The 121,502-nt window shown below is 45.7% G+C and overlaps 3 protein-coding genes and 1 non-coding gene across 6 annotated transcripts; 1 reads left to right on the forward strand and 3 right to left on the reverse strand.

Annotated features, from left to right (window-relative positions):
• Positions 1-16,268: 16,268 nt before the first annotated feature.
• RPAP3 (RNA polymerase II associated protein 3) lies at positions 16,269-55,231 on the reverse strand. 2 transcript variants are annotated; one of them, XM_076007208.1, is made up of 17 exons: positions 55,136-55,231; positions 52,012-52,190; positions 50,716-50,856; positions 46,736-46,858; positions 45,366-45,493; positions 37,601-37,722; positions 36,852-36,922; positions 35,405-35,533; positions 34,031-34,158; positions 29,484-29,605; positions 27,736-27,806; positions 27,521-27,622; positions 22,774-23,012; positions 20,313-20,496; positions 19,369-19,439; positions 18,607-18,707; positions 16,269-16,580 (listed from the first exon to the last, which is right to left on the reverse strand). In XM_076007208.1, exons 2-17 carry the CDS (start codon positions 52,162-52,164, stop codon positions 16,495-16,497), a joined length of 1,971 nt encoding a protein of 656 aa, XP_075863323.1. In that variant the 5' UTR covers positions 52,165-52,190; positions 55,136-55,231; the 3' UTR covers positions 16,269-16,494. The 2 variants fall into 2 exon arrangements, with proteins under 2 accessions (XP_075863323.1, XP_075863322.1); XM_076007207.1 differs by having other exon boundaries at positions 19,369-19,466.
• Positions 55,232-56,839: 1,608 nt separating this feature from the next.
• On the forward strand, positions 56,840-56,946 carry LOC142873517 (U6 spliceosomal RNA). The gene has a single exon (XR_012921538.1). It is a non-coding gene; the product is annotated as a U6 spliceosomal RNA (small nuclear RNA).
• Positions 56,947-60,109: 3,163 nt separating this feature from the next.
• Positions 60,110-76,165, reverse strand: ENDOU (endonuclease, poly(U) specific). Its single transcript, XM_012753545.3, has 10 exons — positions 76,026-76,165; positions 70,973-71,095; positions 68,424-68,504; positions 67,814-67,951; positions 67,175-67,346; positions 66,645-66,844; positions 63,643-63,756; positions 62,904-63,010; positions 62,031-62,173; positions 60,110-61,310 (listed from the first exon to the last, which is right to left on the reverse strand). The coding sequence occupies exons 1-10, from the start codon at positions 76,078-76,080 to the stop codon at positions 61,190-61,192; spliced, it is 1,254 nt and encodes a 417-aa protein (XP_012608999.2). The 5' UTR covers positions 76,081-76,165; the 3' UTR covers positions 60,110-61,189.
• Positions 76,166-84,681: 8,516 nt separating this feature from the next.
• RAPGEF3 (Rap guanine nucleotide exchange factor 3) lies at positions 84,682-108,884 on the reverse strand. 2 transcript variants are annotated; one of them, XM_012753301.3, is made up of 28 exons: positions 108,333-108,884; positions 107,642-107,854; positions 101,669-101,722; positions 101,483-101,589; positions 101,168-101,289; positions 100,839-101,007; positions 100,121-100,205; positions 99,711-99,771; positions 99,522-99,598; positions 99,237-99,383; positions 98,677-98,789; positions 98,345-98,433; positions 97,973-98,051; positions 97,604-97,754; positions 97,436-97,518; positions 96,815-96,854; positions 94,214-94,295; positions 93,721-93,867; positions 91,696-91,793; positions 91,141-91,266; positions 90,877-91,058; positions 90,530-90,620; positions 90,379-90,429; positions 89,338-89,425; positions 88,985-89,049; positions 88,511-88,565; positions 88,349-88,420; positions 84,682-87,557 (listed from the first exon to the last, which is right to left on the reverse strand). In XM_012753301.3, exons 1-28 carry the CDS (start codon positions 108,336-108,338, stop codon positions 87,439-87,441), a joined length of 2,772 nt encoding a protein of 923 aa, XP_012608755.1. In that variant the 5' UTR covers positions 108,339-108,884; the 3' UTR covers positions 84,682-87,438. The 2 variants fall into 2 exon arrangements, with proteins under 2 accessions (XP_012608755.1, XP_012608908.1); XM_012753454.2 differs by lacking the exons at positions 101,669-101,722; positions 107,642-107,854; positions 108,333-108,884 and having other exon boundaries at positions 100,839-100,984; positions 101,483-101,578.
• Between the last annotated feature and the right edge of the window lie 12,618 nt (positions 108,885-121,502).

Consider the following 121,502-nt stretch of genomic DNA (forward strand, 5'->3'; position numbering starts at 1 on the left):
TCAGAAAAAAAAATTCAATTCATACAGTTCTTCAGCCAGATTCACTTTCATGATGACTTTAATAAATGTGAAAAGTCCAGCCTGCTCTCAAATAGCTAACTAGCCAGGATGTGTGTTCTTTCAAGCCTGCCTGCTTTCACATCCCCTCTTCTCTCTGTCTAGAAAGCTCTTATCATCCCTTTTGCACCTGGAAAAATCCTATTCATCTTTGAAGGCCTAGCTCAATTGTCATATTCTCTGTAAAGCTTTTCAAAATCTTCATCCAACCATCCAGCAAAATTAGTCACATAATTCCTTGTCTCTTAGCGTTTTGTTCCTACCTTTGGAATAAAGCTCACCATAGTTTATTCACACATCACAGTGCAGTGTAGTTAGTCGTTTATGCTCAGTTTCCCATAGTTGGAGGGCAAGGTCTCTGCTTTATTCATGTTTGTATTCCTGGTATCATGCACTGTGCCTGGCATGTGTGCCTCAGTAAATGTTGGTGGAATTGAACTCATTAATTTTGGGGAAAGTACTGAATCTCCTCAAGTTACAGTTTCTTCCTCTATAAAAGGTGACAAAGATGTCTACAACAGAATGTCAGTGTCCACATTAAATGATATGTCAAATGAAAAATATTGTCTTGCATCCAGCATAGACTCTTTTACATAAGTAGCTCACTAGGAGTTGATTAAATTCATCTATTCAGTAAAATTAGTTAGAAACTTTCCTTAGTGCATCCCAATGAACAACACAGGCAATGACCCTGGTCCCATGGAATTTATATCTCAAAGGAAGAAGATAGCTAATGGCTAGTAAACAAATAAATATGCCAGAAAATATTAGAGATAAAGACTTTGAAGAAAATTAAAAGGATGTTGATAAAGATAATTACTTAGGTAAGGGAGGTAATAGGAAATGCTTTTCAGAGGAGATGATATTTAATTCACATAATCAAAAGTCACCCTGTGAAAATCTCTGGGAGAAGGGCATTCTAGACTTTGCAATAGCAAGTGGAAAGACCCTGTGACAGGTACAAGATTGAAATACTCTAGAGAAAAATGAAGCAAGTATGATGGGAGTCTTTTCTACTTAAGGAAAAAGTGGAGGATATGAAGTTGCAGAGGTAGACAGGGGATAGATCATGTGGGGACTTAGGCTATGATGAGGAATTAATATCTTATTCAAAGTGCACTGAAAAACTATTTAAAGGTTCTTAATCAGAGTAGTGACATGAACTGATTTATGTTTATAAAAGTTTACTGTAACAATTATTTAGAGAATAAATTGTAGGGGAAAAAATGGAAGCAGAGAGACCAGTTAGGAGGATCCTATAGTAGTCTAAGAAGATGTGGACTTGATGAGGCTGATGGAACTGAAGATGGAGAAGAGACACATGGGGACACCTGGATTTCCACCCCCACCTGGGGGTAATGTGGTGCTCATCCCCTTCCCAGATGGGGTAGTGTCAAAGGCATAATAGAAAGCCAGGACTTTCACCATCACTCAGTAATAATAAGACCACCTCGACTACAGTGTCAGTGGAAACCACATGAGGAAACAAAAATTCTACCTCCCTCAATCAGTAGTAAGGAGCCCTCATCTCCACCCCAGGATGCCAATAGAGGATGAGTGGGGAACATGGACTTGAACTTCCACCTGGCAGAACAAGGTGGTGTCCCCTTCTCCCATGCCTTAGGAGTGCCAGATTAAATCAGTTTTAAAAATAGGTTTAAATAAGGTCTAGAATCCCATATGTAATATGAAAATGGTGGTCAGGTTTTAATTTTAAAAATCACTTGTTATATAAATAAATTGAATGCTTCCAAACTGAAAGAAAAATGACAACTAATAAATGCCAATCCCAAGATGACAGAGATGTTAAAATGATATGACAAAGATTTTAAAGCAGCCAAAATAAGAATGCTTCAACAAGCAATTACAAACCTGCTTGAAACAAATAAAAAATAGGAAATAGAAGATATAAGAAGAATCTAATGGAAATTTTAGAACTGAAAATTAAAATAACTAAAATAAAAATCTCAGTGGATGGGCTCAACAGCAGAAGGAGGAAACATAGGAAAGAGTGAATTGAAAGATAGAACAAGCCGGGCGAGGTGGCGCACGCCTGTAATCCTAGCACTCTGGGAGGCTGAGGCGGGCAGATAGCTCAAGCTCAGGAGTTCGAAACCAGCCTGAGCAAGAGCGAGAGCCCGTCTCTACTATAAATAGAGAGAAATTAATTGGCCAACTAATATATAGAGAAAAAATTAGCCGGGCATGGTGGTGCATGCCTGTAGTCCCAGCTACTCGGGAGGCTGAGGCAGGAGGATTGCTTGAGCCCAGGAGTCTGAGGTTGCTGTGAGCTAGGCTGATGCCATGGCACTCACTCTAGCCTGGGCAACAAAGGGAGACTCTGTCTCAAAAAAAAAAAAAAAAAAAAAAAGAAAGATAGAACAATAGAAAGTACTCAATATGAAAAATAGATAAAATAGATTTAAAAAATAAAAAGTGTCTCAAGCAACTGTGGCACTATAAAAAAGATATAACATTCATGTAAAGGCTGAAAATGTACTCAAAGAAATAATGGCTGAAAAATTCCCAAATTTAAAAAGACCTACAAATTCAGGAAGATGAGCAAACTCCAAACATGATAAGCCAAAAGAAATCCATGCCAAGACACATTATGATTAAACTTTTTAAAACTAAAGACAAAGAAAAAAATCTTGAAAGCAAACAGAGAAAAATGGCAACTTACCTACAGCATAAAAACAATGACAGAGTTTTCATCGGAAACCACAAAGAAGCCAGAAGGAATTGGCACACTATTTTTCAATGCTGAAAGAAAAGAACTATCAATCAAGAATGATATACCCAGTGAAAATGTCTTTCGGGAATTAATTAAATATCAAGACATTCTCAGATGAAGGAAAACTAAAATAATTTTTCACCAACAGACCTGCCAAAAAGAATAGCTAAAGGAAGTTCTCCAAACAGAAAGACAATGATCAAAAGAGGAACCTTAGGCCGGGCGCGGTGGCTCACACCTGTAATCCTAGCACTCTGGGAGGCCGAGGCGGGCGGATTGCTCAAGGTCAGGAGTTCAAAACCAGCCTGAGCGAGACCCCGTCTCTACCATAAAAATAGAAAGAAATTAATTGGCCAACTAATATATATATATATAAAAATCAGCCGGGTATGGTGGCTTGTGTGTAGTCCCAGCTACTCGGGAGGCTGAGGCAGGAGGATCGCTTGAGCCCAGGAGTTTGAGGTTGCTGTGAGCTAGGCTGACGCCACGGCACTCTAGCCTAGGCAAGAAAGCGAGACTCTGTCTCAAAAAAAAAAAAAAAAGAGGAACCTTAAAACATCAGAAAGGAAGAAACAACACAGTAAGCAAAAACAACAGTAAATACAAGAGGTTTTCCTTCTCTTCTTGAGTTTTCTAAATTAGGTTTGAAGGTTGAAGCAAAAATTATAACACTGTCTGATACAGTTCTAAATGCATGTAGAGGAAATACATAAGACAATTATAAATGGTGGGGGGTAAAGAAACATAAAGAAAGGTAAGATTTTTATGCTTCACTTAAACTGGTAAAATGACAACAGCATTAAATTGCAGTAAGCTTTATATACATAATGTAATAACTAGAGCAGCCAAAAAAAAAGGTAAGAGATATAAAAACTATAGATAAATCAAAATGGAATTCTAAAATATATTTCAGTAACACACAGGAAGGCAAGAAAAAGAAAACCGATTAGAACAGGAATCAAAAAAATAAAATGGAAGACTTACATCCTAACATGTTAATAATTATATTAAATGTAAATGTTCTAAAAACAAATTTAAAAACAGAGATTGGCATGTTGGGTTGCAAAACATGACCTAACTATATGATGTCTACAAGAAACTTACTCAAAGGAATAAAAGTAAAAGAATGGAAAAAGATATATCATACAAACATTAATCAAAGGAAAGCCAGAGTAGCTATATTAATGTCAGGTAAAGTAGACTAGACTTCAAATCAAAGAAAATTACCAAAATAATGAGGGACATTACATAACAAAGGAAGCAATCAATTAAAAAGATATAGCAATCCTAAATGTGTATGCAGTAAACAATAGAGCTGCAAAATATGTGGAAAAAAACTGATAGAACTGAAATGAGAAATAGACAAATTCACAACTATCATTGGAGACGTTGACACCCTCTCTCAACTAATAAACAACTGAGCAAGGATACAGAAAAACTCAATACCATCAGCCAACAGGTTAGCATAAAATATTCCACTCAGTAACAGCAGAATCGACAGATTTTTCAACAGTCCATAAATCATATACCAATACAGACCATATGTTTGTGGCATAAAACAAACTTCAATAAATTTTAAAAAATCAGAATTATACATAATAAAAAGAAAAGACACAAATTACCTATATCAGGAATAAAACACAGACTATCACTATAGACCTACAGATATTAAAGGATAATAAGGGACTATTATAAATGACTCTACACACACAAATTTAACAACTTAGGAGAAATGGATCAATACCTCAAAAAACACAAATTATCATACATCATCTATTATGAAACAGATAATCTGAATAGCCATATAATATTAAGAAATTTTAATTTGTAATTTTAAAACTAAAAATAAAGCTCTAGGCCCAGACTGTTTCACTGGAAAATTTGAATAAGATTTAGCATCAATTATATACAGTCTCTTCCAAAAAATAGAAGAGGAAAGATTTCCCAGTTCATTCTTAAAAATCATACTACCCTGATACCAAAACCGGACAGAACATTAAGAAAAGAAAGAAAGCTACAGTAGGCTGGGCGCTGTGGCTCACGCCTATAATCCTAGCACTCTGGGAGGCCGAGGTGGGCGAATTGCTCAAGGTCAGGAGTTCGAGACCAGCCTGAGCAAGAGTGAGACCCTGTCTCTACTAAAAATAGAAAGAAATTAATTGGCCAACTAAAATTATATAGAAAAAATTAGCCGGGCATGGTGGTGCATGCCTGTAGTCCCAGCTACTAGGGAGGCTGAGGCAGGAGGATTGCTTGAGCCCAGGAGTTTGAGGTTGCTGTGAGCTAGGCTGATGCCACAGCACTCTAGCCCAGACAACAGAGTGAGACTCTGTCTCCAAAAAAAAAAAAAAAGAAAGAAAGCTACAGTCCAATATCCCTCATGAACACAGATGCAAAAAAAGTCAATAACAAAATATTAGCAAATGGGATTCAGCATTATACAAAATGAACTATACACCATGACCCAATGACAGTTATTCCAGGGATATAATGCTAGTTTAATATTTCAAAATCAATCAATATAATCCACCATATTAACAGGCTAGCAAAAAAATCATATGATCATATCAATTAATGCAGAAAAATGATCTGAAAAAATTAAAACTCATTCTTGATTTTAAAAAACCCTCAAAATAATAGAAATTGGGGGGACTTTCTTGGGAAGAGAAGAGAAGGTAAAGCTGTTCTTAAATTTATTTATTTATTTATTTTTTTGACACAGAGTCTCACTCTGCTGCCTGGGCTAGAGTGCCATGGCGTCAGCCTAGCTCACAGCAACCTCAGACTCCTGGGCTCAAGCAATCCTGCTGCCTCAGCCTCGCGAGTAGCTGGGAATATAGGCATGCGCCACCATGCCCGGCTAATTTTTTCTATATATTTTTAGTTGGCCAATTAATTTCTTTCTGTTTTTAGTAGAGACAGGGTCTTGCTCTTGCTCAGGTTGGTTTCGAACTCCTGACCTTGAGCAATCCACCTGCCTCGGCCTCCCAGAGTGCTAGGATTATAGGCATGAGCCACCTCACCCAGCCGTAAATTTATTTCTTAAAATATAATAAAAGGAAAAAAACAAATAGAAGGAACTTTCCTCAAATTGATAAGGAGTAGCTACAAAAAATTATACCTAGTGTTATACTTAATGGGGTAAAAGAATGAATGCTTCCTCCCTAAGACTGGGTACAAAGCAAGAATATTCACTCTCACTACTTTTATTTGGCATAATGCTGGAATATCCAGCCAATGCATTATCTATTGCAATTTTCACAATCAAATCAAAATGAATCATAAACCTAAAGTAGAACACAAAACTTCCTAAACTGAAATGCAAAGACAAAAAAGAATGAAAGACAGAATATTGAAGAACTGTGGGATGATTACAAAAGGTATAATGTAACATGCACATAATGGGAAGACCAGAAGAAAAAAGAGAAAAAGGAATGGAATAGTGACTGAGAATTTCCCAAAATCAATGATAGGCCCTTTAGTATACCTGGTGCTTCCTAGTCTAGGGTTCTAAAATGTACAGGACCCTCTGGATTGTTGCTAGGGTTGCTATAACAAAGCACAACAGACTGGGTGGCTTAAATAATAAAAATGTATTTTCTCACAACTCTGAAGACTGGAAGTCCAAGATCAAGGTGCCAACAGGGTTGGTTGCTTCTAAAGTCCTCTCCTTGGCTTGCAGATGGCTATCTTCTCCCTGTTTTCACATGACCTTCCCTCCATACAAGTCTGTATCCTAATCTCCTTCTTAAGGGCAATAATCATATTAGATTAGGGCACACCCTTAATTTTAGCGTAATTACCTCATTTTAACTTAATTACCTCCTTAAAGATCCCATCTCCAAATGTAGTCACATTCTGAGTTACTAGGGGTTAGGACTTCAACATATGAATTTAGGGAGAACACAATTCAACCCATAACACTTTCCTTATGCTCCTTCATGCAAATGCTTTCTATAACTCCCTCTACCTTCATCTTTCCAAAATTTTTCAATATTTTTTCCCAATGCCCTATTCCCTTTCTTTTTGCTGTTTATGATTTATTAATTTATAATTCTTTACTATTATTTTAGTAGTGCCTGAGGAAAGAGGGGGAGAAAAATAAATTTGCTTAATCCACCATTTTTATCCAGGAGTTCTTACCAATCCTTTTAAATACCACCTCCCACTGGAAAGTCTTCCTGCTGATGTTAGACCACAGTAATCTTTCCTTTCTCTTAATTCCTAATTCACTTAATACGTATTTGTCTTATTTCATTCTTTTAGCCTTATGAGTTCACATATAGGTTTTTAAGCAATGATGGTTTTTAATATCTCTACCCTCTGAATATCCAGTACTGAATTGTGTTCACTATTTGATTAATTGATAAAAATAAGTAAATTAACTTTATGAATTTGTAATATGACCCCATTCCTATAATTCAGATTCAATTTATATTAATGTTTTAACATAGTGGACCAATGAACACACTACGTCATGAAATTCACAAGGCACCATGGTATTATATGTAACAGCTAATGGAGCAAGAGGAGTAAAATTTCACGTCCAAGTCCCAAAATGAAGAGCACAGTGCCATCTCATGGATCAGCGCTGATAATGCAGCCCTTTAAAAAAAATAACTTGATACAGAGCTCCAAGCTAAGTAAAAAGCCTCTCAGAGCTATGAACGTAATTATACATGAAAATGAGACTGTTTGCTTTCCTTCTAACAAGTGTTCAGGGTAATGTAATTAAAATCAATATTGATTATTATAGTGATGAAAATCTTAGTCCTCATTTCAGTTCATTTACAGCACGTTAAGTTAACCTGTTAATAGGCTCTTTCAAGCTCTTCTAAGGACCTTCACTCCCCTATATGATTTTCTCTTTTTCTGAATTTCCACCAGGCCTGTATTTTTAAAACTCTCTGGTGGTTAATGCTGTCATGTGATTGGTTAGTGAAAACTTTGTTCTGCTCTGCTCTGCTCTACCAAATGCAATGCAAATCAGTTATGACGAAGAATGATACAGCAAACATGCAGTGCAGCCTAACTTTGTATCATATAATATTTCAGGCTGTAAGGGATGAAATTTACTCAACAGACTGTACACCAAGTTTGAGTGTTTTGACCAACTTACTCTGATTATCCAAATCAGGCTTTCTTGGATGGAAGAGAAGGTGACAGGGTAAGTAAAAAAAGGGCAAAATCAAATCCCAGGTACTGATTGTAACAGACATGAAACAAAACAAAACAAAATTAAAGCCAACATTTGGGGAATCAGAAGCATTTTCAGAATTCATGTGTGTTTACCAGATTTTCTTTTTCCTTTGAGAAGATTCTCCCATTGTTCTGGGAAACACAATTTGTTCTGGTGAGGCAGATCTAAGGTAAATACCTAGATCTGCTTCCTCTTCTCCTCCTCCTTCTCCATGTCCCCAGTTACACCACCCTTTTCACTTCTCAATAACCCTAAGCCCCACTTTGGCCTCCCAAGGCCTGCTTTTAGATTCCTTAGGGATCCTCCTCTCCAAAGAGTGAGGGTGATACAGGTTTTATCAGATCAAATCATCTCTGCTAATAGACTAATTAGCTCATATGTTGCCACTTTCAAATTATAGTAATGCCTTGGCTGAGTTAAAAATGCTTCTGTCTCTAAGAAGCCTAGGACAGGATTTTCAGGCATTCTGGCAAGCCAATAGGGAAATGAATTTTGCAAGGGGTCCTCTGGCACTTTGAGGTGCCTTGTCTAACCTAGGGCCATGATCAAGTCTGTAACCAAGCAGAGCTTCCACCACTGCCAGACTCTCTAGGGATAATACTGCCCTGGGTCTTGAATTGTAGGCTTATCAGGGTTAAAATCAGGTCAATAGCGACTTTACGTGGAAAAACAGACTGGCACCTCAATCATCTCTATTTATTGTTGGGCAAAATTGTGGATGAGAACTTTCCTTTGGTCTTCTCCTCATCCTAACAAGCTAATGCCTGCCCATGGAGCAGTAACTAATCACAAAGAACTCAAGGATGTTTAGCACTCACAAAAGCCTTGTACAAAGAGTAGAAAAGAGAGGACTGAACATGATATAATTTGGGGGACATCTAATCAAGGACCACAGGACTATGACAACATCTTGGTCTTGACTTGGATTGTTGTGACTGCAAATGTGCTACTTCACCATAATTCAGTATCTGCCTTCATAGTTATAGTTTTGCTCTGATGTTATAGAAATGCATATTCACTTATCCCAGTGAGTATAAACACCAAAATCACCATATTTTATTGCTTAAATGGACTCCATAAACACCAAAATAATATACTGATGGGAGGCAGGGGAAGTAGAGGAGGAACAGGCATCTCTGTAAGCCAGTAGTTCCAACAGACCTGAGTATCACAGACACTTAGCCACTGCCCACCACACACACCTCCCCCCGCTCAAGGAAGAGCAGCCCTTTCTGTACACTCCTAACTGCATTTTTGTGACATCATTTCCTCTTCAAAGTTCAGTCTGATGTTTATTTTACATCCAGGTTCCATGCACTGAAGTACTGAGGGGAAGAAGAGTGCTTCCTATGCACATCCTCCAAGTCCCTAGAAAGGCCTGTGACACACTAGAAAGGGGGCTGCCCTCGATGTAGGAAGATGGAGCTGCGGCCCCAGCCAAGGCTAGGCACTGACTCAGGTATCTCCCTGTCTGGACACTCCACCATGATCCCACAGTCTGCCCACATGGCCACGGCCCAGGGATGTCAGGCTATTATGGCCAGGATACAGTGAATCCAGTGACTTATAACAGGGCCCAAATAAACATTGACACCCCTTCCTGAGTGTGGACTACTCACAGAGGAGGTCTCTAGGCCCATCTTTTGCTTGAATGCATTTGCCATAGCAAACTGTGTCTGCCACACTCCCTTCTTTCACCATATCCTCCTCCCAGGTTTCAATATTGCACAACATCAGCAAAGATTAGACTTTCATTTTTGCTATGTGTGGAAGGAGACTTTCACAGATACTGAGCAGCCAAAATCTTGCTAAGAAATTAAAATTCACTTTCTTTTTTATTCCTGAGTGCTTTCTGCCCTGTACATGCTGCTTTTTGCAGAGGGTGGCAGTAATACCAAGCCAACGCCCACTGCCAGCCCGCCTTCTCCAGCTGCTGTGCTTTGTCACCATGATGAGGTTTCAGTGGCCGCCCTAGTGTAGAAGGAAGAGCATGAGTGTCTAAGTCACACTAACCTCTGCTTGACCACCAGCTTCTCAGGACAACCTATCCCTCTGTGTCTGTTTCCAGGATTAAGTGAGATAATATATGCAAAGCCCCTGCTATAGGGCCTGGCACACAGCAGGGTGTGTATAGACAGTAGCTAATAATGTCAGCAAGTCTATTTGAACTGCTATGAACAAGAAGACAGCGTCTCATATGAGAAACAGAAAATCATAACCCTATTCCTTTTCACACTCATTTGGTATTCAAAAAATGTTTTGGGGAGGAGCACTCTGAACACAATTCTATAAAACAGAATTAAAATAATCCTCATTGATAATAAAAAAGGTCTTTAATGTTCAGGCAAGTGCTCTGAGCCAGACTTAAAAGGTTTCATCTGCATACCTCATTCTCATTCCATAATGCTTGAATTCATTCATCATTCATTTATTTAGCAAATATTTATTAACTCCATATTAAGTGCTAAGTACTGTGCTTTGCAAATCATCATTTTAAAATACATTGCACATTTATAATCCCACTGATATGCAGACTAAATCTAGTTTTCACTTGTAGACAGTTCAGGCTGCTATAAAAAAAAAAATATATATATATATATATATATATATATATATATCATACACTGGGTAGCTTAAACAACAAACATTTATTTCTCACAAGAAATAAATGTTCTGACAAGTCCAAGATCAAGGTGCCAGCAGATCCACTGTCTAGTGAGGCCCCTCTTCCTGGTTTGAAGATGGCTGTCTCCTCATTGTATCCTCACATGAAAGGCAAGAAAAACAGAGAAAGAAAGTGGGGGCTGGGGGCACTCTTTCCTGCCCCTTCTTATAAGGTCAATAATCCCATCATGAGGGCCTCACCCAATTACTTCCCAAAGGCCCCATCTCCAAATACAACATAGTGCGGATTAGGTTTCAACATATGGATTTTCAGCAGGACACAACCATTCAGTCCATAGCACCTATGAATCCACACTCAGTGGTTTGTGGGGATAAAGTTGACTCAGTTAAGTCCACATTGTTAGTGGACTCCCTGAGAGGGGACCTGATACATGTTCCTGGAGCCAGTACAGAGTTCTGAGTTATGTCACTATTCACATGACTTTGGGTAAGTTATTTAACCTCTCCGGGTCTGTTTTCCCATCCAAGTAACAACTGCTGTAAATATCTCACTGCACAGTTGCAAGGGTCAAATAAGATAAACTGAGTGAAAGTGTCAAGAAAACTGTACAGTACCAAATATTTTGTTCCGATAAAAACTCTATCTTTTACTATTGCCCCAATTCTTTGGGACAAAGTTCCAGATGCATGCTAAATGGTACTGCAAATTCTGTTCTAGTGCATAATGGGTGGAATGACTAAGTCATCTACCCTAGTATATTTCCACTACTCTGGCTACAAAATGGTTTTTTAAAGTCTTTTTTTAAGATCAAATTAATTTATAATCACTTTTGCCTGGTGTTCGTGGATAATACACAGGAACAACTACCTCCAGCTAATTCTTCACCTTGTACTCAGTGAACTCAGTGCCACTCTGTGCTCTGCCCAATGCAATCTGGTGTCCATCCTGTGGTAGGAAGAAACTGCAGTAAGAGACTCATTACTGAAAGAGAACTAGGCCAGGGGTCAGAGAGTGTTTGTTATTTCAGTCACTTACCAGCACAGTTGAGAACACTTTTTTTTTTTTGAGACAGAATCTCACTTGTTGCCCAGGCTAGAGTGAGTGCCGTGGTGTCAGCCTAGCTCACAGCAACCTCAAACTCCTGGTCTCAAGCAATCCTTCTGCCTCAGCCTCCCGAGTAGCTGGGACTACAGGCATGTGCCACCATGCCCGACTAATTTTTCTATATATATATTAGTTGGCCAATTAATTTCTTTCTATTTATAGTAGAGACGGGGTCTCGCTCTTGCTCAGGCCGGTTTCAAACTCCTGACCTCGAGCTATCCGCCCGCCTCGGCCTCCCAGAGTGCTAGGATTACAGGCGTGAGCCACCGCGCCCGGCCCAAGAACACTTTTATCACTGATATTTTTACATGCTTTTCAGTATTTCTTATGGCCTATACCCAAACTTTATCAATCTGCTCTTATCATCCTGATTTCATCTGCTTCACCCACCCAAGTGACATCTCCCCCATTAGCCTCAAGGTCACCAATGTGCTCACTGGTTTCGGTGATTTGAAATGTCAGTAAAGCACGCTGTAAGTAGTAGATTAAAATAGACCTTTAGAACTCAGGCACATCTTCCTCATTTACACTGTTCCCTGAAGAGATAATAAACCAAAAGGATTATCATGAGACCTAAGTATTTAGCTTTATCCATGTCAATATCTCGAGGGTCTGCTCCCTTTTCTCCCCCCTGACCTCTCAGGTTTGTATTTCAAAAGCATGAAGTTTAAATGCTAAAGTGTCATATAAATATAAGATCCTCTATCTAGGAGACAACCAAATGACAAGTCTACTATTGTTCTTGTCCCTGAGATCTCTCCTGAGAGAACAAGCCTGGGCCTCGCATGTGCCATATGGGAACTGCTGCCGTATCAATATCCACCCTACCACTTCACTATCCACTTGTGCGTTGTGCGAGTTAGGATGGATCCTTTGCTAGAGGAGCGGTTGCCCTCCTCCACCTAACAGACCCTACCCATCCTTCCAGGCCTGCTCAGACCCCACCTCTCTCCTGCCATTTTCCCTGTCTATTCTCCAGATCACCAGAATCAAATCTCCTTGATCCTACCAGGTGATCTGAGTCCTGCCTCTTAGGCTTCTATTGTTACATTTGCCATCCTTTATCATTTGATGTTTCTTGTCCAATTCCTCCAACAGACTGGGATAATTGAGGGCAGGGGTTGTGGCTTTAATTTTTTTACCTGTAATACCTAGCAAAACACCTGCTACATAATACACATCGCTTAATTAAAAATTAAATCTACAAATCAGAAAGACCTTGGTCAAACCAGTTGTCCCAATATTTAACTCAGAAGATGACCATCACTGTCCCAGGAGGAGTGAGATGTCCTGCAGGCTGTGTGCATGGGTGACACGATGAGAGCAATGCTGAAGGACTGGCAGAGACACAGGTGATTGATTGTGCAGGAATGCAGCCAGAGACTCATCAGGGGCTACTACTAGTGCCTAGCAGTGCCTGGCATTATATGTACACTCAATAAATGCTTGTTAAATTGATAAATGATGAAGTTTCATAAACATTAAATTTTTAATGTTAATTTAAACAGAACTCTGATAAAGATCAAATATTAAGAAGGAATTATAAAAAGGCAAAATGAGCCTTGGTACTGTGTTCAGAAATGCTGTCTGTTAACAAAGGTCACAGATTTATAGGTTGGAAATGAAATCTTCTCAAGTGCATTAGCACAAACTGTTGAAATAGTGAGGACTTGGGAATACCCCACCAATTTACTGATCTTAATGAAAATAAAACGAAAGACTGAGAAGAAGCCAATAAATGACAAGCATGGTGTTTCTGTTAATGACACAGAAATAATTATGGTTTAAATGTTGCTGTTAAGTCAAAATATAAAATTAACAGTAGATAACTAGATTTCTAGAAAGAAACCACTTGGGAAAATACTGCTATTGTGCCTTTAAGTCAATTAATAATATTACTATTATTAATAAAGATAACTGAGCACTATGTGATAGGCACTGTATTAAATGCTGACAAGTATTAGCAAATTAAATCTTTCTAAAAATCTTTGAGTTAGGCACTTATTAATATTCTAATTTTATGTAAAAGGAAACTAAAGTTTAAAGAGGTTAAGTAATGTGTCCAAATTCATAAGCTAGTTAAGTATAATAGGTAGTATTTGGATCATTTAACTCCAAAATAACTCTATTAACCACTATGCTATTTTGCAATAAGGCAACAATATGACAGTCCCTAAAGACTACACTTTATTCTGATCACTTGTACAAAATAACTGCAATAATTAATGATAATAATAACAGTAGCTTACTATCCATCTGGCCCTGTTCAAAACACAAAAGGTGTACGTTTCTTTAATCTTCACAATCCCCAATGAGGTAGATGTACAGATTAGGAAACCAAAGCATAGAAAAGTAACTGGTCCATAAAGTCAGATGGAGCCAAAGTCTGGCTTCTTGAAGCCAATGCAAGTCTGATTCCAAAGCCTTTGGTCTTAATCACTACGTGACATAGTCTCGTGGGAAAATCAGGCTAACATTAGAAATTTGTTAAAAATTCCAATTCTGAAATAAATCTTGTGATCTGAACTTCTTCAGTTCACAGTCTCTACACAGGTAACTGAACATAAATACTGCAGCTGGAGTAGTTCAAATAGCTTTAGCTTAAGAGTTAGAAGGCAGTGTGTTCTGATCTGCTTTGCCAATATTTAGCTCTATAATCATGCAAAGAACATTCACCCTTTAAGCCTCCCTTTCTTATGTGCAAAATGGCAATAACACTACCTGCCCCAACCTTGTAAGTTTGTTCTAAGGATTATGTCTTAGTACATTTGGGCTGCTATAAAAAAAATATATCAAAAATTGGGTAGCTTTAAAAAAAAACAAAAAAACAGGAATATATGTATATTTCTTTCTCACAGTTCTGGAAGCTGGAAATTCCAAGATCAAGGGACCAGAAGATTCGGTGTCTGGTGAGGCCTCGGCTTTTTGGTTCACAGATGGTACCTTCTTGCTGTGCCCTTAGATGCTGGAAGGGGTGAATGAGCTCTCTAGGGCCTCTTTTACAAGAGCACTAACACTGTTCATGGGGCTCTGCCCTTAGGACCTCATCACTTCCCAAAGGCCCCACCTCTTAAAACCATCACCTTAGGGGTTATGATTTCAACATATGAACTTATGGGGTACATAAACATTCCATCATAGCAGATCACATCATAAAATATGTAAAAGAAATTGTTTGCCTTTGGAATGCTTTTGTATATATCAAAATGAGCTTATCAATGACTTGAGAAAGGTCAATCATAATTTATATATATATATATAAAGCTAAATTTCACTGCCTATTTGCATACCGTAATACATGTAGCAATGAATAAATTTAATAAACTCTATCCTAAGTGTATTATAAACATTCAGACTATACAAGTTATGATCATTTCAAAAATTTATGCTACAAACTGGAGAAATTATCTTTGTAAATAGATTATGATTATTTCTCAAGCAATCCATAAGCAATAGTAATAGGTATAATGGCAATAAAAATTATCAACAGAATAATACAGAGTTTTAAATTTGACAGTCTTACTGATGCTGGTAACAACTATAGGATGGTGACCTAGTATTTTTTTTAACAACTTGATAGTCTCTAAAATCAAGTTGGTTTTACCAACATTTCTAGTATGTCCAAAATTTGCCAGGCTGCTATACTGAACATTTATTCAATATGATTCCTGTGTCAAATTAAATTTTATACATTTTAACTATGTGCAAAGACTTTGCTAGGTACTGTGCAGAGTACAGGGATGAGTCAAGTACTAACCCTATTTTCAAAAGTTTACAAGCAACACACAAGCTATATGCTAACTACCACTTTAAACATTCCTAGTTTTAAAATTTTTACACCTTGCTTAGGTTATCTGTCTTTAGCACGGATATCATGAGGAAAAAAAACTCTATGGCATTAAAATTTAAAGATACTGTGACTCTTCAATTTAAAAAGTCTACTGTCAAACACAGTGGCTCACACCTGTAATTTCTAGCACTTTGGGAAGCTGAGGTGGGAGGATCACTTGAGGCCAGGGGTTCAAGACCAGCCTTGTCAACAGTGAGACTCTACAAAACATAAAAAAATTAACCAGGTATGATGGCACGTGCCTGTAGTCCCAGCTACTTGGGAGGCAGAGAAAGAAGGAGGACTGCTGAGCCCAGGAGTGTGAGGCTGCAGTGGCTATGATGACACCTCTGCACTCTAGGCCGGGCAACAGAGCAAGATCCTGCCTCAAAATAAACAAACAAATAAATAATAAATTTTAAAATATAGTTAAAAGTCTCCTTTCAACATAAATATTAAAAATACATATCCTGCAACTAAATTTTATGTTAGTAAAGTGGCACAATGATAATAAAAAGTTTTCTAAAGAACCAATCTTGTTATCTACTTAACTTCCTCTATACAAAAATGACTTTATTCATATACTAATGATGCAGCCTTGGTCATGTGGTCACAAAAACTCATGAAAATATATTAAATAAAAATAATGTTACATTGATGGGGGCACTGAAGAACCATCTATAAATAAATACTGACAAAATACTGATCCTTACAAATATACCTCATTGTTTATACTTTTATTTTTCAAAAAAGACATAAATAATTCACTTGAATACATTTCTCACTAGTCAAATCACAATTCACTTTATAGTTAAAATTAACTTATGTCCAAAGATAGTCCTTTCCTGTATGATTTCATTATTTTAAAAAGAAAAACACTTTATTTTCAGTAAGAAAAATTTACATATGAAAGTCAAAAACAGTTATTTCAATAAAAATGGAAATCAACCGCCATATCTTTTCTTGAGTTCTTCAAGAGAATTATCTTCCAATCCTGATTTGTCTATGTGATTGAATAATACATGTGCAACTGAAAAAGAAAAAAAATTTCTCCATCTTAATCTCATTTTTTAAAACCAAGCAAAATGTAAATTAAAGGGAATAATCAAATCTGTCAAACAACGTTTTAAATTTTAAAGCAATAATTAGAATTATTTATAAATTCTAATTCAGATATTTAAAAAGCCAACCCAGGAATACAAAATTATACAGCATTCCAACGTTTGTTAGCAGAATATTTGGCTTTTGCAGTATAAAATTTCCCCTATATCCTCAATGACATTATTCTTACAGATTAAATTCAACTCATTTTGTACTACCTTAAAGTTTTTGCCTGATCTATGTAGCAAGTATACTTTTATTTACTTAATATCTTTATTTCAATTAACTGTTTTTCAAACCTAAATCATTTTATTTTAAAAGAAAATTTCATATCACTACTGTAAATTGAAAATAAGCAATATCATCAATGAAATAACATTTGATAAACTAGTTATATATTTTTATATTACATAATAAAATAAAACACATAACTATTAAAGGTTAAAAAAAGGATTTGTCTAGGAATCATGTAAAATCATCTTTCTTACCACTGATTGGTCCACAGTCAACACTTTGGAAAACATTATTATAGTTCATGCTTCTTAACATTAAAACTGGAGAGCTAGCTAGCAGTTATTAATGATAATGGCAATAATAAAAGATAACAACAGCTAGTATTTACTGAATGCTTAGTTACATGCCAGAACCATTCTAAGTGCTTCCCATATTTAACTTAGCAGACAGAGGAGACCCAACCAAGACAGTACTGTTGGTCTGCCAGCCTGAAGAGCCCACTCATATTCTCAGAGTACATTTTGAACTTATCACTTAAAAAAGTGACAAAAAGTTCATTCATTGAACACATTTAAACTAAGAAGTTATGTGCTTAGCACTAAAGTTCAGTGAAGAAGATAGATAAAGTTCCTGCTCTCAATGAGCTTTCATTCTATTAGAAAGAGAAAAATGATAAACATATACATGAAACACTGTCAGCTAGTTACATACTATGAGGAAAAACAAAGCAGAATAAGAAGACAGAAGGTGATGGGGGTGGTAAGAGGCAGGCAGTTATTTTAACTCAAGTTCGTGAGGAAAGGTGTCTCTGAGCTGGTGACATGTGAAAATTGGATAGTGAGGAAGCACACAAGGTGAAGACATGTGAGAAATAGTCTAGGCTTAAGGAACAGCCAAAGTTCTCAAGGCCAAAGTAAGTTTGGCAGTTTAGTATATTAAAAAAATATAAAGCCAGTGTGACGGAGCACAGTGATCTAATCCCTCAATTCTATAACCCAGCCACACTGTTTTTAATTCTCTGAACTCAATTTGTTCTTTCCTGCCTCAAAACCTCTGCAAACCTCATTCCCTGAGTCTAAAACTCTCTTCCCCATCCCTTCATCTAATTAACTCCTATACTTCTTTGAGAATTCAGCTGAAATGAAACTCAAGGAGATTTGTTCTTTCAGAATGGATCCAGGGTTGTGGTATTATGTAAAGTTTAGATTTAGTCAAAAGGCTGCACTTAACAATCCAGAAAGCCATATGTGGCCTATGGCCACAAGTTCCCCACCCCTGGATCCTTCCCTATACCCTGCCCAGTTACATGCTCCTATAGCTGGGACCCTTTATAAACTCAATGACAGCAAGAACTTAACCATTATGTCATTTATTGCATTTTCAAGTAGAAGAGCCCAAACTATGGACTGGACTGGCAGGGTTCAAATCCTAGGTCTGGCTTCCTAGCTATATGACCTGACTAAGGAGGTTAAGGAACTTGACCAAAATTCCTTAACCTCTCTATGTCTCAATTTCCTCCTTTGTAAAAGAATGAAAATAATATTTATGCCTACTAATATTGGCACAGGACTAGCAAATATAATTTTAATTGTACTTAATAATTCATATTTAATTATATATAGCCTGCACATAGTAGTCAATAAATGTCTGCTATCATTTGTTGAATGAATAAAGGAACATACAAGAATAGATAAGGGAAAACTTTCTTTCTTAGAACTTACTCTTTTTCTCCGTTTCTGACATAAACATCACAGCCATATCAAACCTTTTTAGTTCTGAAAGTCTTTGTAAGATTTCAAAGATGAGTGATGGTTTTTCTTTCCTGAAATGATCCAAATATAAAAACAAATGATCAGTTAAAAGTAGCTCATTTAATTGTTTACTAATTATGCACAACATTTCTAATTATACACAAATCATGTCATTTTTCTTTTTTCCCTAGATACTGTCTATATTTTAAGTGCCCAGATGAAGTCAACTGAAGAAATTATAATACTCTTAAATGAGAGCATAACACAGAAGCTATTACTGTTATAACTCCAGTCACTTCTGCACCCTACTTTTCTCTAGCTAAACTAAGAAGTCTTTTTTTCCTCCCTTTTAAACTTTTCCTTTTTTACTACCTGTACTTGTCATCTCTTTATAACTTCTATAACAATAAAATTTACCAGAAAGAAAATTTTGCTATATATAAGGCATTAATATCAAAGAGAATGAATTTCCCAAATCATTAGAAACAGAACAGCATTACAGTATGAGAGTATAGTAAGTTCTTAACAACATCAGTAGGTTCTTAGAAACTGACCTTAAGTGAAATGGCATACTGTATACGGAAACCAATTTTACCATAGGCCAACTGATATAAACAAGAGTTAAGCTCCTACAGCATAAAGTATGTCATTTCACTTAGAGTTGCAGTTTCCAAGAACCCATTCACAACATTAAGGGAGGATTTACTATATAATTTTAAAAATTCAACTTACTCAATATAAAAGTCATGTAGAATTTTAATAATTTGGTTGAATACATCTGGATCCAGATTTTTCTGAAACAACTTAGGATACAAGGATGGTTCAATTTGCTTGGAGAAAAATATAAAGAGTTAGAAAATTAAATTATGGCAACATCCACACATCACAAAGTATTTATATAATAATTGCTCAGGTAAAAATAGTAAAGAATAACTACTATGCATTAGTACTTCGTGAGTAATAATGGAGCCACATTAAAATGCAATTACAATAGAAGAATGACAGAGGAACTGCAAGAAAATCACTATTCTAGTGAGAGAAAAATTTTATGAGCACAAGAAATATATACCACCTAATAGAGACAGGAAACTTGAGAGGGCTCTCAAAGAGCAAAAAATATAACTAGAGATTTTTAAAAGGTAGAATTACATAATATATATTTGTATGTATATATATATATAATTACATAATATAATGTATTTCAAAGTGATTGTATAGTGAATTTTACACTTGAAAAAGACTATGCTAATCTGTTATTTGCTAAATTTCATATGATTTGATCCTTTATCTTGGAGCAAATAAAAACTCATTTTCAAGAGAATGACAATCTAAATACTGCAAGCACTGCTTGGCACATAAAAGGCACTCAAAATATATTTTAGTTTCCTTTCCCCATCTTGAAGGATGAAGGATTAAGTTTAAGCTATGATATATGAAACTAGATTAAGTTATGTTAGACATACAGAACCTATTTCCAAATCTGAACATCAAGGTTCCCTCGTTGCAAATATTTAAAAATGGTCTAGCCAGGGTGATATATGTATCAGGCAACGGATAAAAGCATTTTCTATAATCATATGATACAAAACAGCAAATACAGCATCATTATCATATAGGGACAAAAAAGTTCTTTGACCTTTTGCTTATAACAGAACCACTAGCCTCCTCTCTCTTACCTTTAAGTACTTATACAACATATGTGGAGAACTTTTCAGTTGTCTGAAATCAGATTCAAGCTGGAATGAGTTTGCAGGAACTTGAGGAAGAACAATAGTGACAAACTGAGCAGGTGTTTGTTCTCTCTCTACAGAAATCTCACTGAAAGACTGACATACATCCTGTTTCAAATTGGCTTGAGGTCTGAAATATTTCAGAGGCATCAAACAGTTAAAAAAGAATCACAAATGTCACAACTCAATAAAGGAAACATCAATAAAGATTTTCAAATTTCTGACTTTAATATTATGCATTTATATTCTACAAGTATTAATTACTTGTATATATATATATACATATATATATATTTTTTTATTTTTTTTTTGGCAAAACAGATTACGCCCTTGCAAATTTTCACATGCTGGCTCTTTAATGACTATTCTCATCTGTTGGACAACTAGGTTGGCCACCTTTTGAGCACATAATTTCTATATATTTCAATTACTGTGTCTCATATACTTAAAACTAAGCCTTTCCAAAATCTGAATTATCAGTTTCAAGACAATTCCAAAAAAGAAGAAATGCTTCTTTTTCAAAGAAAAAAGCTGCCTCATTAGGTTATTAAGTATGAAACGTCCAATTTCCTTAAGTACTCTCACAGTTGATATCTCTGACATTTCACTTCTGACACTTCTTGTTTTATTTTTACTATGAAGGTACGTCTTTCAAATGCACATTTGGCTTGTGATTATCTTTCAAAGTTGTTTTTAGAGCAATTTTTGTGAAACCATGGATAAGTCAAAAATTCATGTTATTTTTGAATATGAGTTCTGTCGTGGAACCAACGCAGCACAGACAGCTCAAAATATCAACAAAGTGTTTGGGAAGATGTGGCTAATGAACATACATTAGATCAATGGTTTAAGAATTTCCATTCTGGTAATTTTAATCTTGAAAATCAGCCACATGGGTGACAAAGAGACCAAGGTGGATAATGATAAGCTGAAAGCTGTAAAGGAAGCGAATTAATCTCAACTGACGTGAATTTGTGAATTAGCAGCAAGGTTTGACATTACTATTCCAACAATGTTGGACCATTTGAAACAAATGTACAAGGTAAAGAAGCTGGATAAATAGGTTTGCATGAATTAAACGAGTGTCAGAAGATAAATCGTCTTGAAGCTTGTCGTTCTTTGCTGTCATGACACAAAAGTGAACCATTTCTACACTGTATTGGTAACATTTGATGAAAAATGGGTTCTGACAATTGCAAGCATTCAGCACAATGGTTGGATAAAGATGAAGTGCTGAAACACAGTCCAAAACCAAATACTCATCAAAAAAAGTTAATGGTGTCTGTCTGGTGGTCCAGCACTGGTATGATCCATTAAAGCTTCAGGAAACCTAGTCAATCAATTGCAGTGATGCCCACTGCAACCAACTGGATGAAATAATGAAGAGGCTTGTGATTAAGCAGCCAAGATTGGTCAAGAGACAGGCCAATCCTCTTGCAAGACAATGCTGACCACGTCACACAATGCTGCTCAAACTACAGCAGGGTCTTGGACTGGGAAACTCTCAGTTATCCACCATATTCACCAGACCTTACACCGACTGACTACCACTTCTTCTAGGTTTTGGACCCTTCTTGCAAGGAAAAATATTCAATTCTCAACAAGCTGTGGAAAACACTACTCACGGTTTCATCACCACTCTCCTGGTTTCTTCCTGGCTGGCATAAACAAGCTACCGTTAAGATAGCAACACTCTGTTGATAGTTTAGGTGCATATTTTGATTAATTGTACTGCTTCTTGTTTGAGATATAATAAACTACACTTCTGATTTGAAATCAGACATTTCATATTTAAGGACCTAACAGTATTTTTCCACAATCTATACTATCACTTTAAATAAAACTACTACTAAAGTTCAAAGTTTAAAAATAACTTTAATAGGTTTGTTGAGTGGCAGTGTAGAAATACATGAATAAAGTTTCACTCCAAAATAAATCTAATTATAATTAGTTTCCATCTTCTATATTCTCCTCATTAAGGATATGTAAACTATTTCTTTAAATTCCAACAAAACTTAAAGATCCCACAATAGTCTTAAATATTAATGGATGAAATAATAGTAATGACAACATTCTACATTTTTATGAAGCTTCCTTTTAAAAAATTAAAAATTTTTAATAGTAAAACATATATACTTAAGTTCTAGAAAAGAAAATGAACAAAATCAATTTGTTCAAGATACTTTTCTATCATCTCTAATTTCCCCACTATGGAAAAAAAAATAGTGATCATTCCTTAAGCAAAATCTCTCTTTAAGTATAAATAAAAAAGAAAAACTAGAACCTGAAGTTAAACAGTTGAAAAAATTAGGGTAATTAACACAAATCAGAAGTTTCAATAATAACAATTTCCTAGTGGAATTACCACCATTCTAGATAATTATCAAATAACAGTATTTCTACTCACTGCAGGGTTGAAGTATCACTGATTTCTTCTATTTTCAATACTTTCGCTCTTGGACTATCACTTGTTGGCAAAAGGTCATCTTGGCTCGAATTCTTCTTACTTGCAGTGCCTGTGGCCGCTATTACATTTGCTAAATTAATAGGATTACTCTCTGGAGCAGCAGCAGTGGTGCTATCTGGCACATCAATAGTCTGTATCAAATTACCAGTTTCTTCAATAATAACCTTCTTGAGTGGTTTCTAAAACAATTAAAATCAATTCTTTAATTCAACATATTAAAGGTTTCTTATTTTAGGGTCAAAAGTTAAAAGGCTGCAGTGTTCTCCCAGCTAATATCCCAGTTATAAGTAAATTCAATTTGGTGGCTAGACAGACTATAAAAGCTATGTATAGTACACCTATCATAGGAAGGTCTAAATTGGGGAGAGAGATTGTACATATAAATAAATACAAGGCAATGTGTATGTATAAAAGATGAAAGCACAAAATCCTAAGAGAACAAAGGAAGGAAGATGAACATTAGCATTAGGGAAGCCTTCACAGAAAAAGTACATAGGAATGGCAAAGTGGAATGATGCAGCATGGTCAGAGGAAAGGTGAGAAGTCCATAAGGGGTGGAGTGGTAGAGACAAAGCCTGAAAGGCTGCCTGAAGACAGCTTTTTACAAAGGGACTTGTGTGCCATGTCAAGGAGTCTGGACTTTATCCTAGAGGCAATAAAGCAAAGAAATATAACCAAGCCAGCAGCAATATTATGGGCTAACTGAAAACAAGAACAAGGGCGGACAATAACCAGCACTGTTCATGAAACAGACTAACATTAAGACCTAAGTATATTCTCTAAATACGTAGCAGCTGGATAAAACCAGCAGAGGATTAAAGATTTGTCAAATAATATTCACAAAGTTAGTAAAAGTTAGCCATACTAATTTTCCTATTTATTTATTTAATTATTTTTAGAGACAGCATCTTCCTCTGTTGTCCAGGCTGGAGTGCCGTGCTACACTACATAGCTCGCTGAATCCTGGTCTCAAGTGATCCTACTGCCTCCACCTCCTGAGTAGCTGGGACTACAGGTGTGTACCACCATGCCTAGCTAATTTTTTATAGACAGGGCTTTGGTATGTTACCCAGGTTAGTCTTGAACTCCTGGCCTCAAGCAATCCTCCTACCTCAGCCTCTCAGACTGCTGGGATTATAGGTGTGAGCTATCATGCCTGGCTTGGTTTTCCAATTTAATAAAATAAAAGGCATTCACTATTTATTTCAATTACTATAGTGCTGTTTTCAATTTCTTAAGTATACATACAATACAATACTCTGTTATATTTTATAAAATAACAATACTCTTTACTATATCATATTACCAAACACACAGAAGTACACTAAGGAGCTACTGTTTCATCAGAGGTACTGAAATGAAACAGGTAAGAAAAGCTCCTTCTAAAATCTGCAAATACTGTTAACAGTTACAACTAAATATTTTTGTATATGTTTGAAATTTGATTTTAAAAAAAGAGAAAAACTTCCCCAATATACTTTAAAAGCGTGCATTCCAACTATATAGCTGAATTATAAATCAAAAAGTGTAAATACAAAAACTTTTGACACAGATATTAAACTCAATGGTAAAACTAGACATTCTATTAACACAGCTAAGATAAGACCTAATGGTAAACTGAGTGTTACCAGATGAATGTACAAAAATGAAAAAGCTATAAGCAAATTTTTAGCAGAATCTTGTAAGCAGTTCTATTTTAAAGAACAATCCTGTTAAGGACTTTGCTTTGCTAAGAACTATATCAGCAACAGTTTTCTACCAAGATATCAATCAAGCATGGACATGTGTTAGTGTTAAAAAATACACAATAGTATCTGACATAAGCAATAATATGAATTAAATCAATGTGGTCCCATTTAAAACCAAATCCTTTCATTGACAAAAGATGTGTGAATGTATTTACTAATGGGTACTGGGTGCCACTGAAGGCCACTGATGATGGCTGAGAGGGACTGGGGAAGGAGAGCAGCATGCTGGTAACAGGGATAAACTATAAAATACACCACTACAGAAAGAAAGGACTTAAGAAACATGAAAGGTTCAATTCATTCCTTTTTTAAAATTATGAATCAGAAGCATAACATTTTATTTGGCTCTCTGTTGTGGGGATTTCAAGAAAAAGAGAGAATAAGAACAAACAGAAAGAAGGAAAGAGGAAGAGGGACCAAGTTGTGGTTTTTGGGGGGGGTTTTTTGTTGTTGTTTTTTTTTGGTCCCCTTAACCTCTTAGAATGTATAGCAACAATGGACCAAGCTTTGACACGGAGAACAGAAAAATGAAAAAAAGTAAATAAAGCAAAATAAAATATTTTAGTAGAGACTAAAGGATCAGGAAAAACTTTCATTTACTACAACCCTAAGGGAAAACCCAGGCCTAATCAACCTACATCTCTCCTCTCCCGTACTCTTTAGAGAAGGTTTGCTAAAAATACTTCCAGGCTGCCAGGCCTTCAAACACAGACTACCCTGGCCTAACCTCTCTCTTGAACAACCCTAGCAGTCTCTCACTCCACTTTCTGTGGCCTTCCTTTCTTTCCTGACCACTTTCCCCAGTGACCAGGTAGTCTCACAAACGTGACAAAAGAAAATCAACATTTGTTTTACATGAAATCGCCCTAGCATTTATGTACATTATTTCCTTTGATACAAACTAATGTGAATTATTTTCAATGTAAGGAGAAAACATAAAGATAACACAGGGATTAGGTAACTTGCTCAAGATTTCAAACTTTTTAAGTCTCAAAGGCATTATACCAAACTGCAACATTCTACTTTTTAAAAATAATGCCCACACTTCTATCATAGACACTTATTATAAAAATAAACAGCAATTTTTTTCTCTTCCCACTAGAATACTAATTTTGTTTTGTGTTGGATCACTTACAAAAGGTTTACCCCAGATCTCTCATTTCATAGAGATGTTTTATTTTGAGATACTGCCATAAGAGATTCAAATTCACACTGCATTTTCACAACTATTAACATAAATTGATTTTTATTTATTTATTTATTTTTGAGACAGAGTCTCACTTTGTTGCCCAGACTAGAGTGAGTACCGTGGTGTCAGCCTAGCTCACAGCAACCTCAAACTCCTAGGCTCAAGCAATCCTACTGCCTCAGCCTCCCAAGTAACTGGGACTACAGACATGCGCCACCATGCCCGGCTAATTTCTATATATATTAGTTGGCCAATTAATTTCTTTCTATTTATAGTAGAGATGGGGTCTCACTCTTGCTTAGGCTGGTTTTGAACTCCTGACCTCGAGCAATCCTCCAGGCTCGGCCTCCCAGAGTGCTAGGATTACAGGTGTGAGCCACTGTGCCCAGCCTACATTGATTTTTAAAGTAAAGAAGAGAACCCCCCAAAATTTGTAAAAGCCACTGCTAGGGTATATTGTTGATGGGATATCACATATACAGATATTTGACTTGCTACATGGTGATGTTTTCTTTATAATTATGGACAGCAAGGCCTAACAAAGGCTTTAACTTGTGAATTAATTTTTGTAAAGTAGTTTTATGAAGATAAAAGTTTTCACCACTTAATTAAACATTCAATCTTGTACTGAACATTCAACCTTTATTGAAAATAGAATAATAGTCAATAAATATCACATGAAAATGAATATAATGTATGAAAACATCTAGATTTACGCTAGGCACACAAAACACATAAAACCAGTATTACTCCAGAAAATCAAAGAACATAGTCATGATAAGTATACTGGAAAAGTATTAAGCTAAGGAATTTTCTATCTGCTACTAACCTGAAATACAAATGTAACAAAACAAACTTTCTTTGTCTCATTTTCTCCCTTTATAAAAAGAGGATAGAGATATCTGCTCTAACTTCCTTATAAAATTGTTATTTCTATCAAAGGATCATTTGTGCACAATGGTTACTTGGTGGTTGAATGAATGTTGACTTTATAATTATTCTTTAAATCTTAATTACTCTTGTATACTTTTCTGTATGTTACTTTATATTTCATAATTTATATACATATTAAAAGTACCATGTAAATATTATAAATTATATATATACATAGAGTCACAACATATATACATTTGCCTTAAATGAATTCAACTTCAGAGGTTCGACATAAAACAAACTACTATTAATAATTCATGCCAGCTACTCTTTCTGTTGCAATATTGCAGGGAAAAAACTGGCACTGTTGGACTTAAAAAAGAAACAGTACTGTATACCCAAAACAATGTGCAATGAATATTTTTAAGAATGTTTTAATTTTGCCTATTCTAGACTTTTTTGTCTGAAGTGCTGATTTTAGATCTAACTCTTAATAAGATGCAATGATATTATAATAAAAACCCAAACTCAGACAAGAATAGTAAAAATACAAAAACATTAAATTACTATAAAATGGAAAACTGCATGACATTCCTTTAATATAATTTACATTGATACATTTATAGTGTTAAAAGTCATATAAAAGTTTTATAGTGTTAAAAATCATTTAAAAAGTTACCCCAGAACTCTAAACAGCTGAAATTTCCCTAATTTTATTATGTCTATAATCCTAGGAAGTATTTTTTAAAGATTCTAAAAAATGCCCCTATGAAGAGCTTTCAGCACTTCTTTTAAGAGTTTATTAATACAACAATCTGTTTCCAATTTTATTAATATATTTAAGTAGCAAGGAAAAAAATAAAAGTGCTTTGCTTACAGCTGATCCAAGATGAGGTGGATTATCAATAGGTTTTATCACGTTTTGTCTTTGTGTGGAATCGAGAAAGACATCATCCCAGTTTCCTTTCTCAATTAATTCCTTGAAAATAAATTTGTAATTATAACCATCAAAATATTCAAATCAATTATGCAACAAATAAATGTATTTGTTTCAGAAAATATGAGCATATTTTGGTGAAAAGAATACATTACCTTTTTAATTTTGGAAAGTTCGGTTACTGCTTGCTTATTTCCAGGTTCCAGAAGTAAAACAGTTTCAAAATCTAAAGTGAATTTTTTAAAAAAGTACAAAGTAGTGAAAATACAGAGTTCAAAATAAGATATATTTAGTTAGTAATCCCTTTTTTTCTCAAGAATTTTTACTCAGGATATAAGGAAACAGGTGAGCAAATAATAAGAACATTTACTGAGTGCTATTCTAGTTGTTTTATATGAATTTTCACATAATTGTCACTACAACCCCACTTTACAGATGATAAAACTGAGGCCTAGAGGTCATCTAACTGACCAAAACTCACACTGTTAACAAATGACACAGTAACTCACTAAATATAGATAGAATCCAAGAGAATCTAAGAGAATTCCAAACAATGAAATATTCAGCCTTAAAGAGGGGTGAAATTCTGATACATGCTATAACATGGATGAACCCTGAAGACATTATGCTAAGTTAAATATGCCAGATGTGAAAAGACAAATACTGTAGGATTCCACTTATATGGAGTATCTATAATGGTCAAACTCATAAAGACAGAAAGTAGAATGGTGGTTACCAAGAGCTGGGGGAGAGAATGAAAAGTTACTGTTCAATGTGTACAGTTTTAGAATGGGATGATCTGGAGGTGGACAGTGGTGACCTGCCCAACAATGCAAACGTACTTAATGCCACTGAAATATATACTTAAAAATGCTAAATTTAAAATAGTACATTTAATGTTATGTATTATTTTCCAAAATTAAAAAAAAAACTCAGGGGTTGCAGCTAAAGTCAGGCTTATAGAGAAACTGCCAGATTTTAAGTGTACATATCAGAAAAGAAAGGCTGAAAATCAACTGTCTAAGACTGTTCTCAAAAAGTTATAAAAACAGCAAATTAAATCCAAAGAAAGTTGAAAGAATAAAGCTGAGAAAAAATTAAATAGAAAACGCACACAAAAGACTTTGAAAAGTCTTATTAGTCTTTGAAAAGACTAATAAAATGAATATCTAAAAGATAAGATCTTGGCCGGGCGAGGTGGCTCATGCCTGTAATCCTAGCACTCTAGGAGGCCCAGGCAGGCGGATTGCTCGAGGTCAGGAGTTCAAAACCAGCCTGGGCAAGAGCGAGACCCCGTCTCTACTATAAATAGAAAGAAATTAATTGGCCAACTAATATATATAGAAAAATTAGCCGGGCATGGTGGCGCATGCCTGTAGTCCCAGCTACTCAGGAGGCTGAGGCAGCAGGATCACTTGAGCCAAGGAGTTTGAGGTTGCTGTGAACTAGGCTGACGCCACGGCACTCACTCTAGTCTGGGCAACAAAGTGAGACTCTGTCTCAAAAAAACAAAAAAAAAGATAAGATCTTGAAAAAAATAACTAGTATTAAGAATAAAAAGGGACATCACTACGGATCTCACATTATCCTCTATCTCCTACCCGCTGATTCCCTTCCTTTTCTTTCCACACTTGCCTTTTTCCTTTTCATCTGTAATTCGAATATTTTATTAATTTTGATTGGCAATTAGCCAGAGTATACTGTATGCTGTGAAAGCAAAAAATAACCAGGTGCACTATGGAAGCTGCATTCCTCCAAAACCTACTCATGCTAAACTACAGAAAGAAAACATACTTCTTTAAGTTTGGTATCCTTAAACCACGGGAATGCTATGTAAATCTCTACTTCTAAAACTTGGGAGTTTTATCAGGATGAATGAGTGCCAGCTGTTACAAAGTCTTACCTTGTTTGGCCTCATTTAACTTTCCCAAAAATGTTCTTGCAGTTCCTCTTCTGGCAAAAGCTTTAGAATATGAGCCATCTAATAAAATAGCTTGTGTGCAGTCTTTTTCAGCTTCTTCATATCTATTGAACATGACAAAATTACTGACTGGAAAAAATGCAGCTTATAGAAAAACTTCATATAAACTATGTTTCTAATTTTAAAAGCTTGCATATAATTTCAATATACCAACTCCCAAATCTGTGTTTGAGGAGAAGGTCTATCTTTTAAATTTTTTATTCACGCTAAATCTTGGATTATAATCATTTGGTAAGGAAGTATTAGATTAAAGGAAAGTCAGATGAGAGTCTGATGGAAGAATGGAATTAATGATGGAAAAGTACTAGTAGAGCAGGCAAAAGAATACCACTACTGACAGCCTAACTCCTCTACAACCCTATAAGCACAGGTCCTGCATTACCATTTTAACTGGCATTAGTTTTCCAATAAAACTTCATTAACATTTACCCAAAGTAGACATCGCATAGCTATAGAAAAATAATCCATACAAAATTTGGGAGTTACTATATATCTGACAGCATAGCATCTGATACTTTGCATAAATTCTACTCAGCCATGCAACTAGCAATCAATTCAGAAAGACTAGATACTACTCTATGATTTAAAAAAAAAAAAAAAGGGCCGGGCGCTGTGGCTCACGCCTGTAATCCTAGCTCTTGGGAGGCCGAGGCGGGCGGATTGCTCAAGGTCAGGAGTTCAAAACCAGCCTGAGCAAGAGCGAGACCCCCGTCTCTACTATAAATAGAAAGAAATTAATTGGCCAACTGATATATATATAAAAAATTAGCCGGGCATGGTGGCACATGCCTGTAGTCCCAGCTACCCGGGAGGCTGAGGCAGAAGGATCACTCGAGCCCAGGAGTTTGAGGTTGCTGTGAGCTAGGCTGACGCCAAGGCACTCACTCTAGCCTGGGCAACAAAGTGAGACTCTGTCTCAAAAAAAAAAAAAAAAGCTAAGAAGAGCTTTAAAAAAAAAGCACAACAAAAAAACTTGAGACCTTCCTATATATGAGCATGACATTAATGAATTATTGTTAATTTATTAGGAGTGATAATGGTACTGTGGTTATGTATGAAACATCCTTTGCTTTAGGGGTAAAGTGTCACAATGTCTATGATTTGCTTTATAATTAAGGAGCAAAATGCTGAAACAAATATTATAAAAAAGGTATGGTTTATTAAAACTAGATGATAGATACATGGGCTTATTACACTACTTTCATGAAAATTTGAAAAGTTTCATGAGAATATTTTTTAAAAAAAGAATGTCCTGTGATTACATTCTCCCCAAAGCCTACACGAATACCATCTTACACTCAAAACAAGACCTCACATGAACAAAATCAGAATTTCTAATGAACTTAAACATCCCTGATTCCTTTAGTTCACTTTTCAGCAAGAGAGAATACATCTGTGTGTCCATGCCCCTCCCAATGTATTTTCTACTTATCTAATTATATTATCCTCCCATTCAAGATAACTTTCTGCATGGTGCCTACATTTTACAGGATAAAGTCAAATTCCTTTGAGGCGACAAAGTCAGGGGCTTGCCTGACTCTCTGGCCTTATCTCTGCCACTGTGTCCTGCATCACAACTATAATATACACCACTTGCCCTTTTCAGCAAGTGCCATGAACTTTCCCGCTCCCACGTGTTTGAATCCACACTAGGACACTCAACCTGTTTTTCATCTCACTAATTCCTATTACTCCTTTAGATCTCAGTCTGGTTTGAACTATTTCAAGATGCTTCCCATGAATTCCGCTCCCTGGACTCAGTCTGTATCAGTGTTCCCCCTGCCCCATACTCCCATAACATATGTCCCTCCTAGCATGATCATAGTGTACTTAAAAATAATTATTGGTCTCCTTTTCCATCTCTGCCACCCACCTTCAAGTTTCTTAAAAACAACTGTATATTTAATATGTGTACACTTAACACCTTCCAGCGTGCCTACCAGAACACCTGACACATTTTGGCTCCATAAATGTTTGCTGAATAAGTAAATAAGAAAATTTCCAAACACCCTAATTCAATGAAAATTTAGAAAATAAACATTTAGGAAGCCATTTTAATTGCATATTCAAAAAGTATGTTCTATTATACAGCTAAAGTAAACCCAACAATTATTCTAAAATCTGAAGTTTCAACACAGGCAAGTAATTATTCTTTGACAATGGACTCATGTAAATCCTTTAAAATTGTTAAATGTCCCTTATGCGCTCCATGTGTAAACTGGACTTAGAAAAATCCCATCAACAAACACCTTTTAGGTAGTGGGAGAAAAACACAAGCTAATCAAAAATATAAATATAATAAAAAATAGTTAAAGCAGAAAACAGTATCCTCCCTGCCGAACTCCTTAGCCCCTGACTCTCTTCTGATTTTTAGTTAAGGTCCACTTTCCCCAGTTCTACTACAGCTCTAGTATCCATCCCATACCTAATCAACACTAAGTGAACCCTCTACTAAATCAAGTCTAGTCTGGTTCCAGTTCCAAGAACCAAATTTCTACCTTATTTTTGTGACCAACCCTCAACCCTGTTTCCCAAATCTACTATCTAATATTATTGGGCCCTTTTTTCTTATCCTATCTCTAAATCTATACTTTGTTCCCTCTTAAGAATGAGACCCCCCCAAATTTATTCTTTTTTTTTTCCCATGGCTTAGTGGCTTCTTGGTATCAAATTTGTTCTTGATTAATCTTCTTCAAAGAATAGAGTTCTGTTAAAAACTTGTGTCCTCATTTGTGATTATCATCCTACCTCTACAGATCTTCTGAAGCTAACCATCTACCCAGCTACATTCCACAACTTGCCAGCTCACAGACTCTCCATTAGCATAAATTACTGTAACCCAAGGATGTCTTGCTGATCTCCCTGAGGCTAACTACTAATGCAGCCTATTACCTCCAGAACCATTGTCTCTAGATATCTTGATTGGCCTAACTAGGTGAATTCTTCTTACCTGCCACTGCTACCCCAATACACAGGCACCTAAGACTAACTACACATTATAATTGTTACTAATATCTCAAAATATTGTTTATGCTCACCACTATTTCAGAATTATAGTATAAATTTAACCTGCTGCTTATCTGCATATGATGGCAATATCCAGTTTATAGACATTCCTGTGACAAAGCTGGCCAACTACTGGGCAACTCTGCCCCTAGTAGTTACATTCAGATGCCAAAAAGTTAAGTCATGTGTGATCACACTTGTAACCTAATCATGTATGTTGTTTTCAGGTATTCCCTATCCACAATATGTGGAAGATGTGTCAAAGATCATCCCAAATCTTCACATTCATGTCCTTAAAAAAATTTTTAACTTTAACTTGTATTTTAAACATAGTTTCTCATTTTGTAGTATATTAATAAAAAGGCACATATATTACTTTATCACAAATTTTAATATTTTCAAAACTATGTTTTGATAGACTTGATTTCCTTTGTAATCCTAATAATACAGTCATACATTTAAAAATATCCTGAGAAGGGCTTATCATGCAGCTAAAGCAGTTCATGGCACTGAAAAAGCTTTAGCTTCCTATTTATAACACTTATAGACTTTTTTTTTATTCTGACACTAGTGTATGAAGTGTTATTATAAGATACACAAAAATGTAAGTCATAGCTTCTGCCATCAGATATTATCCTACTGATTGTCCCAAATAAGCACATCCAAAACTAGCTGGTTAATATCATAGGACCAAGTCTTAGCTATATATGTCATTAACCAGCAGTTTCAGTAACACCAATTTCCTTTTGTTTTATATATATGTATATAAAACACTTTAGATAAGACTTTGCTCAAGGCCGGGCGCGGTGGCTCACGCCTGTAATCCTAGCACTCTGGGAGGCCGAGGCAGGTGGATTGCTTGAGGTCAGGAGTTCGAAACCAGCCTGAGCAAGAACGAGACCCCGTCTCTACTATAAATAGAAACAAATTAATTGACCAACTAATATATATAGAAAAAATCAGCCGAGCATGGTGGCACATGCCTGTAGTCTCAGCTACTCGGGAGGCTGAGGCAGCAGGACTGCTTGAGCCCAGGAGTTTGAGGTTGCTGTGAGCTAGGCTGACGCCACGGCACTAACTCTAGCCTGGGCAACAAAGTGAGACTCTGTCTCAAAAAAAAAAAAAAAGACTTTGCTCAAAGGGTTCTGAGATTAAAAATAATTTTTAAATCAGTTATCCAGAATATACATAAAGCAACTAAAGAAAAAGTGTTAAATTGCATAGTGCCAGACTATTAAAAGTGGGAAAACACAACAAGAACATTTACTGAATATGTACTATGTGCCTGGTACTATGCCACAGGTACATGTACATACCACAGTCACACTCTTTCTTTCCCTCCCTCTCTCTCATTTAACTTTAAATGCTCTAGAATATATAAATTTTAATTTATTGGCTAGTGAATATGCCAATTTATGGTAAATTTTCAACCTCAGAAGCATCAAAATGTAACTAATACTTACTTCTCAATCTTCAGATAGGCCATAGCTCTGTTAGCTGGAAGAAGAGCATTTGTGCCATCTGCTGCTATCCCTCGAGTATAGCATTCAATTGCTCTTTCATATTTCCCCTCTTTGAAAAATGCATTTCCCTATTATTTTGGAGGTGAAGTATGGAGAAGCATTAAAAAATTATGCAAAAAAACTGAATTCAAATCTTATGAAAAACTATAAAGATATTCATCAACATTATTTCAGTAAAGTATATTTTTGTTGTTAAAAATCTAGTCCATGAGACATGTTTTAGAGCCTATTAGTCGAAGTTTTTTTAATGACATTATTCTCTTTTCACTACTAAAAAGAAAAAAATGCATACAACATTACTTTGCAGCATTCATCATTATTCTGATAATTAAATCTTATGCAAAGCTTAAATTTAAAAACACACTTTAATAAAGGTCCAAATATCATACATCTTTAACCATATTAGAAGTTATACAAAAGAATTTCATAACTCAATTTTTATAAAAGACCATAGTGTCAGAATTGTACAGCCCATTCTGTAGTAACAATAACATATCTAAATATAAGATAAATTAAACTGTACTGGAATTTGTATACCTGATTTCACTGTAACATATATTTTTAACCAAAGTCAGATATCACAATCAATAATCATTTCATACATATTTCTTAGGAATTCTTTGTGGGTCCAGGAAAGGCTATAAATACATTAAATTAAATCTCAATTCATGATTTGTAAAAGAATTCTGATCAGAAAGTGCGAATTAAAGAAAAAAAGTACACTGTAGGAATGGATTGTAATTTACTTCTATGTTTAATTTATAATTATGTATATGTAAATATATGTTAAAATACTCAATAGCTATCTGTTCCCTAAACTTAAATGTTTCCATAATTATGTTTTTAAAAAATTTATGTGTTAAGTTATTAATTACTCAAATTTTAACTGGTAGGTTACAGAAGTTTTAGTGTATTTAATTTCCAGTCCCTACTCAAGAACAATTTTAATATAATATTAGAGAAGACAGAACTTAACTGACATATAAGAAACTCTGGGAGGCCAAGGCAGGAGGATTGCTTGAGCTCAGGAGTTCGAGACCAGCCTGAGCAAAAGCAAGACCCTATCTCCACTAAAAATAGAAATATTAGTTGGGTGTCATGGTGAGCACCTGTAGTCTCAGCTACTTGGGAGGCTGAGGCAGTAGGATCGCTTGAGCCCAGGAGTTTGAGGTTGCAGAAGGCTACTATGACCCCAGTGCACTCTACCTGGGATGACAGAGCAAGACTCTGTCTCAAAAAAAAACAAAGAAAAGAAACTAAGAGTAAACCCTCAGCAAAACATATACATTATATGTTGGAATCTGTTTGGATTACCAGATCTTTCTCTGAAATGGCCTGCTGCTTTTTCTGTTGATCTTCAATATGTTTTTTCTCCCCTTCAGTTGACTTAATAATCATTGTGTCAGCTTCCTTTGGATATGAGTTTTCTTTGGATGTTAAAGCCTAGGAGACATAGCAGTCAGCTAAAATAAAACAAGTAATGCAAGATACAAACATATTTGACTTCAAAATGTAATTTATGTGCATTAGAATTTCTACCACATTTCAAATTAACAACTGAAATAACATTTTCTGCTCTAATTCAAAATCTTTCTACTTATTAAAGTAAAAAGAAAAAATATACAATAAATTTAATGTGCTTCTTATTTCAATTAAAATTAGTATCTACTAAAGGTAGTCATTCAGTAAATAAAATTTCTACACAGGCCAGGTACTGTTCTAGGAGCTGTTACCAAGCATAAAACAGTTAATGAAGACCACATCACCAAATTTCTCAAATTTAATATTCATAGTCATTATATGACCTAAGACAAAATACACAATTACACAAGATAATACAGTTCATAATTATGATCATGTTGATATATTTACCAACAGATTTTATGTGCAATAAGTAATGGTAATACTTAAAAGCAGATTTTCCATAAGCATTGTCATTTTTTTCTCAATATTTCAACAATGGCAAAACAATTGTAGCTTTGATTTAAAGGTAAAGTGAAAGGAATATAAAACTTCTCAGGATCATTAGACAACTAATTTTATATTTAAGTATTAACTATTTTTTTACTGTTAAAAAATCACCTTTGTTTTTGCTAAAATACAAACTATAACGATGGAGCAACTAAAAAGTAAAAAATCAAAGAAATATGCCAAAGTTTAGTACAGGAATTGGTGCACATGCCAAAAAAGAAAAATCAGTGAGAAAAAGAAAAAATAATTCTGTCATCTAGGAAAAAGGAAAGCAGTAGTCCTAAAGATCTCAGCCAACTTTTTAAATGGTCAATTAAGGATCTTTAAATACCATTACACTATCTATAGCTTACAAATTCATTTAATAAGCGCTACAGTACAAAGAATTAAAATTAGAAAATCTCTATATTTAGCAATCTACAGGCTGGCCAAGTTGGTTCACACCTGTAATCCTGGCATTCTGGGAGTGCCGAGGCTGGAGAATCACTTAAACTCAGGAGTTCAAGACCAGCCTGAGCAAAAGCAAGATGCTGTCTCTACTGAAAATAGAAAAATTAGCTGAGTGTGGTGTCGCATGCCTGTAGTCCCAGCTACCTAGGAGGGTGAGGCAGGAGGATCACATGAGCCCAAGAGTTTGAGGTTGCTGTGAGCTAGGCTGATGCCACAGTACTCTAGCCAGGGCAACACAGTCAAAAGAAAAAGAAATCTATAGTACAAAAATCTATGCAAAAAGTTTTAGTTCATTAAATAAAGGTAGTAATAAACTTTATTTAAATTAACTATAGTTTACCTGATTAATTTTCCTGAGTTCATTTGCTGCTTCAAAGTTATTTGGTTCCAGTTCTAATACTTTTTCATAATCTAAGGAAAAAAGAAGATAAACAATTTTTGAAAGACATATTACAAAACCTGTATAAAACAACAATCATTAATCACATGTGGAAAATTGGCATCTGGCCTACAGCAAAATAAAGAAGAAATACTAACATTGGTCTACTGCACTTTCTTCATTCTCCCCCAGGGCAGACAGAATCTTATGACAAACCACCTTCTTCCACCAGCCCTGGGAATACTTGTTATCACAAGTTGTACATCATAAAATAAAGCAGCAACAAAATCCAATTAAATATCAGCTTTATTGATTTTGTGATTTAAAATACACAAAGCTATTTTATGGAATAACAGAAGGCTTAATTACATAAAATACATAAAAATGTGTTGAGAGCTTTACCTCTTGCCTCACAAATGCCAATAAGATGTTTTAATCCCTATTTTACTAATGAGAAACTAAAAATCAGAGAAGAAACTGTCCACACATCTAGTACATAGCAGAATAAGAATTTGAACTAAGGTCTGTTTGACAAATAAGGAATTCTTTCCCAAAACATCAAGGTATCTTTTAAACTGCAAAAATGAGCTGTATTCAAATAATAGAAAGCTCTCTGAAGTAGAAATTGTTATTATTTACTATTCCTTGCATACCATTTGTTAGATTAAACTGTTAAAAAATTTTTTTAGATAATGATGATTGGAAAATACCTTTCTTCGCATCCTCTAATTTTTGCAAAGCAAATCGAGCAGCACCTCGTCTGGCATAAGCCTTTGTATAACTTCTATTCAAGGCAATTGCCAAATTACAATCAGACTCAGCAACAGCAAATCTGCAATTAAAAAAAATTGAAATAAATGAAGTAAATAAAATCATTTATTAACTAAGAATGGTGGTGCGAACCTAGAGGTGGCAGGATCCCTTGAGACCAGGAGTTAGAGACCAGCTTGGGCAACACAGTAAGACCCTCATCTCTTAAAAAAAAAAATCATTAAACCAAAACTTCAAAATTTGCTTCCGAAATTCTTAAAAAGGGGATTTATTTCCCAATAGAAGGCATGTTTTCGACCTCCTTTTGGTTAATTAAGCCTAGTAAAAGTAATACAAGAATACCTTGGAGGTATTACAGGTTTGGTTCCAGACCACCACAATAAAGCATGTCAAACTTTTTGGTTTTCCAGTACATAAAAAGTTATGTTTACACTAAACTGCAATCTCTTCAGTGTGCAATAGCATTATGTCTAAAAAATGTACATGCCTTAATTTATTGCTAAAAAATGCTAACAATCACCTGAGCCTTCTATGAGTCATTATCTTTTTGCTGGTGGAGGGTCTTGCCTTGATATCGATGGCTACTGACTGACAGTTAGCAGTTGCTGAAGTTTGGCATGGCTGTGGCAATTTTTAAAAATAAGACAATGAAGTCTGTCACATTGATTTGACTTTTCCTTTCACAAAAGATTTCTCTGTAGTATGCAATGATGTTTGATAGCATTTTGTTGACAGTAAATCTTCTTTCAAAGTTGGAGTCAATCCTCTCGAATCCTGTCACTGCTTTATCAACTAAGTTTATGTAATATATAAAATCCTCTGTTGTCATTTCAATAATATTCACAGCATTTCTTTTTTTATTTTTTTTTAAGCCAGTCAAGGTTGGTCCGAAGGTGGTGAGTTACCTCATTTGATTATTCACAGTTACAGACTGAACCCCTTGTTCTACTTCTTTCCCCCTTCTCACTACTGTACTTGACTAGTCTTAAAATAAATAAATAAAAGCCCAGCATATTTAGCAGTGGGAGGTGTATATTCACAGCATTTCACCATGAGTAGATTCCAACTCAAGAAACTACTTCCTTTGCTCATGCCTAAGAAGCAACTCTTTATCCATTCAAGTTTGATCATGAATTTGCAGCAAGTCAGTCACATCCTTGGATTCTACTTCTAGTTCTCTTACTATTTCCATCCCAACTGCAGTTCCTTCCTCACTGAAGTCTTGAACCCCTCAAAGTCACTCGTGACAGTTGGAATCAACTTCTTCCAAACTCCTGATAATGCTGATATTTTAACCTCATTCAATGAACCATGTTCTTTTGGAACTATAATGCTTTTACTATCAGAATATATGAAACGCTGATCCTTTTATAATTCTGCAATATTGCCTCAGACTCTCACAAAGTTTTCAAATTCATATTTTAGATTTCTACAACATTCATTTAAAATAAATGTGACTTTGTTGCTGTTGCTCATAATAGAATAAAATGTTTAGTTTTAATGGTTCAGATCTAATAAAAAGAAATGAACAACTTGGGCCTGAGATAAATGTGGTAAAGAAAGAACCCAGAATACTCATGAGTGCACTCAAAGCATATTCCATCAGAACAGACCTCCTGAATAAGTAATTATACCATCAATTTTTTTTTTTTTTTTTTTTTGAGACAGAGTCTCGCTTTGTTGCCCAGGCTAGAGTGAGTGCCGTGGCGTCAGCCTAGCTCACAGCAACCTCAAACTCCTGGGCTCGAGTGATCCTTCTGCCTCAGCCTCCCGGGTAGCTGGGACTACAGGCATGCTCCACCATGCCCAGCTAATTTTTTATATATATATCAGTTGGCCAATTAATTTCTTTCTATTTATAGTAGAGACGGGGTCTCGCTCTTGCTCAGGCTGGTTTCGAACTCCTGACCTTGAGCAATCCGGCCTCCCAAGAGCTAGGATTACAGGCGTGAGCCACAGCGCCCGGCCACCATCAATTTTATATACTACTAAACATTTTAAACATGTATTAACTCATCAAACACAGAAAGTGCAATTTCACTAAATATGTGCATTTTCCAGGATTCATTTTAAAATTCAGGCTAAAAGTGAACAATAGTATTTCAATTAAATTTTGGCATTTGAAAAAAGGTACACATCTGGGGAAAGATCACATAAACATGCTTTTTGGCAGGGGGTATGTTTAAAGAAACTATAATAATTAATAATAATTGCCTTAACATTTCTGATTGCCATTTCAATAATTTTTGATACAGGCTACAATACCATCCGCTCATTAGTAATCAAAACACATAAAAAGACGTGACAAATATTCAGAATCAATTATTTTCATAAGCTAAACATTTCTGAAATGATTTTTGTTTGAGCATACAGTACTACAATGGCTACATAAAATAAAAAGAAAATCTTTTGGAGAGGAAGCTCAGTAATCAGAGGCTGTAATGCATTTAAGAATTTAATACTGGTTATATACAAAAGGCAAAGCATTTCAAATAGAAATACTTCACATTACTAAGTTTTCTCTTACTATGGCAACATTCAGCAGCTTATAGTACTCTTTTAATGAACCATGTTCTTAACGGCATCTAGAATGGTAATTCCTTTCCTTTGCCCAGATCCATCAGAGAAATCACTATCTATGACAACTCTAGCCTTAGAAAATGTTATTTCTTAAATAAGAAGACTTAAATGTCAAAATGACTCTTTGTTCCACAGGAACTGATGGTGTGTTGGCAGGCATGAAACCAACATTCATCTCTTTGTACATCTCCATCAGAGTTCTTCAGTGACCAGGTGCACTGTCAATGAGCAGTAATATTTTAAAAGAAATCTTCTTTTATGAGCAGTAAGTCTCAACAGTTGGTTTAAAATATTCAGTAAACCATGCTATAAACAGATGTGCTGTCATCCAGGCTTTGTTGCTCCATTTATAGAGCACAGGCAGAATGGATTTAACATAATTACTAAGGGCTCAAGGATTTTTAGAATGGTAAATAAGCATTGGCTTCAACTTAAAAGTCACCGACTGCATTAGCCCCTAATAAAAGAGTCAGTCCTTTAAACTAGGCATTGATTTCTCTCTAGCTATGTAAAGTCCTAGATGGCATCTTCTTCCAACAGAGGGTGGTTTCATCTACACTGAAATCTGTTGTTCAGCACAGTCACCTTCATCAATGATCTTAGATCTTCTAGATAACTTGCTGCAGCTTCTCCACTAGCACTTGCTATTTTACATTCCATTTTTATGTTATGGAGATGGCTTCTTTCCTTAAACTTCATGAACCAACCTCTGCTTGCTAGCTTCCAACTTTTCTTTTTCAGCCTCCACACCTCTCTCAGCCTTCAGAGAACTGGAGTTAGGGCCTTGCTCTGGATTAGGCCTTGGCTTAAGAGGATATTATAGCTGGTTTGCTCTACTCAGACCAATAAAACTTTCCCATATCAGCAATAAGGCTGTTTCATTTTCTTATCATTCATGTGTTCATTGGAGTAGTACTTTTAATTTCCTTCAATAACTTTTCCTTTGCACAACTTGGCTGTTTGGCACAAGAGGCCTAGCTTTCAGCCTGTCTCAGCTTTCGACATGCCTTTGTCACTGAGCTTAATCATTTCTAGCTTCTGATTTAAAGTCAGAGACATGCAACTCTTCCTTTCACTTGAACACTTAGAGGCCACTGTAGAATTATTAATTGGCTTAATTTCAGTATTATTGTCTCTCAGGGAATAAGGAGGCCCAAAAAGAAGAAGAGAGATAGGAGAGCACTCAGTCAGTGGAATAGTCAGAACACACACATTTATCAATTAAGTTCACGATAACATACAGAAATGCTTTGTGGCACCCCAAAACAATCACAACAGTAAAATCAAATATCACTGATTAGAAATTATTACAACAGATATACTTAATAATTAAAAAGTTTGATATACTGAGAGAATTACCAAAGTGTGACACACAGACAGGAAGTGAGCACATGCTGTTAGAAAAATGGTGCCAACAGACTTGCTCCATGGAGGGCAATTTGCAAAAAATTCAGTATCAGTGAAGCACATAAAGCAACATGCAATAAAGTGAGGTATGCCTATAACTCATAATGATGAAACATTGGTAGCATTCCCTTTAATGCAAAGAATGCCTATTATCACTCTTTTTTCTCAGCATTGTACTAGAGGTCCTTACCAATGCAGTCTCACAAGAAAGAAATACAAGGTAAAAAGACTGGAAACAAAGGAATGAAACTGACATTATTCTCAGATAATGGGATGGTCTACACAGAAAACTCATAATTATCTAGAGACATTCCTAGAAATAATGAAAGTTTAGCAAGGTGGCTGCTTTATTATAGACCAAAAAAAAAAAAATTAGCAAAGATGTACTACCAGACATAGATGCAAAAACTTGTAAGACTGTTTTCAAGGACATTAAAGATAACATAAGTGGAATATTTCACATTCATCTATAACAAGGTACAAAAATATAATTCCAAACTGAAAAGCACAAAAATATAATAATATAATTGTAGACTGATCTATAAATGCAATGCAATTCTAATCAAAATCCCAATAGGATGTTTCAAGGAATGTGAGATGATGATTCTAAAATTTATATTGATGAGAAGTCCAAGAATACCCAAAACATTTTTGAAGAATGTAAGGTAGGAGAATATGTCCTAGACTAAATAGCAAAACTTATTATAATTATAATGCTATAGTAATTAAAGATACTGTGGAATGAATAAAGAGATAGGCAACAGATCAATGTAAAGAATTGAGAGACAAGAAAATCATCCATGCAAACTTGACATATGACAATTGTGGCATTGCAGATCCATGGTGAAAGCACAGCTATTCCATAAATAAGGCTGAACAACTGGGATAGTCATATGTCCATACAGGAAAACATGAAATTAGAATCCTACCTTCAGCATATGGGAAGAGACCTAAATGTGAAAAGTAAAACTTAAAAATTTTTAGAAGAAAATTTAGAAGACTATAATGAATTCAAGAAGAAAACTATACTTTTACCAAGTCATTTTATAAAGTGCTTATCTTTTAAAAACTCAAATTGAGGCCGGGCGCGGTGGCTCACGCCTGTAATCCTAGCTCTTGGGAGGCCGAGGCGGGCGGATCGCTCGAGGTCGGGAGTTCGAAACCAGCCTGAGCAAGAGCGAGACCCCGTCTCTACTATAAATAGAAAGAAATTAATTGGCCAACTGATATATATATAAAAAATTAGCCGGGCATGGTGGCGCATGCCTGTAGTCCCAGCTACCCGGGAGGCTGAGGCAGAAGGATCACTCGAGCCCAGGAGTTTGAGGTTGCTGTGAGCTAGGACGCCACGGCACTCACTCTAGCCTGGGCAACAAAGCGAGACTCTGTCTCAAAAAAAAAAAAAAAAAAAAAAAAAAACTCAAATTGAAATATATTAAAGAATTTCTGTCATTAAGATTCTATAAAGACAGACAAGGAGATAAGCTACAAAGTGGGAGAAGAATGATATTAGGAAAATAACCAAGGGATTAGTATCCATAATAAAGAACCAGTAAAAATCAATAGAGAAACAGCCTAACAGAAAAATGGCCAAAGGACAAAATAGGCATATCACAGAAAAAAAAAAGTGGTAAATGTACATATAGTAAGATGCTCAACCTCATTAATAATTAGGAAATGCACATTAAGACACAATGAAATGCCATTTTATAGCAACTAGATTGAAAACAATTAAGAAAGCCCAAATATACCAGTGTTGGTAAGGGTACGAAATAGGCATTCTTACACATTGCTAATGAAAATATAAACTTGTACAACTACCTGTGTAACAACTGTTCATCTCCCTGTAAAGCTAAACATCTACACACCTTATGACCCAACACCAAAAATGTACAAAAATGTTCAGAGCATCACTGAAATAAGAAAGGAAAGAACAGAGGGTAGGAAGTAGGGAGACAGAGATAGGGATAGGAAGGGAGGGAAGGAGGGGAAAGAAAGGAACTGACCAACAATTCAGCAACAAGAGATTAGATACATACGGTATGTTTCTAAAAAGGAATTATATATCAGGGTGAAAATGAGTGCTCTACAGTTACATGCAGCAAAACAAGGGTGATTCATAGAAACATAATATTCAGAGAAATACGTGAACCACAGAAGACTAGATACAGTATGAAATACTTTTAAAGCTCAAAATAAGTTACACATTATTTAGGGTTATATACATACAACCTTTTTTAAATAAAAAAATGATAAATATATAATTCAAGTTAGTGATTAACTGGGAAGGAGGCAAAAGACAGATATGAAAAGGAACATCGAGGTAGCTTCAAAAATAATAGTAATGCTTTAGTTCTTAAGTTGGGGGGATTGGTTTATTTAAAATTATTCTTCATAACTTACATATGATACATAAATTAGATATCAAATATTACAAAATGTAAATATTCCCCTAATGTGTAAGACTTTTAATACCCCAAGTTTCAAAGACCTAAAAATATGCCATTTAAATAGCAAAAACTCGACACCAATATAATTTGTAATTCTAAATAATTAAAACAGTAAGAATGTCTTTTGTGATGGTGTCTTTCCAAAAAATCCTCATAGGTTAGTTAAGGCAAAATGCTATCATATTTATGCTTCTCACTATTAGGTATGTAGTTCAAAAGTCAGCATGACTTAAAGATAAATATTGAAAGGCACTTTAAGTTTACCACAATGAAAGCTCTTTAGATCAAATAGTGGATAAATGGTTTTTCAAAATAATGGAGGGATACTAATTTCTAAAAATATCCAATTAACATTTTTTACTTTTATGAATTAGGTAAAGAACTTGGTTTTTAAAAGAACATCTCACTAAAGTAAGCTATGGAAGCATGGTTTGAGCACTGAATGGTTTAAATAAAACAACTCAATAAAAGGGAGGGAGCTATAAGAATTTACAGCTGGAAAGAAATGCAATATATTTTCAACCTGTCCAACACACTCTTATTATCAAAGATGTTTTTAAAAATCAGTCTCCAGGGCCAGGCGTGGGGGCTCACGCCTGTAATCCTAGCACTCTAGGAGGCTGAGGTGGAGGATCGTTTGTGCTCAGGAGTTCAAGACCAGTCTGAGCAAGAGCGAGACTCCATCTCTACTCAAAAATAGAAAGAAATTGGGTGGAAAACTAAAAATATACAGAAAAAATTAGCCGGGCATGATGGTACATGCCTGTAGTCCCAGCTACTCAGGAGGCTGAGGCAGGAAGATCGCTTAAGCCCAGGAGTTTGAGGTTGCTGTGAGCTAGGCTGACCCCACAGCACCCTAGCCTGAGTAACAGAGCCAAACTCTGTCTCAAAAAAAAAATCAGTCTCCAGGCTGGGTGTAGTGGCTCACGCTTTGTAATCCTAGCACTCTGGGAAGCCAAGGTGGGAGGATCACTTCAGCTCAGGTGTTAGAGACTAGCCTGAGCAAGAGTGAGACCCCATCTCTATTAAAAATAGAAAAAGTTAGCTGGTGTGGTGGGCACGCCTGTAGTTCCAGGTACTCAGGAGACTGAAGCAAGAGGATCACCTATGCCCAGGAATTTGAGGTTGCTGTGAGTGAGACTGATGCCACAGTCTAGCCCAGGCGATAAAGTAAGACTCTGTCTCAAAAAATAAAATAAAAAAATAAAAACAATACCAGTCTCCATATACACATAAGATATGCACACAAATTATGGAAATTCCTTACTTTTTCACTCTAAAGTATGCTGATGCTCTGTTTGTTGGCAAGACAGGATTATATGGATCAGCATCCATGCCTTTTGTGTAGCATTCAATTGCTTCATCATATTTTCCTTGTTTAAAGTATTTATTGCCCTGAAAGAAAAGAGAAACAACAAAAATAGTCTTTTTACAAGTGCTGAAATTCACTACAGTTGAACCTTGAACAACACAGGTTTGAACTATGGATTTTTTTCAATAAAAATTACACCTTGTCCACCTCCTCTGCCACCTCTGAAACAGCAAGACCAACACCTCTTCCTCCTCCTCTTCAGCCTACTCAATGTGAAGACAATGAGGATGAAGTCTTTTATGATGATCCACTTCCCCAAAATGGATAGGAAATATGTTTTCTCTTTCTTATGATTTTCTTAATAACATTTCTTTTCTCTAGCTTACTTTATTGCAAGAACACAGTATATATATATAATACATTATATTGTACAAAATATATGTTAATTGACCACTTATGTTATCCACAAGGCTCCAATCAACAGTAGGCTATTAAAAGTTAAGTTTTGGAGGACTCGAAAATTAAAAGCAGATTTCTGACTGCGTGAGGAATGAGCATCCCTAACCCCACACAGTTCAAGGGTCAACTGCATACCGTCACTGTATGGGCACAACCCAAGAACCACAGCAGAAAAATGAATAAAATATCTAGCATTATACTTTTTATTGATAATACCAACCCACAGAAATGTAACCCAAAAAAGGCATCTAGATGAAGTCTAATCTGAAAACAGTTAACACCTCTTTGAAAGCTATGGTTTTATAATGACGCATCCCTCAGAGAGATGGCCTGCGACATGAAGGAGTAGAATGTAATATTTACACCAACAGACACACTAATTTCAAGTTACTTCAGTCTACTATTAAAAACTCTGGAACAAGACATTCTCAGAACCTCTGTGTTTCTACATCTCTTTCTCTCCTGATAAAAGAGAAACACTTATGGTAAATTTTTTTTATATTTAAAAAAAATTAAAAGAAAAAAAAACCCTGGAACAACTCCAGGTACAGTCCAAGTACTTTACATGTAATAATTCACTTAATACTGACAGCAACCCACTGAGGCTTAGTAATATTATTAGTCTCATCTTATAGCTGAGAAAACTGAGGTACAGACAGGTTAAAGAACTTATCACAGATCTGAATCTAGGTAATCTGGCTCTGGAGCATGTACTCCTAACCACAATACTATAATGCCACACGAGAAGGATATAGCCAAACATAGTTTGAATACTCCCTAAACTATGTTCAAGAAATTTTAGGATCCACATGATTTTCTACATATCCTGCTTACCTCAAAGTATCTAAAGCTAACCTAAAGAGTACCTTTTCTTTCAAAGCAAGAGCCTTTTGTGAATCTACACGAATCCCATCTTCTTCTGACTCTGATTCTTGAGACAGAGAATCATGGGTACTATCTTCTTTGTCAAGCTCATCAAGGATACTGTCCTGAAATCAAAAGTAGGAGAACAGTGCTCACAATTACATGATTAAAAAAAAAAGACATAAAAAATACACTGAAAAAAACTTAAATTGTTACAATCTAAGGATCTATAGTCCTATGAAAGCAATCCAAATAATCTGTCATTATTGAGATTATATCCAAAGAAAAAAGTGCCCTTGTTTAAATAACCAGGATCCAAACCACTTAAAGAATCTTACTCATAGAGTAAGCTAAATTAATAGAGTTTACAAATTACCCCTAAATCACGAACTATTAGCAGTGAGGTACTATGGCCTGACTTAAGAGAAGTATGCAAATAACCCTAAAATGATTTAATTAGCACCCAGTAACAGAAAAAGGGTTTTTTTTTAAAATCTGAGCTCTTGATCACTGTTATACTGTCTCTTGGTATATTCCAAAAGATAGTTGACTCTACCGAAAAAAAAACATATGCTAGTCCAATAATTTCCAATCTCTTTTGACTCACACTCACTTCTTTCACAGTAATAAACAATTTCAGAGACCCCACAATGATGTGTAAAAACCATATTTTTATCATATACAATAAAAAATAGGTTGGGCATGGTGGCTCACGCCTGTAATCCTAGCACTCTGGGAGGCTGAGGCAGGTGGACTGCTTGAAGTCAGGAGTTCAAAACCAACCTGAGCGAGACCCCGTCTCTACTAAAAATAGAAAGAAATTAATTGATCAACTAAAAATATATATAAAAAAAAAAATTATCTGAGCATGGTGGTGCACGCCTGTAGTCCCAGCTACTCGGGGAGGCGGAGGCAGTAGGATCGCTTGAACCCAGGAGATTGAGGTTGCTGTGAGCTAGGCTGATGCCACGGCATTCACTCTAGCCTGGGCAACAATGAGACTCTGTCTCAAATAATAATAATAATAATAATGATAATAATAATTTTAGTAAGATATTTTAAAGCAATAAGCATTAGAGTTCAGTAAACTCCTTTAGACACAAACTTTAATTACATGAACAAAATCCTTTTTGCATTTAACACACTATTTTAAGCTGTTTATAGAAGAAAAAACAAATTGTTGATAAAAGAAAAAACAAAATAAAACTTATGTTTAGTTTCACTGAATGAACTTAAAACATGGATTAAAATTTAGCTATGTGTTTTAGCACGAAAATTCTATAAACACCACACCAGCCTATCAACATCGTAGCCAAGATTATTCTAACCCCACTATGCTGACACATAAAAAACTAAGAGCAGTAGGACATTAAGGTAGCTGCTCAGATCTGAACTACAATGGAAAGTAAACACCTGTATCTTCTATACAGACACTAAAATGACAACTGCAAGCAATGCAGTACAATCATGATATGACTGTCCATAAAACAGCAGAAGCTCAATCAGTATCTGCTGAATGAGTAAAATGACTATGTAGAAAGCATTTCTATGAGAAATCATCTGAGATAATACGTTTCAGGAAAGGGCATTATAAGAAAGACACCAACTTACGAAAAGGAGCAGGCTGTACAATAAGGATTAAAGTCACAAAAAATGAAGGTAGATTATGTAATACTCAGTTAAGAATAAATTGTATGTTCAGATAGCATTATTTCTCCAACAGCAATAAATTCCAGACCCAAAATTTTACTTCTCTTATAATGGGACAATACTGAAGCAGATGGCAAACTATTTAAATAATAGTCCCATCTGTCTCTTGAGTTAATTAGCCTTGGTTTCATTAAGAAAAATACAACACAACTAACTTGGAAAACTGTTTATCTTCTAAAGCTAACTACATGTATAAATTAAGACTCAGAAATCCCCCTGTCAGATGCCTATGTCCAATAAAAGACAAGAACAAGAATGTTCATAGCAGGTTTACTCATAATAGCCCCAAACCAGAAACCACCCAAATGTATATCAATAGGAGAATGGACACACAAATTGTTAAATATTCATACAATTAAATTATGGTCAGCAATGAAAAAAAACTGCTACTTACAATATAGATCAATCTCAGATAAAAATAGCAAAAAAAGCTAGACACTAGAGTGCATACTATGTAACACATTTATATATGAAATTCCAAAAATGACAAAATATCAGTGATAGACGTCAGAACAGTGTCTATTTTTGAGAAGTCATCAACTGAAAGGGAGGCTTCTGCAATGCTGGAAATGCTCTCGATCTTGATCTGGATGGTGGTTTCACAGATGTATAAATGAGTAAAAATTCAGGAAGCTACACACTTAAGATTTTTGGACTTTACTGTATATAAGTTATACCTCAGTAAAAAGGTTAAACAGAAAAACACAAAGAAAACAATAAACATAGAAATCAGAATAGTGGTTACCTCTGGGGGTTGAAAATGGGAAAGGAAAAAAACACACCAGTAACTTCAACAGTATTAGAAAAATTCTCTAAGTTAGATGGTAGGCTCACATATTCATTCTGTTTTAGAACATACTCTTTTGCATGAATCAAATATTATATATGAAACAATTTAAAAGACTAAAAAGGATGTATATTCCAAATCTGGTTATCACACTCTCCAAAAATCAACTCTTAAAGAGGGTCAAAATCCAGAATAAGGCTGGCCAACAAGTCCCCTCCGTTTCACAGGCTGATGTGACAGTGGCTGCTTGGAGCACTGGTAGAGGGTTCTGAGGCAGAGCACTGGTGATAACTGTCCAAGTACATTGTGTGTCATATGTGGGAGATAGGAGGCCACACATTTACTGTACCAGTCTAGAAGGATGAAGCCCACCCTCCTGGGATCAGGATAGGCCTACTTTTATTGTCACAAAGCCCCAGCTCTATGACTAGACACAAAGGCATTCTCTTTAAGCAGTATTCCACAGGTCCTTTGGTCTGTAATAAGAGACATCCACAGAATCATTCTTTTCTAGGAATATCAGATTTCTGGCTGTTTAGGAGTTAGAGAAGTTGGGGAAGAAGGGGGTCTTGAGACTATAAAGGACTAACACAAAGAGGATCTTTGTGGTGATGCGGCATTCTTTATCTCACTTACGGTGGTGGTTTCCCAAACTTACATATGGGATAAATGGCACAGAACTAAACACATATTGCATCAATCTCAATTTCCTGGTTTTGATACTATACTATAGTTAAGTACGATGTAACCAGTGGAGGAAACTAGGTGAAGAGTACACTGGATAAATAAGTAGCAATAAATAAATAAACAGTAATTTTTGCAAAAAGAAAAAAAAAGAAGGAAAGAAAGGAGGAAAGAAGGGAGGGAGGAAAAAGAAAAAAGAGAAGAGAATCAAATCAAATTGAATTGAATCAAATCCTGGCTATTTATCCACCATTCACTGAAAAAGGATTGCAGAAAAAAAATAACCTAGGCCGGGCGCGGTGGCTCACACCTATAATCCTAGCTCTCTGGGAGGCCGAGGCGGGCAGATTGCTCAAGGTCAGGAGTTCAAAACCAGCCTGAGCAAGAGCGAGACCCCGTCTCTACTATAAATAGAAATTAATTGGCCAACTGATATATATAAAAAAAAAAAATTAGCCGGGCATGGTGGCACATGCCTGTAGTCCCAGCTACTCGGGATGCTGAGGCAGAAGGATCGCTCGAGCCCAGGAGTTTGAGGTTGCTGTGAGCTAGGCTGACGCCACGGCACTCACTCTAGCCTGGACAATAAAGCGAGACTCTGTCTCAAAAAAAAAAATAAATAAATAACCTAGTTAACTAAAGAGCTATGTAATTAAATTTTTATTTCACATAAAATAGTCTAGAACAGGAACACACAAGCCATAAGAACTCCATATTATTTTTCATCTAACCCATGAATATTAGCTAGCTACAAGAAAATTGTATTCAATTATCAAGAAGCAAAAGACGAGATTAACTTACCACATCAAGTTTTGCCCATGCCTCATAATCGTAAGATTTTATCCTGTTTTTTGTATTTTCCTCTTTGGTTTTTTTGGAAGATTCTTTGGCTTTGCCTTTCTTCTTTTTCCTAAAATTCCCATTTCGAATAGGAGGTAAATTCTAGGGAGGAAAAAAACAAAGTTTTGCACACTCTGCTCTATTACTCTTTATGTAACTAGCTATGTTTAAAACTCTCACTAACTTGTATTTTCAAGTTAAGAAGTAATTTTTAAATTTAATTTTTAAGTGCTTAAAAATACCAATTTTACTTCACTTATGATGGTAATTATGCTCAAAAAGTTTAATTCATCCTTTGATGAATGTTGAACATTCTTCAGTCACAAGAAAAGTATTACCTGGAAATTCTAATACCTTTAACTTGTAATCCTAAATTCAAACTTCAAAAACTACCTGACCTTTAGCCTTAGTGCAATGAATTAACAGTGGAACAAAGGCAAACTGAACTGACTCCACAATACCACATACAGTATGAAAAACCTGTATGAAAAACATTTAAATACACTGTCTTAAAAAAAATTTGGTTGGAAGGCCAGGCATGGTGGCTCACGCCTGTAATCCTAGCACTTTGGGAGGCCGAGGCAGGCGGATTGCTCAAGGTCAGGAGTTCAAAACCAGCCTGAGCGAGACCCCGTCTCTACCAAAAATAGAAATAAATTAATTGACCAACTAAAAATATATATACAAAAAATTAGGGCATGGTGGCGCATGCCTGTAGTCCCAGCTACTCGGGAGGCTGAGGCAGCAGGATCGCTGAGCCCCGGAGATTGAGGTTGCTGTGAGCCAGGCTGACGCCACGGCACTCACTCTAGCCTGGGCAACAAAGTGAGACTCTGTCTCAAAAAAAAAAAAAAAAAAATTTGGTTGAACCTAGGTACTACCTGCATTTTTATCCCAATATGGTATATTAATATAGCATTAAAAATATAACCATACATATTATTTCTATGCACACACTTCTACATATTTTACGACGCTATTCATTTCCCTTTAAGTGTTATCACATGCTCATCCTTTCAGCAACTATTCACTAAGCCTTAAAATATCTTACTATAGTTAATATAATTATTACAAAGACTTTCTAAAAGGCAAAATTTCTAAACATGTTGACAGTGAACCAAATCATTTCGATGTCAGTGTTTTCACAAAACATTTTTAAAACATTGTTCTTTATTTTAAAATAAATAGCTTTGCTGGGTGCTTTAAGAATACCTTTTAAAAAAAATTCCATGACAGATTAGGGAATTCTCAATTTACCTCTACAGGAACACCATTCTGTCTTCTTAGTTCCATATCCTTTTGTTTAATGTCTTTTTCCCAGTTTTCTAAATCCCTCATAAAGTCTTGTAATTCTTCTGCATTTTGTTTCACTTGTAGTTGTAATTCAACTGCTTTATTTGTCGAAGTCATTATGACTGCAGAGTTTTGAACCACCTCTGAAAAAAATTAAATAGGATATTTGGCTTATCTTTCTGAAATCTAATTAATTTTTTCACCACTTCACAAATGGCCAAGATACATGGACAGAGAAGAGCTTAAAGTGACACTGAATAAAGAAAAGGTCAATATTTCTTAAATGAATCAGTTGTTTGTTGAATAAACAAATGAAAAACAGACAAGTATGAACATCCTTGAAATGCAACATGGATGAAAGACAATGAAAAATAAATGAAATCAGCAAGTAGCCTATGGTAGCAGATAGGCTGCTTACCTCTGCAGTTTATAAGTATATCCCAATTACCTCCTTTATTCCTTTTTCTTCCAACATTTATTTAACTTCTATTATGCGAAAGGCCCTGTGTCAAGATTTAGGGATGCAAAAACAAAACAAGGTCCCTCCTTTAGTGGAGGAAAAAACCAAAATAATCAAAGTACTGAGTAACAAAATATTATGTTAGGCAGGGGTTTTCCACCTTGGCACCACTGACATTTTGGGCCAAAAAATTCTTTGTTGTAAGGGTGCTGTCCTGTGCATTATAGAATGGTTTGCAACATCTCTGTCCTCTACCGACTAGGTGCCAGTATTATCCCCTCCCTTCTTGGATTGTGGCAACCAAAAATGCTTCCAGACATTGCCAAATGTCCCCTGGCAGGCAAAACTACCCCCAAGAACTCTGTGCTAAAGGTATGTACATATGCTATGGAACTGATCACAAAGGACAGACATAAATCAGATGGTAGAGTGGTAGAGTCAAGGAAGAAGTCCTCAGAGGTGTTAGAACTTTAGTTGGGTTTCAAAAGGGGCCAGTGAAGTGACTAAGAGACAGGAGTGGGAAGGCAGAGTGAAAGACTATGAGGGAGAATGAAGAGGTTAAACAGGTGGCTATGGGATAGATCTTGAAATGCCAGAGTATGAAGTCTGACGAATATTCCAAAAGCTATGTGAAGGTATGGAGGTAGTAAAATAAAAAGGACTTGATGACTGGTTAGACTGATGAGTTGGAGAGCAGAAGAAGATTCACAGTGGCCTAGATGTTTGGCTTAGAAGCCTGCTAAGATTACTGATAGATACCATTTTGAGTCAAGAAATACAACTTTAAAAGTAAAAGAGATTTCAGAGTTGAAGGGCAAATGGAAAGTCAGATTATTTCAGTTTGGAACAAGCTGAATCTAAGTGCTTAGGGGGACATCAGGAGAGGAGATATCCAAGAGGCAGTTATATAGGACTACAGATAAAGTTGAGTGTGTCACCAGCATAAAAGCAGAAGCTAGAATCGTGGATTTGGCCATTTTAATCACTGTGACTATTGGGAAATGGGGGTATCCTGAAGAACACTAATATTTAGGGAACAAACAGAGAAAGATCTCTTAGGAAAAACTGGGCAGTAGCACCTAGACGATTGAGAGGAAAACCTCGAGTGTACTGTCACTGAAGATCAGAGAAACTGAGTTCAAAAATATGAGAGGTCAGCAGTGACAAATGCCACAAATGTCATACAGAGGGAAATAAAATGCTTTATATATAATAATACGAAGATTATTGAGAGTTTTCATGGGATAAAAAAAAGATGGGAAACAAAAAGAGCTAAGTAAATGAAATTATATGAAGATTAGAGTAAATCTGCCTTTAACTCATGCAAAGGAAAAAGAACATGGGCTAGGCCGGGCATGGTGGCTCATGCCTGTAATCCTAGCACTCTGAGAGGCCGAGGCAGGAGGATCGCTCAAGGTCAGGAGTTGGAAACCAGCCTGTGCAAGAGCAAGACCCTGTCTCTACTAAGAATAGAAAGAAATTAATTGGCCAACTAAAAATATATAGAAAAAATTAGCTGGGCAGGATGGCACATGCCTGTAGTCCCAGCTATTTGGGAAGCTGAGGCAAAGGATTGTTTGAGCCCAGGAGTCTGAAGTTGCTGTGAGCTAGGCTGACACCACTGCACTCTAGCCCCGGCTATAGAGTGAGACTCTGTCTAAAAAAAAAAAAAATGAACATGGGCTAAAGACAAAAAAAGAGTAAATGTGCCTTTAATAATGTAAGGCTTGTTCTTGAGTATTAATCTGGGGGGAGAAGAGGAACAAAGTAAAAGAAGACATAAGAAAGAGGATGAGTCTGGGCCCAAGTCCCCAAAGAGGTGGGAGGAGATTCAAAGCTTAAGAGGGAAGTAAGGTAGGAAGGAGAGAGAAAGAACTGGAAAAAGTATTTGTTTAGGACAGTTAAAAATATCTCACTATGGAAGAAAGAAGTCATAGCTGCAGACGCAGATAGGTCTTCTGATCCCCAGGCTAAACAACTAAACTAAGTTAAAGCTTCTTTCAGGCAGTGTCCATGTGTGATCGATCACATATGTGCATCCTATTCAGAAACAAAACTAGGACAATGTTCTGCTGGGGACTCAAAAATATGAATAAAAGCGCAGCAAGGCAATGAGAGGCTGTTTCCAATCTCCAGTTGGAAACTTTTCCACTTCACCTATCACCTTTGATGCTCTCGCAGGCCCAAATGCTCCCTCGGAACCTGCGATGGGGCAGGGGTCCAGGCCTGCTACCAGAAACTTCCAGCGCCTGGGGCATCACTTTCATACCCAATATCCAGGCAAACACTGCACACCAACGCCGACATGGGGCGGCCCCCAGCCCGGTCCTCTCGGGAAGGGGCTCCGCAGTCCCGAACACCGCAAATCGCCCAATACCCCGGGCGGCGGGGGTGGAGGGTCCGTGAGCAAAGCCGAACCCCCAGGCCTGGGTGGCGCGGGGCGAACCGCTCCGGGGAACTCGCTCCCCGGGACTCCGCTACCCTGGACACGGACGCGCCGCCCCAACGCCGCCTGCCCCCGCCCACTCCGCCTCACCGGTACCCACAGCCGCGCCCCCTGCTCCCGCTAGGAGACCCCATAGGTCTCCTCGGCTGCTCCAAGCAGCGATAACGGGAGTGCACGCTCACCTGACCGGGCAGGCCGTTAGTGCCTGCACAGCCGACGCGCCAGACCCGCAGCGACTCACGCCGGCCGCCGCCTTCCTGCGCTTTCCCACAAGCCCCCGCGAGCCCTTGCCCCGCCCCCTAGATCCTGGGCTCGAGCGTGCGCAGAAGGTCAGGTTCGTGACTGCACGGGGTAGAACCAGCTTGGCGAAGGGAGTGTGTGAAGGCAGTGTCTAACCCTTTCATTGCCTGCTTCCAATATAACTAAAGTTTACATCAGATAACCCCAAAACTGCAGGGTCATCCTGACTTTCTAATCCCCAAAACAATAGAACCTTGACTATTTCCTTGGACTACCCCCAATGTTAAACCTAATATTTACCTTGCTGGTATCTAACAATATGTCATGACCTATGTGAGTATTATAATCATGTGAGAAATTTACTGTTTTTCTACCATGAACAGATTTGTAAACTTGTAACCCTGGCGATTTTGCTGTATTTTTTTTTCCTTTAAGTACTTGCATTTGGCAAACCAGTCCTTCAGTCTGACTCCGTTACACCTTTTGCAAGTAAATGCTTTCCTTTTCTAAGTGTATCTCTCTTAGTCTTTCTTTGATGTGTGCCAGTATTAAGGTCTGTCTTTAGATATGCTGTGGCTTACATAGGAAAAAGAATATGCAGCTTTTAACACTTTTTGCTTCTGTTTCCTGTGTGAAGGAAGGAAGGAAGCTCTCAGGAGAGAAGGCTGTCACTACAAAAATAGTTGTGTTAGGGTGAAAACTCTAAAATTATAAAATGAAAATAATTTTAGAAGTCCACAAAAACAAAACTTTCAATTTGAACCAGCTCTATGATCTCAAACGTCATCCTCAAAATCCTGACGGGTGGTTCTCAAGCTTGATTGAACTTTGGAATTATTTAGGGACTGTATGTGTCCCACACACACACCAACTTCTGAGTCCTATCCCAGAGAGTCTGATTTAATTAGTCTGGGGTGCAATCTGAGCATCAGAATTTTTTCTTTTTTTTTTTTAAAGACAAAATCTGGCTCTGTTACTCAGGCTAGAATGCTGTGATGTCAGCCTAGCTCACAGCAACCTCAAACTCGTGGGATCAAGCAATCCAACTGCCTCAGCCTCCCGGGTAGCTTGCACTACAGGTATGTGCCACCATGCCCGGTTAATTTTTTATATATATATTTTTTTAGTTGTCCAGATAATTTCTTCCTATTTTTAGTAGAGACAGGGGTCTCCCTCTTGCTCAGGCTGGTCTCGAACTCCTGACCTTGAGTGATCCTCCTGCCTCAGCTTCCCAGAGTGCTAGGATTACAGGCATGAGCCACCACACCCAGCCTGCATCAGAATTTTTTAAAGCATAGGATACAAGTGTATAATTGAAACTAGGAACCACTAACCCAGATGCTGGTCAATGAAAAACTACCTTGGGATCTTCCCTCATGAAGTCATATGATTAGCACATCTTTCCCATTGTTTAATTATTATATCTTTGTATTTTAAAGTTATAGTAGTCAAATCATTAAGTGCATCATCGAAGTATTTACTAATGGAATGATTTTTTTTAGTTGTGTTAGGGAGATAGGTAACTGACTTTTAAAGAGTTTCTTATGTGTTTTTAAATTAATAACAAATCATTTTAAAACAGATATTGATTTATTGACATTCTTAACAAAACCAACTACATTTGATTTATTAATTCTGGGAGATTTGTGCTCACTTCAACAGCACATGTACTAAAATTAGAATGATACAGAGAAGATTAGCATAGCCCCTATGCAAGGATGACACCCAAATTCATGAAGCATTCCATCTTTTTAAAAAATATAATTTATGTAAAATAAATTCTGGGAGAGTTGATTGAAATGAGAGATAAGGAGGCCAGCTGGCTGCTCCTGTAAAACGTCAGAGACCCTTAGGTGATCCTCTCTTCTCTCTGCCTCTCCCTCTCTCTTTCTCTCTCAAGCCACATGATAATCAGAAGGTTGTTTAGTGAATATAAAATCAAAGTGAAAAGAGTTAATGGAATGATCTTGATTGCCATGATCCCCTAATTCTGAGGCTCCTGTTGTCCCAATAAAACTGCACCTGTGATGGCAGCCTTCTCTGCTGTGAGCTCAGACCCAAGCCATTTTAAGTTCTTTTCCAGATTCCACGCAGAGTTTCCCACTTCTGTTGAAAATTGTCTTCCAATGGGTTTCAACAAGATTGGCAAATCCTGCTTTTATGTCTCATTCATTTATGTACCTTTATTGAGAATAAACCCCAGTCATCTCAATTGAATTTATTGTTAATATCTGAAAAGTCATTTTCAAAGAGACAATCTCGTTATGTGCTTTATATGTTGAAATTTAAATGATCAGTGGAAATAAACATGAATGTGTACTATTGCAACAATAAAATGTTGTAATTATTGTGAATATTGTTAATTTTACATCCAAAACAATTATAGGTATCTTTCAAAGAGTTAAATAAATAAAGATTCTGACAGTTAACATAAATCTTAAGAAGGCAAATATTAGCTAAGCAACTTTAGGAAGAAAATTTATAAACCCTGGGGCTTCCAAACCTGTATTAGATTTGGTTGTATGTGACAGAAAGCCCAAAATAAGAGTGGCTTAAACATGAGAGAAGATTATTTCTCTCTCCCATAGGACTGAATATAAGCACCCAGGACTAGTATGGCAAGCCCAGTGTCAGACCCAGGCTCCTTCTACCTTGCTGCTCTACCATCTTCAGCACCTGGCTTTCACTCGTGGTTCCAGGTTGCTGCTCAAGCTCCAGTGACCTTATCTGAAATCCAATCAGCAGGAGGAGGCAAGAGTGGGAATAATGGCAACCCTTGCTCTTTAAGAATACTTCGTGGCTGGTGCGGTGGCTCACGCCTATAATCCTAGCACTCTGGGAGGCCGAGGCGGGTGGATTGCTCCAGGTCAGGAGTTCAAAACCAGCCTGAGCAAGAGTGAGACCCCGTCTCTACTATAAATAGAAAGCAATTAATAGGCCAACTAATATATATAGAAAAAATTAGCCGGGCATGGTGGCACATGCCTGTAGTCCCAGCTACTCAGGCAGCTGAGGCAGGAGGATCACTTGAGCCCAGGAGTTTGAGGTTGCTGTGAGCTAGGCTGACACACAGCACTCACTCTAGCCTGGGCAACAAAGCAAGACTCTGTCTCAAAAAAAAAAAAAAAAAAAAATTCCCTTGTATGTTACTACTTAAAAAAGAAAAAAAAAAAAAAAAGAAAAGAATACTTCCTCTTACATACCATTGGCCAGGACTTGCACACATGGCCGCTTCTGTTTGCAAGGGAGGTTGAGAGTTTTTACTCTTGGCAGTCATGTGCATATCTAAAAACTGGGAGTTCAATGAATAAGGAAGAGGAGGAGGAAAGCATATATTGAGAGGCAACCAGCAGCCTCTGTCACAGTTCTTAATAGGTATTCTTTTTTTTTTAAGACAGAGTCTTGCTCTGTCACCCCAGATAGAGTAGGCATCGTCTTTGTAGCTCACTGTAATCTCAAACTCCTGAGCTCCAGCGATCCTCCTGCCTCAGCCTCTGGAGTAGCTGGGACTACAGGCTCATGCCACCATGCCCAAATAACTTTTTGATTTTTTTGTAGAAATGTATCACTGTGTTGCCAAGGCTGATCTCAAACTCCTGTGCTCAAGCAATCCTTCTGCCTTGACCTCCCAGAGTGCTAGGATTATAGCTTATAGGTGGTGTGAACCACCAAGCCTGGCCAGTAAATATTCTTTAAAAGAATAATGAATGAATAAATGAGTGGATAATGCTAGAAATCCAGGCTCACTACAACATAAGGAAAAGGGTTGAATTTTGCAATCCTGATTCTGCTGCTTACTACAAATGTGGCTTAATCAGAGCCTCAGTTATCTAGGTAAAATTAAAGTGGTGAAGATAAAAATACCTACCAGATCATGCAAGATGTAGTCAGAAGCTTAAAAAAAAATATCTACCAGAATGAGAAAATGTACACAAAAGGACTTCTTAGCACAGCTTGGGACATTGTAAGAGCTTAACAAATGTTAGTTCCTGCCCCTCCCTCCTGCGAAGCTAAGGTCCAGATGCTAGAATAGGGTAACTCTCTCCTACATCTCTTTCTCTTTGTTTCCCATGTGACTACCTGGAAGACCTCTGAAGAGGTCTGTAAGGAGCACAAGTGTTGCATGTACCAGTAGATGAAGGTTAAGACTGATAAGAAAGATGGTAAATTGCCTCTCCTAGTGTGAAATGAAATCTATATAAGTGAGACAATAATTATTGTAAGAATGGTTAGCATGTTATTTTACATTGCTTATGTCACAAAAGTGGTAATATTATCCCCATTTGAATGATGAGGAAATTGGCTCATCAGCCAGCAAATGACAGAGTCTGGCCAGGGACTGTGACCGGGCAACATGACTTCAGAGCCTGTACTGTAACCACTATGCTCCACTGACTCCCTGTCTTGCTGGGGAAGGGCAGGACAAGGCCGTGTTTCATCTATCTGCACTCTGGTAACTAGCCTGAGATATCCCTTCATACCTGACATTTTTCTAGCATTGTGGCTTAAGTAATCTTCTTACAGGTCAGAAATCTCTTTGTGTATCTCTTTAGCATCCCCTCTTCCCACAGTTTGGTCAACCTCTGTGACCACAGAAGCTGCATCCAGAGGCATCCTTATACTCCTGTGTATGTGATTAAGGGAAATGGTTATTAAGGATGAGGCCACCAGTCTCCATTCACCCCCTCCTCATAATCTGTGTGCAATGCTCCTTCCACTCCTCATATTACAGGTGCATCAGGAGGAATTCTCTTCCCCTCTTGGCTAGAGAGCCTTGGGGAGTCATCGGGGACTTCACCCAGATACCACATTCTCCAAGATTCTTAAAAGACACTAAAGTAGAAGTATCACTCCTAGCCCTGCTCCAGGGAGGAGACAGACAGTTGAGGGGGGCCATATACAAAGAAGAGACACAGTTCATATTTTCTTAAATGACTTTAATTGGAAACTCAAACCCTCTAAACTGTAGTCCGCCTAGCTCTGTGAGACAACATCTGGTTTCCAGTGGGGTCGTGGAGAAATGCATAACAGGTTGAGTTAGGGAACCCACATCTCCCTGGTCTCCTATTCTAGACTAATTCAAATTATGGCTGCTGTATAGGCCTTAAAATAATTATGTTAATTCACAAAACTGTAGGCTCCTTACTTCTTCTGATACTACATTTTCCTCCTATGAGGGGAATTCTTTCAAAAACTATTTGGGATGAAAACGTAAGTCTATAAGTGCACTAAACGCCCACAAGTGGGAAGCTTCTTGATGCAGCTACTGAGCTGGCTTCAAAATCACTCAGGTCCAGAGAAGGCCACCCTACCCCTAGCCTGCTCACTGCACCAACCCCTTATCCTTCTCCAGTGTCAGATTCTCCCAGACTCTGTTCTAAGAGGATCTAACTCTAGAAAAGTCCAAAGGCCCACTGCCTGATTTCTATGGCCTGACTTCCTTGAGGCCCCTAACACAGGGCTGAATTTTAGTTTGCAGAGCTGTGTACAATAACAGCCATTATAGTAATCTTGAATGAATTGCTATCAGCCGTTCTTCCTTAGAAGAATTGACAACACCTTCACAGTAATTGTATCACCAGGTTTGCCCTCTCACCAACCCCCAAAAGAGGAAAGAGGTCAGGCCCCTTCCCTTTACATTAAAGGAAAGCATGAGGCCCAGTGAGGTCAAAGGACTTGCTTGTGGTTCCACCACACATCAGGGCAAAGAGCTTGCAAAGGAGTCCACCTTCTCTGCCTGGACTCTGTTTCTTAGTCTATGTTACCAAAATGCTAGAGGACAAAGATTTGACTGTTTCTCTGCAATTTTTTCTGATTTATATCATTTTTCTTTCCCATATGGGCATTTGGGGATTTGGGAATCCCTCTCATGGATTTGAGATTTAGGAACCCCCTCCCAGTCTCCTCTTTCCCCTCTGAAGTCCACAGCAGATGGCACCTCGGCCTTGCAAGAGCCCTCACTGCCCTGCCCTCATGCCCCTTTCTGGCTCAAGGCTCTATCGGGTAGAAGACACCACATAGGCTGTGGCGATGTACTTCTTGCCATTTCCATAGGTGGTCTTGTCCCAAGTATAGGTCTGGATGGCCAAGGAATGTCCACCCAGGCTTAACGTGCACCTGTGGGGAGAGTTCACGAAATCAGAGGTGCTCACCACTTTACCCTGCCTCTGTCCTCGGCTGGAAGTCTCAAGCCCAACCCCAGCAGACGGGGCTCCATCCTGTTTAAATGGCTGCTAAGGCAGACCTGCTTCCAGCCCCCCATATGAAGGGAGCCCTTTTGAAATCTATGCCTTGTTTTCTGTCTTCTTTAAAAAACACTGCTCCTCATCCCCAGAGGAATAGTCTAAAATCCCTACAATCCCAGATTCTAGAGCTGAAATCCTCAGAATTAAATGTTTGCTCAGGGTTTCATAAGTAGTAGGACCGAAATGTTAAAGAGAGTCTCCAAAGGTAAGAGAACGTGAGGGCCAGTTTCAGTCTGTACTGTCTGCCGCTCTAGGGTCCCCCTCCTCCACGGAGCAGCCTCACAATCCAAATAGAGAGGCTTAGAGCCTCAGGGCAACTGTTTTACGTATGAAGGTCCTTAACATATAAGAAATATAAGATTTAATTTAGAGGGAAAGAGGGGACGGGGTTCTGCTGCTAAGACAAAGTTTGGCAGCTGCAGACCTAATCCAACACTTCATTGTTCAAGCAAGAAAACTAGGCCCTGAACAGCGATTTGTCCAAGCCCTTCCAGCCAGTGAGTGGCAGAATCCAGGTCTCCTGACTCTGTGCTGGCAGAGGACAGCCTGCGGCCCCGGCCCGCTCCCCAGGCCTGGCTGGCCCGGTGCTTACCTTTTGCCCGGCCTGGCGATGAAGCACAGGGAGTAGAGTGCAAACTCAAACTCCGGGCTGCTGCCAATGAACGCAGCGCCCACTTCCTTATAGTAGCCGTCCCAGTTGAACTGCATAGCCAGCACGTCGGGGTAAGAATCCCACTGCAAAAAGAAGGGCAGCAAAGGGGCTGGTGAACACCACAGAGAGGAGTCACACAGGTACCAAACGGCAACAGGCAGCCAGTATTTGTTGAGGGTTCATTAGGGGCTTGCGTGAACCTTTCGGGGAGACTGGATTCTTTAAATAGACAAAGGAGACAGTCTGCCTTGCTAAGGTGTCTGGGCCCTACTCACACCCTCTGGAGCTGCCAACGTGCATCTACTAGGGAGGCCAGAGTCAGCATCCGACCGATCCCACAGGGGCAGGGTCATAACTGTTCCCCGTGGCCCTCATGCACGAAAGAGAAAGACAGTTTATCGCTCCCAAATTATTTCCTGCCAAAGGACAGCAGATGTTTCTGTCTTATAAAATATGTGGATTTAGCTTAGACCAGCCAGGCTGAAACTTCTACATTCTAAGGAAATTCAGGGAGTGGGTAAATGCGTATCTTTGTTTCTCCCCTCTGAGAATGCTTCCCTGGCCCCGACCTCACATCTAGATATGGTGTCCTCTGCCTCCATCCCTTGCAGTTCTGGAGCCTTCACTGTTCTGGAGCCTTCCCAGCGTCCTGGCTGGCTAAACCTGCTCTCCAGCAGACAAGGACATCATGGTCACAATCCCCAGTGGGCTGCCCATGGGAGTCAGGGCAAGAGACAAGTCTGGCTGTTTGGAACGCAGAGCAAGGGCAGGAAGTCTGGGCGCTGACAAGGCTTTTCCAGCCCGCATACTCACAGGGCCGTCATAGTTGTAACTGTAATAGTCAACGAGGCCCTCTTTCTCCTGCAGGTAGAAGCGGATCCAGTTATGAAAGCCGCTGACCTTGCCTTTCTTGACTTCACCTGTAATAAAAAGTCCAAGGTGGGTGATTGAGGCTCCTTCCCTGCCCCGATGCTCTGCCCCCTTTCTCCACCCCATGCCAAGGTTTGTCTCCCTTCTCCAGTCTTGTTTTCTAGAATGTCCAGCTGCTTAACCCCTGTCCAGACCCCCTAGAGTGCTTCGCACCCCTATCTCCCAGCTCAGGAAGGCCCCCTCAAGGCCTTGGGGAATTCTTCCTCCTGCTGACCCTGAAGACCACTGTCCATCTCACCAGGAGCAAGCCAGGCTTGGTGGGAACTTTACGGGGCGGAGCAGTGGTGGGAAAGGCCATGAGCCTCTTGGGAAGCTGCTGACCAAGCACTGGAAGCAGAGGACTGTCCAGAGGCCGACAACCTTGCCCCAATTACTTGATTCATCCTACATACACCCTTGGGAGTCCCAGCATCTGGTCCTCTTTCCTCCTTAGATACTCCAGAAGAGACTGTTTCTCAGCATGGCTCCTTGGACCTGTCCGTCCAGGCCTGGGAGTGCATGTGTCCCTCCTTGCTAGCTGATGTGGCTGCTGATTCTGCAATGCCCAGGGCTGGGATCCCTGCTCCTGAGCAAAGCTGTTCTTCGTCCCTCCAATCTTTCTTGCCAAGCAGAGTTATCTCACCTGAGAAGACGTGTTCAAACCCACTTGAGTCTCCCTCTTCACTGCTTCTTGAATAGAGCCCAAACCACATGTTCTTCAAGTCATCAATGAACTCTTGCTCTGAGCTGTAGCGGTCTGAGGACAGGAACACAGAGGGCTTGGAGAGGGGCCACATGGCCTGGTCTTGGAGAGCAAGGAAGGGCCACCTGCTCCAGCTTGTCAACAGACACATGGGTTCAATCAACAAATATGTGCAATTGCTTAATTCAACAATTACCTATGAGGCATCTATTTAGCAGTGGGCCCTGGGTCTATAGCCTGCAGATTCAGCAGGGAATAACAAGAAAACAGTCTCTATCTTTATAGTTTACATTCCAGTGGAGGAGACAAATAACCAACAAGTAAATGATACATAATACAATTTCAGATAAGTGCTTTGAAGCAGAGTCACCCTTAATAACTGGAGAGGCAATGGGAGGGTGGAAGGATCTTCTAGGAAGGACAATCAGAAAGGCCTCTCTGAGAAAGTAGCACTCATCAGAGACCTGAAAGATAACAAATGGGCCTTGCAAAGATCTTGGGGGAAGATTCTTCCATGGCGAGGGAACTGCAAATGCCAAAGGCTCCAGGCAGACTTGAGTTTGATGTCCAAAGAACTGAAAGGATACTGTGGCTGGAGCACAGTGAGCAGGAGGGGAGAGTGGCAGGAGAGGAGGTGTGAGAGGTAGGCAGGGACCAGATCCTGCAAGCCATGGCAAGAAGGTCAGATCTCAGACAAGTGGTAATGAAACAAAAATGTTTTCAATTTACTGAGCACTTTCACGTCTGCCTAGCACTGTCTCAAGTGCTTTTGCTATAACACTGAATCTTCACATTAAATCTTCATATAAGGATGGTGCTCATTAGCCCCAACTTAGAAATGAGGAAACTGAGGCAGACAAAGGTTAAAAGACTCATACAGGATCACACAGTTCATAAGAGATAGAGATAGCACTTGAGTCCACACAGTCTAGCTCCAGAGACCAATCTCTTTGACAGCTCCAGAGTTTCTTGGTAGGGCAGAGCCATTGAAGGGTTTTCGGCAGGGGAATGATGTGACGGGAGCTTTTAAAGGACCACTCTGGTTGTGTATGGCAAAACATCAATGGGGTGGTATGAACAGGAAGCAGAGAGACCAGTTTGGAGGCTACTGCTCTGTCCGGGTGAGAAGTTGACAGTGGCTTAGTCATGGTGGGAGCTGTGGAGGGGTGGGCAGCAGGCAATCCAGGGTATACTCTGCAGGGGGGAGTGAAGGACATCACTGAGGGAGGAGATGCCCGTGGGGAGCAGTGAGGTACAGAGAAGAATTAAATCTAACTCCTGGGCTTTTGGCCCAATGGATTATGGTCCTTTACGAGATGAGAAAGACCTGGGGAGGGGCAGGTCTGGGGGAAGAGGTAGGGACCACGAGTTCTTCCTACACTGGTTTCTGTGTAAGATCTCAGTGGATAGGCAAGTGGAGATGTTGACAAGGCCCTTGGGACCCACGGGAAAGGTCAGGGCTGGAGATTTAAATTAAGGAGCCATCAAATATTTTTGCTGCCCAGAATTTTTTGTGGTGGATACAAAAGAGATACCAGACATATTTCCTCCTTTCAAGGACATAAAGCACATTTGGAAAACAAGACTAATATACGTGAAATAACAGAGAATAGCTTTACTAACTGAATAGCTGCCCTTACTGAGCACTTCCTGGGAGCCAGCTTTCTGCCGGGGGCTGATCAGCATTCACCGTCAAAGGCCCCATTTCACAGGTAAGGCTCAAAGAGGCAAAATAACTTGCCTCGGGTCGAACCACCAGCAAGTGGTTCAAGCCAAGTCTCTCTAGCTCAAGCTGTTTTGGAACACACTCCAAACTCCCCACCTCTGCAGAGGTGCTGGAAGCCAGCATGAGCCTTCATACATCATGTTGGGGTGCGAGCTAGAACTTTAAGGGTAAGTGGGATTTGGACAGGGAGAAAGGGGAGGAGAAGGTAAGGTTTGGGACAGCTGGCCTCGGCCTCAGAGCCCTGGGCTCCAGCCCGGCTCTGCTGCCAACTCCTCTGTGGCCTCAGATACATCTAGCTTGCCTGGCCTCCGTTCTCTCTTTTGAAAAACCCTTGCTCAGCCCAGACTGCCGAGACTGGCTGCGCATTTACTACAAAGAGAACGCCAGGGGGCGGCACAGGATTGCGTCTGCAATCAAGCATCCCTGGCTTTACCGAAAAACAGCACCACCAACTCCTAACCAAGGTGGACGGAATGCAGCATTTCTGAGTGGAGGAGACCTCAGGGACGGCGAGGGGAGAACTGGACAGAGCCACCTCTGAGACAGAGCCCATCTGCCTGGAGTTCGGGAAAGGAATCCGGAGGACACTAACAAACACAACCCCCTGCCAAGAAGTCCTGCAGCCAGAACCTTTTTTGGTCTGACTGGAATGTATCTGTATCTGGAGGCGTTCCAACCAGAACTCTTCCTGGTAGGACTTCCCTCCCCCGACCTTTGTTGATCTGTTGCTGTTTCCCCAGCAAAAACGTGGAGTCGGCCCACTCGCTTCCTGGACTCAGCGCAGGAGGAGGGGGTAGACTCAGGGCCTCTACCAGTCGGAAATGTGGCAATGACTCTGGGGTCCACTGGGGGACTGAGAAGTGCCGTGGACTGGGAGTGGGGTGTGAGGGGAGGCTCACGCCCTGCAGGGAACCCTGAGACTGAAGCAGAGGCTGGGGATACACGAGGCAGCTAACGCTGGGTCAAAGGTAGTGATGTCCAAGCCAGCCAGCCAGAGCATCTTCAGCTCCTGGTTGGGTTCACAGCCTCTCCTTGGCTTCTCTCTGGCCTTGTCCCTGGCCCCTCCCAGATATACATGGACCCCCACAAAGTCCCCAGAGCCCCCTCACCTGCCCTCTGAACCTCCCCACCATGGAGACCTCGAGGCGCCTGGCCCTCCTGCAGACAGACCCGTGTCCTCAGCACTGCCTCGTGGGGCGGGGGACAGCTCACTCACTCTGGTGGTGGAGGAAGCTGTAGAGCTCCTTCATGACTGCCGTCTTCATGATCTCCTTGAGGAAGGTGTCCTGCTCGGCCAGCTGCTGGCCACTGAAGTGCTCCCCGTGGCCTGTCGCCCGCTGGTAGTTGTTGAGGAGGTTGATGAAGGCCGCGTAGGTGGGCTTGGATAACAGCTTCTCGTTGACATAGGTGAAGAGTCTGGGGGAGGCACAGAGGACCCACTGAGAGACCTACACGTGGGGCAAGAACCCCTCCAGAGACTCCTAGACAGGCCAGGGGCAGGTGCTCGAGGAGGGCTGGCTCAGGAGCTGAGGTCATGTTTCTTCCACCTCAGCCTGGCCAGTCACAGAAACCCTCCCAACTGGATACCCAAAGTCCCTCAGGATGGCTTTATTTGTCTCTGGAGACCTATTTTTTTTTTCTTTCTCTCCCTTTGATCCAGCCTGACTGGAGTAAAGAGCTGAGGCATCACAAGCAGCAAGGATGAGAGACTTTGGGGGAGTGGGAAGAGGGCTGAGGGGAACTCACGGCTCTGGGCAGCGATCCACCTTGTCTCCGGTCTCCGAGGGGGAGATGCACTTTTGGCTATTGAGAATGATGTCTTCCTTCCGGGCTTTGTTGATGTCTGCCTTGTAGATCTTCTCAGAGGTGCTCTGAAGCTCCTCTTTGGTTATGGCGTCACTGCTACGGGAGAAGCCCTCTGGGAGGAATTGGGGGAGGGTGGTCTCAGAGCCAGGGGTGTGGGCAGGAAATGATCTGTGGGCTTCCCTCCCGGGCACCTTCGAGAAGCTGGCAGCGAGGGAGGGGGCCACAATCACATACCCTAGTGGGTGGAGGGGAGGGGCATAGAGTCTAAAGGACCCTTAAACTCAGCACATGGCATTGTCCACAGAGTGGCCACAAAATGTCCACACTGCCCCTTCCCTCTAGGAGGGCTCTCGCACGTGGGCGTGCTTCGCAATCAGCCGGAGGGCTTGTTAACACAGAGCGGTGAGCCCCTGCCCAGAGCTTCTGATTCAGTAAGCCCAGAGGGAGCCCTAGGGTTTGCATGTCTCACAGGTTCCCAGGTGATGCTCAGTGAGCTGCCGGTCCAGGGACCACACTTTGAGAACCACTGCTCTAGAGTCCCTCTGTCTCTGAGGCTTCCTAAGGGAGCAGGAGACTGACCGTGGTTGCCACACAGACTCTCGAAATCCTCGCAGCAGTTCCCAAACTCTTGGCAGCGGGCGTTGCAGTGGCAGGGCTGGTGCTTGTTGAAGGCCTCCCAGCAACGGCCCTGGCAGGAAGTGGGTGCCGAGTACAAGTCTGAGAACAGAGGGGAGGCGTGTCCCGGGCTGGCCTCTAGAGGACGCTCTGCACGCCCCGCAGGCCAGCCCCGCTCAGCCTGGCTCTCCCCCACTCCCTATTAAAGATCTCCATCCAGGGAAGGAAAACAAACAAGCCTAATGCGTGCACACCCTTTGCAGTCAGGAAGTCCTTTCTGTTGCCGGACTTAACTTTCTGGCATGCTGTTTTTCTAATCTTCCCATTCTAAAAATAAAATCTCTTCCACTTCCCTCTCCAGGCCTCAGACTCTCTTTCCTGGCTACTCCCCTGTCCCCTGAGGGGCTGGCTGAGCCCCTCAGCTTCTTCCCGCCCAGGCCCCAAGAGTCCCCTGAGCCCCTCTCAGCTGGCTCAGGCCTGGGCCTGCTGCCTCTGCCGTGGCTGTCCTCTCCTGTCACCCCTCGTGTCCCTCCACTTTATCCTGTAGGCCCCTATTGGGTGGGGGCAGGCTCACGGCTGGAGGGGGCCTCTTCTGCCTCTTCCTCCTCTTCCTCCAGCTCCAGGAATGGATCTGGCTCTTTGGGGTCCTCTGCAGCTGTAGACAGAAAAATAAAGTCACCAAGGTCCCAGGGATTCTCCTCCCTCTTTTGTCCTGGTCCCCAGCTCCCTGGCGCAGGGACAAGCGAGGGCATTGGAAGCAAATAATAAACAGAGGCCGGGTCCCATGGACAGCACGAAATAAAGGAGGACATACACCAAAAATGAAGGACAGATTATGGAAAACTGTCATAAAAAATGAAAATAACCTCCCCAGGTGACAAATCCCTGAACACTTTATCATTCTGGTACCCAGTGTGCCCGTCTGTAGATAGGGGAGGGGCAGCAGGAGGTGGTCCCTTCTGGATTAAAAACTGATTTTGGCTAAGACTTTTCTTAACTAAAGCTGACAGATGAATGGAGAGTCTCGATGCTCTCAGAATGACAATACCCTCACTTTGGAACATCTTGTACCTACAATAGCTCCCAGTCAGAGTCAAGCGTAAATCCTCAGGGCCTCAAGGAATAAGAACTGTTTCCTGAGATACCAACTTCCTCTCCCTTCTTTGCCCCACTTGGAAACGGCCACAAAGACTGTGTTTAGGGGAAGGGCACATTCAGAAAAGCACATTCCTATTGCTGCTTAATTCTCTTAACCTGCAAGCTGAGTGACTCGCCTCTGAGCAGAGGAGGGTGGGGTGGGGGTAGGGAAGAAGAGGAAGGAATGTTCTTGGGGACTCTGAGTTCCCCTCTCATCACACAGTGGAGTAATTCCCTCCACACAGACACACACAGACACACCCAAGCTGGGTATTGTCATTATCTTGAAATGCCAGCCTGATGGCCCAAGGTGAACAGAGCTTCCTGTGTCTGCTGAATGCCAAGAAAAAGTGGGAACCCAGGGGCAGCAGAAAAGGGGTAGGCTCTGACTCCAGCACTGAGCCCTGGGCCTGGGCCTCCCTGCCTGGGCCTGATCATCAGAACCCCTGCTAATATACGTGGTGTTTTTGTGTAAATTGAAAAAAGAGTCCATGTGAGTGGAAACAGCTCTGTGGGTACACGGCTGGGTCAGCAGATACCACCTTTGGGCAAATTAGGAAAAGGCACTCCTTTCTCTGAGCAGGTACAACTCTGGAACAGAGCACACATTTGAACAGGGTACAGACTGGATTTTAGTCCAACTTGCCTGCTCAGCCAGGTGCCCTTGTGCAGTGCACAATCTGTGCAACCATAGGCAGTGGTCTTGCTGACCATTACCTACCATGGCTTCAGTGACCATGTTTTCCAAACTGGGAATTGGGGCACATGATTGGACAGTGAACCCAACAAGGCTTCATGTCACAAAGCAGAGGATCATTTATGTGGGAGTCTATAACACTAGAAGCACCTAAATAAAGAGATCATTCAAAAATAATTTTTAAAAATATTTCATTTAAAACCATGCAGAATTGGCCTTTAAGGGTGATACATGTCCCTTTGTTGTTGTTGTTGTCTTGAGACAGTCTCACTCTGCCGCTCTATCATCATAGCTTACAGCAACCTCAAACTCCTGGGCCCAAGCAATCCTCCTGCCTCAGCCTCCCGAGTAGCTGGAAGGAACTATAGGCATGTGCCACGATGCCCGGCTAATTTTTTTGACTTTTAGGAGAGATGGGGTCTTGCTCTTGCTCAGACTGGTCTTCAACTCCTGAGCTCAAGGGATTCTCCCACCTCAGCCTCCCAGAGTGCTAGGATTACAGGCATGAGCATGGCACTCAGCCTGCATGTCCCGTTTTTAATCAGTGGGCTGGGAATGACAGTTTGGAGATATTGTGGCCACTCGGTCCACTCACTAGAGCAGGTGTCCTCAAACTGCGGCCCACCGAGGACATTTATCCAGCCCACAGGGTGTTTTTACTGCCGCTGCCTGTCCTGCTTAGCAGCCGACTCATCCTGGGCCCACAGTGCGCATGTGTGGAATGTGCGCCGCACTCTCCAACGGCCCTCCAGCGGTCTGAGGGACAGTGAACTGGCCCCTGTTTAAAAAGTTTGAGGACCCCTGCACTAAAGGAAGAGTGGTATGAATTGTGTCAGTTACTGTGACCCCAAGCAGTCTTCCTGGGGGCGTGCAAGTTATAAGAGTTCACTGCCATTTTTATATTTTTGTGATTTAAAGTATTGAATAACAATTGGTAATATCATATGTACTAAAATATCATTTTTATCATTTTGCTCCTTTTTTGGAATTAGGTTCTTAAACTTTCAAGATACTGTTAATCCTGATAGTTCAGACAGATACTCCAGATAAATGACATCTACTATATTTTAAGTTGGGGACATCCTAGAAAACCTGAGATGAGTGATGGTCAATCCCCTGACCCCTGTCTCTGTCCCTCAGTGCTCTCGTTCCAGGCCCTTAGGGCCTCTCTCATCCGTCCTGAACCCTGCCCAGGCCTGCCGACACCCAGGCCAGTGGCTCCTCGGGCAGGCGGGATGTGTGCATGGCCTGAAGGCCCCCCAGACCCTTCATCCCTCCAGGAGCCTCACCAGCACACAGATGTTCATAGTCTTCACAGCAGTCCCTGTGCCGGTGACACCGCCGGTCACACTGGCAGGCAGCGTCCCGGTTAAATTTCTCATTACAGCGAGATGCGCATGACTCCATTCTTCCTGTGGGCAGTAAAGGTCACAAACTCAGCTCTGTGGGAACTCTATTCTCCTCCTAAAGGTCTCTCTTGCAGGAGGGCTCACAGCAGGGACAGGAGCACCCCTGGCAGGGAAGGGCATTGCTCTCGGCACAGCATGAGCCTCCTCCCCACCCCCAACACCCACCAGGTATTTCAGGGCTCATAATATAGACGAGGATCACACCCTCAAATGCCTACTCGGGTTAGGCCTGAGCGTAAACAAACAAAGAACCAGGGTGCGAGGCAGTAGGAAGAAGTGGGGACTGTGACAAACTTGATATTAATAGCAATGCCCCGTCTGAAGTTTGTAGCCACCGCTCAGCCCAGCCAATTGTTGCCATGCTGGGATGTGGGCTCCGTGTTGCCAGAGCCTCCAGTTTTTCAAAAGAAGGTTTCATTTTTATGTGAAAATGTCCAAGCTTTTAAAACTTCAATCCGAAGAAATAGGTCTGTGAACTAGATGCGGCCCACAGGCCACCATTCACCTGCCGTGTCGAGGAACGGAAGTCACTGCCGCCCCAGTGATGCCCTCTGCCCTCTGCCCTCTGCCCTTGCTCTCATCCCATCCCTTTTCTGTTCTTTGCTTCTTTGTTCTTCTCACCCCTTCACCTGGTCTCCTCCGCACCCTACTTTCCCTGCCTCACATCTCTGCTCCTTCCAGGCTTTGGAATGTATTCAGTGGTGCAGGGTGGGTGTGGGTGAGAACCGGGCTCTGGCACAGGATTCTGTTATGTAACCACAGGCCGCATCCCCCACTCCAGCCAAACGCTTTGCAGAAGCAAGCTTTCGGTCTCAAGGGATGTAAGACAAGACACTTGGAAAGGAGCGGTACAAACCCACTCTGCACTCTGGGCTTTAAGGGCACTGACAGAGTCTTTGCTCCATTTGAGGTTCCTGAGGTTTGGCCTCCGTGAAGCCTGGGTGTAGGAGTCAGGCTGCGGGTCAGGGAGAGTGTCGAGAGCAGTATCAAGAGTTGCCATCAGCGTCAGACTGTGTCAGTGAGGAAACTGAATCCTAATCTGTATCAGGGTTGAGGTTAATTAGATGAAGAGCCACAGTTAGGATTTGGGCTTGAGTTAAATTTATTGATAAAGCAATAATTTTGTATTAATATTTGAGTAAAGAATAGGGTTAAACTTAAGATGACATTCAGGGTACAGGAATGTGTCAGGATTAGAAGAGGAGAAATAATCCCAGTTTTGCCTTAGATTATATTTGGAGCTTGGTTCTGGTTGTGATTGGACACAGGGATAGTATCTCCATTTAAGCCTGGATTGGGCCAGAGGTGAATATTAGAGAGATGGATTTAGTTACTGGTTTGGATTTCAGGATTAGGGTTTATCTTGTGTTAATGAGAGATGGTGTAGCAGAGAGGTTAAGAACCTAGTGTCTGGCGCCAAGCTGCTTGAGGTTGGAATTCTGGTTCTGCTGCTAACTATGTGATCTTGGGCAAGTTACTTAACCTCCTGTACCTCTGCTTTCTTGTTTGTAAAAGTGGAATAATAATGGAGCCTACCTCATAGAATATTAATAAGAATTAAATGAGTTAATATTTGTAAAGCACTTAGTACATCATGACACACAGTAGCGCCATCTAACTATTTGTTAGGAAAATAAACAGTGGCGGTATTTCATGCCGGTCTTCAAAGTAGCAAGTGTTCAGACTGGGTGGAGCAGTTTTCCCTGTGGAGTGGCCCTGTCGACATATTTCATTTAGCTGACACCCTCCCCGGGATTCAGCTGGGCTGGGTTGTCAGTGAATCTCTGTTGCTGATGGTCCTGGCTTACATCATCCATACGGGTCTGCATTCTTTACATCAGAGAGGGGTCAGGTCAAGGGTAACCCGGGTTAACTTCACATTGTCCACAAGGCCCCCAGGGCAGCCAGGAAGGTAGATCTTCCCTTAAAACGACCAGACCCAAGGCCATTGTTCCTTCAAGCCCACAGGAACTCCTCCTGAATCGTAAATGATGCTCCCTTGGAATCTGAATGCTAAAATCTTAAGGAAAAATCTTCACCCCTTCAGCTGCCTGCTCCGTCGGCTGGCAGTACACCCAGAATCCAAAGGGAGAGAATTCAGGCGAATCAGGGCAGTGTTTTTAATGGGCCAGATCAGCAGAGTCCAAGGAAAGAATTCACTCCATTCCAGCAGCTGGCACCGGCTGAGAAGAGCTGAATAGTCAGCTGGACAGCTCAGGAGAGCACCCCCGCCCACCCAAGCTCAGTGGACTTTTTCATCTCTGCTCAAGAACTTTGTCTCCAGCAAGAGTCCTGTGCCATGGGTTTCTCACATTTCTCTGCAAACTTGGTCTGTGTCAAGGTGACCTTGGGATTTCAGGGTGGGGGACAGGGGTGGGAGGGACTTTTCCCCATAGGCACCTTGCTGTGCTGTTCTGGGGACACTCAGATGACTGACTAGTCACCCTGACTACTCACTCCAGCGCCCCCCCCCCAACGCCTCCAGCTGACACAGACTCTCTGTGTAAGCCTCGAGCCCCAAGCCAGGCGCCTGAATCACTGCTTCAGCCACCTGTGGCCCCGTCCCTCTGCCTCACCTCTCTGACTCTCTGCCTTTCTTCATCTGGGCCTTTCCTCTGTCAGGTTCAGATGCCCCCTCCCTTCCCCATGAAAAGGTGAGGTCCTCTCTGCCACCATGAAATGCTAAATTTCTCTGTACATTGTAAGACTTCAATTTGCCAGAACATTAGTCCCGATCCGTACTCCAAGAGAGCTTGGTTCCAAGCCTGAGTGGACACAGTGTCCCAGTACGCCAGCCCTCAGCCCCTCTGATGGCTGGAGCATCCTACGCCTGCGCCTCTCAGGGGGCCCCAGATGCTGTTTCCATGGAGACCTAGACATCCAGGAAGCTTCAGTTCCAGGACCAGCTTCCTCACCCCATTCACAACCAAGAAACAAAAAAGGTCCTCGGCAGGTACCCAGCTCATAAAAGAGGACATGAGACTGAGAACTGGGGAGGACTGTCAGATCCGACCCCTTCACTTCACAGACAAGAAAGCTGAAGACCAGAGAGAGGAAGAAGCTTCTGTTAAAGTACCGTGGATGAAGAAGACATGCTCCCATGCTCCACTTGCCCACCTCCAGATAAAATCACTTACAGAGTGGTTTCCCCCATGTGATTCATATTCTTGCATCTAAGTTCTGAAGTGTTGGGAGAATACAGACAAGAGCAGAGCCTCTTCCCTCCTAACCCACTCGACCCTCACTTCCCGTCCAACCCACAGCTGGATCAGATCTGTGCTCTCAGGCCCCAGCAGCAAGGGCTCCACTTGCACTTCTGTTTTGTTTGTTCCTTTGGTTTTTTAGAGACAGGGTCTCCGCTCTGTCGCCCAGGCTGGAGTGCAGTGGTGCGATTATAGCTCACTGCAGCCTCCAACTCCCGGACTCAAGCTATGCAGTGATCTTCCTGCCTCAGCCTTCCAAGTTGCTAGGACTATAGGCACACACCACCATGCCCAGATAATTTTTAAAAAATTTTTTGTAGAGATGGTATCTTACTATATTGCCCAAGCTGATGTTCAATTCCTGGCCTCAAGCAATCCTCTTACCTCAGCTTCCCACGGTGCCAGGATTACAGGCATGAGCCACTGCACCTGGTCATCCACCTACACTTCTGAAGCCACTGTTGCCTCTGCCCTCAGGGAAGTCCCCCCAGGGACCAAATATCTGGTAGTGCTCTCCTCTCCTGAGGCTGGGGTATCCCAAACCCCACGCTAGGCCCTCACGTGTTCCCCCTGCTTCCACACCAACAGGTCTGAAGCTAGAGGCTCCCCACCCTCCCTCACTCTCTCCACTGCCTCTCCAGCACCTGGGGCCCAGGCAGAGCTAATTCTTGGGTAGACGTGCACAGTCCCATCCAGTGTTGGGAGGCCTGGGAACAGCATTTTCCTCCAAGGCTTTTCCACGCAGGAATCCCATTAAGAGTCTCCTTATCTACCGCCTGATTGGAAATAAGCCCAAGAGTAAGTTTCTCCCAGGAATATTTGCAATCATAATCATAACTGAAGTTCCAGTTCGCTGAGATCTCATTCCACGACGCTGGGTGCTTCTCACACATGACCTTATTTAATCCTTACAACAGTCTTGTACAGGAACAACCAGGTAGGTGGGATGGACATCCAGCTCTGATTCTCTCCCCTGTGGGAAGAGGAGGACCCTCTCCACACTCCTCAGCTCAGCCCCCTTCCTTGGTGCTCATTCCTGCCCACCCACTGGCCAGCGATTAACACATCAGCATCCATATTTTGTACAATCACTAAATAGGAAAGTGCTCCTGTTCTTCTGCCAGTTCCGTGCAGCCCTTGCACCCTCACACCTGTGGGCCAGGTCTCTTCTTCTTAGTTCCCCTGACCCTGGGACAAAGACCCATTCCTCTGGTCATTTGTACAACCCCAAATCGGACATGGCTCACCTCCTAGATAGGGGCCCTTCCGGTTTCCACCTGAGCCTGCCCATCTCCTAAGAAAGGTCAAACCCAGACAACCTCACCTGTCAGCAGGCCATGGAGGGAGTGACCAAGGGCAGCCAGGCCACTCACCCCAGCAGGCCCCTGCCCCAGATTTAGATCATATGGTGGCCCCAGATAATGAAACCTTGGTGAGATCAAAAATCAGGCTGGACTAAGGGACATTTAGGCTGATCCTCCGAGGTGTTAAGAAGGGACTTCCATGAAATCAGTCCTTGAGCCCTGCAACTCCCTCCACACTGTCCAGCCCTCTCCTGAGATGAGTCCTGCACCCTGGGACAGGGGCAGGCCAAGAGCACTCCACAGCTTTAGGAGAGACCTCGCTCTCCCTGCCCCGCTGCCCTACCCTCTACCAACCTCCCCAACTCTCTGCTTGTTTAGGAAAGACCTCTGCCCACCCCACCCCATGCCCACCAGATAGTGACTTACCAGCACAGGCCAGGCCACAGAGCACGGCCACTATCAGGGGGACACAGGCCCTCATGGTGCCCCGTTGAAGGCCAAAAGGGGAGTGGCTGTTGGACTTTCACTGGAGTCAAGGTAAATGTCACAGCTCTCAAATGAGCCTTATTCCACAGGTAGATCCTTTTAAAGACACCAGGACTTGTGGATCTGGTATCTCCAGATCCTCCCAGGAAGAACAAGGTTAGGGAGGGACCCCAGGTGGATAGGAGGCGGAGGGGAGGTGGGGCTCTACAGCTGTTTGAAGCCAGAAGGAAGCTGACTAAGCAGGGAGGTAATGCCAGATGTTTGGAACAGGTAATGCTACCTGTTCGTAGCTAGAAAATAGGTCATTCAAGAAAGCAGGCACAGAAAGATGGGCCTAGTTTGGGAGGTTCTTTGTCCAAACTGGGGGCACCTGTGTGCTTATCTTTGGGTGATCCCTACCAAACGCCCACCTACTTACAATCTCAGACCTGACCTTCCAAGGGGCCACAGATTGGCTTCATCTTTGAATTCTTGGTCCTTAGCATGACACTGGCACATAGTAAGGTGATCATGCCAAGTCTGACAAAGAGTTAGTGCCCAAGCAAGGGCTGAGGTCATTGGACAGGAAGACATAGGAGGTATGAGTCAGAAACGAGGGCTGTTCTTGTCACCATCAAGCCCAGCACAGCTAAATCATCCCGAACTATTACGAAAACTACTCTTATTGAGGCAGCATCTCGGGTTTGCATGTTTCAGGTTCCCCCAGGTTCTAGTTTATGAGGCAGGGGAAGGGCAAGAGGCCTCTTAAAAGCAGCCAAGGGATGATCCTTCCTCTCCTGGGAGCCCAGGGTCCCATCCTTTTCACCCCCACTTGTGCCCTTCCCTCAGGGACACGTCCCCAGTGAGAGAGGCGGCTTCTCAGAGCTTCTCTGTTTCCAAGTCCTACAGAAGAGGAGCAGCTAGCTCCCTGTGGCTTTCAAGTTTTCCCCTCACAATACAGGTAAAACCTGCTAAGCAAAATACCCTTTCCAGAAAGAGCACTGCCTGGGGATTCCCAGCCCTCTCAAAAAAATTTTTTTTCAAAAACTATCATAAAAAAGGCAAAATTGATGGACAATGGAGACCACTCTGTAAGTGATTTTATCTGGAGGTGGGCAAGTGGAGCATGGGAGCATGTCTTCTTCATCCACGGTACTTTAACAGAAGCTTCTTCCTCTCTCTGGTCTTCAGCTTTCTTGTCTGTGAAGTGAAGGGGTCGGATCTGACAGTCCTCCCCAGTTCTCAGACTTTAATCTTGAGGTTTCCTGCCTGCGCGCCAGGTTGAGTAGTTACCGTTGGGTTAAGGAGACTCCCTCAACCATTTGCTGTGTGGAAATGAGACCAAATGTGAGGCCCCGTGGGTGAAGGACCGGCCACCCTTGCAAGGGACTCAAGCCTGAAGCGCAGATGAGGACTGAGCCTGGCCCTGCTCTCCCGGAAGGAAGCTGGTTAAAGGGAGTAAGGGCAGAAACGGTTACTTCATTTGCATAAGCTTCATTTGCACAACTTATAAGTAGGCGGCTGAGCCACCGCCAGCCAGAAGTCCCATCCTCCCTGGATCAGCACCTCAGAACAAGTCAGGGGGATGTCACTGGCTGAGCTAGGAAGTAATGATGCCCAGAGGCTGGGCGTGGTGGCTCACGCCTGTAATCCTAGCACTTTGGGAGGCCAAGGCGGGCAGATTGCTCAAGGTCAGGAGTTCGAAACCAGCCTGAGCGAGACCCCGTCTCTACCAAAATAGAAATAAATTAATTGACCAACTAAAAATATATATACAAAAAATTAGTCGGGCATGGTGGCACATGCCTGTAGTCCCAGCTACTCAGGAGGCTGAGGCAGTAGGATCGCTGAGCCCCGGAGATTGAGGTTGCTGTGAGCTAGGCTGACGCCATGGCACTCACTCTAGCCTGGGCAACAAAGTGAGACTCTGTCTCAAAAAAAAAAAAAAAAAAAAAAAAATGATGCCCAGAGTTTGGAATTGGATGGTCTGCCTCTTGCAAGTGCCCAGCGGGGTGGACCCTGGCTGAAGCCAAGCTGCAGAGTGGGGGTGCAGCCTTGCCAGGCTCCCCTGACGTCCAGCTGAACTGACCATGGCATGGAGTTTTGAGGGCAGGAGCTCTTCCCTCCATCAGGGGAAGTTTAAGTCAGGAACAAGGGTGGGAGCTGGGGAAGACAGTTGAGAATGACCCCATAGAGCCAAATGGATCATCTGAGGACCCAAATGTTTCAAACATTTGCTCTCATTGGCAAGAAGGATGACCTTAACAACCACCACCAACACTGACTGAGCACCTACCATGTGTCACACATGAAGTGTGTGTGGTATCTCATTGCATTTAATATGGGTTACCCCATCTATGCTCACTACAACCTTACTAGGTACTACTGTTGTCTTCATTATACAGATGAGGAAACTGAGGCATACAAGGTTAGGAGATGTACCCAGAAGCACACAGTTATTAAGCTATGCTGCAGTGCTTCAAATCTAGGTCCATCTGACCAGAGGCCATTCTTGTAAGCACTGATGCCCTGTTGGCCCACAAACAGCACACTTTCAAACACCACTTAATCATGTCTGGGTTACTATGCCAAGGGGTCTAGGTTCAGATTCATTGGAATTAAAGGGCTCTCAATGGCCATCTAGTTCCATTTCTCATTTGATGTTGCAACCCCCTAAACAATCCTAGGGGGCGTTGAAATGATTTTCCTGCCTCCACTTCAATGCCTCTGGTGCTGGGGTGGGGGGATTGGGTCACACCCTCTCAAGGCTGCTCATTCATTCCACCCCTTCATAGATCCGACTCCCAAACCCTAGGACTCTACAACCCGAGACATGCTGACATAGGCAATTGTAGGTAGGACAGTAGGAAAAAACCCACTAAGCCATATGAACATACACCAATCCATTCATGCAAAGATGCCTCATAGGTAAACTTAGACATCCATAAATATGGACACAGATACATTTGAGTGTATTTCAAACAGCTTTCTCTTCCCTGCTGGCCCAGTCTGGACAGAGAACTCTGCTGCTCCTCTTTCTCGGTTCTCCCCCAGGTAGGTGCTCGCATGGCCATTCCACCCTTGCAAGCTTCCCAAGAAGCCACAGTAGGGACCAGCCGGCAAAGGGGGAGTCCCAGTAGGCTGGGTCCCAGAGAGCTGGGGCAGGGAGAAGGTAGAGGGAGATTCGTGGTGGACAGGATCCCAAAGATGACAGTACCAACAGAGATGCTGCCATTGAGGCCTCTGCAGAGGTTTGGAGGGTGGGGAAGCTGGGAAGCTGGGTGGGCAAGGGTCCAGGAGGCAGTCAGCTGTCAGAGATGTAGGGAATGGGAATTCCACTGGCAAATATTTATTGAGTGCTCACTATCTGCTGGTATTGGATGAGCAGGGTTCAGGTCGGGCTGGAAAACACTTCCTGGAACTGATTGGTTTCTGGTGGGACAGAGGACAGGTAAGCCCCAGCATTAGGCCATTGTTTGAATCAGGCCCCACCAATCTCTGGGCTACCACAGGTGGTCAGGGGCCTGTCAGGATCAACAGACAATGAGAGAGACTGGCCCAGGGGACTGCTAAATAGGACACCTGCCCAGGCCAACCTATTCTACCACCCTTGTCCTCCTGCAAAGCCAAGGCCAAGCTATTTCAGCAGAGGACCTGAGCCTGCCCAGCACAGGTGAGGCCTGGACTCACCTCTGAAGAAGACTATGGCACCTGAAGTTGCTGGAAATCCATCCTTGAGCCCACCGTGGCCGGGGAGTGCTGCCCTAGCCCTCGGGGGAGAGGCGGGGATGGTCACCCACTTCTGATCTTACTGAATGTGTCTTAGAAACAGCCCCACGTGTGCTTTCTTTCCCCATTTTGGTTTGTACGCTGCATACCATGTCTGTGTGTCCAAGCTTTTGTCTGAGGGTGTGGGCAGCCCTGACATCCAGCATCAAGCTCACTGCTGGCCTGGGCATCTCCGCCAGACCCGCCCACGGGCCCACCCATCGCAGAGTCCCAGCCCGTGCTTCCAGTTCTGCAGGCCACTCCCAATGCCATCTTCAGCCTGGAATGCCCTCTCCTCACCTGACCTGCTCACCTGTCCTTCTCCTACTCATCCTCAGCCCCAGGGCAGATCCTCCTACCCACAAAGCCTGGCCTCCTCTGTCCAACCCACAGGATTGCTCTTGCCTATGGACTTAGTTCTTGACATTTGCCCCACGTGCCTTTGACTCAGCACAGCCACCTCTGATAGACCCGTTGCTGCTAATGTGGTGTCAGCGAATCCCTACGCTGTCGTGTAACTCTTCCTCCATACAAGCTGTTTCCTTAGCTCACCTCTGAAGCTCCTTGAGACGGGACCCTGTCTCATGGGTCCCCTTAGCTGCTTTGCATTGCCATCCAATGTGTGTTAGAAAACTGTCACCATGTGCCTGGGGGCTGCAATGATCACTCGTGACTGAACAGGGAACTGGTTGGCTTTCTGGCCCCACTTGTTATTAAAGACTGGGGTGAAGATAATTAGCACAAGAGAGACTAGAGGGCTCCCCCATAGCTGTGATGGCACCAATATTTGTATGTAGGGGGCCTTACAGGCAGTGAATGGAGGTGGAGTCTGGGGACTCATCTCAAGGTTGCATTTTCATAGCAAACATGCTGTTTTTAGCTATGTTTATTTGGGCCTAATGGAAATTTAGGGGGACCTAACTCCCAAGCCACCCCTTAGCACCACCACTGCAAAGAGGAAGGCACCAGCAATTTCTGGATCCACACTGTCACAGATAACTCAACTTTAGGATCCCAACGTGACCACCTGCCTACACTTTCTGCCAGCTGTGCTAAGGTTTGTTTTACACTGCCCAACAGCAGTTATAAAATAAAATTACTATTGCATGTCCTCAGACTCCACTGGCTTTGGAGAGTGGCTGCAGGCACAATGGGAACAAAGAGAAGTGGGTGAGACAGGCAGACAGAGATAAGGAGGGTGTGAGAGACTGTGAAGGTGTGAGCAAGGGCAAGATGAAGAGAGAGAGCCATGCCCGAGGCTGACCAGGAACCAGGCACTGACATGACACCTGGCCCACCTCTCACTCCAAGCGTGTGGGCACAGTTGGCTGTACGCCAGGACTGGCAGGAACAGTTCCTCACCCACGATGTGAAAATCTACACTCTGTCAAAATTATCATCATTATTGTGCTAAGGTAGTTGGGTTATGAGAAATTTACCCCTTTGTCATTCATTCATTCATTCATTCAGCTGACACATAGTCATTGAGGGCCACAGTGTGCCAGACACAGTGCCAAGTAAAGTGGACACAGGTCATGGATGCTGTGTCCAGAGGGGAAGGAAGATCATAGGTGAAGGGCATTTGCAGCCACGACCCAAGCAGCAGAGCACAGATCTGAGACCATCGCTCCTACAGCTACACCACTGGGAGTCGAATCCCAGCTCTGCCATTCGACAGCTGTATAACCCTGGGCATGTTCTCTGACCCTCTGTGCCTCAGTTTCCCTGTAGATGTTAAAAAGTAGCAAGTAAGAGCACATTACAGGGCTGTTTTGAGGACTGAATAATGCTTGCAGAGCTTTTAGAATAGTGCCTAGCACATGCCAAGACCAGGTAAGTATTTGTTTAAAAAAAAAATTAGGCCCCACAAAGGGCCCAGTTTAGATAGGATGGTTAGGAAAGGCCTTCCTGAAAAAAATGACATTTAAAACAGAGGCACAGGCCGGGCGCGGTGGCTCACGCCTGTAATCCTAGCTCTCTGGGAGGCCGAGGCGGGCGGATTGCTCGAGGTCGGGAGTTCGAAACCAGCCTGAGCAAGAGCGAGACCCCGTCTCTACTATAAATAGAAAGAAACTAATTGGCCAACTAATATATATAGAAAAAATTAGCCGGGCATGGTGGCTCATGCCTGTAGTCCCAGCTACTTGGGAGGCTGAGACAGAAGGATCGCTTGAGCCCAGGAGTTTGAGGTTGCTGTGAGCTAGGCTGACGCCACGGCACTCACTCTAGCCTAGGCAACAAAGTGAGACTCCGTCTCAAAAAAAAAAATAAAAAAAAATAAAAAAAATAAAACAGAGGCACAATGCATAAGAAGGTGGAAACTTCTCCAAACTCTCCATAATGGGCTATTTCTTTTATAATTCCACAAATAAATTTAAATTTTAAAAATGTGTACTCTCAGTATCTTCAAGTCTTGGGGATGTCCCCTTGATGAGTTGCACTGTCTGTCTCACCTGGCTGGGTCCCAAAGTGAACCACCTGTGTCCTGCAGCCAGAGGAGCTGTGCCTTGTTCCGAGGGGGGCTAGGAGCTGCAGTGCGGAACAGGTCCATGGCACAGCCTCCCGAGCTTTGGCTCTACTTGATGAGGTTACCCACAGCTGCCTGGTGCAAAGCCAAGAACCAGAGAGGCAGAAGGACAGAGACGGCTGACCTCCTCTGTGGGCCACCAGACAGGCCAGCGGCACATGCACACTCTCCCTCCAACACCCAGCTAGCCCCTGCAGAGCTCAGCCCCAGCAAATCCAAGCAGGTGGAAGTGGCTGCCTGCCTCTCCCTTTGATTCCCACCCTGGGGTGCCCTTGTTCCCCACGGGCCCCTGCAACACTCCCTCACCCTAAGTGACACTCTGGACCTTGCCACCTGACCATTCCTTTAAATCTCCCCCTAATGCCATTGCCGCAGGGCCCTTCCTTTTCTATTTTTCTTCTTACTGTGATTATTAAAAGTATTAATTACCATCTTCCCAAGTTGTGTATCCACATAACAGGGGCCTTCTAGAGACAACTCGAGGACTAGAAAGCAAGCAGCCATGCACCCAGGCAGAGTGCAGGGACATTTCAGGGCAGGGAACTCTGAGGACCCTTCTAACAAAACTGCGCTTGTAGCTGGCTAGGCCACCGCTGGGAAGGTGCTTGGAGGAGGCTGTCCCCTCTCCCCTTTGACAGCCCGAGCTGCCAAAGTCATAGACAGGAAGAGCAGGAAGACATACCCAAACACTTCTAGGGCTAACCGCTGTTTATAAATGAGGAAACTGAGGCCCAGAAAGAGGAAGTGGGTGGCCCAAGGCCACATGGCTGCTGAGAAGCTGAGGCTCCCCCTGCCCACCTGTAGGACCCCATGCTACCTCAAGCTCTGGTTGACAGGGCACTTTTCTGGGTGGTCATGTAGACTTAAAATGTCCTGCTGTCATGGCCCCAGCAAAAAGGCCCCCTCTCTGCACTGCTCTGCTGGAGAGGTTCCCCTGAGTGCCCGGGAAACCTGCATGGTCCTCCATTCAGCAACCCAGAACAGCTCTAGCTGCCCACAACTCACACCCCAGTGAGAAAAACAAGACCCCAAGCTCCCTCTAAGGGCCAAGATCATGGCAGGAAGAGTCAGGGCAAGGCCCCACGTGTCCGGCTCCCTGGTCCAGGGGCCACCCAGGTTAGAGTCTGCACCCACACATGAGCAACCTGAACCCCACACCTCCCAGCACAAAATGAGAGCCCGAGCTCCAAGCTCAGCCTTCTTCCTTCTGGGGTCACCAGGTTTCTTCCTCCATGTTCCACCTCCTGCCACCAGCAGCAGCACCTCTGACCCACCAAGGCCACCTGCTCCAGGAAGACCCCCAGGCATGGGAGAGAAGACGCTTTCAAAGCACAGCTAAGTCAGACCCAGCTTCTCAGGGAGATCAGTTTCAATATCCCTGGGAGGGACGACAGCTGCCCATGGCCTGAGCCACAAGCCCCTTCACCCTGGGGTGCCATCTGGCTCGGCTGCAGGTGGGCTACAGATGGGGTCTGGAAGAGGCCAGAGCTGAGAGACGGAGGCCTGAACTGGCTGCGGCAACCAGACAGGCCTGAGTGGACACTTGATGCAGGTGCGTGGCCCTGGCCGATGTATGAGAAGCCCAGTACTCGGTGTATGGGTCGGGGTATAAGGACGTATTTTGGAAATACATGTACTCTCTGGCCTTTCGGTCCGCGGAAGGGAGAGAGGAATTAAGCACAACTGCCAGGTCAGAATTCGCTCCAGCCACCAGCTTCTATACCTGTCTGATACCCAGGTGGCCTGTGCCAGTGGCGAGGGGAGAGCACCCCGTCACTGGGAAGCAGAGCTGCGCAGGCTGTGTTCAGGCGGCTGCGGGACTGCATTCTGACAAGGGAGCAGCTCTGGGCCGAGCGCTGGGGTGAGTGGTGAGACACTGGGCCCTCGGCTTCTGCCCCGCAGCATCTTCTTCTGCTGGACTTGTCTGCCAATGTGTGGCCCGCCCTGGGGGCACTGGGACCGCCTGTCCTGTTCAGAGCCCCCACGAGGCCCACAGTTAAGTATTTGAAAATGAAGGGACATGGGAGCGGAGAGAGGGAGAAAGGAATTTCTATGCCTGGGTCTGTCCTCACTGGAGCATAAAATGTGGGATTCAGGGAGCTGTCGTGCGCATGCCGGGGGCACGAGGAAAGGCCATCGCTGGCGCACATCCAGTTACTTCATCTGCCCACCCTGTTATTAAGCAGTCATGTGGCCTTAGGCAAACCTTCCTGTGCCTCAGTTTCTTTGACTGTGAAACAGAGGTGAATATACCTGCAGCGCCTATTCTCTCATCAGGATGAAGATAAAATGTGAAAGTGTGAAGATGAAAAAGGATGAAAACACTGTTTGAATGTTCGTTTACTATTATTGCCATAAATCCTGTGACTATTGAGAGGTAGAGCAGCCAGAGGCCAGTGCATCAGGAGTGTGAAAGCAGGTGGGCCCCCACCAGCTCGCCACCCCCGTGAGGTGCTCCCAGTGCTGAATGGCAGGGGTTGGTGCTGGATCTGCAGGCGGAGTCTGTCCTCCTGCTCAGATGGGGCGGGGAGCGCTGGCTCCTGGGAGAGGCTGCAGCAGCCTGAGGGTCCCGTTTCCCAGCAGCTCCACCCTGTCTGCTGGAGAGGTGTGACCCTCCTGGTATGCGCCCCACTGTTAGGGCCCACCCTGGCCCCAGCCTTCCCAGGGCCTTCACAGGGAAGCTAAGGGCAAGGGGGAAAGGAGAGGGAGACGTGTGTGCATAAGAGCGACCCCCCATGCTATTGTCTTCCATACAGTACATACACCCACATACACCCCCATTCCCTCTCTCCTTACCCCTTTTAGGGGACAGAGATCTTTAAAGGACTGACCTCAGGCCACAATCCCTTGCCTCACACCTTCCTCTCAGCAGTCCCATGAACTCCTGTGCTGCTAGGGAACCTGAGAGGCCCTCCCTGCCCTGCCCCATGCCTGGGTGGTCTGGGAGACAGGAGACAGCACAGCTGTCTAAGCACGAAGCCACCATAAAGTGGCATCTTCCCCTCCCCTCCTGGGCCTCCTGTCTTCTTGGGGTGCCCTGAGCCCCAGCTTTTCCTGCTCCCGGAGTCTATGTCCTCTCGCCTGCCCTGGGTACAGTTGTCCTGGCAAGGCCTCTCCCCACAGGCTCACAAGGTGTCCTGCCCAAGAGACTGGGGCAGCTGGGGGGTTGCAAGGTGGTGCAGCCCAGTTTCCTCGGGATGCAGCTGTGGCCAGAGAAGAGGAGGAGCACTGGAGTAGGGCACCAGCCCCGTCGTGCTTGGCTTCTGTCGGTCTCTGGGCTGGGCTCACCCTGCAGTCTGGAGGAATGGCGCAGGCCCCGGCCGCCTGGCTGATGTGGCCTTTGCGAGACACCAACAGACAATGGGCTCAGAAGAGAAGAAAGTCCTTGGACTCCTGACTCACCAAGGCTTGAGCCTCCTGTCCTGATTGCTCAGCTCCAGAAGCTTCCGTGCCCCATGATCCTCTACCCCCACCCATGGCAAGGGAACTGGTTTGGCTACCGGTGCCACCTGCTCCATGTCAGCTGCTCCCTCGGCCTTCACCCAAGGCAAAGCCGCCCCTCCACCAGGCCTGGACACGGAGCTGTGCAGAAACAGGAGCTGCAGTTTCACCGGTTGGTCACTAAGCCGGATGGGGATCATCACACCCAGTTACAGATGGAAGAATGAAGGCAGAGAATTGTTCGCTGACTCGCTCAGAAACGTGAGGTATAATCCCAGCTGCGCTTCCTCCCTGCTAAGGGCTCCGGCCCTGTCTGGAAACAGCTGGCACGTGCATCCATGACCTCTGCGGGGCTGAGAGGAGTCTGGCAGGGTGCAGGTGAGAGGAGGCAGGGGTGTGTGCTGAGCACGAGTGGAGGGGCCGTCCCAGCACCTGCTCTTCCTCCAGCTGTGGGCCTGCTGCGTCCACTCCTACTCAGAGAGCGGCCATGGGTCTGCGTCTCTCAGGCAGGCAGCGCGCTCCTGCTGCCAGGCTCCGGGGCAGAGAGCAGAGGGGGAAGAGTTCTTGCCCGGAGTTTGGCAGGCGGGGTCCTGGCAGCAGCTGGTTCCCAGGGGACACGCTGTAGGGGCAGGGAAGAGACAACTTCACCCTAAAGGAGGGTGCTGGGACCTTCTCATCACAGGTGACAAATCCTGATTTCCTAGAAGTCTCTCGAGCCTCAGCAAGCGATGGGAAGCCTCGGTGTCTTCTCTGCCAGTGGCCACCCATCCCCCCAGTCAGCTGAGCACCACCCAGCAGGCCAGGCTGTGCTCAGGGCAGGGGAGCAGGGATTGGAGAGAGGAGGTGGACGAGGCCAGATGCATCTGGTCTGCACTGCTGGTTACCCGGCCGCGCTGAGGGGCTCCAGCTACCCGGAGGCCGGGCCGGGAGGCACATCTGGGCAGTGCTCAGCCACTTTGGAGCGCTGCCTTGGTCCCAGGGACCACACGCGGTGGGGCGGGGTGAGGGTGCTCTGTCAGCTTCCAGCTGAGCAGGGTCTCGCCTCTCCGCCACACGCCCTGGGGCTGGCCTCAGAACACACATACTTTGTCAACTGGGGTAACAGGAAAGTTCCTCAGGGACCACCACTCCCCAGCTGCAGCCCTGCCCACACCCAGCTGCTTATCTCAGATGCTCTGGAAAGAAAAACAGGACGCCCCGCCCCCACAGCCCTCCCGGACCAAGGCCCTGGCCCTTGCCACACACATGCCACACACATGCAGTCGCTAGCTCTCTCTGCCCACTGTGAAAGCAAACCATGGGGGCCTGGCCACGCTGGACGACAGAGCCAGAGGCTCAGAATCTGGAAGGATCCTGGTGTGGAGAGCTCTCTATTGAACACGGCTTCCCCACCCACTCCCAGGGCCTCTCTGCCCCGTTTCCTTAGCCCTGGGCTGCAGCTGAGGTCCACTCTGAAGTCCTCCTTAGCCACCAGTCATCACGGGGGACAGCTGCCTCCACACCGCCCACTCCAGGGCCTCGAGTCCACTCTGCGGAGAGCCCTGCCCAGCCGAGGCCAGTCTGCAGGCCTCTTGACCTGGCGCGCCCCGGCTTTCCCGGCGGGAAGTGCCTGCTCCAGCCCCAGCCCCAGCCCCTTCCTCACGGCTCCAGCTCCCGGGAGAGGCGGGACAGTTCCCGCTGATTGTCGATGACCTTCAGCTGCTGGACATAAGCCCAGGTGCTGGCTGGACTCCGGGTGCTCAGGGACTGCTCCGAGCCTGGCGGGAGAGAGTGGCCGGGAGGCAAGATGACACTTTGTGGAGGCTGTCCCTTCCCTCCAAGGAGCACACCTCTTTCCTGCCCTCAAGGCCACCCTGCGCTCCCTGCCCCCAGACTGCTGCCCGCCCACCCTGCCGTTGACGGCAGAACAGCCCAGGCCCCGAGTGCGGGCCGAGAGCAGGGGTCCCTGGGCTCCAGGCAGCACAGAGCTCCTAAGTTCAAACTGAAGAATATTTTGTCATTTTATATGTACGTATATTAGATATGAGGGATTTTAAAGGGGTGTGTGTGAGAGAGAGTGGTAAATAATGGCATTTTAAAAACCCAGAAAATGAATGACTCCCAATTCAGGACGGGGTAACCCTGAGTGGGGCACTGAGTGACAGTGGGAGCTGGGAGTCATCGTCAGTGTTCTGGCACGCACGGGGGGTGGGTCCAGAGCGGTTCGTTACCTTATCAGAATAAAGTGTACCAAGAGCAAAACCAAGGGCCGGTGGGGACAGTGTGGCATGAGCCTGGGATGATCAGCCCCACTTGGTGCAGCTGAGGTCCCGTCAAAACAAGGCAGTCTGGGGTAACAGTGCCTGGCCTCCAGCTCTGTCCCTAACTTGCCGTGTGGCCTTAACCAAGTTCCCTCAATGCATCAGCCTGTTTCCTCTTGTTTACGCTGGGACGACATTGTCACCCGCCCCATAGAGGTGTGTGACGAGTGACCGGCGTCACGTATGGAAGTGCCCAGGAGCGCTGGCGATGGCCAAGCACAATTGGCACCCCGGGTGCCCCCACTTACACGTGGAGATCCTTGCCGCCTGGCCGTCCTCATGCAGGTGGGAAACCCGGCTTCTGAGCGGTGAGAGAGGCACTGGTGGGCGAGGGGTGGGAGACAGGAGTCAGGGCCAGGCCGGGGCCTCACGGGGGACGTGGGGGCTCCTGCCCGGTCCGGCCCTCTCACCGCTGCTGTGGCCTCGGCAGTGGTGCAGCATCCGCGCCGCTCTGGCCATCATGCGCTGTGGGCGACACGGGGCGTGAGGGGGAGCCCCGTCTTGCCCGGGCGGGCGGCAGCTGGGAGTCCAGGCTCCCTCTGCACGGGGGCTCCTAGGGGGCTGTAAGAGGCGGGGTCCACCGTCTCCTCCCAGCATACCCCGAGGCCCAGCAGGGACCGGGCAGAGGACGTGGACAGAGGTCAGGAAGGGCTGAGGGAAAAGAGGGCCACAAGGGGCTCCTGCTGAATGGGAGATGTCGAGGCTGTCCCCCTGGCAGGCCCCAGTGGAAAGTAGACCCTGCAGGGTGCCGTGGAGTGAGGCAGGGGCTCTTTACCAAAAGCACTCGTCTTTATGTCATTGATAACAAGTTTAAGTCCCCCCAGCCCCGCCACAGTCACACCCCCACCTACGCCAGCGGCAGACGCCCACTCTCTGCAACTCACCATCTTCTCAAAGTTGATGAGGTTCTCCACTAGTGTGTGGTTGCCCTCGTGGATGAACGTCATGTCTGCAAAGAGAGGGGTTTTATTCACAGGTCCCCAAACTCCTCCCCTCCTGTAGCCCAGGAGAGGTCAATACGGAGAGGTGGCCCACCCCATGCTGCCCTCTGCTCTGTCCCCTCGCTCCGGCAGCAGTGTCCTCACCTCCCAGGCCCTCGAATGCCCTTCTCTACCTAGTGTCTGAACTCTTCTTCCAGCCTGGGAACTTGCCATGCACCTGTGTGATCCCCCTGGCAGCAGGGCGGTCGCACAGGCAGGGATGGGCAGGAAGGAGCAGGGAGGTGGTGCCGCCTTACCTTTGAGAAGGAGGGGCATGAAGGGGATGACGGGCGGGGAGAGCTTGGCCAGGGCCAGTCGGTACACCCGGTGGTTCCACGACGGGTCCTAGGGGAGGAGGCCACAATGTGTGTGGGGAGGTCCCACACACCATAGCCCACCCCAGCCGCCAGGGAGGAGCCCCACACCCATCCCCACAGTGGACAGCCCCGGCTCAGCCCCTCCTCAGCCCCAGAGCTCAGCCAGGCAGGCTCTGCCCTGACGCTGCGGCCACTGCTGGTCTGTGAGCATGTGGCTCCCTGGCCTCACACGGGCCCTGAGGAAGTTCATGGCCATTAGTCACAGGGGCCCCAGAGTTTCTTGGAAAAGTCTCCCTCACTTTCTGCCTCTCTTTGTACCCCTCTCCCTGACTCTCTCTCTCTCTCTCTGTCCCTCTCTCTCTCTGTCTGTCTCTCTCTCTGGTGGGCAAACTCCTCTGAACCCCTTGAGCCCCATGAGGTGAGCTCTTTTTTCTCAAGAGCTCCAGGGCTATGCTGATAACGCACCTCTGCTCTAGTTCTCTCCTGAACACTTCGAGACCCTCAAAAATTCCTGGAGGTGGAAAGTTCAGTCCCCCAACTCTTCCCTCACCTTTTGCGCTAGTCCAGCCCACAAGCACGTCAGCGCTCCTGAGAGGCCGCTGGCGGCCCCGGCACACGTGGGCTCTCAGTGCCAGGCCCTTGGGTTCCTGAGCCCTCGGGCAGCACAGCCCCCAGCGCTGCCCTGACACCCCAGAGCCCACAACCAGACACCCCACACACTCTGGCCTGTTCTTCACACAGGGTCTCCGGTCCACAGCAGATGCCCCCACACGTGCACACACCGAGGGGTCCAGTGCACCACGCACCCCCATCCCGATGCTGAACACCCCATTCCTCAGCCAGCCCCCCAGTCTCACAGGCCAGAAGGAGCCAGGCCCTGGGCCAGGGTTGGGGACGCAGAAAGTGACAAAGGGCAGGCAGAGGGGGTGCTGGGAGCCTGAGTGAGGGTTTCTCGAGGGCCGGGCCAAGCCCAGCACTCACCAGCAGCCTCTCGAGGGCGGAGTACAGCTTCCGGACTTTGTGCGGCAGCCGCTGCAAAGGACACACAGGTGAGCTGCCGCCCACCCCCAGCCGGGACTCCCAGGAGGAGCCGAGGCCTAACCTCAGGACCGGGGCCTCCAGTCCCACCTACCTGCCAGGTGAGGGCTAGGCGGCTGATGGCGGAGTTGCTGAGGCCAAACATGACGGCAAAGAAGGAATTGAGATTCTTTTGCTCCTTAAGGCTGTGAGCAGAAGACCCAGAGACCCTCAGGGAAGCAGCCACACCCACAGTGCCCCAGACGCAGCCAGGCCTGGCCCGGGACAGGGCTGTGCTGTCTCTGCAGGGACCCACACTGGACAGGGTGGGGACACAGGGGCTCCAGGGGGCGTGGGGAACAAAGGGGATGGCAGATTTGGCAACACACTGAGCAGGGACGGGAGGTAAGAAAAAGCAGCCTCAGGACACTGGCCGACCCCCTGCTCCCCAAGAGGACTCACTGGGCCGCCAGCTTGATGAACTTCCTGAGCAGCTGGGCCCGCAGGCCGGGCACGGAGCAGAGACACAGCTCTGTGGCCACCCAGTACTGCAGCTCATTGAAGCGGCGCATGAAGCGCTCCAAGTTGGCGGTGGTGACGTCCCGCAGATGCTGGGGGCCCAGCACGTAGTGGATCAGCTCCACCTGGGGGGGCACAGGGGAGGTCAGTGGGCACCAGGCTGGGCACCCTGCCTTCTGCTCGCCTCCCCTGGCTCTGTCCCCGCACCTGGTGGATACTGTTGAACAGGTTCCAGTCGTGGTCCGTCAGCTGGCCTGCCAGGTCCTTGGCGCTCACCAGGTCCAGCCCCTCAGCCGAGCCCACAGTGGGCCCCAGCTGCTCGGGGTGTGGGGTCTGCAGGTGGGAGAGGGGTCATGGGGGTGCCTGAGGAATCCAGGGGAAGGCACAGGGTGTGGGGAGAGGGTTTGGGGCAAAGACTGCAGGTAGTAGGACGGGGACTGGGAAGGACAGGGGGACTGCAGGGAGTGGAGGGGCCTCTAGGGGCTTCCCAATGCTAGGTCCCCTCCCTGTAGGGCTCCTGTCCCCTGGGGAACCCTAAGCAGTTCTCCTCTTTCTCCTTGGGAGCTCCCAATCAGTGCTACCCCCATAATCTTTGGAATCCCCCCATCAGCTGAGGCCCGGTCCTTCCTCTTACCACTGAAGGAAGACCCAGCTGTAGCCAGAGCCAGGCCCCTCCCCTTTCTCCTGTGACTCTTCCCCAGACCCCTCCCCTGCCATTCCCAGAGTTCCTCCCTGGGCCATGGCACCCCGCCTGGTCCCTACCAGCTTATGCACTTCCTGTGAGTTGACAACAAAGAGCCGCTCGTTGAGGCCCAGGGATGTGGCCACACCACGGGCATCTGGCTGCAGGCCAGTGGCATCTGAGAAGGGAACAGAGGTGGCACTGGGTGGGGGCAGGGAGAGAGGCCAGGGGCCAGCTGGAGGCCAGGGTGGAGACCCTGTTTGGGAGGTCCCTTCTCCCAGTAGTGGGGTTGGAGTCCTGGGCAGGTGTCTAAACACACAGGTGCACGTGTCCGCACATCCACACCGCCCGGGCAGCACACCCAGGGAGGGCGAAAAGGGATTCTTTGTGACACAGGCAGGCCTTGGGCAGGGTTTAAACCTCCCTGAGCCTTATTTTCCTCCTTTGGAAAACAGAGACAATAAGGCTTGCCCTGACTACTTCAGAAGTCAAATGAAATAATTATACAAGCAGTGGCTATACGAATATGATACATTAAAAAAAAGCCCTTTGAAAACTGGGAAATGCCTTACATAAGTCTTGGCATTGATTTTCATCAGCTCTTTGTGGCTAAGACTGTGTTTTTTTGTCATGTTTAAATCCCCAATCCCTTGACCAGGGGCCTCCAGAGTCAGGTACATAAGTCTATCCATGTGTCCAGGAAAAATATTAGCTCTTTTCCTTGTATTTATTTTTCCTACCTGTTTTGCATTTCTATTTTGTATATAGCTTTAATAATGGTATTAGTGTAGTAACATGTGTATGATTTATAAACAAAGATTGACACAGTGGGGGTTTGTACTAAAATACTGGTTACTGACATGGGTGTTGATCAAAGTGGTTTGGAGATCAGGGCTCTAAACCTTTCTCTGCACAAGTAGGGTCTTGAACACGGGCTTTGGGCAGCTGCAATTCACCGGGTGAATTGCACCACCAGAGGGCAGTGCTTCCCAGAGGCGAGCAGAGGACACCGGTGACCTGTCTCTCCCCACTTCCTGTCTGTCGGAAGATGGCTTTTCTTTTCTCATCTCCACCTCTTCATTATTCTTATGTCCCTAATCCCTGTCTACCCTGGCTCCGGCTGTCAGGCCTGTGCCCTTTGCAGAGAACAGTGGTTTTTAATGTCCCAAATTCTCTGAAAGCAGAGCATAATAATCCTTCTGCTGCCATGTTCTGAACACTTACTGTGCCGGACCCTGTGCTAAGTGCTTTACACACATTAGCTCATTTAATAGCCACCACAGTTCTTTGCGACAGATACAATTATAGTGCTCATTTGACAGATGAGCAAATGGAGGCTCAGAGAGGTTGAGCAACTTGCCAGTGATCACGCAGCTAGTAAGTGGCAGGTCTAAGATTTCCTAGACAGGTCTGGCAGTCCACAGTTTATACTCTTAACCACCACGCTGATCTGTTTTATCTGCCGTGGTATCTCTAGCTGCTAACATATTGCTAGTCCATAGCTGAGCCTCAAAAATGTTTGTCAAATGACTAAATGAATGAAGACGACCTAAGCTCCAAGGCGAGCTGCACTCTCACGTACTGTGTGAGCTTGGAGAAATTGCTTAACACCCTTGAGTTGCGGCTTCCTTGTCTGAAGATAGGATAAAAATAACTATATCTCACAAGATTGTTATTCGTTAGGATTAAATGACTGTAGAGGAATGATAATAATAATAGTAGCAGCCAGTACTTGTGTATCACTATGTGCCAGCCACCGTTCCAAACACTGTAACAGATTAACTCACTTAATCCTCACAATTCCTCTAGCAGGCAAATCCTCATCATCCCCATTTGACAGGTGGTGGAGTCTAGTGCAGGGAGATGAACACAGATAAGGGGCACACAGATAAGGGGCTATCAAATGCAGTCACAGACTCCAGAGTTCACGCTCCCATGCGCTACACGTAAAGCACATTGAACAGACGTCACGAACCTCCCATAAACACTGAATGTCGTTCACATTAGGAAGATGAGAAAGATGATGATGGTGTTAAGCTGGGGGATCTGGGCATGGATCTGAGGGGGGCACCCTCCCTTGGGGCCTATCCAGAGACACCACTCACCGCCTGCAGAATTGACCTTCACCAGCACCTGCCCCTTGGTCCAGCCGTCCTCCTGGGCCAAGGCTGCCATCACCTCCCTCACCGAGGCCGTCACAGGCAGCTGCAGGGTCAGCACCGAGTGGTCTGGCCGGCAGATGTCGTAGGAGACTGGAGAGGACAGCAGGCTGAGTGCGGGAGGGGCTGCCTGGTCTCCCACCCCAGGGGAGGGCTGCGACTGCAGCCCTCTGTGATGGGAGGGAGCCCCAAGAGGCTGAGCTTCGCAGAGCAGGTGGGGAGGCAGCAAGCCAGAGAGAGGGGTGCAGGAGGCAGATCTGCCTGGTAGCCCGGGACACTCCTCTGTACCCTGAGGCGTACATGTGCCATCTCACGTGGTCTGGGAGGCAGGATGAGAGTTCGGGCACACCGAGGTCAAGGGTGACATCAGTGGGACAAGGGAGGCAGAGACAGCAGGGTGCAGGTGTCAGGCTATGCCTGGCTGGCTCAGACCACCAACCTTTGTCCCCAGCTCGGATGGCACAATTGCTGCTGGGGAGGGGCTCGTCCTGGCTGGGGAGCCAAACAGGCGCATTCCGGGCCTGGGAGGAAGAGAAAAGAGAAAGTACGGCTCAGATGCAGAGGACAGCATGCAGGGAGGGAACAGTGAGGGCCCTTGTCACCAGGAGCATTGGCCTAGCACAGCACACGCCACCAGAGGGCTCTGCCTGCCACATTCACCTGAGCCGGGGAAGGTGCCCAGGACCAAGCCTCCAGAAGAAGAGACACAAAAGGTTTAAGGATAGGAAGAGTCTGCGCCCCTCCCCCTGTGTCTTCCCCCACCCCAACCAAATAGGTCCAGAGTAGTTCTAATATGGAAACCCTATAGCTGTTGACCCTGGTTTTCCCCTTTCCCTCCTTCAGCTACCATTCTCTGTGAGCCAGGCATTGCTCTAAGCACCTAAATATTCCCAATAGCCCTTTGGCAAAAGTATTATCATTCTCGTTTTGTGGATGATATAAATGAGGCTAAGAGAGGTTAAGTAACATGCCCAGGGCCACACAGCTGCTACATAGCAGAGCTAGACTCCCTCCTGCCCTCCCTCCCTCTGTTCCTTTACCCAGCAGCACTACTGTGTCAGTGGCCCTACCCACCCCACAGCAGGGCGCAGCACCCCAAACCACCGCCAAACCTCTGCTGTGGGGCAGGCCCTGCTGCGCAAAGTGCTCCCGACACAGGTTCCTCTTCCCACCCAGACCGTCTTCCCGACTCTGGCACTGACTCTCTTCCTCCTCCCAGCTCCAAACGTGGCAGATCCTCCAGGTCCAGACCTCAGCCCACAGTTCCGCCCTAGATTTCCAAATCTCAGGGCCTCTTCAGAGCTCCTCACTGCCTCAGTGCCACCTGCATGTCCCTGAGTCTCAAAGCCACCACCAGTGCTGAACTCTCGTCCAAGTCCTGGTCTCACTCCCCTCCTGGACCTTCCACATCCGTGACCCATCACCCCAAACAACACACCCACCAGACCCCCTCGTCCTGCCTCCCAGACCACTCCTGCCCTTCTCCCGCGTGGCATGTCACCCTGCCAAAGCTGCGGCTTAGGCTTTGAGATGGGTGTCAGCCTCCTCCCCCTAGCCCGGGCTAACTCCAGCTCCACCTGCCTGGAGGCCTCACCCCTTATCTACCACAATGGCCCAACTATTCTCTCCGTCTCCCCCCCAGGTGCCTGCAGCCTCCAGCCGCCTCTTCCAATCTGCCTGACCAGAGCCCAATTAAGCTTCCTAACCCAGCTTCAATGGTGGTCATTGTCCGCGGGATAAAGCGCTGACCTATTCAAAACGCAAATCAGACCTGGCCAACCCTTGGCTCAGATCCCTTCAACGGTTTGCACTGCTCTCAGGACAAAGGCCAGACCCCGTCCCTGGCGCAGGGGGGCCTGCAGGCTTCGCCCCTGACGACTCTGGGCTCCTCTGCAGTCAGTTCTCGCTCTCCCTCCTCCGGGGCTCCCTTCCCTCTTGGCTTCCCTGCCTGGAGCCCATTTAACAGCCGTGCCCAGCTTGGCTGTGAGTCCCACAGGCCAGGGCTGGCTGTCCCCGCCCACTGCGCGGCATCAGCACCCAGCCCAGTGCCTGGCACTCGAGGGCGATGCCACGCGGTTCCTGAGTGTCGGCCACGTGCCACTCAGCATGTGGGCACGCGGGCAGCAGAGGCAGAGCCCCTTGAGAGTGAAACTGGCCTTCTCATGGGATGTAGCAATGCCAAGTAGACAAAGCAAACTCCATGTGGTGGGAATGCTTTGAAGAAAATCATGAAGGATGCCTTGGGGGCAGTGGTGGGGGAAAGGGGACTGTGCCCTGGACGGGGAGATGGGAAGGGCCTCTCTGGGAGCCCAGCATGTTGGTTGGGATTGGAACAATGAGAAGGACCCGGTCAGCCCAAGAGCCAGAGAAAGAACCGTCCAGGCTAAGGGACAAGTGCAAAGTCCCCGAGGTGAGAACAAGCTTCGCCTACAGAAAGGAGCCAGCTGCTGTCTCCAGCGAGCAGGAGGGTGGGATGGACAGGCGGCTGGGCACGAGAGCCTGTTGGCTGGGTGACCGGCCTGGGTTGTATTCCCGACACAGCACTCCCCACCGCCAACCCAGTCTACCTTTCCAGTCCTTTCTCCCTCCGTTCCTCAACCAAATCTCGGCTCCAGTCTCACCTGCTCGTGCCCCCTGTGCTCCCCCTGGGCCCCAGCTGGGAATGGCCTGAGCCACCTCTGACCCTGGGGAGGGGCCTCCGCCTTCCTTCCTCCCACAGCACTGGCCACCCCGAGCCCTGGGCCTCAGAAGCTACCTCCAGCCCTGGTTCCTCGTCTCCCAGGCTGTAACTGTGGGCATGAATTACCTCCCAAAAGGAATAAAAGCCCCTTTGGGTTGGGGAGGGCAGTGCCACCTTAGACCTCTGTGTCTCCCCAGCAGGGCCTGGCCTCAGGTGCCACAGGTAGCAAGGGCATGGGAGGGGAGCTTCCCACCCACACAGAGCCCCTCGGAGCGGGAGCTGAAAGAAGGGCCCCCAGTCCCAGGAGGAGCAGAGGGAAGCAGTTGGGGCCGGGCAGAGGTGACATCACAGGGCAGACACCTTCATCTGAGGAGATGCGTTGCCAAAGCCATTTTCCAACCTGTGGAGCAAGACAGAACAGAGGTGAGGTGAGGCCAGCTATCCCTGGGGGCAGGGCGACCTTGGTGGGGTGGGGGGGTGTCCCTAGGGGCTCTGGACCCCATCCTGCCCTCACCAGCGGCTCAAAGGTCGGCACGACTTGGTAAGTGTCACAGGGAGAGGGGCCAACATGGGTGTGAGCCCAGCCCCTGGAGGTTGTGATTGCCCAAGGCCAGCTCGGGCCCAGTGTCTCCGATGGGGCGCTGCCCCCATGGGGATGTCTGGGAAGCCCGAGGCAAGCTCTAGGAGATGTACCAGGAGGAGCCATCAGGAGCTGGCACTGGGGACATTCAGCAATACACATGTGCCCAAGGGCGGGAGTGAGAACAGCAGGTGCATTTGGGATGTCAGGATGAGCAAATGACGCAGGAGGAAGGATGGACGTGTGGCATGGGGGTGAACAGCAAGGGGACAGAGAACAACCCTGAAATCAGTGGCACAGCCCAGCTCTGAGGCCAGGTGCTTGACCCCAGAGCGTGTGCTCACAGCCTCGGGGTGCTGCCAGCTGCAGGTAAGACACTTAAAGTAGACTCAAAGCGTAACCTGTGGTGCCGTCGCCGCTCCGGCCACTGCTCCCTCAGCAGGTTGCTGAGCCTCGCATCCCTGCTCACCAGGTCTGAGAGTTTCTGCGAAGAGCCCAGACTCACTGACACGGCTATGGCTGTGTCCAGCCCGGGCAGCCCCGCCCAGCCCTGCCTCCCTCCCAGGTACCTGCAGAAAGTTGGTGGCCACGGGGTCGGTGTGGAGCATGGAGCCATACAGGGCCACCCACTGGCTGACCAGCCGCAGGATCTGCTGTCTCTTGTTGCAGATGTAGGTGCTGCGCTCCTGCTCGCTGCCCCCCGCGGGCTCCGCGTGGAAGGTGGGCACCAGTCAAGGGAACCACGACATCCAACAGGGCCCACCCCCACACCTCAGGCAAAGGAGGGGCAGGATGCCCAGGGCCCCCACACTAGCTGGGCCTGGCATGAGGCTGGCTGGCTTCAGAGGGCTCAGCACAGCCACGCTGATGAGGCTTACCCTCCACGTGCCACCCCCTCCCTGTGCACAACGTCCGTCCCCCTGGGGCTGGGAGGATATTGGTGCAGGAGGGCAGCGCAGAGCTGGGCGCTGGGCATGAAGACGCTGTGGGTCAGGAGGAAGTCGCTGAGGAATGTTTCTGTAGGGCCGGGGGCAGGGGGAAGCTTCAGAGGCCAAGTTTGATGAGCACAGGTATAGAGACGGCTGGAGGGGCCCTCCCCACGTACCACCCTGAGCAGGGCACAAGCAATGCCGAGCCCTGTGACAGCGCTCCCCCCAAGCCACGAGCACAGGTAAAAGGACTTCCTGCCAACTGGCCGTGTGGACCAATCCAGCACCCAACGAGGGCAGATGCCGCATGTCTGGCCCTCTCCCGGGCTGCGCTGACCACCCAGTTAGTCAGAGAGCGGGCAGGGTGTCTGCTGCCCCTACCTGTGGGGTCATGAGCACTGGAATCCGGCCGCATGGCCTCCAGCAGAAGCTCTAGAATCTTCTCGGGTGTGCCGGACATCACCGTATACCTAAGGAAACGGCCACTCATCACACTTACGGCACTGCTCCCCACTCCCGCTCCAGGACAGACATCAATAATCAATCCCTTCACTCTTCTAGATTTGCCAGCCCTCTCCCCACTTAGGGTCGGGGGAGGCTGACCCAGGGGTGCATGCTAACCCCAGGGGGCAGGGAGATGACGCGGTGGCAGGAGCAAAGACTGGGAAATGGAAGGAGAGACGGCGGGAGAGGCAGCATGGTGGGTGTGTTACCGGTTCCTGCCTGGGGTTGGGGGACGCGCGGTGCCAGCGCCCTGAGAGGCTCTCTCCAGCACCAGCACCACTTTGCCATGTTCTTCCAGCCGCATGGTCTTTGCCTCCACGTCCTGGAGAACAGACACGCGCGGTGCTCAGCACTCCATGGCTCTGCTCCGGACCCTCCCACCGCTCTGGGCCCTGACCCCACCAGGGTCCCACAAAGGCCCTCTGCCCTTCGCCCCGCTGGCTTTGGCTCTGCCTCCCCTGCCTCACAGTGGGAGTCCCTCCCCCTCCCCGCCCCCTGTGGATCCCGCCCCCCAGCACCCCTCCCCAGCAGCCTAGTCCCCCACCTCCGGAAGCCCACCACTCCCTCGGCCTCCCACACCCAGCCTGAGGTCACTGGTCCTGCTGAGCCCGCTCAGGATGCCACGGGCTCCACCTCCTCGCACACCGAGGGCCATGGTCCCCTCACAGCGTCTGCATCTCCTACCTTCCCCGCCCCTTACAGGCCCCTTGGTCCTTGCCCCACACGCTTCTCTGGGCGTGTGTCCCCTGCCTGCCCCCAGCAGCAGCACCTTGATGATTCGGTTGAAGTCGTGCTTATCCACACGCAGGAAATGACAGTTGTCTTCTCGCAGGATGATGGTGGCCGCCCGGGGTGCGTCGTTCACCAGAGCCAGCTGTCCAAAGTCATCTCCCTCGTGCAGCGTGGTCACCAGCCCCTGCAGCCAGGCCTCAGTCACAGCCACTCCACCTCCAGCCCTTGCCAGGCAGGAGCCGGCAAAGGCGCTGCCCAGGAGGATGGGGACCAGGGAGCAGTTACCACCCAGGGGCTAGGGCAGGAGGCGGGGAGGGCTTACCTTGCCATGGGTCACCACGTTGACAGATCCCTTCCAGATAATGTACCACGAGGTGCCCTTGTCCCCCTGGCTGAACACTGAGAGAAGCACAGCTCAGACACGGCCCTCCTGGCACCTGCCACTCCTCCTCCGTGGCCTCTACCCTCGTCCAGGCCCCGTGCCCAGCTTGCAGTCTCCTGTTCGACTTACGCACGGTCCCTGCTTTGCTGTGGGGCTCAAAGAGCAGAACTGCAGCTAACTCCCGCTTCACCTGCAGGGTGGGGAGAGGAGGGTCAGCGGCAGCAAGTTCCGGTGAAGATGGGCCATGCTAGGGAGGGGAAGGTTAGGTCCAAAGACACGAGTGCTGGGGGACAGAGTTGTGGCTGGGCCAGGTGTTTCCAGGATTCAGCAGGAGACAAAGCAAGTGGAGAAAATAGGCTAAAAGAGGCAGAAGGATTTTCAGGCAGGGCAGTGCTGGGGTGAGAAATTAGACTGAAAATCGCAAGCCACCGACAGAAGGCTAGGGAAGTGCCTTCTGGCCCAGCCATTGGAGCCTCTGGGAAGTCACGAGAAGAGGCAATTCCTGGGGACAGGGCAGGGCTGGGACAGGCGGCACTGACCGAGTTGGAGAGGTGGGCCACAGCCTTGACGTGCAGCAGCTCCTCAAAGATGAGGTCCAGCTCCTCGTCTGTGCGCTGTCCTGGGCTGCAGGTGCGGGAGGGACAGACGGGGACACATGAGGAATTGGGGGCTTGGGGCCAGGAGGAGAGCCACCCCACCACCCAGCTCAGGGGTGGGGCCAGACGGCGCCCCAGCCACAACTGTTGTCACTAGAGGGCTAACCTTTATGTAGCGGGCACATGTGCCAGACACCATGCCGAGCACTGTACCTGCATTGTCCCGCTCTGCCCTCATGACAGCCCCATGACGCAGGCGTCACAATCCTCACTTGACAGAAGAGGAACTAGCACGGGATGCCCAAGGTCACCCCGCCAGTAACCAGTGGAGCTGGAATTTGAACCCAGACCTGCCCACAGATTCCAGAGCCCACCCTCTCTTAGCCACAACCGAGTGTCAGTGTGGGAAGGTGCTCAGAGACCCTCTGGCCCAGCACCCTCGTTTACAGAGGAAGAAGCAGGCTCAGTGGGGGTGGGGGAGCGGCTCTAGACCACACAGCGAGTCCATGACAGAACGCAGGGCAGGGCTGGGTCTCCTGGCCAGCCAGGTTCCCTTCCCTCAGCGGCAAGCCAGCGATGCCTTTAGAGGTGAATGTGAGTCAGGATGGAACCTGAATGCTGCGAGGGACCTGGGGTGGTGCGTGCAGGGCTCCCGACTCACGGCTTTCGGAGTGCCACAGTGAGCAGGGCATCGGGCCCCCGCTGGGAGAGCAGGGCCATAGCCTCCACCAACTCCTCCTCCATCTCATGAGCTCCCGTGGGCTCAGGCTCTGGCCCAGGGAACCGGTAGAATTGGGCATCTCGGTCCTGGAAGGTCCAGTCGTGTTTCACTGGGAGGCAGAGGCCCAGGTGTGGGGGAGGAGAGGAAATTGAGGCCGTGTGGGCATGAGGCCCCCACTGCAATGCCACTCCCCTCCGCACTCCCCACCGGCGCCTGCTCCCAGGACCACCTGGCATGCCCAGCGCACCCCACCCTGGGCTTGGGCTCACCATGGTAGAGGGCACCTTCATCCAGCAGCACCTGGCAGATTCCCACGGCTTGGCTCCGGGAGTGGACCCCAAGTCCCAGAGCCAAGATGCCATCCACCAGCTCCCGGCCAGAGCAGCACTGCCTGTGGGAAGTGGAAGGGACAGGTAAGAAGAGGCAGAATCCAGTGGAAAGAGGGTAGGCGGAGAGAGGACGTCTCCATCAGAAGGGCCTAAGCGGAGGCCTTCTGCTGGAAACAGGGCTAGGCCCAGGCGCAGAGTATGGGAGGAGGGAACGTGGTGAGGGTGGGAAAGGAGGCAGGTAGGGCCTCCACTCACCGGTAGAGCCGAAGATGGTACTTTCGGTCACGGATGAGGTTCGGGCAGGTGGCCAGGAGGTGCCGATGCAGCTGCTTCGCAGCCCTGAGCACCCGCTCTGTGGAGGCCTTGGAGGGAGGAAGGGCAGAGCTGAACCCTCCTGGTGCTGCTCTGTTGGTCCCAGGTCCACCCCGCCCAGGCCCCTACCTGCTCCAGGCTCACACTGAAATCCAGGGACTCCTCGCTGCTGGTGAGTGGCGTCTGAGGGCAGTGGAGAAAGGTCACACGTCAGTGTGAGGCCTCCAAACCCAGCTCACGGACACCTCCCCTGCCCCATCACTCTGACCTAGCCAAGGCCCCACCCCAAATGCACCCATTCAGCCACTCATCCAACAAATACGCAGACATTCACTGAGCACCCTGTGCCCTAGGCAGCTGCCTCTTCCCACCCACCCTTCCAGCCTCATCACCAGACCGGACCTAAGGACCTCACCCCTGCAAACGAAAGCCCCAAGACCCTGTTCTGCTTACTCAGGGCCCAGATATGCCAGGGCCCCCAGTTTAAGTGTCCTTGGAGAAGAAGCCAGGGAGCTGGAAGGAGCAGGAGGTCATGAAATAAGAAGACCCACAAGAGGCCAGGATGTGGGCAGATTGGGAGCCCTGGGAACACCCGCTCCCGGGCTGAGGTCCCAGGCCTGGTCCCAAGATGCTGTGCCCAACCACAGGACCATGGGCGGGTCTCTTGCCCCCTGTGGGCCTTGGTTCAGCCTGGTAGTTAAAAACACAAACCCAAGAGCCACTTCTGGATTCAAAAATCCCTGCTCCTCCATTTACTGAACAAGTGATTTAACTGTTCCCTGCCTTAGTTTCCTTGTCTATAAAATCGATAAAACACTAATAATACCAACTCATAAGCTTTTGGAAGGATTAAATGAGTTAATACACATGGAATGTTTAAAACATTGCCTGGCGTATGGTGTATGTACATGTTAGCTGTTACTCATCTGGGAGGCACAGGGTGGGGCTTCTTGCTGGAGGGCGTCCTTCTTCTCTAAAATGCTGCTAGTCCGTACCCTGTGAGAGTGAGTAAGGCCATGGCAACACCCAGGACTGTCTCAGGAGGATGGGCTTGATCACAGAAACATGGGTTAACAAGGTTTCCCTGCCCTGGGTATCAATGGAGCCATATGGAACTCCCGGGCCTGTACACCCTGGGACATCGGCATGGAAGCCCCTCACCACCCTTTTTTTCCTACCACCTGAGAACTGGAGCTTGTGGATGTCTCTGGACAGGATGCCCTAGGAGCACTCCCCATGGCAGGACATTTACAATTTACAAAGCATGCCCACCTCTTTGATTTCACTGGTACCTACATAAAATAAGACTACACTAGGTCCTACAGTGGCTCACGCCTGTAATCCCAGCACTCTCAGAGGCCGAGGTGGGAGGATTGCTTGAGCCCAGGAGGTTGAGACCATAGGGCTCAAACAATAGTGAGACCCATCTTTACAAAAAATAAAAAAAATTAGCCAGGCATGGTGGCCCATGTCTGTAGTCCCAACTACTCAAGAGGCTGAGGCAGGAGGATCGCTTGAGCCCAGGAGTTTGAGGTTGCTGTGAGCTAGGCTGACGCCACGGGCACTCTAGCCTGGGCAACAGAGTGAGACTCTGTCTCAAAAAAAAAAAAAAATTGGAAGAAAATATTGAATATCTTTAACACTGAAGTAGGAAAATATTTCTTAAACATTGTATAGAATGCAAATCATAGGGGGAAAAGTTATTAAAAATGACTACATAAAAAATTAAAAATTGGACTGGGCATGGTGGCACACACCTATAATTCTAGCTCTGTCTGAGAGGCTGAGGCAAGAGGATTGATCGCTTGAGCCCAGGAGTCTAAAGCTGCTGTGAGATATGATGACATCATTGCACTCTAGCCTGGGCAAAGAAGCAAGATCTCGTCTGTCTGTCTGTCCATCTGTCTAAATGAATGAATGAATGAATAAGTAAATAAATAGATAAATAAATAGGACCAGATGTGAAATAGGCAGAGCAGGTATTGTCTGTCCTCTGTGACTTCCAAGGAAACAACAGTCTCGAGGTGAAGTGCCTGTGTAACTCAGTCACACTTACTCAGACAGCCAGACAGCTACGGATAAACTCAAACTCCCACCCAGCAGTGCTGGCATTCTTGGTCCCACTCCACCCTCCACACCTACCCCTTTCCTATTCCTTCCCCCTTCCTCTCCCCAGCAACCTCTCTCCTGCCTTCCCATCTGCCCTCAGGTCCCTGAAAAGGACGTGGCTGGGGCGCTGTGGTGCTGGGGTACACCAGCCCGGGTCCTGGCAGGGCCCTGAGCACAGGCATCTTGCCACTGTGTACCCAGGCAGAGGTCTGGCGTGCACAGGCGCCTGGCCCAGGGCTGGGCGGAAGTCACTAGGTGTCCCAAGGGTATCCCTGCCCGGGTCATGGGGCCCAGCCCAGTGCCAAACACGGAGCCCTGGAGACTGAAGGACAGGAAATGAGGAGGAGGAGGAGGAGGAGTCGGGGGAAGGGAGGAAGGGCAGGAATGCTACCCAGCCAGCCCCCTCTGTCGGAACAAACAGTGCCTGAGTGCTAATGACTTGTTATTGTTCATGTCAAAATGCACAGGTGGCCCCAGTCCCTGCCCCAACTCCCTTTGGTGCCATGACCCAGGCTCCGGCACCAGCTCCCTTCCTGGTATTATTCTGGTCTGGGAGGGCAGGTTAGCAGGGGAGGTGCCAGGTCATGTGACCAGGCTGGTCATTTCCTGTCGTCCCCCAGGGAACCAGCACAAGGCCAGAGACCAGGGCTCTGGCCTACCAGCACAGAGAAAGGGACCTTAAAGCATCCCTCTCATTTTGCCAAGGAAAGCAGAAGCCCAGAGAGATGAGGCAGCCTATCCAGAGTCACACAGCTACTCAGAAACGAGCGATTCTCCTGCTACCAGTGCTGCCCCTGGAAGCAGGGATTTGAATCCCATTCCACAGCTAGAGAAAAGGAAGCTCAGAGGTTACATAACCTGCCCTAAGCGTTGGTAAACAGGGGCACCAGGACTCACACTGTGCCTGTCTGACCCCCTGGCTGTGCTAATCTCAGCACTATCCCCTGCTGTCCCCATGTCCCCTGGACACAGAGGCAGTCGAGGCATGCTGTCCTCAGAAAGTTCCAAGCGCAGGTAAGTTTGGGAACAGCTGGGTTAGACAAAGCTTGGCAGGCTTGTCATCACAGCCCCTCTGTGCCCTGAGAACGCCCGTGTGCATGGGAGCCTCCCGGGATGGGACAGGGAGGGCTACTCTTCAGGGGCAGTGGACAAGTGTGTAGGCTCCAGAGCCAGATCCTCGGGTTCAAGTCCTGGCTGTCTATCACCACCTGGTTGAGTGATCTTGTCACTGTGACTACCGAAGCTCTCTTCAGTTTCCTCGTCTGTAAATTAGCGTTGATGATGGTAATAGTACCCACTCTACAGGGCATAGGATCAAATGAGTTAATACTATAAAGCGCTCAGAGCAGTACCTGGCTCATAGCAACTGCTTGGTAAATGTTAAATGGCTTGATTGAACTTTATTTCATGATGGGCCCTATTACCCAGACACAGTGAAAAACTGCTGTCCCACAGCTGACCCTGTCCCTGGGCTGATGACTGAGTGTCAGCGTAGGGATTCTCAGTTGGGAAGATGCAGCTGGTACAGGTCAAGGGGAGGGTCCTTGCCCACCTCCTCCTTTCATTCCTACACAGGAAGGACTCCTTTCATTCCTACACAGGAAGGACTCGAGTGGAAGAGAAGACTAGCTCCACTGGCACCAGCAGTCACCTGCCCCATCCTCCCTCCCTGTCAGAGCTGGGCTGGAGGGGCAGGCACAGAGCCAGACAGTGTGGGGACCCGTTAGACCAGTTCCCTTGGGTCATGGCTAAGGTCCCAGGCCAGGGCTGTGTGTGGCTGCCGGACAGGGGAAGGATGCATGGGGAGGGGTGATGCCTTGGGTCTCAGTGCTACTGTCTGTAGCAACAGAGAAAGAAGCACAGCACGGTGGTTGTGAGCTTGAACTCTGCAGCCAGACTGCCTGCCTGGCACCAATGCCCGGCTTTGCCACTTAGCAGTTATGTAACCCTGGCCCTGTCACTTATTCTCTCTGTGCCTCTGTTTTCACATCTATAAAATGGGGATGATGACATAATTTATCTACCTCATGGGGCTGTTGTGAGGATTTTTTGATATGATAAAGGCAAAGGTCTTACAATCGTTCCTGGGACATAACTACTAAATAACTATTAGCTACTATATAACCACCATTATTTGAACAGGTTGGATGAAAGCCTAAAACCTGCTTTCATTTTCTCTTGTCCTGGTCTAGGTAGGAACAGAAAGAACTCTCTTTAGACCTCTTTTCTGGGAGGTTGATGGATTTGCCCCTTGGCTTTCTAAGAAGTAGGTCTGGCCTGAACAACTCCCAATGCTGTCCTGCTGGGACTTGGGCGCCACCTCCTTCACCCTGTGTGTGCAGACTCACCGCTGGCACTTGTGCCTGCATGGAAGCCCTTCCTGAGCCAAAGGCGTCATCATCATCAAGGCATCAAGGCACAGCTTCACAGGTACCCAGAGCCTCTTAACATGGGCAGAGTGGAATGAAACCACCCCACCCTGCTCCCCAGAGACGGTCATCAGCAAGGGTGCGGCCGCTGCCTCTAGCCCTAAAAACCTAGCTTCCCTCTGATCATTGACCCCCATCTGGCAGGGGAGGTGCCTTGTTTCTGTGCCTTTGGCCCCATTTACACACAAGCAACCCTCACCCCCACATTTCCGGCCTCCCCCCACACAAGCCTTTCAACTCTGGGGGATTGGAGGAGTCAAAAGACAGCCTGGAGGGCTCCTCCACCCCCTCCCAGACAGCAGGTCCCAGGGGATCCTCCAGTGACCTCACTGTCCTGGCACCTGACCTTCCCCCCACCCCTACCTTGCTTCTACAAGCTGGGAGGGGGACAGGAAATGCACAAGTAATTATAGCCTGAGAGGGAAGAAGGGAGGGAGGGTTCCAGCCCACTGGCTCCAAGCAATAGCTACTACCAGTGACCCAGAGAGCCGGAGGTATGGGGGCAGGACCCAAGGCCCAAAGTAGAGAGGGCTCGGGGAGAGCTGGGACTAACACCTGGATTCTCTTCTCAATTTCAGCTGTAGAGAGGACCTCCTCATCTTGGCAAGCCTCAGTTTCCTCAACTCGGCCACATATTTTGGTAATATAAAGGGCAGTTGGGCAAGGTAGGGGAAAGGAGAGAGAAGGTGGTGGTTGTTCTACTCAAAAGGACTCACCATTGAGATGAGCTCTTCCAAGTTTGTCACCCACTCCTGGTTTCCCTCCACCCCTTTACCCAGGTGTCCTCCTGGCACTCCCCTATGGCCTCCCCCCCCCCATATACACATGGTGGACACGCACGACAGGCACATGACTGAATCTCAGGTGAAGTTAATCTATTAAGTCTGAGTGGTTGGGGTGGTTCTCTGCCGATTTGGACCCTACAGCCATTATCCTGTCCCCCGTCCCCAACCCCACAGTTCTTTTCCCTGCCTGCTTTCTCCTTCATTCTATCACCTCCAGAGATGTTTTCACTGGCAAAGGGAGCTTCAACATCTCAGATTCTCCAAACTTCTCAGAATCTTCCCCTGAGCCCCCCAAAACGAGATGCCAAGTAGTGTCCATATAACCACCTCACCCCAAGAAGAAAATGCAGAATTAGCACTCACTAAAGGAGAATGTTGCCATGGCAACATACCAAGAACAGTAACCAAGCTTACCCCACCCCTTACTTGACCTGGCCCCCACACCTCCCACCCCCACCTGGAGAGAACACACAAGCACCTAATCCAATGCCTGGCACACAGAGGTGACAGATAAATGACAAATTCTTTTCCTCTTACCCCTGTGCCCAAATGGGGACACTTGGGCATGACACATGCAGACACACATGTCACAGCTGTGTGAGCCGCCCACGCACACTGCAGCCAAGCTTCATCTGACCCACTGTCCATCCTAGCTGTGCCACTCTGCACCCCTAGCCCCCAGAGCAAGCTGGGCCACCAGCAGCATGTCCGAACCACAATCTAGGCCCCCCTCCAGCCCTTGTGCCTGGCTCTGGCCTAGGCAGGTGAAGGGCACTCACCCAGCGAAGCCCCTGGATGCGGCTCGGACGCCGGTGCTCCAGCAGCAGCTGGTAGGAGCAGCTTCGGGGCCGGTACATCCTCCTTAACACCATGTTGAGCAGCGTCCCCTCCGGCACCACGTCAGGGAGGCCTCCCACCTGCGATGCACCCAGGGCTGGGCTCTCCTCCAGAGCCAGCCCCACCTGCCAGCGGCTCTCACCTGGCCAGCCCACCTATGGTGTGGGGAGGAAGGTGGACAGCCATGGGACAGGGGCTGGGGCAGCTGGACCACAGCACTACTGCCCCAGGCAGAACCTCTTCCTTAGAGTCCTCTGCACTGGCCAGGCGGAGGTGCTGCAACCCTGCCAGGAGCCGGGGGGGAGGAACAGGAAGACCTTCACTGGGGCCCGCCGGTCTGGCGCACTTAGGGGTCTCCAGCTGGCTCAGGGAGAAGATCAGGCCCTTGTCCGTCCTCTTTGGAATTCTGCCCCACCCCACTGTGCAGGCCCCTGCGGGGATCTCCACCGCCTCCCAGTATGAGGCTATGGACTCACTGGATCCCCCAGAAATGCAGCTTTGGCTCAAATCCTTCTTTTCCCCTCCTCCCTCACCCCTGACCAACCCTTTCTCTCCCACCCAAACTCCCCACCGTGTCTGCTTCCTCTCCCGCCCTCTCCTGCTCCTCCTCGACCCTGACTCCACCTTACCCACCTTCATGTTCCTTCTGAAGCTCGCACAGCTGTGCAGGCTCTAGCAAAAAGCTTGGGGGTCCCTAGGGAGCCCGGTCAGCTCTGATAAGGGGTGCTGGAGAGGTGCTGAGGGGTGCTGGCAGTAAGTCCGGGTGCAGTGAACAGGACCAATTCCTAGCCGGACCGGCTGCCGGGGCAGCAAGAAGCAGGGTTTGGTGGAGAAGCTCCTCTTGGGCGAGTAAAGGGCTGGGGGCGTAGCCCCCCCAGCGACAGGGAGCCCCGAGCCTCCGCCTTAGTCCCAGACGAAAGAGCCAGCTGGCACCGGACGCTGAAGCGAGGCTGCAGCTGGCACTGGTCCGGACGGGAGCTGTCACACCCCCTGCGCCGCCCGCCCCCTTCTCCTCCGGACGGGCTGAAGAGGCGGGGAGAAGGCGCCCCGATTTACGGTAGGGGAGGGCGCAGGGGAAGGGGGCGGGCATGGGCTGGAGGTGGAGTCCCGACTCCGACTCCGGGGCACGTAGAGCGGGCACGAGCCGGAGCCCAGAGGAACCCCGAGGGGCAGGAGCGGCCCTGAGGTGTGTGCAAGAGCCGCAGCGGCCGGCCGGGGTGTCGGGGCTGGGGCGGTGAGTGGCTGCCCCGGCCGCCACGTGGCCGGGAGGAGAAATGCAAACAAGGAAACCGGGGGAAGGGGGGCGGGGGGTGAGTCATCGCGGGGCCCCACCCGGGAGGGAAATCCGGGCTGGGGCCGCTTCCCGGCCGGGGGCGTCTGCCTCCTGTTTCGGTCCTGGGTCTCCAACAGCGCGGGGTGGGGGTGGGGTGGGGGCGGGGATTGGGCGGCGTTCCCGTGGGGAACCCCACTGCCGAGCATCCCACTGTCGCGTTCCCGGACATACGCCCCCTCCCCCCCGCCCCAGCACACACACCGGGCGCGGGTGTGGAAACTGAGGCTGGAGAGGAGGGACCGCGCTCGGGAATGGACGCGGGCCGGAGTTGTTGCGGAGCTTCCAGGACTGAAGGGGGTTGTAGTGGGCCACGCCCCCCCAGCGCGCTCCCTGGCGGCCGGGCAGGATGAGGCGGAGTCCGGTGTTGCAGGCTCAGTACTGAGCCCCACACCTCCCTGGGCCTCAGTCTCCACCACCGCGCAGGTGGCCAGAGCCGCCCTCTCCGCCCTACTCCAGCTTCCGAGAGGGCGGGGAGACAGTGGCCCCGGGACAGCGGCTCGCGTGGCGTCCTGTGATTGCTCAGGAGGATAATGAAGGTTTGGAGGGTGGCGCACGCCCGCCCCAGCTTTCTAGGATTCACTCCCATTTTGCCCCATCTCCTCCCCTTTCCATTTGCTGTTGAGACTTGGGGAGAAACATCTCTAAGAAGCCTCTTACCCCCTCCTTTGGGATGCCAAGCCCCTACCCGTCACCGCTGATTATTTTCTTAAAGGGGGGAGAGGAATTTTAATTGTGGTTAAAATCCCAATTTTAATGTGTATGTGTATAAAAATCTTTCTGCATTTTAATACTGCAGGTTTCATCCCCACAAATTCAGATTCAGTTTCTATTGGTATGAAATGGAAAATCTGTCTTTTGAACAAGCACGTCAGGCCATCTGTTGTGTTCACACTTTGAGAAACTCTGGTGGGGTTTTAAATGATCCTAGGGGGAGGGAGGAGAGCCTGAGAATGAATCTGACCCAAACCCATCCACCCGAGTTCTGGTCATTTGGAAGGAGGAAGAACAGCCTGGATTCTGGCAGGAGAGGATGGCAAGCTGGGAGCCACAGGTATGCATGAGAGAAAGAGTTGAGGGGAGGATGGATTAGAGTTTCAGGTTGCTGGGGCCAGGGGCCTGACCTAGAATTTCTTGCAGGAGAGTTTCCTGAGACTGGCAGTGGGGTCAGCAAGGGGTCCCCTACCCTATTTCCTATTCCTGCTGCCCCTGCTGTGGGCAGGTGGGAAAGATGCTGGGAGTGAGGCAGGACACCTGCTTACCTGTAGACCTTTCAGCAGAACCACAGAAGCTTATCGTGTACCGCTACTGTTCCAAGTGCTTTTCATATATTTAACCCCTGCCACAATCCTATAAGGTAGGTACTACTGTTATCCCCACTTTATAGATGGGAAAACTGAGGCTCAGAGGTATTAAGTAACTTGCCAAGGTCACACAGCTAGGAAATGATGGAGCTGGAGTTTGAATCCAGGTGGTGTCTCCACTTACCCCTATGCCGTACTACATATATTGTGTATGCATTCTATTCATTCTTCTTCTTCTTCTTTTTTTTTTTTTTTTTTTTTTTTTTTGAGACAGAGTCTCGCTTTGTTGCCTGGGCTAGAGTGCCGTGGCATTAGCTTAGCTCACAGCAACCTCAAATTCCTGGGCTCAAGCAATCCTCCTGCCTTAGCCTCCCGAGTAGCTGGGATTACAGGCATGTGCCACCATGCCTGGCTAATTTTTTCTATATATTTTTGTTGGCCAATTAATTTCTTTCTACGTTTAGTAGAGGCGAGGTCTCACTCTTGCTCAGGCTGGTTTCGAACTCCTGACCTTGAGCGATCCTCCCGCCTCGGCCTCCCAGAATGCTAGGATTACAGGCGTGGGCCACCACGCCAGGCCTCTATTCATTCTTCTAACATGGCCTAGGAGAAGATACCAAGGAAAGGGAAATGGAGGGAGGGTTCCTGGGGAGAGGGATCCAAGAAAGTCATACTAATGGGTAAAAAGCAAAATCCCAAACCCACTTTCCCCATTTATGTTCCCCCTGAACACTACTTTGCCTTTCCTTTTTCATGTCTCCTTTTTATTCCCCCTCTCTGGGAGACTGAGGAGATGGCCTGGGATGATTACCTGCTCACTGGTAGTACAAAGAGATCACAGGGACTGAACCTTCCACCTGCCCTGTTTCTTTTGCTAGCAGGCAGGGCCACCAGACTCCAGCCAAGTGGGGAAGGCTTTTCCCTTCTCAGGACTCCTGGATGGGGACTAGCCGGTGGCATTAGTGCTCAGGAGATATGTGATGGAGGCTGAGGCCTGGAGCGTGGAGGGGACTGGGAGTGTGCCTGAGGAAGACATTCAGGCCAGATGGTTAGTCATTTGGGGGACAGTCATGCCATGTCCTGGTGCAGCCTCCACCTCCTCTGATTGTCACTAGATGTCTGGCAGGTGTGTTGGGACAGATAATCAATAATAATAATAGTTTACATGCACCAGGCCTTGTTCTTGATTTTTATAAATATTCACTGTTTCCATTGTCACAACCACCTTATGAGATAGGGTTGTTATCATAGTTTTCCCATTTTACAGATGAGGACGCTGAGACATGAAGAGGTTAAATGACTTCCCCAAAGTCCCACAGCTAGAAAGTGGTGGAGCAGTGGGTGATTCCAGCCAGGTGATTTCAAGTCTGTGTGCTTTATCACTAGCAATCCTGCCTCTCAAACATTCTGGCAGCTCCTGCATGGGGGGGGGGGTATGGGGGCACACCAAGGTCATTTCCCCACACCTGTGTGCACTGGCTCTGGGGGAAGGGGGGAACAGGTAGACAGGGAAGCTGAGCAGCAGGCCCCCTTGACACAGTCTGCCTGGACAGTGAGCTCCTGCCAGGGCATGAAGCCCCTGGAGCCCTCCTCAGTTCGCTTCGGGCAGGTGGCAGAGGCTCCCACAGAAGAGTCAAGGAGGGTGGGACGGGTGAGGAGGGCTTCTTGGACCAGGCTTTGACTCTGGGCTGTGTTCCCCCCACCGTGGTCTCTTTGCTGAGCTCTACGCATGGTGACCCCCTAGCTTCCTGGATCTCCACGGAAGCCTCACACTCAGTGCATCCAAAACCCCCTCCTCCTGCTGCCTTCCCTCTCTCAGCTCCCTGCTCCCTGAAGCCCCACCACTGCCTGAGTGAGGAACCCGGTACCCTAGGTCCCTCCTTCTCCCACGTCAGGCACCAAGTCTGGTTGATTCAACAAGTGAAATATCTTTTGTATCTGTTCCTTACATGCCACCCCCACTGCAACTGCTCTAGCCCCATGGTGGTCTCTTCCAGCACTTACTATGTGCACCATACTGTGTTCGTCACTTTATAGACATCTTTTATCCTCAGAACAATTCCTATTTGCAAGTCAGGAAACTGAGGAGCAGAGAAGTCAAGTAACTTGTCCAAGGTCACACAGCTAGTAAGTTGTAGAGCCAGACTCAGGCCGTCTAACTGCAGAGTCCATATTCTTAACCACTATTCTGTACTGCTACCCCCTGCCATGATTGCTGCTCTCAGTCTTGCCTTGCTCATTCCTTTCTGTGCAATGTCACATGAATCATTAAAGAATCTTTAATTCATACAACAGCATTTGCTGAAGGTGCCAGGAACTCTGCTGTAACCTGGAGATCTAAAGCTGCGCAGCAGGTACTGTCCCAAAGCTTCAGGACCATAGGAGCCTGGTAGAATTATCTTTTATCTCCCTAACACACTAATCTGATTGGCTCTATTCATGCAGCACAGTGCCTGGCATAAAGTAGGTGCTTAATGATTATGGGTAGGAATGAAATGAACAGGAACCATGGGAAGTCAGCTTTTGCCTGCCATGGGCCTATACCCTGGACAGCTTGGAAGGGAGAGGAGGTAGTTTACCAATTCATTGTTACAGCTTTTCATTTCATCCCCCTCCCTCCTCGCCACTTCCTTGTCTCCTACTTGTTTCTCCTCTGTCCTACCCTGCAGAGGCTCCGCTATGTCATTTGAGGGTGATTGCTGGGATGGAGAATGAGAGGGGAGAGGGAGTTTTCACTAATAGGCCTCCCACAGGGCTGCAGAAAAGGGCCAGCTTGGAGAACAACTCTGAAATAAAGCAGCAGCAGATGGAAGGGCTGTGCGGGGACCTTGGCCTGCAGCCAGCTCCTCCCCCACCCCCAGCACCCCTAGGAGTTGACATTGGCCATGGGTGGTCAACAGTGGGGAGAGATTAAGAAAGGAGCCCAGGTATTCTCATCTGTTCTCTTCCCTCCTCTTTAAAGCCCTCTGACCCCTGCCCAGGCTCCTTCCCCCAAGGGCGGTTCCAGTTCAGTTCCCTCATCTCCTCCCCTGCTCATTCCTGGGGTGGGGAGTGGAGGCAGGGAGCTGGAACATTGATGGGCACTGAGCCAAACCTGCCTAGGACTAACAGGTCACAGCCAGTCACTCATGAGCCCCTATGGCAGTGATGGAGGCTGAGGAAGGATGGGCTCACAGTGAGGGCTCCGCCCGGCAGGGTGCTTACAGCGGCAAGAGCTGTACCCCACACTACCTGCTGGTACGTGCTCCAGCCGCCCATGCATGACAGGGGCAAGGAAGCCTCACTGAACAGACCTGTAGTGGCGATGGTGGTGGCTGGAGGTGGGGAGAGGGTGGGAGAAGCCAGGAGAGCAGGGGAGAAGATGGGCGGGTCTGGAGGTGGCTCTAAAGCGAGGGGAACTGGCCTGCCTCCCAGGCAAATTTGGTGTTCTTTGAACGTGCAGAAATGAACTGCTCTTTGCCCCCAGCTTCTGCCTCTCAAGGAGAGTGTGTGTGTGTCTCTTATGCATCTGAAGACTGGCCTGACCTTGAATGGTCATTGTTCTGGAATGGCTGCTCTGTTCCAGCTGTGGCCACTTTCCCTCAGCCTCGCTTTCCCCCTCACTCCTGTGGCTCTGTCCTGGGCTGACCACCCCCACATGCTACCTGCCTGCCACCTCCTCCCCACTCCCCTCTTCCCAACATTCCTGGCTTCCCCAAACCCTGTCTCTGTGCTCCTATCTTCCACAGCCTCTGTTCGGGACTCAACCCTGTACTTTACCCTCTGGTTTCAGAGACCTGGCAGGGGCGACTGTGGGAGCCTGGGGGAGGGGTCCTAGTAGGGGACTGGACTCTGCTCATGAGACGCCCAGTTCTGTCTCCCAGTCACTCAGGTGGGATCCAGAGCACTGGCTGGGAGGGGTGCACAGGGTGGGTGAGGACGAGGATAGCCGGATAAGCAGGCCAGGGAAAGGGCCCCTTCCAGCATCAGGGCAGAACCCAATCCCACCCCCAAATCCCACTCGGGAAGTGCTGGGGTCAGAGAGGAAGCGGAACAGTCTCAAGACTTTCTGGCACCAGATCCACTGCCCATTTCCTCCCTCCAGAGCAGACTTGGTAAAAGACCAGAAGAGGGTGTGAAGGTTGGGGGTCTAGAGAGGGAAACGAAAGTGGGGTCCAGAGAGGGAGAGAGAAAAGAGGGGAGAAGTCCCCAGTTCAACCTGAGAGACAGACACAGGCCACCCTCTCAGCCTCTGCCTCTGGGATGGAGAGGCACCCAGGGGCACAGGAAGTCCTTCCTGCTCTTCAGCCTCGGCCCCTCCTCCCCTCCGCGCTTCCCCTCCAGGAGCAGAGAGCCTGGTCCTGTGCTCCACTGAACACGCTGCAGGGCTGGCCTGAATCCTGATTCAATCTTCCCCCGCCCAGCCTCCTCTGGCCTCAGCTGAGGGTGCCGGGAGCTGCAGAGCGTCCAGGGCTTGCCTCGTGCTGCCCTAGCTTGGGCCCCAGTTCCTTGCCGCATGCCTGGCCCTCACCACATTGAGTCAAAGAATTGCATAACTATTTCATGAATCCTCCTCCAGGAGAGTGTAAGCTGTCAGAGGGCGGGAAGCCGCTCTGACATGGCCAATGCCTTGTACATAGAAGGCCCTTGGGAGAGATTTCCTGCATTAAATAGTAAATGAATTTCCCCCGTCTTCTACCATGGGTCCTTTCCACCTCCCTCGGAGCTCCCCAGATCTGTCTGTCCTCCTGGGGCCTGTCCACCCAGTTCTTGACCAAATGCCATTCCTCAAACTGCCTCAGTGCATCACTTGTCCATCCCTGCCCCCTTTGGGGGGTACCATCAAATGTGGCCCCTGTCACCTCTAGGTTGCCACGTTTGGGTCCCATGCTCTGGACAAAGCACAGGTGACAGCCTTATTTCTCGTCCTTTACTTCACCGAGTGCCCATGCAGCTGGACTAGAGGGAAACCCACATGCATCGATGAAGGAGCCATGGTGACTTTCTCATTCAATAAACCTGATCCCCAAATCTCAGTCTAAAGGGTAAATGTTGATTAACCCCTGCCAGGCTTTGCCCTTGGGGAAGAGTGCGTGCCCTCCCCTCCTGCCCTCAGGCCTCGTTCTCTCACTCCTCCCTGGCAGGTGCATTCCCTGCCCTTCTTCATCCCCTTGCAGCTTCTAAGAGTCACTTGAGTGAATCAGCCCCACTTGCCTTCAAGCTCAAGTCCCTGTGGAGGTGAACGGCATGCTTTCCCCACCTCACCCTCCCCATCCAGCAACTCCCTCAGTACAAGAGGAAAGAGAATGGAGCAGGTACCTGTGGTTGCAGGTTCAGGTCAGGAGGTGGAGGGCACCAGGAAAGGGGAGCAGGCCTGGGCTCTGGCCCCTCCGTGCTGCTATCCCTAGGCTGCTGCGGCTGTGACATCCCTCACCGCCACCACCTGTGACTCTGCTCCTGATGCTCTTTGAGCTTGTGAACTCAAAGACCTGCTGCTTCCGCTCAGCATCTTCTCACTCACCATCCTGCCCTCTGTGCAGACCTCTAGGCTGTCAGTGGGCAGGCAGAGGAAGTGGGGGCAAGGTGAGAAGCCAGCCTCTGAGCAGTTTCACTCTAGTCCTGAGAAGTGAGGACAGCCCCTTCTAGGGGCCAGAAGGCAGCCCCAGCCCTGGGGAGCAGCATTCCAGTGCCAAGGTGACCCCTGGATCTGAGTCCTTCCAGTAGCCTCCAAAGCTAGAATGTACCATGAGGGGAGAGTCCCTCCCTGCAGCCAGCCACCTGCTCCTCCTCTCTAAGCAGTCCTTTCTGCTCTGTGGTCTACAAGCCTGAACTCAGGAGGAAGATGGAGCTGCAGGGTATGTGGGAAGGGGAAAGGCACCCACCTCTGTGTCAAGCACAACCTTGGTCTGCCATGGCCAAGGTCCTCCACCTTGAACTCCACGAGGGCTCAGGGTGGGCAAGAGGACCAGGTAAGGTCTGGGGAGAATCTTGCAGAATTTACCACCTAAATTCATGCACACAGATAATTAGCCCAACCTGCAAAACAGAGTCTGAAAGCACAAGGTTGGGGAATGCTGCCCCCTAGAGCCAGGATCAAAAATTCTTTATGGATATTCAGCCATTCTTTCCTTCATTGCATGAGTATTGCCTTTGTTGCATTGAGCTGCTACCTAGGCACTGGCATTATGCTTGGTACTAGGAATGCATCAGTGATGGAGACAGGCAACAGAGTGACTAACCATCACGGTTTGCCCTAGATTGAGGGGTTTCTCGGGACATGGGACTTTCAATGATAAAACTGGAAAAGTCCCAGGCAAATTGGGACGAGTCAGTCACCCTAAGAGAGAAGGCCCTGCTCTCCTGGAGGTCATATTCCAATGGCAATGATGGCAGGGGTGGGGGTGGAAAAGATAAATACATAAGACAATTTCACATCGTGGCAAGTGCTGTGGAGGGAGGAAAACAGTGCAGGATCCTCTGAGGAGGTTGCAGTTGAGCTGAGACTTGGATGATGAGGGATCAATCTTATGAGCACTCAAAGAAGAGCTTTCCAGGCACAAAGCACAAAGACCCTGGGGCAGGGACAAGTGTGGTGGGTTTGAGAAACAGAAAGCAAACCTGGGCAAGGGTGAGTGAGGCTGGTTGGAGCTGGCAAGACCCTCATCAATTTACCCTAAGAGTCATGGGAAGCTATCAGAGGGGCTGAAGCAGGGGAGTACCATGTTCTGGTTGTTATTTTTAAAAGCTCCTTCCTGCTGCTGGGTGGGGAGTGGATTGGAGGGAAGGAATGAATGGAGGAGGACCAGTTGCAGATGGGCGGTGGCTGGACTAGGGTGGCAGTGCAACTGGAGAGAAACAGAGACAACAGGGCAGGTCCAACTGTACTTTTTAATGAATCAGACATTGAGGGTGAAGGGAAGGGAGGACTCAGGGATGACGCCTAGGGTTAGGTCTGGAGCCACAGTATACAAGGACCTGCCCCAGGGGCATCAGGGCCCCTCTGCGTGGGGATTAGGAGAAGAGAGAGGAGGAAGCCCTGGTCAGTCCAATAAACGCAATCAACTGAAGATAGCTCAGTGGGGGTATCCTTGACGTGGCATGATGGGAGAAGATATTTGTCTGGAATGTGCCTTTTTGGGGAAGCGAGGGAGGAGTTTCTTAGGAGGCAGGATGTGTGTGTATGGGAGTTAGCAATCTGTCTTAATATTGATGGGGTCCAGTTCAGTAGAGACTGCAGAGGGGTAGATGGTTTGGACAGGTTATCCATAAAGCAGCGGTCCCCAACCCTTTTGGCACCAGGGGCCAGTTTCATGGAAGACAATTTTTCCATGGACTGGGGGGCATTAGAATCTCTTAAAGGGCACACAAGAAGCTTTGAAGTTTCCCTTGCCGCTCACCTCCTGCTGTGCGGCCCAGTTCCTAACAGGCCACAGAACAGTACTGGTCTGAGACCCAAGGGCTTGGGGACCGCAGCCATAAAGGACCTGTTTGGATGACTAGAAATGGAATGAGGGTGGTGGATGAGGATAATAAGGTTAGCTGTAACAAACAACCCCCAAATCTCACTGGCTTGGCACAGCAGGGGTGTATTTCTTGCTCACGTTACAGTCCAGTGAGGGTCTGGGATGGGGGTGGCTCTGGTCCATCATTCACTCGAGGCTCCCAGGCTCTTCTCATCATGTGGCACTGCTCTCTTCCACACATGCCCTCTAACATCGCCACCGAATGGGAGGAGGGAATGCAGGATGTATGGGAGATTTTTATGAGTCCAGCCTAAAAATGGCACACATTGCTTCTGCCTTCATTCCATTGCTCAGAACTCAATCCCATGGCATCAGTTTAGCTGCAAGGAAGCTGGGAAGTGTAGTTCAAATTTAGGAGGCCATGTGCTCAGAAGAGACGCACAGGTACTGGTGAACACTAGTGGTCTCTGCCCCAGGCAGGGAGAGTGGCGTCTGTCTCATAGGGCTGGCGGTGACGTGTGTCCTGGTTTGGGGTGGAAGTGTGCTCTCTGAACATACCTTGGAAAGAAGCTGATGTGAGAAGGTGCGAGTGTGCGGTGCACACCTGTGTGCTTTGCAGCGCCACAGTCCTTCCATTCTTTCCCATTCCTGTGGCCTTTCTCCAGATAAGATCTTACTTATCACCACTGAAATAAGCTTGTGAATGCTTTGTCTTCTACAACTTTATTTCCCTATTAAATCTAACCTGGATATTACAGTCGAACTAATCTTCCCAAGACCTGGCTTATGTCATGCCACCCCTGTTCATTAATAACAGTAGCAACAGTTTGTTGGACTTCTGTGTTGAGCGCTTTCACTGTAGTATCTCAATGTATCTCAGCCTTTGTAACAAGCCGGTGAGGTACCATCATTATTTCCTTCATACAAACAGGGTGAGAGGTCCTAGCTGTGCTAACAGGGTAGCCACAGGCCATATGCAGCTGTTTTAGTTAACATTAATTAAAATTAAATACAATGAAAAATTCAGTTCCACAGTCACACTAGCCACATATCAAGCATTCAATGGCCAGGTGTGACTAACAGCCACCGCATGGAGAATGCAGATAGAGGGTATTTCCTTCAGGGCAGAAAGTTCCATTGGGCATTTCTGAGTTAGGGGCACTTGCCCAGGGTCACAGCAGCAAATGGTGAAGCTGCATCTCTGACCCCATTTGAGACTAAAGCCCTTCAATAGCTCCTTATTGCTTCCACGATTAAGAAAGTTTCAGCCGGGCCTTAACCTTCTTGTACAACCTGGGCCACGCCACTGTTACATAATTATTTCTCGTTATTTTCTTGCACAATCTCACTGTCCAGCACATGTTTGCTCATTGCACTCCAGTACTCCCATAATGTCCACTCATAATATTTTTGCTCTCCTCCTTTCTGTCCAGCCAGCTAATGAATTCCTACCTGACCTTTAGGTTCAAATAGCTTAAATATCTCTTGAATCAGTTCCCTTTTTTCTATTCTCACTGCCTCCGCCTGAACCAACTCTGAGGTCCCTCATCCCCTCTTGCATGGCAGCTGTCTGCTGCTGCTAATTACACTTGCTGACATTTATGGAGTACCTGCAGTGTGCTGGCACTCTGCTAAGCACCGACCCCTCACCAGGACACTTTGAAGTAGGTATTACTGTGGTCTCCGTTTGGCAACTAAAGCACTGGAAGGTGAAGTACTTGTCCAACTCATCTGTCTGCTTCTATTCTTTCAGGGGAAGCTCACTCTTGCTCTATTACTCCCAGCATAGTTCTAAAGCACAGAATGGTTACTTCCCTCCCCAGGCCCCATGGGGAGGGGACAGCCTTCTTAGCGGAGCCTGCAAGGACCTTTATGTTCAGAACATTTCTATTCTCAAAACCCACCACTCCACCCTCAAACCTGACAGTCCAGCCACACACTACTTACAGTTGCCCAACCTGCCACGTTATTTCTCCCCTCTGGGCCGTCACAGATGCTGTCCCCACTGCCTGGCATGTTGCCCATCCTGCCAACTCTGAAGCTGCCAACTCTGAAGCACACCCTGGACCACAAGCTTGCTCCCTCCTCTGAAGGTTTGGGCAGCACTTACTCTCTACCTTGGCTCCTAAGGGAGGGCTGGGTGCTGGCCTCCGAGCATCAAAATCACTTCTCATTAAAATAGTAATGTATTCTCCAGGCCGAGTGCAGTGGCTCACATTTGTAATCCTAGCACTTTGGGAGGTCAAGATTGGAGGACTACCTGAGCACAGAAGTTTGAGATAGGCCTGAGTAACATAGCAATATATCTCTACCAAAAATCAAAAAGTTAACCAGGCTTGGTGGCATCAACCTGTAAGGGGAGGATCACATGAGCCCAGGAGTTTGAGGTCACAGTGATCTATGATCATGCCACTGCACTCTAGTCCAGGCAACAGAACAAGACCCTGTCTCAGGGGGAAAAAAAAAAAAAATATATATATATATATATATATATATACACACACACACACAGACACACACACACACACACACACACACACACGCTCCAAGATTCAAAATTTAATAGGCAGGGGTGGAGTTTGGTTTATTTATTTTTAAAGAAGCTCTGAGGTTATCTGAGTGAGGCAATGTGGTTTACACTGGTTTACATCCCTTGCTTGGGCAATTCATCATACCCTGCCTAGATTTCTTGTGCATAATTCCCTTTGTTGTTATTTAAATCTCACCCTCATTCATTCACACTCATCTATGCAACAAATATTTATTAAGGGGTAGTATGCCCCCACACTCTTCATGGTGTTGGTGTGAAAAGCGGCACCATCCCTGCGGCTCGTGGAGTTTCAGAAGGGTGTGGCACACGGAATAATGGCCCCTAAAGACGTCCACATCCAAATTAAGCCCAGAGAACCTGTGTCAACTTACACGGCAAAGGGGTTTTGCTGATGTGATGAAGTTAAAGATATTGAGATGATTATCCTGGGTGGTGGGACCCTCAATCAAGAAGGAGAGAGAGCACCACAACTCAAGGCATGTGGGTGGCCTCTCTCTAGAAGCTGGAAAAGGAAAGGAAGCAGATTTTCCCCTAGAGCCTCCAGGGACAAGGCAGCCCTGATGCCCCCTTGATTTTAGCCCAGTGAGACCCATATTTGGATTCCTGACCTACGGAACTGTAAAATAATGTGTTTTAAGTGAGCAAATTTATGGTAATGTGTTACAACAGCAAAAGGAAACGAAATAATACTAGCGGTTTGGTTATGTACTTTGCGCAGGTGTGCGGTGGGCTCCCCTTGTATTATGCTAATAGACTGTGAGAGCCTGGGGCAGAGGCCCTGTAGCTGTGCCAGGTTTTCCCTCGCAGCAGCAGCGGGGCGCCGCGGAGCTGAGTGTGCTCCTGCTGCAGACTGTGTCTTGGAATGGTCTGATTCTGAGGGTTGGGGTGATGTTTGGTGAGGACCTGGGAATGAGGCTTGTGCAGAAGAAAAGAAAGGGGAACTGCGGGTGAGAATAGGTGCTTGGGGTTAGAAGGTGACGGACGCAGGGGTTCTCAAACATTAGTGTGCGGAGGAATCTTCTGAGACGTGTCGAGAGGGACGGTTGACAGGGGGACGCGTGGAAGGAATTATATTCACGGTGTATTCTTACATTTCCTAATTTTTATGCATTTTAGCAAGAAACTTAGATCTTAAACGAGTATGTGGTTACTATTTAGAGATAAAATTTGAAAAGT

The sequence above is a fragment of the Microcebus murinus genome, chromosome 10, assembly GCF_040939455.1.
Source record: "Microcebus murinus isolate Inina chromosome 10, M.murinus_Inina_mat1.0, whole genome shotgun sequence".
Taxonomy (NCBI): Eukaryota; Metazoa; Chordata; class Mammalia; order Primates; family Cheirogaleidae; genus Microcebus; species Microcebus murinus.

Excerpts from the sequence above, each read along its gene's own strand:
- RAPGEF3 (XM_012753301.3), bottom strand. Across the intron at positions 99,599-99,710 it reads CAGCAAAGCAGGGACCGTGC|TGTTCAGCCAGGGGGACAAG; the intron begins GTAAGTCGAACA and ends TGCTTCTCTCAG. Across the intron at positions 91,059-91,140 it reads TGTTCAACAGTATCCACCAG|GTGGAGCTGATCCACTACGT; the intron begins GTGCGGGGACAG and ends GTGCCCCCCCAG.
- ENDOU (XM_012753545.3), bottom strand. The coding sequence starts at position 76,080 with ATGAGGGCCTGTGTCCCCCTGATAGTGGCCGTGCTCTGTGGCCTGGCC. Across the intron at positions 63,757-66,644 it reads CAGCTTCCTCCACCACCAGA|ACCGCTACAGCTCAGAGCAA; the intron begins GTGAGTGAGCTG and ends TCCTGTCCTCAG. Across the intron at positions 63,011-63,642 it reads GTTTGAACACGTCTTCTCAG|GTGAAGTCAAGAAAGGCAAG; the intron begins GTGAGATAACTC and ends TTTTTATTACAG.
- RPAP3 (XM_076007207.1), bottom strand. The coding sequence starts at position 52,164 with ATGACTTCGACAAATAAAGCAGTTGAATTACAACTACAAGTGAAACAA. Across the intron at positions 18,708-19,368 it reads CTACATGACTTTTATATTGA|GAAAGAAAAACCATCACTCA; the intron begins GTAAGTTGAATT and ends GGATCATTTCAG. Across the intron at positions 16,581-18,606 it reads GTCAGAAACGGAGAAAAAGA|TTGCACATGTATTATTCAAT; the intron begins GTAAGTTCTAAG and ends TTTCTTTTTCAG.